This window comes from Talpa occidentalis, unplaced genomic scaffold, assembly GCF_014898055.3.
Source record: "Talpa occidentalis isolate TD23 unplaced genomic scaffold, MPIMG_talOcc4v2.1 talOcc4.5, whole genome shotgun sequence".
NCBI lineage: Eukaryota > Metazoa > Chordata > Mammalia > Eulipotyphla > Talpidae > Talpa > Talpa occidentalis.
Genome location: NW_023604861.1, coordinates 113,257,987 through 113,379,882, shown reverse-complemented (window position 1 = coordinate 113,379,882; position 121,896 = coordinate 113,257,987). Strand labels below are relative to the sequence as shown.

The following is a 121,896-nucleotide window of genomic DNA, read 5'->3' as shown; positions in this document are numbered from 1 at the left end:
ATGGGGCAGATATTACTGGCACTGTGGAAGTGTGTGTGTGTATATATACTTTTTTTTTTTTTAAGATTTATTTATTTATACAAGAACTCGGGTACAGGCCAGATTCCGGGAACTGAACAGGTGCACTGCTGAGAGGTGCAGCGGGCGAGAGAGGAGAGGTCTGCTGAGCCATGTGGGACCCTCGCTGGCTGGCTGGGATCGAACCTGCTCTGCAGAGGCTGCGGACAGCTTCACAGCGCTTAACCGCCTGCGCCACCAGGGGAGACCCACTGTGGAAGTATATTTGCAGAATTTTTCAAATGTTTAAACCTAAATGACAGAGAAGAAAGTGGGTTTGAAAAAATTCCAAGGTTCAAAGAAAATTACTGAGAAGACAATGATGTAGGTACAAGAACAAAGAAGTCAAAAGGAGGATCAAGTTTTAAGGCGAGAATAATGAATTCACTTTGAGTTTGAGATGTTGAGTGGATTAGTGAAATTCTAGAAAACATTGAGAATGTATTGTAAAGCCTAGCAAAAAGACCTGAGATAATAAATTTTAGGAGACATTTGCATGAATTGTTAAAGGAAGGGGAACAGATGAGTGAGCTAAAAAAAAAGAGCAAACAGAAGAGGTCTGAGAATAGGATTTTGAAAGACTGAGAGAAAAAATGCAGACAATTACCGTAAGACTTAGTGACTTTTATAAAATCATGTAAATTTTCAGAGCTTTTCTCCACTTTTACATTTTCCTCGTACAAATCCAAGCTATTGATCAAACTGCGGGGGAGTAAGTCTTTCTTAACTGCTCATAAACTTTTATTAATTCTGTGTCAAAGAGCTTCTTATTCCCATGTTTTTTTTAAATAAGTTTCATTATGTTCCTCAAACCCTCTTATTAGTCCCAAACATAGTCTCAAGCTTCGCTCAATAGTATTTTTACATGATTCTCTTCCTATTCTGTCTTTAGCATTTAACAATTATTTAGAAGTTAGCTTTAATAGCTAGATTAGGATGCAGTTTATTTCATTTCAGAGTGCAGAAGGCCCTCAAATTTTTTGCTCTCCTTGGAGAAAAAACAAATATGAGCATGAATTTATATCAGCTTTGCCACCAGTAAGCGAGCTGACCTTTGATAAATTTCTTTCTCTATATCACATTTAAAACTTGTTATTGAGGGCCTCCCTGGTGGCGCAGTGGTTGAGCGCTGTGTTGCGAAGCTGCCGGAGCCTCTGCAGCGCCGGTTCAATCCCAGGCTGCTCCCCGGCGGCCACCGGAGCCCCGGCCGCCACCGGAGGAGGGTCCCACATGGCGCGCAGACCTCTCCTGCCGCCCGCTGCTCCCCTCAGCAGTGTACTTCGGTCCTTCTGCCTGCTCTGCTCCCCGCTCTGGCTCTGGTGAATTCTCTCACCTTCCCGCACTTCTGACTGTACCCAATGCTTGTATAAATAAATAAAAATAAATCTTTAAAAAAAAAAAAAACTTGTTATTGAATTGTACCATACTTGCAAAAGACCACACAAGTTTTGTCAGAAAACATGAACATCTAATGTAATGGTTGCCCACAGACCCATCCCCGTATAATTTATTGCCCATACCTTCAGCGTAAATTCCTAGGCATAATTCAGAAGACTTGCAGATTTTTTAGACCTTTCCAATGTTTTTATTTTGAAAAATATCAAACCTACCAAAAGTTGAAAAACTAGGATAATGAACATCCACTTTACCCTTCATCCAGAATCACCTGTCATTAACTTTTGTGAATTTGCTTGCTATTTTATTATACTACCTACTTACCTTAATTTTTTGCTGAATCACTTGAATATAAGTTGTCATGAGACTTTGCCCCTAAATACATAATCTATATCTACTAAGAACAAGGGCATTCTCCTATATATCCACGATGTTATTATCTCACTCTAGAAATGAAACATTGATACAGTGAATTACCTAATACATATTCAAAATATTGAAATTGTTCCTCAAATATCCTTTAAAACAGTTTTTTTTTTAACTAGGATGTTTTTTATTTATTATTATTTTTTAAATTTTATGTATTTTTAACATCATTTTCCATTTTTGCACAATGTATGCATTTTCATCTTGGCTATAGTCCCCATACAATTCCCACCCCGCCTTGTTTTGATCCTACTCCCTCCCCCTCACCCCCAGTGTGTCTCTGGTTTATAGTTGCTTGTTGGGAGCTAGGATTTAATCAAGGTTCATGACTCTGTAGTCTTCTTTAATTTTAGAAAATTTGTTTTGCATTCATTGGTCTATTATGACACTGATAATTTTGAAGATTATGAGCCAGTTGTCTTGTAGAATGTCCTGCAGTCTGAATTTGCCTCATGATTTCCCCCTGATTAGTATCAGGCTAAGTATTTTCACAAATACACTACCCAAGTAATTCTGTGTCCTTCCATTGCATCACTTCAGGAGACATATTTTATTAATTTGTCCCATTATTAGTGATACTAAGTTTTTTCACTTAGTTAAGATGGTGCCTGCCCGATCCCTCCTTTGTAAAAGTAGTTTCCCCCCTTTTTAATTAATAAGTAATCCATGGGTGATAGTTTTAAGAACATGTAACTAGCCTTTATTATGGTCCTGGAATTTTCTTCTGGCTTTGCCTACTATAATTCTTACCAGTTAATTGAGTATTTTTGTATTTTGTAATTTGTATTTTGCTTGAATTAGCCAGAATTGGCCTCTGTTCTGACAATGTGAGAAAACATTGTGTAAAAGTCCTACTTCACTAGTATAAAGATCAGCATTATCTTCAGAGTTTCTAGAGTCAGAATGTTGTCTTTGAATATGGCTATGACACATCCCACAAAAGTCCATCCATATGGGGCCTCCAGATTTATTTAGGTTACATATGGAGAAACATTTTTTATCTGTGTGTGTAATTGATGGCCCCTGGCCAGACTTGCTTAGCTCAGTCACCCCTAGGCTTTTTAGATAGAATGATATGTACACCCATAGACTTATCATTGTTTGGCAGCTGCAATGAGACTATGATGTTTGTGATGCTTAGTCATTATCATAACCCAGTGAACAACATAGCAAGATGGAACTAGAGACAGAGTAAAAGGTCATATTCATATCCTAGATGCTAGATCCAGATGACCTGGTTTGTTAAAGGCAGATTTTACAATCATCTTAGACAATTTACTGGGATTTCAGGATGATTTGAATTGTATTTATTTCTATATAATACATGTAGTAACAGAAGAACTCTAAAATCTCAATGGCTTAATACAAAAAAAATTTAATTTGTCGCCTAGTCAAATTCCAGTTAATATTTGGCAAATGATTTTACATACAGTAACTCAGTTTCTCAGATTTCTTCCATCTCAAAGTCTGTCATCTTCTGGAATTTTTGGAGTCTTTTGGAAGAAGAGCCAGATCATGCAGGGTTTTGGTTTTGGTCTTGGTTTTCCAATTGCATGGTTTATTGCATAATTTTTAAACACATAGCAAAATGCAAGAGGAAAGAGAATGAAATAAGTAATCAGAGGTAAGGGTAGGTGTTAGTAGACAGCCCACCGAAATTCAGTGTTATGCAGTGTTCATATGTCCTGTATCTCTTTTATACATCATTCTTCTCTGATGATTGTCTGGTTGAGCAGAGAGGCTCAGCAGCTGATAAAGTAGACACATGCTAATTCCCTTTGAGAGAAGCAGGGACAAATATGCATGACCACCAAGAAGTGTGCAAGAAAGTTTTATGGACCAAGCTGCAGACTGTAATTTTCCTAGTATCTACTATCCCTCTCAGCTTTCCCAGGTAGCCCCAAGTGGGAGAGGGATCACCAAATCTCTTATCACCTCTATGGAAAAGAACGATTGATTGCTCACCAAAGCTGTTTCATTTTGCCCCTAGATCATTTTTCCTACTTGTCATCTGAGTTTTGGCTAATACTGGAATATTTTCCTATACTAGTTGGGGGAGAAGAAATGGACACACCCATACCCATACTGCCTTATAGTAGCTTTAAATCTCTTAATTTTTTAAACTTTTGATTAATCATTTTCATTCATAATTATTTGTGCATGACAGCATACATGTGGTGTATGCTCACATATACTCCTAGCAGTTTCTTTCATTCTAGTCCCAAACAGAAAACAATCTAAAGAACTAGAGATGAAAAAATGGATATATAAATTGTGGTATATTCACAAAATACTGTACTGCGAAGGAACAGAAATGAGTGAAGCACTGTTACACACAATGAAGTATAAGGAATCTATGGGTTTAACAATCAATAAAGAGTGATTTCCTTTTGGGAAGAGAAAAATGATTGGGGAAGAGGCAGAGAGATGGCTCATGTTCAATTTCATGCACTGTTGGTGATTATCTGGTGTATTCACTTTGTGACAATTCATTGAGCTATAGAATTATGATTTGTGCACCCATTTTATCCTTTAATAGAAAAGGGAGTTTCTAAAGTGGGGAATTAAAACCCTGCTATAAGAAGACAAAGACAAATGTAGGTGAGAAACATATAAAAAAACACTGGTTGTGAGTCTGGGTTGCTTCTTTCCTAGATTTATGATATTGAAAAATTACTGGATATTTTTGAACCTCAGTTTCTTCATTTATGAGACAGGAATAGTATAATAACACTTCCCTGTCAAATGAGAAGATGTGTGTAAAAGTGCTTTTAAAACTGTAACACACATTGATATAACAACAGACATATATTAAATGACAAAAAATGTCAAGGTTAACTTTCTTTGTAAGTTGTTCTCTTTCAAGAAATCCTGTAACACCCAACAGAGAATCAGGTAACAGAGGCCTCCCATACAATTTAATCCTCATGAGTCACCAACAGATGTACTGTATAGTCACATAGATATGTGAGTCTACAAGATAAATTTAGAAGATTTTCATGGCAACAAAATATTGGCATCTTAACAAAACTGACTTGTTTCAATGGACAAATGTATTTTGGTTGCAAATACCAGAAACCATCTCAGGCTAATTTAAGTTAAAAAAAAAAAAAAAAAAGAATGTGGAGATGCCTCACAGAACTCAAGTGCAGACAATTAGTTGGACTTCTGAAGTCAGAAACTGTTTAGCCTTGAAAACCCAGGCAGAGCTTTCTCCTTGTTGCAGCCCCACTTCCTTAAGGATGTTTGCTTCATTCTTCTCTGACAACAGACTCTTCTCTGCTTCCCTGGGCACAGAATGGGGAAGGATGGCCCTGAAATAGTTCTGAGTTGACAGCCTCACTTCTCAAAGCCCTGCCCAGCTTGATGGGCATTTTCTTGGACTCATTTCAAATTTCCCAGGAGGAAACCAGTTTGACCTGGCTTGGGAAGAGAGAACACCCTGGTTTGGTCAGCTGGTCAGAGGGTACAATGTCATTTAGTACAAATGTTCTGATGAGGGCCCACCCCACTGGGGTAAAATTCTCAGAGGAGGGGAGTTATAAACTGGGAAGACATCCATAAAAGTTTTTTTTTTTTAAGATTTTTTTTTTAAGATTTATTTATTTATTTATACAAGCACTGAGTACAATCAGAAGCGTGGCAGGGTGAGAGAATTCACCAGAGCCAGAGGGGAAAGCAGAGAAGGAAGACTGACGAAGTACACTGCTGAGGGGAGCAGCGGGAGGCAGGAGAGGTCTGCTTGCCACGTGGGACCCTCGCCCGTCGGCTGGGGATTGAACCGGCCCTGCAGAGGCTCCGGGCAGCTTCGCAACCCAGCACTCAACCACTGCGCCACCGGGGAGGCCCATCCATAAAAGTTTTTGTGGTCATTTCTTACAGAGTTTAACTACAGTAGTTACATCAATCAAGCTGCCTGCTTTCTATCATTCCTTTTCTTTGAGAGCCTGCTGAGAATGGGTACCAGAAGCCATGACTCTTGCTATTCAGGCAACAACTAACTGGGCCAAGAACTAATATCTCATCCATTACAAGTCAATTGTGTCTTTTTTTTTTTTTTGTCATAAATTTGGATGTGGAGGCTGGGTGAGTTATTCAAGGGTCCTGGACTTGTAAGGCCATGGAAGGTTAATACTGGAATACAGGTGAGAGAACACAGCTTACATCTACATAGTGAGATAGAAGCAGCTGGATGGGAAAATAGAAAAAAAAAGATATCATGTTGGCTTTCAGGAAAAAACATGATGAGTTTCTGACATTCCAATTCCCAGGTCCAGTTCTGTGCAGTCTTAGTCACCAAGCTGCAGTTGGGCCCCATGAAATCATCCGGTCTGCTTATTTTAGATTACTATCTAGCTAAGCCAACTTGAGTGGAAGTATGTTCACTATACGCAGAAGATCTGAACAAATTTGAAAACGTAAGTGCTCAGCGAGTATCCACAGATCATGAAGTTTTGTTGCTTTTGAACTCTGACCACATTTGTAAAAAACCAATGGTTATGTTTAGATTTTCCACCAAGGCATTACTTAGTGCCTACCATGTCTAGCATAAAAAGTATTTACAAAGAAATATGACACATGGTCCTAGCCTCAGGGACTACAATCTAGTTGAGAAGAGAATCTGTAACACACCTAAAACAATTAGAGAGTAGCACAAAAGAGAATATAATTAAGTATTAAATTGCATGGCGCAGAAACATTGCTACCTTAGTTGGGGAGAGAGAAAGAGTGATATCCTTGAGGTTGTAAGAGGTGACATGGGGGAGGGGGTTTCATAATGAGCAAACCAGCAAGACTGGAAAAGAGGTTTCATGTCACTAATTGGTAGGAAATTTGCTTAAAAATAGTTTTCTTATTTCTGATTACTAGTTTTTAGTTGGTGGTGAGTTCTCTTGTAATGTTGAGAAATTATAAAAGCACACTGCTTTAATTGAAGTTGTTCTTCTCTATAATCTTCCAGCATTTTTAGTGCAGAGTTTGCTTTCACTTGCTTCAGCTTGATATAGATTCTAATTCCTGGGGCCAATCAGCTACTTGTCCTTCTTGATGAAGTATTTTGCAACAATCATTAACAATCATATCTAAAATCAAATTGGGTATTCTGTGTTGTCCCTCATCATGGTGATTAATAGCTAACAAATTGTAGCACAGTGGTCTAAAAAATGAACAAACATGCGCATATTCATGTAGCTATTGAAATTCACTGACACTGACGTGTTTTTCATTTTTTTTCTTTTTTGTAATCACCCTATACTAAGTAGAAGTAACACCTTGAAGTTACAGTAAAAGAAGATTGTTACAGTAGCGATACATAATCTTCCAAAATAAAAAATATAACCAACAGACACAAAAATATGCATATATTATTTTAGGACTTATTGTTATGAAATTATTATTATTATAATTCCAGATTTTCCCCCTGTAGAGTTATTGACAGTGTTAAATTTAAAATGTAATGATAACTACAAGAGAAATCTAAGCAGAGAATTTTCACAGTCCATTCTATCCTTTCTGTATCTTTTTAAAAGTGGTGCTCTGGGCCCTCCCCTGATGGCGAAGCAATTGAGCGCCGGGCTGCGCCGCAGCCTCTGCAGTGCGGGTTAGATCTCTGACCACCAGCGAGGATCCCACACGGTGCGATAGACCTCTCCTGCTGCTCCCACTGCCCCCCTCAGCAGTGTATTTCCGTCGGTCTGCCTGTTCTGCTCCCTGCTCTGGCTCTGGTGAATTCTCTCACCCTCCCTCAATTCTGACTGTACCCAGTGCTTGTCTAAATAAATAAATAAATCTTTAAGGAAAAAAAAAAAAAGTGCTCTGATGCAGATTTTCTTAGTCTATAGTGTCTTATTTGAACTTTCCACGTCCAAGATAACTAGTTTTTAAATTATTTTTTAAAAAACTGTAATTTTATATACTGTATATCTCTAATTAAAAATAGTTCTATTATTAAAACTATGCAAGTAATTTGAAGTTGATTCCATTATTTTTTAAATGTCATATTTTAAAAATTAAAATGTCAACAATATAATCTAAAGAAAGCTAAAAACACATTTGATTAATATGTTATTTAAAATAGCAGTGATTTTATCTAAAGTTATTCTTTGAAGTGACTTTTAGAGCTAAATTTATATAATAAACTCAAAATGAAAGTATGTAGATATTACTTTCAAAACCACAGCCCCAAAGCAAAGCAAGGTAAAATGTAGTGTTAAAACTTCAGTTTGGAGTTGACGTTTCGCAACTGACTTGGCAACAAAATGTTGAAAGAAAGAATCATACTTGGGAAGCTTACCAGTCTGGAAATATCCCATTCTTAGACAAAAAATAGTGACTTAGGAGAAAGAAACCAGTATTTATTAAGCTTCCATGTTATGCTAGGCATTTACATAATTATCTCATAGTAACCATTACTCTAGAAGGTAGGTATTATCTCCCTCTTATGCAGCAGAAAATGAACCTCACAGCAGCTAAATAACTTGTTCAAGAAGTCCTAGCTAGCAATTGCTGGAACCTATTTATTATCTTGTAAAGTTACACTTTTCTTTTCTCCCTTCAGTGGCTATTTTATTTGGAACTATATCAACTGATGATTAGGTTATACTTCAATGTCTTGGAATCTCAGAATAGGAATTTCGTTTTTTGTAAATAAGGGAAACTGAAAAACTTCTCTCCCATAGAGATATTTAGCATTATTAAAAATATTTCAACAGCTGCTTGCTTAATTCTTTAAAAAGTCAATATCATAAGAAAAAGAAGGGGGCCTGTTTAAAATAAAAACATGTAAAGAGATTGATGGGGGTTCAGGTTAACACTACCCCAAAATGTGGAAAACTTTTCCCCTCCTATGAGGTCTAACAACTGAATCTAACCCATACAATTTTTTTGATACTGGTTAGAAAAAAAACCAATATAAGAGTCTTAGGTCAATTGGAGGAAAGTTATTAAGAACTAGACATTGGACTATGTTACGGATTAAAAATTATATTGGGTGTGACACTGGTATTATAGTTATGTGGGAGTAGCTCCCTTTTCTTAAGAATGCATACTGAACTATTTAAGGGTTAAGAGTTATGATTTCTACAATTTTTAAATGATTCAGCAACAATATAAACTATATAAGTAATCATTGGAAAGTGATGAAATAAATATGGTAAATTGATAACAGGTTTTGGATCTAGGTAGAAAGTAATCAGATGTTCACTGTAATTTTCTTCCAGTTTCTCTCCATGTATAAAAATGTTCATAATAAAAAGTTTGGGGAGATAAACACCTAATAGGTAAAGTTGTGCTTTATGGCAATGTTCTTTGGGTGTTTTTTTGGTAGAATTTTACAAATTATGCAAGTTAATAGATGAACTTCAATCAACTGTTCTACAAATTCAGATCAGTTTCTTTATTTAAAAGAGTTTCATTCATATGCTGGGTATCTACCCACTTGAGAACATTCTACTTATGCAATGTTGATTTGAAAGTGATGTGGCTCTGAGGAGGTGTGAACCTATATTGCGATTCATATACAGTGTTGTAAACCAGTGTTCTCTCAATTAAAAAAGTAAAACAAATTTTAAAAAGTGATATAGAACATAAGGATATAGTGTCTGGGATTAGGATTAGCACTTGTTAAGAAAATCGGGTGGGCCTCCCCTGGTGGCACAGGCGGTTGAGCGCAGTGCTGTGAAGCTGTCCGCAGCCTCTGCAGCACCAGTTCGATCCCGGCCGCCGTCAAGGGTCCCACGTGGCGCAGCAGATCACTCCTGTCTCCCCCGCTGCTCCCCTCCGCAGTGTATTTCAGTCCTTCTGCCTGTTCTGCTCCCTGTTCTATCTCTGGTGAATCCTCTCACCCTCCCGCGCATCTGGACTGTTTCCTGCTTCTTGTATAAATAAATAAATAAACCTTAAAAAAAAAGAAAAGAAAATCGGGTAATAATATAGGCTGCAAATGCTGGTGCATTAATGTAAAGGTAGTGAGAGATCCCTGAGGACTGCAGTTGTGATCTTTGAACACTTGTGTTCCTTCTAAAATGGAGAGGATTTGAGTACGAATAAGAAAAAAGATTTCCGTTGAATGGATCAAAATGAGAGAAGACAGGGAAGTGAGGATGATTTTAGCCTGTTTTATAAATCAATAATCTAAAACTAACATTCTGAACTTTAGATCACTATCAGATAACCAATATTTCTTTTGTGTGTGGCGGGGGGGAGGGGGGGGGGGGACGACCCTCGCCGGCAGATGGGGAACGAACCGGCACAGCAGAGGCTGCGGGCAGCCTCGCAGCCAAGAGCTCAACCGCTGCGTCACCAGGGGAGACCCTCCAGTATTTCTTTACTGAGTTGGTAATAATTCCAGACTGTTCGTTCCCCCGGCCGCTGGCGAGGGTCCCACAACCATTTTAGAAGTATTGGGCTGTCGGAAAAGTCATGACGCATTTTTGCATCAGATGGCATTAGTTCATATTTGGAAATACTAGAGTCATTCACACCTACTAATAGTTATGAAGATGGACTTTTTAAAATGCTGATTTGTTGATTGATCTAAAATGAGCAGCCCTGGGGTATGTTTGGCCCATGCAATTAAAAAAAAATTAATTCTTCATATTGAAAAGATGAGAAAATTCGTAAAAATACATATGCAAGGTTTCTCTTTACAAAAGGGGGGGTTGTCACACTGGGCCTAAATCACTATTCAGTCAAAGTAGTGGATTAGCTGGTCCTTCAGCTGGTTAACTATTACTCCCTGACATTGATACTGAGGATCAATTGCCATTTAACAGCTTGCTAGCACTGTACGATTTTTGTTTAATAATCGTCTATTTCATTCAATTACTGGTATCTATAGACATTTGAGTGTATGGTACTTGAGTTACTTACAGAGGCCTTGGGTTTTCTCCTTTTCTTCATAAACCTAGCTAAGGGTTTATCAATTTTACTTTTTCACAGAACCAGCTCTTGTTTCATTGATCTTTTGGACTGTCTTTTTGTTTTCTATTTCATTTATTTCTGTTCCAGTTTTTATTATTTATTTCCTTCTAATGATTTTTGGATATATTTTGTTCTTCTTTTTCTTATTTTCTTTAACTGCAGAGTTAGCTTGTTTATTTGAGGATTTTCTTTCTTTATTTTTGTTTTCATGTGACCCCATGTTGCCATATATAGCTATATTGCTAAGTTCCCACATAGTACTGATTTTAAAGCATGGCCTGGTAGATTGTCTCTCCACTTTCATTTGTCTCTAGATACTTTTTGATTTCATCTTTGATACTTTCTTTGACCGAGAGTTGTTTAGAAATGTTTTGTTTAGTCTCCACATGCCTTGCTTTATTCTGGATCATTTTTGTGGTCAATTTCTCACTTTATACCACTGCGATCTATGAAGTTGTTTCCTATCATTTGTATTTTCAGAGTCGTGTTCTATGCCCCAGTATATGACCTATTCTTTGAGAAGAAAGTATTTTCATTTCTTTTGTGATGGAAAGCTCTATAACTATCCATTAGATCCATCTAGTTCAATGCTTTATTTCTTGGTTAATTTTCTGTCTAGCTGGTCTATCCTTTCATGTCAGTGGTGTATGGAGTTCCCCAACAACAACTGTATTTTTGTCAATATGCTGTCTTTATAATAGTGTTTAAAGTTAAATGAAGAATAAACTCAACTATAAAGCTTAAAAAACAGAAAATCCAGCTAAAGTTCATTTCTATTCAAGTTTAATTGCATTTGCTAGCTAATGATAACATACTTATTTAAAAACATATTGCCTTTGCATTTCTCTAGTCATGTTCTGTGGAACTCTAGAAATGATGCCTAGAGAAAAAAATGTCTCTCTGGTTAATTAATACAAAACTCTGAGAAACCCTGAAACAATTTTGCTTAATGGTTAGCCAAATAAGTCAATTTATTTGGCAGAGGAATATTTCTTTCTCTGAAAAACTACTCCCTAAAAAATCTTCACTTTCCTCATTTCTCCATCCCTCCACCCATTCATTCAATAGGTATTATTGAAAGGTTTAAATGTGCTAAATTCTGTGAATAAAACAGAAATGACCATGACCAACACTTTCACTTCATATGAGCGCCTCACTTATGAGGGTTATTTCAGGGCATTATCACTATTTGTATTTTGTCACTGTTGGTAACTTTATTCATGGAGAGAAAAAAAAACTTGAAAGGAAACGTTGACAAAACCAATCAGCTATGGGACATTTGAAAACACAGGGGAACTTGTCCTGCCTTGACAGAGGTAATAAACTTGAATAAGCTTTGGGGGAGGGGGTAGGATCTGATTTGGAGCATATGTATCAATTAGGATGCTTATGGCTACAAGTAAAAGATAATTCAGCCCTAAGAGACACATATAAAAAGGAAAATTATCATCTTACTTAATGAGAAATTCAGAGGCAGGGTGGTTCCAGGGTGTTTAATTCAGTGACTTGACAGCATCATTAATGACTAAGATCTGTCCCATGTTTCCACTCTTCTATGCATGAGTTGGTCTTTGTCCTCAAGCTTGCACCTTCAATTCATAAGATGCTGCCACAGCTTCAAGCATCATATCCTTACAACATAAAAATAGCTAAAATTTACCTAGCACTTTAAAAAATTTTTTTTAAGATTTATTTATTTATGCACATAAGTACTGGGGTACAGTCCAGAGGTGCGGAGGTGGTGGTGAGAGGATTCACCAGAGACAGAGTGGGGAACAGAACAGGCGGACTAACTTAAATATATGGCTGAGGGGAGCAGCGGGCGAGGCAGGAGAGGTCTGCTGTGCCACGTCGGCAGCTCCCTGGCCAGGGATCTAACTCGTGTTGCAGTGGCTACAGATAGCTCTACAGGCTGTCTTAACCCCCTGCGCCACCAGGGAGGCCCTAACTAGCACTTTTGACACACCAAACACTGTTTATGCACTTTACATATATTAATTTCTATATTTCTTATTACAACCACATGAGTTGGTTCTATCATCCCCATTTTATAGATAAGAAAACTGAGGTACAGGGAGTTTAAGTAACTTGCTGGGAGTCACCTTGTAAGTGTGTGGCAGCACAGAAATACAACTGCAGGCAATCTAATTCCAAAAAGAAAGGACACCTTTCTCATGTTCCTTTGTCAAGGTAAAGAAAACTGTAGAACGTTCAGTTCCTGCGTATTTACCCTCAAGTATCATTAGCTTAATTTGCATCACAGGCTGAAAGAACCACCCATATTCCTAAACTAACTACCCTGAGGGGGAAATGATATTACCACAGAGAGTTTAGACTAATCAAAATTAATCTCTGCAGCTACTCTTAGCCTCCCCCAATGCTTGTGCTCCCTCCCTTCATATTATCAACTAATTGAGGTTCTACAGCAGGACACAAGATTGAAGGGGGAAGGCTGCTGGGAAGACAACCAAGAGTCTGCCGCAGACTACAGTGCCCTGGGATATTGAAATGGACAAGTCCAATAGGCAGCTGGGAATACATGAAGTACAGGACTTGATGCTCCACACTTGGGGCTCATAGGCATTGAAGCAGTAGTTGGAGTCATGAGAAAGGGACGCATTTCTATGGAAAAAGGTAGAGAAATCAGAGGCTAGAAACTGAACCTTAAAAAAAAATGGATGAGAAGGTGGTTAAATTAATATACTCAAAATTTTCATGACTGTTTAAGCTGTGTGATAGCTATATGGAGATCATTCTATAATATTACAGTCTCTATTTTGTGTATCTGAAAATTTCTCTAATAAAAAATTTTTTGGAAAAACAAAATAAAACCAACCTTGGAGACTTGGGAAACTTTTGCACTAAAAAACTCCTATGCTTGCTTCTCCGATTCTCTGCAGCCTTCTTCCTTAACCCTTCCCCAAGGTATGGACCCATTCCCACGTTTGAGTAAAGTTGTGGTCCCAGCCAGACAGAATATGAGAAGTCTAGTTTGGCGTCTCAGTAGTTTAGTTTCCAGATGTTTCTGGCGCTGGTCTGCACTGGCTGTTCTATTTGGAGTCTCTGACTTCTCTGCCCAATGCCATTTCTGCTCAGTCTCAATCTAAATTTCTCAACCCTGATCTCCAATCTTTTCTGTGACCAAATCCTGAGAAGATGCCAACTGTGTTACCAGTTATCTAATTGCGAGGGCTCTACTACTTCCTGGGAACATAAGGTTTTTATTGAAAGGACACAAAATGTAGATCTTCTTATGAAGCCTTTTAAACTAATAGCACTCAAGCTCTGCTTCCTTTTCACCATGAATTTTTCATTTGAGAATTTTCTTACAACTGTGTTCTTGATTGCTTATTCTTAGAATAATCAACCTGTGGCTTCACTCCCTGTTCATCTCCTTGCTGCCTGTTCATCCTGAATGTCAGCCTAGATTCTTATGACCAGCACACAGGCCCAGATTTAAAATCAGGGGAAAAAGGACTTTAAGACAAGTTAACATGAAAGGAGACCTTGCAGATGTCAAAGGAAAATAAGGAGAAAGCAGCATCATGTTTCTCTTTGAAGCAAGAGAAAACCATCACATGGCACAAGCAAATGGCAATGCTATAAGAAGTGAAGAATGGAGAGCTTACAGGAACATGTCGTTTACTGTAAAAAGGAAACAAGACATAACAAAGCAAATGAATAGTGTAAATGAACTTGGGCATTAATGTTTTAAACAGCTTATCCCATTTTACAGAAGAACTAACCCCATTTCTACAGAAGGCTCAGAGACCTTACTAATGGGCTCACGGTCTAGTTAATAGCAGTGCCCACTATGATACTCAAGCATATTCCAACATTTTGCAGTTTTGCAGCATTTATAGAGTTGGTCTCCAAGGAAATGTTTTTGAAACTACCCTCTGTATTGTAACCATAATCCTAACCTCATGTGCATCACACTCTAAAACAAAAAGGAGAGTCTGGCTCTGAGGCAGTCAGCTTTGACCTTCAGAGGCCATGGGATTGCATGCAGGATGGTGATAACTTGACCAACTTCCTCTCAGAGGAGGAAGTGGGTGGAGGTTAGGCCCAGCCTGTGCTGAGTGGCGCCGGAGGAAAGGGAAAACATCCAGTGAACTACTTGAAATCCTCTTGCCCAGTCAATGTGTACAATGTACAACAAAAGAAATAATATACTTTCTGAACTGGAGATTACTTTATGGGCAGGGATTATTACTCTTCATAGGTTTTTTTGTTTTGTTTTGTAAAGCAAACCTTGGTAAATCCTGTGGGTTCCTTTTGGAATAATGTTTTTCAATACAGAAAATTAAGTTCATAAGATTTCAAAGGAAATCAACTATGTTGAAATACTCTCAAACTTTTTCAAAAAGCAAATTTGTGATAAAATAATAAATCAATACAATAACATGACACAGTAATATATCTTTACAAATGCTTTAACTAATGAGAAAGAAATGCTAAATTTCAGAGGCTTGTAAACATAAATGTGTGAATTTTTCTTGTCAAGGTTCATACACTTGTGAGTCCTTTTTTTTTTAATTAATTAATTTAATTTATTTATTTATACCAGCACTGGGCACAATCAGAAGCACGGGAGGGTGAGAGAATTCACCAGGGCCAGGGCGGGGAGCAGAGCAGGCAGAGGGACCGAGGTGCACTGCTGGGGGGTGGCGGGCGGCAGGAGAGGTCTGCGCGCCATGTGGGACCCTCCTTCGGTGGCCGGGGAGCAACCGGGGATCATACCGGTGTTGCAGAGGCTGCGGGCAGCTTCGCAACCCAGCGCTTAACCGCTGCGCCACCGGGGAGGCCCCACTTGTGAGTCCTTTTGAACTGTATAAACCTAAAGTTAAGAATGTCTCATCCTGTGAAATGTGTGCATATGTGTGCATGCATGTGCACACCTGTGCTTGTATGCATATACTTCAAAGAGGAGGAATGTTGGAACAATAAAATTACAGAAATAATTAAAATATAGATAAGTGCTCTAGGATTGGAACAGCAAAATTCCTTATAGAGATTCAATAGCAAAGTAAATCAGAAAAGGTTTAAAAAGAGGAAAAGGGAATAAAAGAAAGTACAGATAAGAGCAGGCATTTGTGCCACCATAGATATGGTGGAATAAAAATTAAAAGGGGGGATTGTAACAGGGTGGTCCCCAGGAAAGGGGGAAGTTCCAGGTTCCCTGCCCCACCCAAGGGAGAGTGGAGCTGAGCAGGGAGAGAAGAAGCTGCAGAGGAGACTGAGGAAGGAAGGAAGCAGGATGGAGCCAGGAGACCTGGAGGAGGCGCATGGAGCCTAGAGACACGTGAAGAAACTGCGCTTGTCTTTTGGTCGTGTACTGGGGGACACAGATGTGGGTGAGACCCATGGGGAGGTGACAATGGAAGTTTTTATCTTGATGTTGATTTTGCTCTTTTCCTTCCGGGCTTGTCTGGTTGTTTCTGACCCTTTTCTGTGGGTCCCCACTGGAAGATGCTTTAGACTTGTGGCAGGCTTTGGGGCCTTGTTCTGGACCAATCCCATATGGATGGACTTTTACCCATGAGGGGATGGGTAACTTTGGGTGCTTGATTTAGAAACTAAATTATTTGCCTTTCCTGCATTGTTTCCTAGTTGTATTAAAGTTCCTTCCCATTAAAGTCTCCTATGTTTTGTGTTGATGCGGCGGATGGCAGAACCCATTTAGAATAGGCAGGTTTGCGGGGTTTGGGCTGCCCCTCTCCCTGTCCTATAACACTTACTGGGTCATTATTTCTTGCCATCCACCTCCTCCACAGTTCACTAAACTGACTATAAAACTGGCTTACCTCTGGAGTTAGCCTTAGGTGAAGTAGGATTTAGAGTAAGTCTCAAAAAGTTTGTTTTCAGAATTCCTCACAAATCCTGAGGAACTCAAAGAGCTTTAATTTCTGTACTGATAGCCATAAACTTTATTGTAGTGGAAATAAAATGAGAAATTTAAAAACATTTATTAATTTCATTTTTTTTAAGATTTATTTATTTATTTATACAAGCACTGGGTACAGTCAGAAGCGCGGGAGGGTGAGAGAATTCACCAGAGCCAGAGCGGGGAGCAGAGCAGGCAGAAGGACCGAAGCACACTGCTGAGGGGAGCAGCGGGCGGCAGGAGAGGTCTGCGCGCCATGTGGGACCCTCCTCCGGTGGCCGGGGAGCAGCCGGGGATCGAACCAGCATTGCAGAAGCTGCTGGCAGCTTTGCAACCCAGCGCTCAACCTCTGCGCCACCAGGAAGGCCCTAATTTCTTAATTGATAACAATAAACAACTCATTATGTGTCCACATAAATAACATTTTTTTTGGTGAAGCATAAAAATATTTTCCAAAACAACAATAGAAAGATTAGTGAAGAAGTTCTCTTACTTTTTTTTAAATCTCTGTAATCTCTGGTTTAATAGAAGATAGAGTCGATATCTGCTTTTGCATTCAATATGTTGCAATAGCTTCTGGAAAACTCCACTCTGTTCTTGTGAAAGAATGAGAGTGAAATAGGCAGGTCATATCTTAGTATGATTGTGAAAATAGTTTTGAGCTTGTGGACTCTCAGGGATCCTCAGACCATACTTTGAGAACTGTTGACTTAGGGATTTCTTCTAATATTTCTCTTCTTTTACAACCTGAATTTTCTTTAATTACAGAAAAAGACTAATTCAATTCTATAACTAGAAACAAATGGCTTCCAAATTTAAATATGTGTGCTGGATTGCTCATGTCTTACTTGATGTCCAGCTGTCCCTCCAGCTTTCTCCACCCTGTTCTATGACTGTATGGATAATATCCACAGGCTTCAGTTGTGTTTGGTCAATGGGTAGCACTGGCAGGAGATCCAAGGAAGGGAGGAGAGTGAAGTTGGGGTATCTATTCCCTAGTAGAAGAGGGCTTGAGTTCTTGTCACAGAACCCTCTGCACATAACCCTCTCTACCTGCAGGTTTCTGCATTTCTGTCCTATCCTCATCCCTGCAGGCATAGGGGTATAAAGTGTCTCCCTGTTACTGCTGCTAGGTGATTAGGGCCTATGAGTTCTCTCTACCCTGCCTGTACCTTTGGAAAGAGTCCTTTTATTATACTTGGCACAAAATTCCTAGTTTGAGTGCAACATCCATTTCTTGATGGTCTCTGATTAGGGCTCAATAATTTGCTGGAATAGTACACAGAATTCAGGAAAACACTTTCTTTACTACTATCAGTTTATTGCCAAGGCTAGAACTCAGGGACAGTTAGATGGAGGAGCTGCACAGGGAAAGGTAGGAGAGGGCAGCCATGGAGCTTCCATCCCTCCTCTGGGTTCACCACCTTTCCAGCACCTTAATGTGCTCACCAACCCAGGAGTTTGCTAAACCTTTTTTCCACATTACTTTTAGTATTATTTTCACTTTACATGTTGAAGATTGCTTTGTATTGCTAAGAGCATCTAAAGTTCTTCTGATTCTGGATGATGTTATGTTCCCCATTTTATAGAAGAACTAAGGTTCAGAGACCTTGGTTACTACTTCAAGTCACACATCTAGTTAATGGCAGTGCCCACTATGGTACTCAACATTTATGATACATTATGTGTTATGTTGGTATATGCCAATTTTTCTTTTAAAGTTGTGAATCTTGTTGGACCTTCTCTAGTGGTTTAGTGTTTAGTTTACTTAAATAAAGCATACAACAAAGTTACCATAAATATCTGTTTTATCCCTGTTTATTCTCAGCACCTAGAACAGTATTCAATACATCTTCATTTTTAGTGATGGCAAGAATGAATGAAGCGTAATTATGAGCCCACCTAAATGACTGTGCTTTGTATTAGTTTCTGGGTCAACCAAGAGAAACTGAGAAGGAAATCAAGCAGATCTAGAATTTCTCTGATACCTTTCTAAGGCTGCTTGGATTCTCAAGACAAGAGTCCCCAGAGCTCTACTTTTATGTCTTTAGATTCCTGTTTTGGAAGGCAGGACCCCAGGCTCTTTTTTCCTTATGTAAGTTACATCAGGCAAAGAGGTGTGATTTAAAGAAATGTATTCTGTAAGTCAGTAAAAAAATATTTCCTGTGAACTGTATGACCTCATATTGATAATCAAGGGAACATGGAAAAACATATTTAAATGGGTCTGTTTTTTTCTTATTTCTCCCAACATGTACAAGTAGGGAAATGGAATCTTAGTTTACCGTGCCTCCATTACTTATGCTGGAACACTGGTGTGCATAAAAGAAAAAAAAAAAAAATCCACCTGGGAAAAAATTCACCTAGGTCTTGTTCTCAGAGTCCCTGATAGTATAGGTGCAAATAGTCCCAGGATTCTGCACCCAGTTGATTGTGATGCTGGTGGTCTAGCCATCTTGCTTGTACGAAAACACCATCGGCCTGCAAACTAGAGGAATAGGTCAAAAAACTGAATTGCAAGTGTTTATTTCTGCCATCCTCACTATGGCCTGGACATTGTCCTGTTTCTAAATTTGTCCTCTCCAGAACATTGATAGTCCCTAAGTTGAACAGCACTTTGTTAGGTTAAATTGTCTGCCCAAACCATTTGCACAAAATTATAAGGCTTAACTCTGTTTCAAGGCATTTGAATTAGGGGGGGAAAAAAAAAAAGTGTCCTAACGTTTAGAAGCTATTATACCGTCATTACTCTCGGGTTTTGTTCCTTCTGGGGGTGGTGGTAGGAGACTTAACCTGACAGTACCTTTCAGTTTAATTCAACTGCTGGAGGAATCATGTCCACATTTCCTCACCCATCTTTTTAATCATTCATTCTAGGATGTCTTCGTGAAGCTTTCCAGGGTAAACCTACCCACAGGGAAGATCCTTTAAGTCCTTCCTTGCAGGTTTAAATTATAGCTTCTTTCACCTTGTACAGGGACTGCCTTATTTTTTAATCTCTAGTTGTACAGTGTCTGGCAAATAGCAGGCAGTCAATAAATGTGAAGAGAACGAGTGAATGTCAGAGACTGAAACTAGAGTTTTAAAAATCAATGTTGACTGAAAAAAACAGAAATGTCAAAGGCCGAATGCCAGACAGTGCGGATCCAGAAAGAATAAAAATAATCTCTGATGATAGCACAAAATCCTCCTGAGGAGATCACCTGTCCCATTTTCTCCTGTCGCTTCAGGCATCTCCCGACACCCCAATTTCCCGCTAACTCATTCTCTTCTTCTCGGGACAGGTCAGGCAGGTACAGAAACTCCGCTGCTCTGATTGGTCGGCGATGACTTCATTGTCAGGGAACATCCGGGCTTTTCCCCTTCCCCTCAACACCTCCCCCAGAACCCTGCCCTCCGCGCTTCCCTCTCTCGCGTGCGCCCCACCCTCTGGAGGAAGCAAAACAACCGCCGCTCGCCAGACCGCTTCTTATACGGCCTCCGCCGCCCTGCCGGCCTACGTCTTAGAGAGGCAGTCACACCCTCCAATGAGAGCCCAGCAGGACTTTTTGAGCCAATCAGCAGCCAGCCCCCTGCAATTCTGGGCGGGACGATGCCCCCACACCTAGAACCTGACTACCCGTTGGCTCCTTCACGGCGCTTGTTTTACGCAGGGATCAGAGGTCAGAAATAAAGGGGCGCGGTTCTCGCCGAACGGCAAGGCCCCGCATATACTCTCCGGGTGTGACCGTTTTCGAAGACTGGCCAATCGCTTTTCGGATACTTCCCCGCCTTTTGCGCGTTCATTTAAAAAAAGCCGGTGTGACGGACTTGGAAATTGGCTCAGTGACGGGCACGTAAAGGAAGCCAATGACTGGGGGCTCGGAGCACCCTTTGGGCCATTAGGAACGGAGACTGTGGGCTCGGCCTTTGTGAGGCGGAGCGCAGGTGGGCGTTATTTGATTGACGGGGGCCTCCACTTATGGCTGGTAGGTGGGTTGGCCCTGACGTGCGGAAGGCTTAGCCGAGGCGGGGCTGAGAGAAGTGAAAGGTAATGAAGGGCCGGGTCTGCCTCAGTGGGCGGTGTTTGATGGATGGTTGACCTTGCCAATTGAAGGTGGTCCCTGACACCCAATGGGAACGCGGGAGCCCAAGGGGCGGGGCACGGTGGGCGGGGAAAACGAAGGCCGGAGCCGCGAGGGCCGCCGGACTGGGCCGGAGGGCCGTGATTGACGGGCGGCCCAGCAAACCCCGTACAGCGACGGGTCGCGCGGCGCCCCAATGGGCGGGAGCTGGAGGCGGGGCTCCGCGAGGGGCGGGGAAGAACGGGGTGCGGGGAGGGGGTTGCAGAAGGAGCCGAGCGGCTGCTGCTCAATGGCGGAAAAGCCGCCGGTTCTCTGACCGCCCCGGCCCCCTAGCAGTTGCGGGGGAGTTTCCTGCCGGCGCGGCTGGAGTCTCTGTTTCTCAGGGTTCGGTGGCTGGAAGATGCTCCAGAGAGACGGGGCTGCGGCGGCGGAGGTGGCGGCGGCCGAGTCGGCGACGGCGCTAGGGTGGAGAGAAGGCGGCAGCGGCGGCGGCGGCGGCGTGCGGGGCCCGACGGTGTAAACAGCGGCGGCGGCGGCGGCCGAGACCCCGAGGGGAGAGCGGCGCTGCGGCGGGTCGCGCCTCCCTGGGAAGCCCGGGCCGCGCCGCGGGGGGGCTCTGCGGCGGGCTCGCGCGGACACCCCAGACCTCGCCTCCCTCCCTCGCCCCAGGTAAGGCCGCTCGGCGCCCCGCCGCGGGGCAACGGCTGGCTGGCCCCGCCGGGACCCCCCGACCGCTTCGGGGGGCCGGGAGCGGCGGCCGGGGCCTCTGCCCGCCCCGCCGCGCCGCCGCCTCGGGCCGCGGAGCCCGGCCCGGCCCCTGTAGGCCCCTGCCCGGCCGCCGCCGGCGAGGCTGGAGGGGTCGGGCCGAGGGAGCGCGCCCCGCGCCGGGAGTGCCTCGCCGCCCCGCGCCCCGGCCGCGAGCACCTCGCCCGGCGCGGCCCCGCTCGCCCCCGCGCTGCCCGGCGCCCCCCCGGCCCCCGCCCCCTCGCCGGGTCCCCCGCCGCGGCGCCCCCGCGCCCCGAGTTCTCTCCTCGCGCTGCCCCGGCCTCCCGGCCCTGGGGGGCGCCCCTGGGGGCAGCCGGGGCCGCAGACCCGCGCGCTCCGGGGTGCGCCCGCCGCCGTGCGCGGGGCTCGGGGCCGCGGCGGAGCCCGCAGCCCGGAGAGGAGACGGACCCGTCTCCGGGCGTCAGGTCGGGGAGCCGGCGCGGCCCGTGCGCGAGGGGCGCGGCGAGCCGGGGTGACTGTCCGCCGCGGGGCCGCTCGTGTCGGGTTAGCGGGTCAGGTCGGGGCCGGCCCCACCTTCCGGGGCAAAGGCGCTTCTCGGGCTTTGCCCGCGCCCCGGAGTCGCCGCGTTCAGGTTGGCCTAAAGCAGCTTGAGAACTTTGGAGAGTAAGTACGGCTGGGAAGTTGTTTTTGATGAAACCCCAGTTAAAGACCTATTAAAATAGGCTCCACATGTTTAATGTATCAAAATAAAGTTGGCAGGAGTCTTGTAAAGGCTTATTGAGGAATTTGAGTCGTCTTAGTGTTGTGTAGCTATGTTGGGAAAAACATTCTTTTTCTGTTAGCAGACGTTTACAGCGCCTGTGATGTGAGAATTACTGAGGTTTATTGGGGATTAACACAGGAACTCATTTTATTTGAGCTACTGCATGGATGTAGACGTAGTAAATTGTTCCGAGGAGACACTGTAAGTCAGTACGTTTTAGGAGATGGAGAAACATGCCACGGCACTGAGCGTTAATAAACATTACATTTACTTTCTCTGTTCTGCACTAGTAAAATTCCTGTTGTTCCCTTACTTTTAAATAGAACATTTCTGAAAGAAAATAAGCAAGTCATTCTAATTAGTATAATGGTCTTGTCTGAGTGTATAGACTTTTAAATATAGCTGAAATAGTATTATTAAAATAGTGATTTTTAAAACAAATATGTTTGTAGGTCTCCTCAATGGGCATTGGGTTGTTTCAGCAGAACTTTTTAAATTTAGTATTTAGAATAGATTCTTTTTCTTTCAGGGATAATCCTGATTTTTACTGTTTTTTTTTTTTTTTTTTTGTTTTTTAAACCTTTCAGGTTTGGGTTTGTTTTTTTTTTTGTTTTGTTTTGTTTTTGTTTTTTGGATGGTGGTGGTTTGTATTTTCTCCATCTTTTTTATTTTGCTTTCATCAGGTTGTCTTAGTTTCTCCAGTGCTTCTTTATGTTGTGTTATCAATATGGAGACAGTTTTATTCTTTTTCATAGCTGTTAAAATTTCCCCAGTTTTTTGTACATTATCCTTTGGATTTGTTAACGTGATTATTCTTTCAGAAGTGACCAGCAGAGCTTTCAACACCTGTTTTCTCACACTGGGTGTCTGATTTCTGTGAAGTCGCCAGGAATAGGTGAAAGCCTTTTAAGTTTGTCTGATAGTCATATCAGTAAATATTATGTTAGTAATTCACATAATTACCAAATCCTTTAAAAATGATCTCGCCTGAAGTAATGGTGACCTGTCTAAATAACTGTACTTCTAAGAACACCTGATATGGTTAGAAAGTGACTTGCTGCAAGTTTATTTCCCTGTAACATGCTTTTTTTTACAGGGTGTTTTGAATTAAAATGTGATGCTGATAGATTATCTCTTGGCATTCTTGGAAGAGTGCTATTCTCCATAGCATAGCTTATAGTATAGCTTGTTGATTATGGAGATTCATTAAAAACAGAAGAAGCCAGTAGTGCAAGGATTGCAGACATGCCCCTGAGAATGGGTTGGTCAGCCATTCTTTTCTTGAATGTTATGCTGAGTGTTTTTTTTCCCTACCCTCATTGGTGCCAGTTACATATATTATCTACATTGTATCAATATGTATATATATGACTATAATTTATGATAATACCTAATATAGGAAGTAGTAGAATAGTGTGATTCTAACTCTACAGTGGCCCTTTAAAATTTTAATAAAGTGAATAACATTAATTTATTAAAATATAACACAATATTTTATTTTTTCCTGTGAAGTAAAGCCTTTCACAATTCACTGGTTTTAATCAAAAATCTGTTGGGCAATAATTGATAGTATCAGTTATATCAAAGTTTTGTTTTTTTAAAGGTTTTTTTTTTTATTTATTTATACAACAGCTGGGGTACAGGCCAGAGGCCGGGAGGGCAAGAGGAGTCACCAGAGACAGAGTGGGGAGCAGAACAGGCAGATGACCAGAAACACTGCTGTAGGGAGCAGCGGGCGAGGCAGGAGAGGTCTGCCGACCAGGAATTGAACCCACAGAGGCTGTGGACAGCTTCACAGCGCTGTGTTCAACCCGCTGTGCCACCGGGGAGGCCCTATAACAAAGTTTTTTTTTTAAAGTTCCAAAATAGCAAAACATACTCAGGTAATTCTTAAAATATGAAATTATGATTAATGACAAGAGAATTTGGGGGAAATACGGTTATTTCTGGATTTACAGTGATTTTTTTCATTGGATACTTGATTTTTAAAAATTTTTTCCTTAATGTACTAGTTTAGGAATTTGGGTTGAAGCTGTGTTTCTATTTATATTAACAGCTTTAAGGTTTTATTGTAGAATCTCTTATATATCATTATCAGTAGACTGTGGATTAAGAGGACTGATTAATTTGAAATAGGTAAAATTTCCAGGTACTGGGTAAACCCTGGAAATGTAAGGTAGATTACTTCCTCTCTTACTGTCCTGTAGTCAGACTAACCAGTAAAATAGGGTAGATTGTAGGAATACTGTGTGTTGTAGCTTTTGCTCGACTTTAATGAAACTTACAAAATGACAGTTTGTCATCAACTTCTAGCAACTGTTGTAACAAATGTAGGCCCTGATCTGTCTTCATGTTATCCTTGTTTTGGTGGTGATTCTTATTTACATCAAAACATTGATTTAAAAGAAAAGAACTTTTGGTCGTTTAGACTAAATATCTCTGATTAGTCATTGTGGACTCTTTTCTCAAAGGAAACATTTCAATTTAACTTCATTGTGTAGATTTGATTTCATTTCCAGCATTCTTCCCCCGAAAGATGAACACTGTTCAGCCTAACTTGAATGATTTGATCAGGTAACTGAAAATGAGTGCTGTGAGAAAAAGTTTTTACTAAATCTTGATAGTTTTATGAAATCTTCACAGTGGTTGTATTTATACTATTTAATTTCTCAGACTATAGAGATTTGGGGATACAGTTTTTAGTATTACAGAGCGACCTACGAAACAAACATTTGGTAGAGCGTGGCTTTTTTTTTTTTAGTTTTCACTCAAATTTCATTGTTTTTTTTCCCTCCCCTTCAATGTAATGTTAATAACATATTTTGCTTCTGAATTATGGTAAATTGGACACAGAAGTGTTCTAAAGTAAATTTTTTTCTTTTAATTTTAATTTTACTACAGCTTATGTGTGACCACATCTACAATATCTTATTATTTCTTGGTATTACATTTTCTTTTTATAATGATACTCTTTGTATAACTTACTTAATTGAAAGAACCAGTAACTGAATCAATTATGTTTTAACTTACCTATTTAAACATTTAACATGGTTTATAACATTTAAAGCACAGTGTAACAATTGAAAGTACTTGACTTACTAGATTAATATTAATTTGCTAAGTAGAAATAAATATGATGCAGTTTTCTTTTAGGATATGTTGAAATATCAATATTGATTGACTTTAAATCAATTTATTTCTTGAAAAGCAAAGAACTTAAAATTTAAGGGCCTTCCTTGGTGGCACAGCGGTTGAGTGCTGGGCTGTTCCCTGGCCACTGGTGAGTGTCCCACAAAAAAAAAAATTTAAGCGTACTACTAGTTGGGAAACTTGTTTTCCATCCTTCTGAACAAAAGAAAATCTTACTGAAATATAGTTTGATACTTAAGAGAGAAGCAAACATCCCCGGCCACCGAGGATCAGAAAAAAAAAAAGAGAGAGAGAGAGGGAAGCAAATATGGGTCGACTTCGATTGATTAAGGAATTTGATTTGGGCCTTCCCGGTGGCGCAGCGGTTGAGCGCTGGGTTGCGAAGCTGCCTCTGCGGCGCTGGTTCCATCCCCGGCTGCTCCCCGGCCACTGGAGCAGGGTCCCACAAGGCACACAGACCTCTCCTGCCGCCCGCTGCTTCCCTCAGCAGTGTGCTTCGGTCCTTCTGCCTGCTCTGCTCCCGGCTCTGGTGAATTCGCTCACCCTCCCGTGCTTCTGACTGTACCCAGTGCTTGTATAAATAAATTAAATAAATAAATAAAAATCTTTTTAAAAAAAAGGAATTTGATTAACTCTGAGATACAGGTTTAATAAATGTGGTGATTCAGGGAGAATAAGACCGGTCCCTAGTATTGCTGTGCTTTTTGGCTAACAGAATGTCCTCACTTAAAAATAGATAGAGTGAAAGGTGTTTTTGTATGTTAGAAGATGAAAAACCTTTTCCTTTTTGAAAGCGTTTTTAAATGTGGCTGTGTTACCAAGTATAATCATATATGTAATATGAGGAAAAAAATCAAGTGAATAGATTTTGTTTGGTAGGCAGTACATATCTGAGAAGGAACAGGTTTGTGAAAGAGTATTTGTGAAGTTGTAAATTTCAAAGCACTTTAAGCTTAAGAGTTATGGTGACTGATTCTTAAATCTAAATGCATTTTATTTTCTTAGGTGCTTAACCTATCTTGGCAGAGAGGTTCCCTCCCCCCCCCCCCCATTAAAGCAGTCAACTCTGAGTTAACGAACTGGTGTTATCTATTGAACACAGGTGGCTCTTACACAGAGGAAATAACTCAAAGCAACTTTAAATGATAGAATATGTGGGAGATTAGGTTCAGATATAGAAGCCTGCCTGTTATTTTTACCTACTGTAGGCTACTAACCTACAGAGAAGTAAAAAATTCACTGTCGTTTAAAAGTATTTATCGATAGTATAACCCCAGCACTCCCTTCATCCCACTTTGTTCTCCCTTTCTCTGTGTGCCTTCTCATATGCAAGGCACTATACCAAACCGGAGACTGAATGAAGCAGACAAAATTCATGACCTCATAGATCTTACATTCTCATAACAAACAATTCTCAATTTACATTACAGCTGTGCTTAAAGTGGAAAATTTGGAATGTATGGTGTTTTCTGTGTTATGCATAGAAGTGATTAGAGCTTTACTATTTTTATCAAGGGGGGGACACTTTTTTTCTGTAACTGGACAAAAACTGGAATATGAAAAGACAGTGTGAAGAGGGAATTTTGTCCTACTGATGATCAAAAAGGTGAGCTAATGAGAGAAAAGAGATTCCTACATTAGGCATGAGGAAAATGGGGGCTTGTCTTGGACAGGTGACTTTCTGGACAAGAGAATGGGAGAGTAGGTTGGATAATGGGTGGAGAATAACAGGATTTCAAACAAGTCTGTTTAAATAATATTGGCTGTGCTTATAAAATGTGTTGTCATTTGTATTTGGAAAAGACTCGCTATTTTTTTGTTTTTACATGAATATAGCTGAAAAATGCGTTTGGCAAATTATGTCTGGAAAGACTGTCTCTGATTTGTGACTGCTACTTCAGTTATGGTTATTTGACAAATCTGGTGAAGATGGCTGATGGCAGCCAATCTTTCTCTTCGTTTATTGTGATCAAATTGGTCTGTGTATTTGTCACTGCTTCCCTTTATTCCATAGCTGTTGTGTGTTAAAGTTGTGCTTTGTTTGTCCTGCATTGTAAATTTTTGCATGAGGTTGTCCTATTGCTGTGAAGTAGAATTTAATTTTCTGCTTTCTGTTCTGTAGATTTCCTAGTAATGATCCATTTTGGTAAAGATACATCTTCTTGAGTTTATACGAACATTGCACACTTAAAATAAGCCTGAGCGGTCTTTAATCTTAGTTTTTATTTTAATGCATAATGGCTTTTTGCTTTCATTTGTGAGTCATTGAGTCAGTTTCATGTAATCTTGCTTACTTCAGTGAATTGAGATAGATTGCTTGGGTGTATATATTGCATGGCCCATCATGGAGTCAAATATAAGGCATATTTTGAATATAAAGAAGTAGAGATGGTTAATTATAGTGAGCTGACTGGAATAACATTGGCTCTGCATTTTTAAGAGGACTAAAAACAATGTAAGAGTGGTATATAATTGATTGTCAGATATTTCAGCTGAAAAAGTTTAGGAGGTGCTAGACATTAGCAGGTTCGGGGTGTTCTTGAAAAAGGTCAGAGGACTGGCCAAACGGTGATGGCATTAAAAAAGTATGTTTTTAGACCTTAATTCTACTATTTGAAAGTAATGCTTGATGATAAAATTCTTAGTTACATATGATTAAAAACTTTCATATCACAGATTTAGATAAGATTTACTATTTCACACATGTGCTTGGTGTATCCTCTCAAGAGATTTAGATTAAATTTTCTAAGTTTTTGTTGCCCCATGCTTATAGATAATGCTGTAGAAAGCTTAGCACTATTAACTTATGTATGTTTATAAGTGTATATTGAGTGTAAGAAATCTTTATACTTACTTACAGTGGGTTGTATTTCTGGAAAAATCTCCACGAGGAGGATTGTGGATGGGAGCATTGACTTGAAAGTAAGACCACTTGGATTTGAATCCCTGTTCCTTAGATGGAGAACCTCAGGCAGGTTCATTAATATTCCTAAACTTGTTTTCTCATTGTAAAATCAGAATGATAATATAGTTCATAGAATTATTGGATTGAGATGGTCCATGTAAAACTGTTACCATAGAATCTGGCACATTATAATCACTAACATTGGAGTGCTCTCTTGACCACTGTCACTAATACTACCACCACACCACCGCTGCCCCTCCACCACTATTAAGTGATACATGGCAAGTTGAAAGAGTACCTAATTTAGGTGGCAGCAAACTGTGTCTGAGGTTCCCACTGAACCTTTGAGTGAATGTCTGACTTAAGAGTGCTTACTCTTTCTAGTAGTTAGTAGCCTTAATCTGTAGTGTAATGTTTTTAACTGAGTTAAGGCACCATATATCTTGAGGTCCTTTTGACTCTAAAATCGAGTTCTGTTCTAAGATTCTCATTTTCTACCAGAGTGTAAGCTACAGAAGGTCCACAGCTTGTTAGTTACTTATATTGGCCTGTCCAATATACATATATTTTTTAAATATTTGCTGATTGTCCCTTAGAAACAGTCTGTTTTAGGGAGAGGGGAGGAATGGGGGTTAGAAAGAGGGGGAGGTATATATTCCACTCCAAGACTTGATGCTTAATTTTTTGAACGTATGAACACAAATTTCCTGCTATTCAGTTTTATTTGGTAAATAAAGATCGTTGGCTAGCCTTAGGCACTTGGGGGAACAAAGATTATTTGAGTCTGCCATCTGAGGCATGAGAAAGGGACTAAAAATATATGAATAATTAATAAGTAAAAATGCTATAAAGGCATTACTGGTATATGTTATGAAGAATCTTTCTAAAATGTATAAAAACTAAATGGCAGTATAATTAATCAGACTCTTAAAATTTTTGTCCTGTTCTCACTTTTAGAAATTGGATGCTTAAAAGGAAAATACATTAGTGTCATGAACTTAAGGAAAGTTTCTTCTGGGTAGATTTTGGTATATAACCTCAAGAACTTTTATGGAAACTTAGGCCTAATTTAATGTTTGTGGAGGAGAGTGATGAATACAATTAAATAAAAAACGCATATATTTGCCTTTTTATTGTGAAAATTTTTAACCATAAGAATTAAACATTATAGGGCCTCCCCAGTGGCGCAGCAATTGAGCACTGGGTTGCGAAGCTGCCCGCAGCCTCTGCAACGCTGGTTCAATCCCCGGCTGCTCCCCGGCCACCAGAGGAGGGTCCCACATGCGCGCAGACCTCTCCTGCCGCCCACTGCTCCCCTCAGCAGTGTGCTTCGGTCCTTCTGCCTGCTCTGCTCCCTGCTCTGGCTCTGGTGAATTCTCTTACCCTCCCGCGATTCTGACTGTACCCAGTGTTTGTATAAATAAATAAAAATAAATCTTTAAAAAAAAAAGAATTAAACATTATATTGAGTACCTATATACCCACCACCTAAATGCAACAGTATTTTATAGTCTTGTCATATTTGCTTCATCAGTACACTCTTTGTTAGACCATTTAAAAATAAAGACATCATGTCATTTCGCCCTAAATGTTTTAAGTATGGATCTGCAAAAACTGTTAGTTTCCTCTACACCTACAATTTTATTATTATACATAACATAATCCCCAGAAGTCATCTAATCCACAGTCCTTATGCAGATTTCCCCAATTGGGTCAAAATGTCTTATGTAGCTCTCCCCTTCCAAACCAAGGTCCAGTGAAGGATTATGTTGCATTTGCTGTTATGTCTCAGTTCTTTTTTATATTTAAGTGTACCCACTTACATGACTCTTTCTGAAAGACTTGTAAATTGTATCTGATATAATGTCCTGTATTTGGAATTTGTCTTTTAGAAGTTTTTGTTTAAAACGTATTCCCTTGTCCTCTGTAAACTCCTCAGAACTGAAGACTATTAAATTTAGGTTAAACATTGACCAGGATACTTCATAGGTGATGCTTTTCAAATTACATCGTATTGGGAGGCACAAAATGCCTCCTGTCAGTCTGTTAATAGTGATAAGTTTGCTGGGTTAAGTGGTGATTGCTAAATGTCTCCATGGACAAGGATCATTTTCTCTTTTGTGATTATCAGGTAATCCAAAGCATATTTCATTATTCTTCAGATGCACTTCTTTTTTAAGTATCAGGGTATATGGCTCATTGGCCACATTTGGCTGGCTCTGTGTTTTTGTGGATAGTTTTATTGGAACACAGCAGTGCTTATTTGTTTACATATATACAGGTTTTCTATTTCATCTTTGAGATGTAGTATGTGTTTTATACTAAACACCAAATCTCAATTTGTATTAGCCACATTTCAGATTCTTAGTAGCCACATGACTGGTTTCTATATCTGACTGCACAGCTCTATGTTCTTATCTGCATTTGCTATTGAGAACCTGTTTTTCCTTCCATCTAATGAAGAGAAGTGGTGTTTCATTGTAACTTGAATTTTGCCTTTTCCTGTGAGTTTCCCTACTAGGAAATTTGCATTTTCATACTGTGTTTCATACTGGTGAGGGCGAACATTCTTACATGTTTACTGGCCACTTGAATTTCTCCTTTAGTGTATTTACTATTATCATTTGCCCTGTTTTCATGTATTTTTCCCTTAATGACATTGTCTTAATAAATACAAATTTATTTTGCCATTAGGCTGGTGTTTTTGTTAATTATGTTTGAGTTTTTAGGGATTAATTGGATGGTGTGTCTTTAAGATGAAACTAGAAATATTTTAATTTAAAGGCAGTTTTAAAATAGTTGCAAAAATATTTACATTAAAGTGAATGTGTGGAAGGACATTATTTGAAAGTGAGTATGTTGGTGATTGATTGCTTTTACTCAAGGTAAACATCCTTTGTATTTCTTTTCCTCCATTTCTCCTTTGCGCAGGTTAGGCTTGTCCCTTCTTTCCTTAACTGTTAGGTCCATGAACCCCTGGGTCCTTTATGAGAACATCTTTGGATTCTGGCTTAGAGTCAGAGATGTTCTCAAAAAGGGCAGTAGGGCTGGACTAAGGGTAGGGAGTTGGGGTTGCTTTTTTGCAGAGTATTTGGAAACAAACCAAGTGATAAATTCATTAGTATGCCCTCTGCAGTAAGTGAGTGTAATTGGTTGGGTACTTTAAATGTGAATCACCAAAAAGTAAAATTGCTGGAAATCAAGAACTGCTTGTTCTTAATAAATGTCACAATAATGATAGAGGTTAATGAATACCCCAATAGATTTTTAGGTCTCTGTCAATTTAATATAAAAATATTAATATTTTAAATATTTTGTTGGAATAGCTGATTTGGATATCCTTTCTTGAGGCTATCTTTCTCTTCAAGAAAGAGAAGTATTGTGCTAGGTGCCAGGGTCATAAATTAGGCTAGGAGGGGATATAAAGGAGGCACAAATGTTAAAATAGGATTGAGGGTGGCATGAAGAGTTGGAAATGGCATATAGATAGAGGTGTTATTTCAGAGGCATCTGAAATGATCGTAAATGTTTTTAAAGCAGAAAAATAAGGAGTTTCAAGAAGGGAGGAATTATCAGTTGTGTGAAGTTCCACAAAATACCTTATCTTGAGAAGCCTTCTTTTTACAACCAGCCTGATAAAGGAACTAATTCTGTCAAGCAGTAGTTAATTCTGCCAAGCATAAATACTACCATCAGTGTTTGAGTTATTTTGCCAGGAATATTGGTGCTTTTGTGTTGGTATGGCTAAATATTATAGCTTGAGAAACATCTATATTAAATAGTCTAAATATAGTGGTCATATTATGTGCTCCTGGGTAAAGTAATTCCCACTTTTATGGGTATTAGGACTACTATCCAGTAAAGTTATGTGCTCCCCCACTTTAGCAACAACTCAAACACAGCATTAAAATGATTAGACAATGAAAACTCTAAATAAATGACAACTCTAAATAAAACTTACTCTGAATACTTCATAAAACCTTTACTCTCTGACTTTTTTCTTGATTTGTAGTTTGTGATTTGGAGACTTTATTTGTGAGGGTAGAGAACAATTAGAAGTAAAAACCTGAACTTATTTTGTTGTCATTGATAAATGAGAAGCTGTTAGGATTAGGAAGAGCAATTATTTTATTCCTGGGCTGCTTTGGCTAAAGTTACAAAGGTGATCTCTGTCAATAAGTTTGAAATCAAATCTTGTAGTAAAGTGATCAAACGTAACATCATGACAAAATCCAAGGTGGCTTCAGCCCTTGTTTTATCATTCAGATAGTCAAATACATACAGAACATGAACTTCCTCTGACTTCAGCAATATTAGCTGAAAATTTTAGTGTTATGGTCAAAGGAAAAAATTCTTCTACTTTGTTAAGCTTTTAAGAGGCACATGCAGTAGCTTGTGTTCCGTTCTTTACATAAGCCTCAGCTAATTCCCTTAGGTTTTGCCTCTATTTGCCAAATCTGATAGGATTCAATGTTTGAAAGCTATGGGAGCAATAAAATGGAACAAATTAATGATAAATACAAAATGGATAGATCTCAGAAGCATGCTAGGTAGAGAAGCCAGACACAAAGGAGTCATCATTAGATGATCCAGTATTCTGTATCTTTGTTATTAGTAGTGATTACAAAAATGTACCATTTGTCAGAACTTACTGATTTTACCTAAGAAGGTACTGGTTTGCTGGTTTCCAAAGTCATTGAAAGGATTTCAGGAATGAAGAAGCTTTTAAAGAATATTTAAGGAGAGTTGAACTTAGTTGGAAAAACGTGAGTGTTCAAGTTTTTATTCACAGGGCCATCATTTTCTAAACATTAGATATTTTCTTGTCTGTCAGTTTATGTATGGATAATTGTTTTGGGACATAAGTTTTTTTTTGGTATTTGAATATTATGATTTTACATAGTATGTTGGTTACATATGATTGGTGTGATTTATGGATTATAGTGGTAATGATAGCTAATATTGTTAAAACACTTAGTTTATGACAGTCACTGACCTGTGCAGTTAACCTGCACTATCTCACTCAATTACTGCAACTCTTGCATGTGCTTTTATTCCCATTTTTGAGTTGATGCATCTCGACTGTTAAAAGTATATTAATATATTGAATAATTTAATTTAACAATCATTCAAACCTTTTTGAGCTTCAAATACCTATTACTTCAAAGATCTTAAGCAGATGCTACTAATAATAATATTCACCAGAATTGATTTGGAAGAAGAGAACTTTTGATTTAATTCTGAAAGCATTAAGAATTGGAAGGAAGGGCCTCCCTGGTGGCACAAGGGGTTAAGCACTGCACTGTGAAGCAATCCACAACCTCTGCAGCACCATCCCGGCTGGCCAGGGAGCAACCCACATGGCGCAGCAGACCTCTCCTGACTCGCCCGCTGCTCCCCTCAGCAGTGTATTTTGGTCAATCTGCCCGTTCTCTTCCCTACTCTGTCTCTGGTGAATTCTTTCACCCCCCCGCATCTGCATCTCTGGCCTATACCCCAGGTCTTGTATGCATAAATAAATAAATCTTTAAAAAGATTTAAAAAATAATTATTAAAAAAAGAATTGGAAGGAAGAGTGAGAACTCTTATTTCTGAAGTGGGAAGATATTCTCAGCCAGGTGGTCGAGACTAGTATTTAGGATTTGGTTCAGATATGTGTGAGTAAATATGCTACTTAAATCTCTGGATTGGTATCAGTAGTATGTGATTTTCAAGCATTTTGAGCATGAGCTGATAATGGATTTTATTACTACCATCATTAATTTTAGTGACATGTACTAGTAAGATCCACTAGTCTAGGTATTGTAGCAACAGACTGACATTGAAGTGCTGGATAGATCTTAGAAATGTTTTTTAATAACCCTTATGACCTTTAATGCTCTCAATTAAAATTTGAAAATAGAGGCATTATTCTAAGCATTTCATGTGTGTTAGCTTTTTAAACTCTCACAATAACTTTCTGAGGGGGTAGGTGGTGTTCTTCCCATTTTATAGAAACTGAAGCACTGTAAAGGTTAGGTAACTTGACAAAGGTCACATAACTTGTAAGAGATCAATTCAAATCTAGATAGTTTGGCTCAACAGTCCTTGCTTTTGGCTGCAAGCAGTTGTATTGAGGAAATAAATTATATTAAGAAATAATAGCTGAGATTATGCAGAATTGGTGAAATCTGATCATCTGATTTATATGTGTGATTGTTGACTTCAAAGCTTTTTTTTTTTTAAAGTTTGGGGTGCTTAGTCAAGGACCTAGAACTGGATACAACAGCATAAAATAAATCAACTTATGCTGTTTCTGCTGTTTTCCCCTGCTGTTGAATTATAGATTTTTAGTATTCTGGCCAATTTGAACATAATATTCCAGTATTTCTATTATGAATGTTTTAATACTGTTTATTATCAACAAGTACATTTCCTTTACACTTGTTTTGTCTTCGATTTCTATTCAATAAATATTGTCTATGCAATGATTTTTCTTTTAAGATTTATTTATTTATTTATCTATATAAGCACTGGGTACAGTCAGAAGCGTGGGAGGGTGAGAGAATTCACCAGAGCCAGAGCAGGGAGCAGAGCAGGCAGAAGGACTGAAGTACACTGCTGAGGGGAGCAGCGGGCGGCAGGAGAGGTCTGTGCACCATGTGGGACCCTCCGCCGGTGGCCGGGGAGCAGCCGGGGATTGAACCGGCGCTGCAGAGGCCGCAGGCAGCTTCGCAACCCAGCGCTCAACCGCTGCGCCACCGGGGAGGCCCTATACAATGGATTTTTTTTTTTTAATACAGAGAAACATGCTTCATATTTTATAGTGAACTGTAATAAGAAAAGCTTAATTTAACTTTATTTTAGTGATCTGTTGAGTAGTCTATGCAGCTCAGTAAATGTACTTTTTAACAGTTTTTAAAAAATCATAGTAATATGTGAACAGTTTAAACTAAAATTCAAGTTTTACAAAAGTCTTTTAATAAGGAAAATAAAAAATGCCCTCCAGAAACAATTTTTAATTTGTGAGTTCTTCTGATAGTTACCTCCATTGTCTTTAAAATGTTTATACAACTCTAGCTCTGCTAGTAAGTCCCATGCCATTTGGATGCTTGTTTTTATGTAGATGAATTTTCAGTCTCAATCTTATACCTATTTTACTAGAAGGTCTAAATATTTTTTTTAAATTGTGGTTAAAAATAACATAAAATTTACCATCTAAACCATTTCTGAATGTACAGTAACTAGTGTTAAGTATATTTATGCCTTTGTGCAACAGAGCTCCAGAATTTTCATCTGGTAAAACAGAAATGTACTCATTAAACTGCCCTGTATCAATCTCCCCCTGCAGCCATCATTCCACTTTCCATCTATGTGAATATGACTATTCTAGTTACCTCATATACATGAATTCATACACTATTTTCTATTTTTATGACATTTTACTTAACATACCATCTTCTAGATTCATCTGTGTTATAGTCTGTCACAGAATTTCCTTTCTTTCTGAGGCTGAAAAATAATTTATTATGTGTTATAAACTACATTTTGTTTAGCCATTTACTTGGATTGCTTCTGTCTCTTGACTGTTGTGAATAGTACTGCAGTGAACATGGGTGTGCACATTTTTTTTCTGAGGATCTGCTTTCAAAAAAATACATATTTTGGATATGTACCCAGAAGTGGGATGGCTGGATCATATGGTAGTGTATTTTTTTGTTATTTCAGGAGCTACCACATCATCCCCAAAAGCTTTTAAGGGATCCTTTTAATTGTTGGTGATCTGAAAGTTCATGATGTCTGAACATTGGGTCTCTCTCCTCCACTTCTCCAAAGAGGGGACTTTGAGTCTGAGTGAATTTTCCCTCAAATCAGAGAAATTTTTTCTTGTTTTTGTTTGATAATTAATCCTCTTAGTCCCTGTTTCTGGAATATTTGGCCTGTTGTTGCTCTTCTTATATTGAATCTCTGTGATATTTATTTATCTCCCCCTTTTATGTATCTGTCATACAGTCTGGAAGATTTCTTTGACTTATTTATGGCTCATGTTTATGACTTTATAAACTTTCAAAAAAAAAATCAGTGAACTATTTTGTGGGTTTGTGTTTTTGTTTTTTTTTTTTTTTTGCTTGGGGGAATGCTGAGTATAGAGGCATATGTTTAAATCTGCAGTCCCTTTTTCCATTTTCATAGCGTTAGTTCCATATGTCTTGAACTGGAAAGTCCCTTTATCACATAGGTTAATATATCAATATGAATTATTTTCATTACAAAAGATAGGTCACTAAAGGTTAAAGTATCATGAGGTATTTGTTTTCATACAGATTGTTATTTGATAATACTATACAGAAATTTAAATATTTTGAATTTGAGAAAATAAGGAAACAGTCTCATAACTTGTTTCCTGTAGTACTTTTGAAGCCTTTCTTCCGTTTTTTAAAAAGCTTTTTCCCATTTCTCTTGAAAGTAATTTTAAAGAACTCTCAAAATTTAGTAGGCAGATAAATTTTAATGAGTTGATCTTTTATTTTAAGTGTTAGACCAGGCATCTGTTAAAACAGAAGTGACATTTATTTTGGCTAAACAGTTTCTGTTCTACATATGTGTTTACATAGAATTTTCACACTCCATAAATTGAACAGAGCAAGTACCCATATTTTTTGGTTGACTAAATTTTGCTGTAATATTTGTAAAGGAAATTGGCATTAATGACCATTTAGTAGCAAGAGAAAATGATGCAAAATTAATGTGTGGAAATGAAATTTGCTGAAACTTGGATTTGTATATCAATATGTGCAGCTTTTTGAACCATCTTGCTGCATGAAAATTTAAGTTGATTTTTGACATAAGGAGCCATGTGCCTACCATCAAGATTAGTGGACATTATTAACATTTAGCTATATTTGCTTCAAACTGCTTTCAGAAAGAAAGAAAATGTTACTGACTTTACCTAAATATCATCACTACATCTCTCTTTCCTTTTCTCTATAAGTAATAACTATGGTCAAATTGGTCTTGATAGTATATAATTTTTATATACCCAAGTCTGTTTTTAATAACTTTGCTATATGCTCATGTGCCTAATATTGCTTTATATAAAACACATCACTGTGTATCCTATTTCAGCTAGCTTTGTTTTTTAAAGATATTCATAATGATATATGCAGATATAACCCGTATTTGTCACTTCTGAGATTATTACATTGCATCAGTATGATTGCGTGTTTCTCCATTTGTAGAAAGGAGAATTTCTCTAGAGTAGATACTCTGTAATCCAACAATTGCACAAGTTATGTGCATCTTTACCAGATGTTACTATGAGATTTCAGATGCTCTTCTGGTCCCTGATTCTCTATCCATTAGATCAAACAAGCTGCAAAATTGTTTTTTTCCCCTCTGGGAATTTTTAGGGTTTTTATCTTATCACTATATTTGAAATTTCGGTTTTTTTTTTTTTTTTTTTTTTTTTAATGTGGTTCTGCTTTCATCAGTTTTGCTAGCTACTTTCCATCTTGACATGCATATTTAGTTCTGGAAACTTCTGAATCATTTGATAAATTTCTTCTCTTTGCTTTTCTTATTCATTCAGGAATATCTTTTAGCAGGATATTGTTCCCTGGACTCATCCTAAAACTTTCTTAGCTTTATTTCCTATTTTGACTGTCTTGATTTGTTTTGAGGGGAGGGTCAAAAGGAAGTGCACAGAATTCTGCTTTTGGGGTGTTTTTTACATCCTAATTTTGTAACCTTTTATTGAACAGTGTTCTCATTTTAGTTCCTAAGAGCATTTTCTTTCATTGTCTGGTAATCTTTGTATGTCTGTTCATGTTCAAGTTTGTTTGGAAACTATGAATGGACAAGGACTATCACTTGGTATAGGCTTCACAGTAGGGTGACCTGACCATTTTGTGGAGTGTTCCAGTGTCTAGGTAGTCAGTTAGTACCTGTGTGGAGATACTGAATTTCCTCAGATGGCAACTGAACTCTTGCCTGCCTGAGGTTTTAAAAATTTCTGGATATTAAGCGCTGGGTTGTGAGGCTGCCCGCAGCCTCTGTAGCGCCAGTTCAATCCCCGGCCACCAGCGAGGGTCCCACACCAAAAAAAAAAAAACACAATAATAATAATAAATAAAAATTTCTGAATGTTGAGCTGGGAAAGAAGGCAGATAGTTTCAGCATTTATTATGTAAATTCATAGCTTAAATGTCTGGTTTTCAAAAATGGTTTCTCTACTGGTTTCAGTAGTGGCCTTCAACTAAATCTGCTGTCTCTAAATCCAGAACCTTTGAACTTCAGCCTAGTCAAAGTAGACCTCCAGTCTTTTGCCATGTGTGGTAGTTTTAATACATGCCTGCAAATTCTTTTTTAATCTCCCCCTGTAAGAGGTGGGGTCTGTGTCCCTTCACCTTACATCTGACTTGCTTGTAACCAACAAAATGCAGCACTAATGACATGTTGTGGCTTTGAAGGCTAGGTCAGAAAATGCTGTAGTTTCTATCCTGATCCATTGGGTTATATCTCTGGGGAAAGTCAGGTGCTATGTAAGAATCTGACTATGCCATGATAGTCAACCTGGAGAAAGTAGGAGAAAGTCAACCTGGAGAATTATTTACTGTACTTACTTGTATCATTAGGTCTTCTTAGATATTACTTGGCTGTAGCAGTTTTTCAGACTCCCATAATTCTTATGACTTTGAAACTTTTGAGGTGTATTGGTCAGGCATTTTGTAGAATGTGCCTGTTGGGATTTGTCTAATGTTTTATTCATGATTAGAGTGGGGTTATGGGTCTTTGGAAAGAAGACCGAAGAGCTATATACTATTTTCATCACATAATATCAAAAGTACGAACTGTGAACATGATTTATGACTGTTAATGTTGACCTTCACTGCCTGAGGTAGTATTTGTCAGGTTTCTCCTCTATTGTTTTTCTTCCTTGTCATTTTTGCTTCTTGCAAAGGATGTCACTTAATAGGTGGATGTTACATGGTCCGCCTATTTGAGGGCAGAGCATTTATACAGATTTTTTTTTAATTTCCTGTGCTGGAAATGTTTGTTGTCTCCCATTCAGTCTTTATTTTTATTATCAGTATGGCACCATGGATACTTATTTTATACTTGTAATCCAATAGGGTTATAATCCAATGTTATTACTGATTTGTTTCTTAGATTGTTTCAGATTTGTCAATTTAAAAAAGTAGGCCAAGAGTAGTGAGTGAATTCCACTGTCCTTCTTTTGCCCATGTATTTTGTGCTGTGCTGTTTGGTTTTGTGCATTGCAGAATGTTTTAGAGTCTTTCTGGCCTCTCTTACTGACTATATGCCAGTAATACTGCCATCCCATTCTAGCTGTGACAATCAAAAAAGTCTCTCTGGGCATTGTCAGAAGTCTTCTGGGGCCCAGAATCTATCCTCATTGAGAACCACTGCTATGGATTTACTCCATCCCTCCATTAGAAATACAAGTTATATTTATTTTCATTATAAACATTGTAATGAATATCATATATACACAAAGGTTTTTCTCTTTTTATCTGTTGTTATGGTGAAATATATATAACTGATAACCAAATATATTATCCTATTATAGGAATTTGTTTGGAATATACTGGTAATTTTATTTGTTAATATTATTAAATAATACATTTGTGTGTAATTTGGGTTATTTAAGCTAACTTCTCAGTAATAGTTACAGGGTTGAATTTCCTTTTTTTTTTTAAGATTTTATTTATTTATTTATGCAAGAACCCGGATACAGGCCAAATGCGCGGTAGAGTAAGAGGATTCACCAGAGACAGAGCAGGAACAGAACAGACAGAATGACGAAATACAACGCTGAGGGGAGCAGCGGGTGCGACAGGAGAGGTCTGCTGCGCCATGTGGGACCCTCACTGGCCAGCCAGGATCAAACCGACGCTTCAGAGGCTGCAGACAGCTTCACAGTGTGGCGCTCAACTGCCTGCGCCACCAGGGGAGGTCCCGGGTTGAATTTCTAATTATTGTATAATCTTGGTATTTTTGGTATATGTTTCCAAGCCAACTTAGCATGATTGGCAAAATCACAAATGGAGAGATTTTCCATGGCTGTCTATAATCCTTGGGTTATCTGACTCTTTGGTTGGCATGAAGTGTTATACTTAACTGAGGCTTGTTACTTTAATTTTTTAAATAAGTTCTTAACCTTGAAATAATTTTTGGATTTACAGAAATCTTGCAAACATAGTACGGAGAGTTCTTGTATGCCCCTTACCTAGTTTCCTCTAGTTAACTTCTAACATTACTGTGGTGCATTTCTCTATTCTGAAAAACCAGCACTGGTACTGTTTTGTTAACTAAAGTCCAGACTTTATGTGGATTTCACCAGTTTTTCTAGTGCCTTTTCTATGCTAGGATCCTATCTGGGTACTATACCATGTTATATATATTAAACACACACACAGTTTGATTTTTCAGCCCCAAGCATTTATATAGCTATTTTTTCTTTTAAAAACGTTTTTATAATGTTAATCACCTAAGTTTAGAATTTAACTAAGTTTAGAATTTAAGAATGCAAACACTAGGTCATTCAGCTTTGGTTTGAATCCTGGCTGCCACTTTAGTTGTGTTGTTTGGACACACTAGGTATCTCAATCATCTCAGTTGTAAAGTAGGAATACTAATAATACTAACTTTACTGAATTGTTATTAGATTTAAATGATACAGTGCATATCAATCTGAATACAAAGCCTGGTCATATAGAGATCACACACATAAAAGTAAGCATTATTACTATTATTGCTACTTTTAACACTAAGATTGTTTTAGTCAAAATAGCAACACACTAGTCTTCAGAAATCCTTGAGAAATGTCTTTTTGCTCTATCTGAGACATCCCTGCTACCACCTCATCCTTTTGATAAGAAACAGATGGGATTGACAGATTGCCCTAGTAGCAAGGCTTGCCAATGTCCATGTGCCCCTCCAAGAAATAGTGTGCCAGCTGTGGGAAGGAGAAGGGGAATTTTGCGGTATCTGATTGTCCTTTGTTGAAATTTTATGATTTGCTTTGTCTAAAATTTTTGGTTAAGGTTTCTTTGATATTTATTTTCTGAAGGGTAGAATTTAAATGAGTTAATGTTGTGAAGCATTTGAAGCAGTGTCTGCCACAGAGTGAGCACTATGGAAGTATTTGCTTGTTCCTCAGTGCCTCAAATTAGATGAAAGCCTATTATAGTTACTTGTTATAGTAAGCCTCTGGAGCGAAAGTTAATTGAAATAATAAGGGTTGAGAAGAACGTTAACCCTCTCAGATTAGTCATCCTGGTTGTCCTGAAAAGGCTTGCTTTCTGATCAGGTCTCAGTCCAGTCTGTCCCATCATGCTTTTGAGATGACTGAGTCTTATTTTTGGCTGTAGGGCTGGTAAAAGTGCAGATATCTGACATTTGTAATTATGAAGGAATAAAGTTGTTTAGGGTAGTTCTTTCCTCTGCATGTTCTCCAGTTTAAATTTTATTAAGATCAAAAATATCCATGTGCATGGGCCTCCTCGGGGGCGCAGCGGTTGAGTGCTAGGCTGCGTAGCTGCCCGCAGCCTCCGCGGAGCCAGTTCGATCTTTGGCTGCTCCCCAGCCACCGGAGGAGCGCGCTGCTCCCCTTAGCAGTGTACTTCGGTCCTTCTGCCTGCTCTGCTCCCTGCTCTGGCTCTGGTGAATTCTCTCACCCTCCCGCGCTTCTGACCCTACCCAGTGCTTGTATAAATAAATAAATAAATCTTAAAAAAAAAAAAAAAAAGTATCCATGTGTGGGCCTCCCCTGGTGGCTCAGTGGTTGAGCGTTGGGCTGCGAAGCTGCCCGCAGCCTCTGCAGCGCCAGTTCAATCCTCGGCTACTCCCCGGCCACCGTAGGAGCGTCCCACATGGTGCACAGACCTCTCCCGCTGCCCGCTGCTCCCCTCAGCAGTGTACTTCAGTCAGCCTGCTCTGCTCCCCGCTCTGGATCTGGTGAATTCTCTCACGCTCCCGTACTTCTAACTGTATCCAGTGCTTGTATAAATAAATAAATAAAAATCTTTATTAAAAAAAAAGTATCCATGTGTGACTGCTCATGAAGTAGTCCTTTTTATAATAGTTCTTAGGAAAATAGCATTAAATTAGTTTTTAAAAGAATTCTTGTTAGGGAAAATTTCCAGTATGTGTAAAACTAGAAATAATAGTATATATTGAACCCCTTTCATTTAGCATCCCTAATAACATAATTTTTAAAAATGTCTTAATGAAATGAAAGCCAGACCATCCATTAATTCTATATCTGCCCTCTGGAACAAATGAATATGATCTTTCTTCTTTTAAAAGGATTCTGTATTCTCCATCAGTTAGGAGTTAATACTTGTGTATTAAGATTAATCCATAGTCACGGTATCCTCTAGTCTACACAGTGCCACCTTCCTCAGATGTTCTTTATTTGATCTGTTTTCTGGGCTGTGTGCTATTCTCATTCTTCTACTCAGTATATATTTTAGTTTTGTTTATGTCCCTCTTAAAATGGATTTCTTAGAACTAAACACATTGCTTTATATATTTAAGCCTCAATGCACTCAAAAACTTATACTATAGCTGACAGTTGTATTTCTGTTTTCTATCTTTAATGAGCTTGAATTGAAGTAGACCTGCCATAATGTAAGCATTATTGAATATTATTTAGAGCAAGCCAGCTACTTCATTTAGTGTTCACTTGCTCATTCATTAATTTATTTGACAAATAAATACTTATGAGATGCTTACAAATGTGCCATGTGTAGTTTAGTGATTTTAGCAGCCAACAAGACAGAAGTTTTTTGGGCTTCCCTTGTGGTGCAGTGGGTTGAGCGCCGTGCTGTGAAGCTGTCCACAGCCTCTACAGCGTGGGTTCAATTCCCAGCCAGCCAGGGAGAATCCCACATGGCACAGCAGACCTCGCCTGCCTCGCCCACTGCTCCCCTCAGCAGTGTCTTCTGTCCCTCTGCCTGTTCTGCTCCCCACTCTGTCTCTGGTGAATCCTCTCAGCTCCCAGACCTCTGGCCTGCACCCCAGTTCTTTTATAAATAGATAAAATCTTTAAAAAAAAAAAAAAAAAGACAAGTTTTTCTATGGAACTTTCTGGCTAGGGTTAAAAAAAAAATCAAAACCAATTTCAGCATACTCTTGAGTAAAATAAAAACAGAAAATGAGCTGTGATGGTCTTTTGCGAACACTTTAAATTGGGTAGTCAAGAAAGAATAGGAGTGGATAGGTAAAAAGAGAAAACAGTAAAAATAAAAGTCCATGGATGAAGAACAAGCTTGGAGTATTGGCAGTTGAAAAGACCACTTGCTAGAGAGCAGTAAGTAATGATGGAAGTTACAAGAATTAAGTTGAACTAGGGGCCTCCCCGGGGCGCAGCAGTTGAGTGCTGGGTTGCGAAGCTGCCCACAGCCTCTGTAGTGCCGGTTCAATCCCTGGCCGCTGGGCGAGGGTCCCACATGGCAAGCAGACCTCTCCTGCCGCCCGCTGCTCCCCTCAGCAGTGTACTTTGGTCCTTCTGCCTGCTCTGCTCCCCGCTCTGGCTCTGGTGAATTCTCTCGCCCTCCCGCGCTTCTGACTGTACCCAGTGCTTGTATAAATAAATAAATAAATAAATAAATAAATAAATAAATCTTTTTTTAAAAAAAAGAATTAAGTTGAACTAGCAGAGGCCAGGTTATATAGGGCACTAATAAAAAGTTTGGATTTTCTTCTAAATGATTTGGGAAGTTGGGTGACATGATTCCATTATTTTTAAGACAGATCACTCTGGGGAGTGAAATACTGGGAGACGAAAGTGGAAGCAGGTCACTAGGTTATTGTAGTAGCCTAGGCAAGCGATGATGATGACTGGAACTGGATGGTGCAACTACAGATGGAGAGAAGTAGACTTCGTTTGGATATATTTGGAGGTAGACTTGAAAGAATTTAGTAATGAAGTACTGTGAGAGAAATCTGTGAAGATTCTGACATACAGATATTTTTGTTCATGCAAGGAAATGAAGATTTGTTTCAACTCTGGAGGGGGAAAATGGCGTGCTTTTAATATTTAATGTATTATTTGTTGCTGGTAGTTGAGAGAATGAACTTTGGAGCCAGGTAGCCTGGTTAAACAACTTCCTGCCTACCTGAAGTGATTATTACTCAGCCATTCTGTGAGGTAGTACCCTCATCTATAAAATAATGGTAGTGTCTACCTCTTAAGGTTGTTGCAAAGATTAAATGAGTTGATTGGTAACAGGTGAAGTTATAGGCCCAAGTGCCTGGTCATATAATTGATAGCTTTGGTTGTTTTTCAGGTTTTTAAGAGTAATTTTGAGTCTTCCATCATGTTAGCCATATGTTGACTTTACACACTAAGCACTATATAAGATGTAATTCTACTCTTTACAACTTTTATTTTTCCTCAGGGGTATCCGAAGAGCTTTATTTTCTGCTATTGTGAAATATGGAAAAATCGGTTTGTGTTTTCCAGCAGCTCTTATGTTGCTAGCTGAAATTTGCATTAATGTTGCATTATTATCAGGTCTCTTTGAGAGTATGCTTACACTGCAGTGTCTTAGACTGAAGAAATGTATTGCAAGAATGACTGGAAATGTAGGTTTTTGCTAACATGCCTCATAGTATAACTTTAATATTCATGTCTAGGAAAGTATCAGTTAACCATGTTCTATAAAATTACAAAAGTGCAACATCAGAATTATGTTTTCACCTGGCTTCTTACAGAAATAGAAATCATTTAGGCAGAATTTGATACTTGTGTTACAACAAAGCAGCACTAAATATTTTGTCTTTCTCTAAATTCTTCCCAGAAAGAATTTTTCCCCTCCAGATGCATGCATCATCTTTTCATGAATTTATGATGTGCTTTGCCATAGTTTGATACTGACTTATAGATACCATTTTATCCGAGTTTTCAGTCTTGCACTGAGTACATTTATGCATTTTACTATTTTTTAGGTAGATTTACTTCTTCAAGGAAATAGTGATATATTAAAATGGACAGGATGTATCTGCTGGGTCTTGAATGGTTCACTCACAGTGTTAGTGTAAGTTATTCCTTTGGTTGGTTTGCAGAGAGCATAGTACTTTACAGTTTATTATACTATACCGTAGTGTATAGTAAAAGTTACCCAAATGCTACTTCATGGGGCATAGAAATCAACAGTATAATTAATGTTCTTTATTCTTTAGCACATTGTTAGAGCTATGCTTGTCTTTAACAGAATCCAAATAGTAGATTTCAGCAAATCCAAGTAAAGATTTCAATTTGCTATTCAATAAAACCTTGATAAGATCAAATGTGGAATAGAGATTTTATGGTTTTTTTTTTTTTTGGATTTTGGGACTGCCTTCATGATCATTGGGGATGACTCCTGATTACCATACTTTTGGAAGCCTTTTAAAAAATTATTAGTATACTTTTCTACCTTTTTTTTAAAATATTGAGTTCAATGTTCTATCATTCTAAATATTGTCCAGTTTTATATATACATTGGCCCTTAAACTTACAAATTGCATTTGAATCTAATAGGTTTTATTTCTTGATTTTCCTTTCTCCTAAAATAGTGGGTCTCAACTTCCTGCATGAATCACTAAAGAAGCTTTTTAAAAAAATTACTGAGAAAATCTGGATCCCACCCCCCAGAGATTCTGATTTAATCTGTTTATTCTCGTATGCTAGGATTGAGAAAGCATTGTTTTAGAATACTGTAGGAAATTTTTTGGTTTCTTTTTTTGTTCTAGTATATTTGGATAATACTAAAAATACACTTGAGATTGAAGTTAATAGAGAATTGATAAAATATTGTGGATTAATTATCAAATTTTAATATTAATACCTACACTTTTTTTTTCTTTCAGATTCATTACTAAACATGGGTGCATTTTTGGATAAACCCAAAACTGAGAAACATAATGCTCATGGTGCTGGGAATGGTTTACGTTATGGCTTAAGCAGCATGCAGGGATGGAGAGTGGAAATGGAAGATGCTCACACGGCTGTTGTAGGTATTCCTCAAGGCTTGGAAGACTGGTCGTTTTTTGCAGTTTATGATGGGCATGCTGGATCCCGTGTAGCAAATTACTGCTCAACACATTTATTAGAACACATCACTAATAATGAAGACTTTAGGGCAGCTGGAAAATCAGGATCTGCTCTTGAGCCTTCAGTGGAAAATGTCAAGAATGGTATCAGAACTGGCTTTTTGAAAATTGATGAATACATGCGTAACTTTTCAGACCTCAGAAATGGAATGGACAGGAGCGGTTCAACTGCAGTGGGAGTTATGATTTCACCTAAGCATGTCTACTTTATCAACTGTGGTGATTCACGTGCTGTTCTGTATAGGAATGGACAAGTCTGCTTTTCTACCCAAGATCACAAACCTTGCAATCCAAGGGAAAAGGAGCGAATCCAAAATGCAGGCGGCAGCGTAATGATACAACGTGTTAATGGTTCATTAGCAGTGTCTCGTGCTCTGGGGGACTATGATTACAAGTGTGTTGATGGCAAGGGCCCAACAGAACAACTTGTTTCTCCAGAGCCTGAGGTTTATGAAATTTTAAGAGCAGAAGAGGATGAATTTATCATCTTGGCTTGTGATGGGATCTGGGATGTTATGAGTAATGAGGAGCTCTGTGAATTTGTTAAATCTAGGCTTGAGGTATCTGATGACCTGGAAAATGTGTGCAATTGGGTAGTGGACACTTGTTTACATAAGGTATGTGTAAGTCTTTTTGTTATAATTAAAGTACCCTATTAATTTTGAAAGGATTGGTAAGTAACATTAAATTTTTAATGTTTTCATTGATGTTTCTGATATTCTAAAGTTTTCCAGAAAGGAAACTTCTCTTTTGCCATTCATGTTTTTCTCAACCTTCTAGTTTGAAAATTAAGTTTAATAATTTTAAGACATTTGCTGTCATTTAATAAGTACTTTATAGCTTGTTGCTGTGGCAGAGGCATCTCTACAGAATTGTGAATTTTGGTTCAAATTTCCTATATATATTGGCAAAAACTATCAATCTTATTTTGAAACAATTTTATTAAATATGCATATAGTGTAATTTGGTATTAGATATACAAAAGAGTAATCTATGCCAAGTAAAGTTTTGTAATTTAGTTTCTGAGCCACTAAGACAAAAACTGAAGTAAAAGTATGAGTTGTATAGTTCTTTCTATCTAGTAAAAGGAAGCTCTTCCCTAGCAATAAAATTTAAAAGGAATTTGCACGTAACTAAGCGATGTATAACATGATGGATAGTAACCTTAGTAAAAGATATCCGCATTCTTTTCATATAGAATTCATATTTTATCATCACTGATTAGAAACCAAAGGTTAGTATGTGTTCTCTGAAGAGTTCCTGTGGAACACTGAAGTTTAACTTAGATCTGTAATCTTCTATGAATCTTAACTTGATTCAGTAATAAGGGGGAAATCCAGAGAAATAGAGAAGAAGCAACCATTTCCTTGGGTGTCTTTACCGAGCTACTAAACACAGTTTCAAGTGGGTTTTTTTTCTTTTTTAAACTTTTTTATGATGTTTCTATAGTAATCAGTTAAATTTTGAGTTAGGAATATGCAAGTATTCTGTGATTGAAAAGATACCAAGACAAAACTAACATTTGGTTATATGAAATAAAGATTTTGACTGTTTAGATTAGAACCATTCTGTCTTGCTGTGGAAGGTACAAGCATAGCCAGAACCTTTCTTAGAAAGGATCTACATCTGTGGAAATGTCCAGGTTTTGGTGAAGTCTCTACTACTTTTTTATAGAATGGGAAGAGACAACTGCACAAAGGAAAAAAATTTAAGGGCTGGGATTTTCCAGTTGGAAGCCTTTTTTTCCTGAAAGTTTCTTGATGCTAGTACTGCTAGTCCTTTTGATTTATTTTTTTTTTTCTCTTTAAACACTGTATGCTTTTTACTTCTCTACCTAAGTCACATATAGAAGTATCAATGCTTGTCAGTGATTTAATTGTAAGTGACTCTAAAATGTGCTTTTCCTTGAACTCTAAATGAGTGATTCTGACCTATAGCATGTTTTTTGCTTGATTAGCAAATGGAAATAGCATTTTCCCCATTACAAAAAAATGTTTGTTACTGGTTAAGTCCAGATAATATGGAATATACAAGCACTTAAAAATTTTGCCACCCAACTAAGCTATTTTCATTGTTGCATATCTCCAATATTTTTTTGCCTGGCTATGAGTATGTGTGTTTTTACACAAATGAAATCATTATCTTTGTTACTCTCCAATCTGCCTTTGCAATCAGCAATATATTACAGAACTCTCCATATCGATAATTTTTTAAATTTAAGACATTATTCGTGGTTGCATTGCATTCTGTCTAATGACGTCTAACTGAGGGAATAGTAAAAAAATCTATTAAGCCTGTAATTTGGAGTAAAGAGAATAAATTTGTATAGTGAATATACAGTATTTTCCCGCCCATTAAAAGGAAATTAGTTTTCTGGAATTTTGTTTGTTTGTTTGTTTGTTTGTTTGTTTGTTTTTTTTATAGAGGCATGTTATTTATTTATTTGTTTTGTTTTTTGTTTATACATGCACTGGGTGTAGTCAGAAGCACGGGAGGGTGAGAGAATTTACCAGAGCCAGAGCGGGGAGCAGAGCAGGCAGAAGGACCGAAGTACACTGCTGAGGGGAGCAGTGGGCGGCAGGACAGGTCTGCGCGCCATGTGGGACCCTCCTCCGGTGGCAGGGGAGCAACCGGGGATCGAACCGGCGCCGCAGAGGCCGCGGGCAGCTTCGCAACCCAGCGCTCAACCGCTGCGCCACCGGGGAGGCCCGTTTTCTGGAATTTTGGCCCCACCCTCCTCAATGGGTTTTAAATGATTCTGGTGGCATATCTTCACTCGCTAGTGGTTCATGTACCTGGTGATGCTACCAAAAGAGTCGAGGCAAATTAAAATCTCCGAAATGCTAAATAATAGTAACCAGACAAGGGGTTATTACACATAATTTACTCAATTGTAGTGGAAGTTGGCTGTCTTAGCTATTTTGAATGAAGCTGCATTCAAATTTGAAATCAGCTTTGAAGAGCTTAATAGCTTCTGAAACCTAATAGACTTCAGAGTTTTTTGAACCCCTGAATGATACTTAAAGGAATTTGAGAAACATCTTCATTCCTGCTTTTCTAACTCCGTAAATTTACTTGTTTGTAATATAACAGCGAAGGGTTACAATATTATAGAATAATGTAGTTTAAAAAATTAATTATTTTAAATGTAGTCTGAAAGATTGGTTATATATTTTAAATCTATGTAAAGCAAGTACTTAGCAATTATTAAATGTTAGTGGCTTTAGGAGGAGAGATAAATAGAATACATCCAGTTAAGTAATGCTTTCCTGATAATAGATTTAAATGAAGTCTTACTATTTTCCAATATGTCTAACACTCATTCCTTACTGGTTTTCATCCACTTGTACATATATTACATGTAATATATACGTTTCATATGTTAACTCATGAAATCTTAGGAGATTGTGATGATCATAATCACAATAGTATCAGCAAATTATTGCTTTCTATGAGTCGAATACTGTTCTAAGCACTTCATGTTTTAACTCATTGAATTTTCACAACTCTAAAAGGTAGTTAGAACAATTATTGCTAATGGTAATCATTGGGGGGGGTTGCCATTTAATAGTATGAAGCTGTGTTTGATGAGTGGTCACATAACCTATTTAGGTATTTAACTCTGGGGGAGAATGGTCTCTGAGAGAGTGCCTTCACATTTTATTGCCATTGCTAGCATTTATGATGTTTATTGACAACTAATTTCTGGTTGCATGGAATATGTAGCTGATATTGCATGACCTTTCATAACCTATAAATCAAACTCATTTTAGTTCATGCTCATAGAAAACTTCTGACATGAACAAACTGAAAAAATTTGTTTCTAGTTTTCAAGTACAGAAGTGGGTATCGACTGTAAAAGATAGTGTGTGGTAAGCCATATATTTGATAACTGTTGATGGTAGACTATTGAGACTGGAATTGTGTTTTCTGACCCAAGTTTCGCATGCATGTTACCAAGGTGTCCCCAGAGGATTTGATGGGAAAACTTCCCCAAGGGAAATACTAGACTTTATTCTTATCAATAATTCTAAGAGGGCCCTCCCTGGTGGCGCAAGGGATTAAGACGTAACCTATGAAGCAGTTCACAGCCACTGCAGTATGAGTTCGATCCCCCAGCCAGCCAGGGAGCAACCCACATGGCGTAGCTCCTGACTTGCCTGCTGCTCACGTCGGCCGTGTATTTCAGTCAGTCTGCCTGTTCTGTTCCCCACTCTGTCTCTGGGTGAATCCTTTCACCGTCCACACCTCTGCCCTTTTCCCCAGTTCTTGTATGCATAAATAAATCTTTTTTTAAAAAAAAATAATTGTAAGAATAATAAAAAAATTGGGGGGCCTTCCTGGTGATGTAGGGGTTAAGTCTCAGCGCTATCACGCTATCACCACTATGACCTGAGTTTCCTAGCCAGGAAGCTGACCACATAGGACGAGCAGACCTCCTATCTCACTCGCCTCTCCTCTTAGCAGTGAATTTCAGTAGATCCTCCTGTTCTGCTCCTCATTCTATCTCTGGTGAATCCACTCACCTCCCCCACCTCTGGCCTACACCCATAGTTCATCTAAGCAGAAATAAATAAATTTTCAAATAATAATATAAAAATTTTAACAAATACAAAGATGTTTGAAGCAAAATTGTACTGTTTGATTTCTCTAAAGTTTGTAAACCACCTATCAGAAGCTTGCTTATTTTTTATTTATTTTTTTTTTTTTTTAAAGATTTATTTATTTATTTATGCAAGCACTGGGTACAGTCAGAAGCGCGGGAGGGTGAGAGAATTCACCAGAGCCAGAGCGGGGAGCAGAGCAGGCAGAAGGACCGAAGTACACTGCTGAGGGGAGCAGCGGGCGGCAGGAGAGGTCTGCGCGCCATGCGGGACCCTCCTCTGGTGGCCGGGGAGCAGCCGGGGATCGAACCGGTGCCGCAGAGGCTGCAGGCAGCTTCACAACCCAGCGCTCAACCGCTGCGCCACCGGGGAGGCCCAGCTTGCTTATTTTTTAAAACATGAGCTGGATAAATAATTTAAATTTAGGAAAGTTAGTGACTTATTTTGCAAAGATACTATCAGTCCAGATTATTGATACATTTGTGTATTCCCCCAAATAATTGTTTACCTCTAAACTTAGAGAATTTCTTTCCATATAGTTTTCAGAAAATATAATAAACATAGTATTAGTGTGGGGTGTCATTACATATTTTGAGTTACAGAGAAGAACTGATAGTAAAAGTACAGTATATAGTATAGAGATTCTCAGACTTTCTTGGTTGATGGTGTCTGAGTGTCTTATTTTTTTCACAATACTACTTAACCACATTAATATTTAACAGTTATAGATATTAGTTAGATCCACACTTAATTAGTATACATGTCTTAACACATATTCATGTTATACATACACATTGAAGTGTTTTATTTTTTTAAAAAACACTATCACATACTAATGAGAGGTGTGTTCCTATTGGACACTGTACAAAATCTTAAAACTTGGAAGTTTGAGGGCACTGCCACTCTCAGTTCCTCTGTTAGTTGATTTTTATGGGGATTTGTTTTTTTTAATCTCAGCTTTGCAAAGAGGGTGTTATCTAATGTTATCTAATGTGGAAACCATGAACTTAGCTCATGGTAGTTTGAGGGTGTCTGCAGATACTAAATATTGCTATGTTTCTCCCTCATTTAAAATGTTTCTGTAAGCATACTCTGGTACCTGGGACTTTTTGGTGCTCTGTTTGAGAACCATGGGTTCTCTTGTTAAAACACAGACTTCATAACGATATAGCTGGGTTTTAAGTTATGCTGTACCACTTATGAATTTGGGAAGAGCCTCAGTTTCATCATCTATAACGTGGGTGATAATATTTTCCTCATGGACTTGTTGAGAGTAAAACTTTTGGCAGATCCCTGAACATTATTGGTTTACAGAACTCAATAAATTTTTATTCTGTTGATGATAGTTTTGAAACAAAGATAAATTTGTATGGAGGGAATATTCAAGTAATAAAGTAATGGTGATAAGAGGTGAATGCTATTGAAAAGAAATAATAATAGACTTCATCTTTACACAGATAGTGGAAATTTGGACTGTTTCTTCAGCTTGTTTTTTGTTTTTACTATATGTAAGTGAGATAATTATAGTGAATGCCAGGTTTTTAAAAAATGAGCAGTATTGGGCCTCCCCGGTAGCGCAGCGGTTGAGCGCTGGGTTGCGAAGCTGCCTGTGGACTCTGCGGCGCCGGTTCGATCCCTGGCTGCTCCCCGGCCACCGGAGGAGGGTCCCACATGGCGCGCAGACCTCTCCTGCCGCCCGCTGCTCCCCTCAGCAGTGTTCTTCTGTCCTTCTGCCTGCTCTGCTCCCCGCTCTGGCTCTGGCGAATTCTCTCACCCTCCCGTGCTTCTGACTGTACCCAGTGCTTGTATAAACAAACAAACTAACAAAAATAAATAAATAAATAAAACATGCCTCTATTACAAAAAAAAATGAGCAGTATTGATGACATTTGTCAGGTGTTCATTTATACTGGCATTAATAGAGGGTCTCTTCACAACCTGTATTATAGGTTGTGTTAACACCTGAGTTGGGACAATTCTTTGTAACCATGCAGTGTTCAACTTTAAAACTAACAGTATAAAATTATTTTCAGTTAAATTTAGATACCCTTACTTATGGCAAAAGCATTGGTTACTTTGACCTATTACTATCTATAATGCTTTATTTTCTTTAAGTATTACTGTTCTACTATTACCAAATTAAAAAGTAAAAAAAGATATTGAAATAATTAATGTGAAAGATCAGGCTAGTTGTTTTAATTGTCCAAAATGGGGTTTTGCTTGTTTTTTCTTTTTTTAATCATTTCTTTTATGTAAGGATGATTTAGTTCAAGAAAACAGGGGCAGTTGCTGCCTGTAAATTGCTGAAAGCACACATACTCTTTTGTAAGAAAGTCATTTTCATGTAAAATAGGTTTTTAAAAGTATCATTGATCTTAAAATGCTGAGGTAGAAATATAAATTATTTTCTTTAGGTATCCTTGATAATTCTTTCAGTTAATTTTTGAATTGTTAAGACATGTCTTATGACTTACAAAAACCTAATTAAAATTTTATATATAGATAGATTAGGAATTGTTAAACAACACTTATGCTGTTGTTACCAAAATAGAAAATGATTAGAAGAAACGGGACTTTTGAAAATGTAAGATGTTCTGTTTATTTATGAAATTGCTTTTAAAAATTAGTTTTCAAGTAATGTGTTTCTTAAATATTTATAGTATAAGATTTTTCCCTGACATGAAGTTATGTGGTAAATGCCCGAATCTTGTTTTGTGGGTTTGTTTCCTATTTGGAAGAGAGAGAGAGAGAGAGAGAGAGAGAGAGAGAGAGAGAGAGATGAATGTGTGTGTGTGTGTGTGTGTGTGTGTGTGTGTGTGTGTGTGTGTAAGAGAGACAGAGAGCCAGTGCAGAAAGAGAAAGAGAGATACACACATACAGTGCGGTATTTCTAGTAAGTCATCATGAAGGTTTTGGTGAATTTCATTAAGGAATGCAATTAGTTGGGTCAATTTGAAAATCCTGATTTTTGCCAAATATTGAGAATCTGGTTATATACCTTACGGCTCTTTCTTTCGAGGCTTGAGTCTATGAAGAGTTACTATTTTGAGGAAGCCATCTTATGACAGGACTGCCCCTGCCTTCTAGTTTTGCTGCTTTGCGTTTTAGAAGGTGGTAGCAGAAGTTTAAGGCCACCTTGCCTGTCTTTTTGGCTCTGTGTCACTTGTGTTCTGAAATAGTGGCAAATACAAACTACACAATGTCTGCATAGATTCTGCCCCTAATAACCAAAAAGACTAGAACTGGTATGACTTGTCACCTGGGTTGGCATTCCCCATTATCAACATGAAATAGTCTACCACCTCCATTGACTTAATTTTTTAGAGTGGTGAACAGAAGAGGGAAGGGATTGAAAAACATCACTGTTCTAAGAACAGTTTCACTCTCTTCTAAGAATCTCAACTAGTACTATGCCTTTAGGAAAAGTAATGAGAAAGTGTTTTTAATTTATTGCTCATAATCTCATGGTAATAGAGTAGTATGTATTCTGTGCTCCTTTTTAATGTAGATCATTTCTTTGAGGGTGTGATTTTAAAAGGCTGCAGTAAAATTTGTCCTTAATTAGCAGTTTTAGCTGCTTTCTACAGACCTTGACACTATTTATGATTCTGTGTAACTATTTGATGTCTTTTCTTCAAAAGTTATTCAATATGATTATAGTGTTATCTTAGCCATCCAGTTAATGTTATGTTGTTTAAGGCTGTACTCAGAAAAGTTTCCAATTTTGCTGTTTTTTTCTACTTAGAGTTGTTCAGTTTAGTGACTTGAATATTCTGCTGAATCAGTGATTCTCAGCAATATCAAACTCAATAGTTTTTGTAGAATTTCTCTGACCCAGGTAGATTAGCTGGGGGAAAAATTGCACATTTGTTTGGGAGAATGCATTTTTGGACTTAATTCTCTGAGAATATGTGCTCTTGAGTGGGAAACCATTTGGAAGATTTAATACATGTGAAGATATCTTCACATTCCTCAAGCTTTAGAATGGTGGTAAGAATAGGTAGACTCGAAAGTCTAAAAATAAGAAACTAGAAACTATTTCTTCAGGGTGTTTTTTCAGATTGTTCTTGGAGTGAAAATGAATGTCTGCTTTCTGGGTGATTAAATAAACTATAATTGCTTAATGTAAGTAACTTTGTTATGAAGTAAATACAGTGTTGGTAAGCTGTTGAAATACAATTTTTCTTTTTCTTTAATATACAGGGAAGTCGAGATAACATGAGTGTTGTACTAGTTTGCCTTTCAAATGCCCCCAAGGTCTCAGAAGAAGCAGTGAGAAAAGATTCAGAGTTGGATAAGTACTTGGAATCACGGGTTGAAGGTAAGAAAGATGCCTTTTTTAATTTAGAAGGAAAGGAAGAGTATTCTATCTTGTTTATCCAGTCATTCTTTCAGAATGTCCTTAAGGGAAAACAACTATTTCAAAACCAGATTTTAAAAGGCAGACATCTATCTATCTGCCTCAGACTTATAGTCACATTCTGGACCAATGCCTTTAGATTTATTGAAAGGAGAAGATGACAGATATGTCTGTTATACCACCAAAGAGAAACAATTTAAAAACAGTCTGTTAAAGCTTGCCCCATTTGTTACATTATACCTCATTTAACTTGCCTGTATAATTACTTTCTATGACATAGATTCTCCTTCTCTCTCCCCTGCCTGCCTCTTGCACTACCTCCTTCCCTCTGCTGACACTCCTCTATATATTACTGATTTTTTTCAGAATCAATTGCAAGCAAGTTGTACATAATTGTAGTATGCCTTAATACAGAGGGACAAAGGGCAGGATTTACGTAACTATAGGATATCCATCAAAATTCGGGAACTAACATTGATCTAATGGGATCTGTAGACCACAGATCCCATTCCAGTTTCTGCCTTTATTCATCCAGGATCTAGTGCAGAGCATTTACTGCATTTAGCTGTCATGCCTCATTAGTCTCCCTTAGTAAGAAAAAGTTTCATAGTCATTTTTTAATTTTTATTGACATGGGCATTTTTCAATAGTATGTGTTACTTTTTAGTATGCCTCCTCAGTTTGGGTTGATTGATGTTTCTTCTTGCTAGGACCATATTGGCAGAAATACCATAGAAGTGATACTAGGTTCTTCCCACTATATCTGTTATCAGGGATAAATGGCATTAATTTTTCCCCAACAGTTGATAATCTTCTATCATTTGCTTGAGATATTGTCTTTCAGGTTCCTCCATTGAAAGGTTGACTTATAAAGGATGTAGAGGAGAGTGGTTATTAAGAATTGAGATTTGGGCATTACGTATGCTATTGGGATGCTTCTGTTCCTATACCTCCTCAAAGGAGAGAACAGTTCACACACACATATATTATGTCTCTTCCTTGTTCCTTTCTTCTTTAGCTCACTCTCTCACTCTCCATCTGTCCTACCAATAATTGTAAGTTGTGTCCAGTACTACAGAGTTCATTCTTCCCTTTTCTTACTTGTACTTCTCTTCTACAATGAAAAATCTGGCTCCTGTGTTAAAACAAGTTGGGAACTATGAATACTTGTGTAGATGCTTTCCTCATTTAAATGCCCCATTGCAGGTTGTAAGCATTATCCCCTCCACACCCCCAGCAGTGCTAAAGCTTTGCTTACTGTGTTCTGACTTGTATACCCTGTTAAGGCTCTGATGCCATCATCATTGCCCTCTCTACTCCCAGAAAGACTTAACCTTTCTTGATTTAAAAATCTAAAGGTTTTTAGAGTGAAACCAATTCAGAAATGAATGAGAAGAGAAACAGTATCTTTAAATTCTGATATGTTTGAGTTTAAATTTGTTAGCTTATTTCTTTTCATTTGTGTCATTTGTTTTTCCTTCTTTCTTGCCTTCTATTGAATTAATAGTATTTTTAATCCAGCTTCTTCTTTGCTTATTATACATTTTTTTACTTTCATCTCATGAATTTTTGTTTTCATTGAAGTAACATTGCATTATAACATAAGTTTCAAGTATGCATTATTAAAAATTAACATGTTAGTTATGCACCCTTTTAAAAACTCAGTGGTTACCCTGATAAATTCAGAATGCATATTGCAGTCTAAAGCCCTGCAGATTATGACAGGATCCCAAACTTAATATTGCATTTTTATTTCCCTATGTGTTTATTCTAGGCAGAGAATGTTTTGTGAAGTTATGTCTGTCATATTTATTTGCTTTGATGTGACTGTAAGATTGCCTGGTTGAGTCAGCCAGTTAACCAGACTAAAGTCAAAGATTCTTGATATAGTTTCATTACTTGGATCAAGCAAGGGGACATGGATTAACGCTCTCAAAGCACTGCCATGGTTTTCTAAAGCAGTTTGGGCTTTTATAGTACTATTGATATTTGGACAGGCAGGAGCAGGTTGGAATGTCCAGAATCTGGGTTGTTCAGGCACTGTGTAATTTTATGCTCAGATCCTACTTAAGCATGAACTACTGAATTGCCCTCTTGAATGGAGGTTTTATTATGCAAATGGATTAATGAAGCAAAGGTAGGGTTTAACCAGTTTGGGCCAGCATGAATACCTGACCCTTTAACTAAACAGCTCTAAGTAGTTTTAAGGATTCTTTTTTCTTCTTTCGGATAATGCAAATCTGCATTGTCAGTCTTCTGGAGAGCATTAATTTTTTTGCAGTTCAAGGCTTGATTTTTTTTATATATATAGTAAGTACATTTGAATGATGCAATTAATGATCATGTGGTTAGCTTGTTAAATTTGGCTTATCATGAGTCATATTTTGGATATAATAGCCATATTTAAATCTTGTGACCAAGGGGTACCCGTGGGCCCAAAATTGTTATAGGGAAACCCATTTTAAGGGTTCAGTCATCATGAACACAGGGCAAAGTAAGCATACTCCTGGTGTGCTCAAAGATCTTTAATTGGTATGGAGTAGGGGAGAGAAAGAGAATGATAACAGGAAGAAAGGATTTCAAATAACACATGCCCACTCATACTCTGAAAATCGCCTGTCCAAACACTCCGCAAAATAGGCCTATCCCAAAACTGATCAGTCGTCATGAACACAAGGGCAAAGTAAGCATACTTCTGGTGTGCTCAAAGATCTTTAATTGGTATGGAGTAGGGGGGAGAAAGAATGATAACAGGAAGAAAGGATTTCAGATAACAGATGCCCACTCATACTCTGAAAATCGCCTGTCCAAACACTCCGCAAAATAGGCCTATCCACAGAAACATCAATTCCAAAGAGCACCTGCACCCCTATGTTTATAGCAGCACTGTTTACAATAGCTAAGCTTTGGAAACAACCCAAATGCCCAAAAGTAGATGACTGGATCAAGAAGATGTGGTACATATATACCATGGAATATTACTCAGCATTCAAAAAAGATAAACACATGCCATTTGCAGCAACATGGATGGCGCTGGAAGGGATCATGCTCAGCGAAATAAGCCAAAAAGAAAAAGAAAAATACCGGATGGTCTCACTCATAGCAGGAATCTAGAAAACTTAAATAAGGGACCAGGAAAATGAATATAAGAAAGTGAAAATCAAAATCAACAAAAAACTATGAACCAGAGACACTTTTTGGGGGGTGGGGGGCGGGAGGGGAAGGATTGGGGTCAGAATGGGGCGTTTGCAATTGTATGGGGAATATAAAAATAAAATTTAAGATTAAAAAAAAAAAAAATAGGCCTATCCCAAAACTGATCAGCTGAGGCCCCAATGCACCAAAACAAGTTCAAGGGACATACTGGCAGGAACTACAAGAAAGGAGTTATGCAAGTCTCAGAGATCTGGGACAGAATGAGAGATCTGAAATTCAAAATATGCCATATTATCCACCCTGAGGTCAAGGTAATGGCTGCCATTGCCTTTGCCAAAATACTGAAGTTGCCAGGGCCAACAGCCAGGAGCAGCCTCCCCACCTTTTTCCCCTTCTTCATTATACCTTGTTTTATGTATCCACCTCAGTCATCTTCCTTCTGAGTTGCCAGGTTTATGGCATGCTAGGAGTTGTAGTCCAAAGCAGCTGTGTGTAAGTGGTAGAGGGAATATGGTACCAGTTCCTGGGGCCATTGCATGGTGAGTCTCCTCCCCCTCTCATGGGGATGCATTCAGTAATAATGTTAATTATTGAGAATTTTGAAATGTGAAATGTTCCAATGTCAAATCTATAACTACCATAGGAAAACTCCATTTTGCAGATGGGAAGAATGGAGGAAAGAGAATCATCTTTTCTGGCTTTATAACTATCCAGCTGCACACCCTAAGCAAGGTGCATAAAGGTTCTAATTTTTGGTGTGTGGGTTTTTGCTCTACATTTTTTCAGCTCTAAATTGTCAATGAGTTCTGCTCTTAAAGTGAGGTGGAAAGAAAGGAAATGTGAGAATACTTTCAAGACCATGTCAGAGGCACTCATTGCTTTTATATATATATAGTCAGCTATAATATAGTTAGTAAGAGGAACTGTTGATGGAACTTGTTGATACACATTTCTGATAAGCTACATATGGATGGGGGATCTTTGACTTAAAGTTTATCAGAAGGCAAGATTTTTTTTTACTGTCCTATTTCCTCATTCATAAAAAAACAAACTGGATAGTTTTCATTTGAGGATGAACTTTATGTCAGTTACTTCTTATGTGATCTCAGCCTACTTACCCGACTGCTGAAGATTCTGGTTTCTTTATAGTGACCTAAATAGAAAAACACCAACCATACAGGTTGTTTGCAGAAATGAAATGTTAAGTACCTAGTATGGTGCCCAGCATGTAAGTCCTTAGCAAACTGCAGCTCTTATTAAGTCCTCCATAACAGCTAAATTTTAACTTCTTAGAGGTTCGGTTCAATGTGGATTATGCTTAATAATTAATAATTAATATTGACAATTTAGAGCTGAAAAAAATGTAGAGCAAAAACCCACACACCAAAAAACAGAACCTTAATAATTAATATTCTGTTGAATAGTCTTTAACTTTGCAACATATATATGGCAGAGTTGGCAAATATGTATTATTATCATCTGTGGGACCTTTGGAAAATACTCAATCATAATCATGCAATCAAAAGACTTTAAAATCCAGAACAACCACTGCAAAATCATTTTACATTGTTACTTAAGATGTTCTTTTTCATAAGGGTTGTATTTCTATTGGGTTTTAATTCATGCAATCTGAAATCATGCAATCTGAAATGCTTTTGAAGTAAAAGCATTCTGGTATATTGTGTCCCTGGAGTTATAGCAGAAAACATAAATTTTAGATCGCATGGAGTTTATATTCTAATATTTTAAAACTATTTTTAAAAGAAGAGAATAGCAAGGAATAGAAAGGTCGCTCAGAAAAGGCAGTTGAGCAGAGACCTGTGAATGGGAGACTATCAGAGGAAGAGCCTTCAAGACAAAGGCAGCAGCCAAGATGGGGGTGGGGAGGAGTATACAGAGTGCCCAGATTTCAATGAGTTAGTAGAAAAGTAAATGACTAAGAGAGCTTGCTAAGAAGTAAATTTTGTAGGTCCCCAAAACAAGAACTTTATAGTTTATTCAGATGGTGATGAGAGTTCATTAAAAGATTTAGAGTGACCTGATCTGACTTTTTAAAAGAATCTCTCTCAGTTGCCGTATGGAGAAAGATTGTAAAGATGGGGGGCAAACCCCTTTACAAGGGGATTGTAAAAAGGAAGCCAAGAAACCAATTAGAAAAAAGGCATTATTGGGCCTCCCTGGTGGCGCAGCAGTTGAGCGCTGGGTTGCGAAGCTGCCCGCAGCCTCTGCAGCGCTGGTTCGATTCCCGGCTGCTCCCCGGCCACCGGAGGAGGGTCCCACATGGCGCGCAGACCTCTCCTGCCGCCCGCTGCTCCCTTCAGCAGTGTACTTCGGTCCTTCTGCCTGCTCTGCTCCCCACTCTGGCTCTGGTGAATTCTCTCACCCTCCTGCTCTTCTGACTGTATCCAGTGCTTGTATGTATGTATGTATAAATAAATAAATAAATAAATCTTTAAGAAAAAAAGAAAAAATGCACAATCGCAGATGGCAGATGATGGTGGTGCATTGTGTTGGCTAACATGGACCCACTGCACAGAAGCCAATAACCATCCCCCCAGTTTTTGAGAAAACACTTTAATTCTAGGTCACTTGTTAGAAAACTGGAGCAAAGCTAATGGAGGATGGCATTTTGGGCAGAAGCTATGGGGCCGAAGAATAGAGTATGAAAAAAAAAGTCAGTTGGTATAGTCTGATTGTTTGCTTTCTGCTAAATCATGGATCTAGAACTACAGTAAAACTGAGCTCATCCCTTCTCAATGGTGTCTCTTTAACTATGAACTAGCATCTTAGATTTGCTTTTCATGTCTATTTTTTTCTGGGTAGTAAGAGGGTACTTCAAAGTAGTGAATGCTTTCTGGGCCTGTGCTCAGAAACACAACTTGTTAATCATGAGAAATCTGTTTTATCCTCATTTCAAGTGGGCGGGGCATTTTTGTCCCTTTATTTCACTGTCACAAACCTGCCCTGCTGTTCTTGCAAGATAAGCAGAAACAGGAGAAACCACCATAACCACCATAGTTTCCATTGGACTACAGTTGCTTTAGTGAAGGGGTATGGAAATTGACTGTTAATGTATTAGACTTCAGTGGTTCTCAATTGGTGGAGATTTTGTCCCCTGTTGGACATGTGGCAATGTCTGGAAACATTTTTGGTGTTAATGACTGAGGGGGGCAGCTCTAGTACCTAGAGGCCAGGGATATTGCCTAACATTCTGCACTGCAAAGATAACCTCCACAACAAAAAGTTGGCCCCAGATGTCAATATTGTTGAGAAAGTGTACTATAGGGAAGTAAGTGTAAGAGAAAAATTACCGTCCTGTCCTCATGAAGCTTGCAATGTATAATATAGTAAAGTTCTTGTACAATGAAATACAGTTTGTATTGCAAACTTAAGTCAGAGAAAAATTTAAGAAAGTGACATATAAAATTGAAACCTGAAGGATGAATAGAAGCTAACTATACAATGTGTTGGTTGTACTGACATAGTGTTTCAAACAAAAGTATATGTGATGATGTACAGGCTAGAGAAGACTTCTTTGAATAGAGCTTTTGGAGATGTGAGAGTTAAGGGCACTGTTGAATGGGAGCAATGAAAGTTAAGTTCAAATTGAGTATGGATTTTGCATATTGAGGGTTCTTTAGTACACTACTTTTTTGTTGTCTTAAGAGTATGCTGCTATTATCTGATATTTGAAGAGTTAATATTTTGATTCCAAAAAGTGTAAATAGAAATGGAATGTGTAAACATTTTGTTCTAAGCATTATCAAGTTATGTGCTTTATCTTCCTTTTTTATTTTAAATTGTGCAACAAAACTAGGCATCAAAAAAACCTATAGGGCCTCCCCTGGTGGCACAGTGGTTGAGCGCTGGGCTGGGAGGCTGCCCACAGCCTCTGCAGCTCTGGTTCATTCCCCGGCCGCCGGCGAGGGTCCCACAAAAAAAAAAAAAAGATCAGAAATGTTTTTCCATTCATCTGTGCTATTTTCACAGGAATTTTTGGTGATTGTAAACCATTTCATTTCACCAAAATTTTCTTAACAGGTCCTTTATTTTTCAACATTTAATTCCAGATTTTGCTTTTGTGAATAATGCTGAAATGAACATATGTATGCAGATAATGTTTTAAAATTACTTTTTTGTTTCTTGTGTGATGGTAAGATAATGTTTGTTTTTTATGTTTTAAAATAGGTTCTATTGTGATTACTGAGTTTATCATATTAATATAAACACTCTTTTTAAAAAACAGAAATTATGGAGAAGTCTGGGGAGGAAGGAATGCCTGATCTTGCCCATGTCATGCGCATCTTGTCTGCAGAAAATATCCCAAATTTGCCTCCTGGGGGAGGTCTTGCTGCCAAGTAAGTAGAACAAAAAGAACTAATTTTGAGTGCATTTATAATTAGCAATTAAATAATTTGGGTAAGAAGTACATCAATTATCTAAAGATGAAATGGGTTGATGATTCTTGTGCCAGAGAAGAACTCTAAAAATTTCATTCCAAAGAGGTGTGTTTTTTTGTTGTTGTTGTTGTTGTTTTTTAAGATTTATTTATTTATACAAGAGCTGGGGTACAGGCCAGAGGTGTGGGAGGGTGAGAGAATTCACCAGAGACACAGCAAGGAGTAGAACAGGCAGACGGACCCAAGTGCACTGCTGAAGGAAACAGCAGGCGAGACAGGAGAGGTCTGCCTCGCCATGTGGGAATCTCCCTGGCCAGTCAGGAATCAAACTGGTGCTGCAGAGGCTGCGGACAGCTTCACAGCACTATGCTCAACCACTGTGCCACCGAGGAGGCCCCCGAGTTTTTTTAAAGGAATTATTTATCGTACTCTGTAAGGATGAAGATTCTTCCCTTGTTAAATTGAAACAAATGCATTGTGCAAGATCAAATTCTGAGAGCTATAGAAGCCACGTGGCAATTTTTAAGTGTAGTTAGGTGAGTTATTTTATGAAATACTCAAAACTTAATAATTGTATGTAATTTAATAAAGCTGAAGCATAATTTTTTTTAGGCGCAATGTTATTGAAGCTGTTTATAGTAGGCTGAATCCACATAGAGAAAGTGATGGGGTAAGTTTTGTTTTATTTCTTAAGCATTTTAAGTAACATTTTGTAATATAAATACTAGATTCACATACTGACATTTATAATAAATTATTATTGCTTTTCATCTTAAGGAGTCAGTTAAAATTTAAGGAGATGAACTGAAATAGAGATGTTTTGTAGATAGTTTTGTTTCACTTACCCTGGCCATTTAATATCTCTTTGTTTGGACTGCACTTATTTCCTCCCTGTATGTCTGCCTTTCTTCTCCTTCTCCCTTAAATCTTAATTTTGAGACAAAGAATGTGCTTTTAAATATCTTAATTTCTCCTCCAGCAGGCTGCTCCATCACTGGAAATTAGTGATAGTGATAGACCAGACCTTTCAGTGCCACTGTGTGCCCAGTTGAATACCTGAGGATAATTTCTAATCTTACTGTTGTAGTGTGGGTCTGTGAGTGCTGAACTGAAATAACCATTTTTGTTGTACCCTGCTGTGCTGCATCAGAGCAAAACTCTTCATCCTTTTCCCATCCTTAGAAATACTAATAACGCTGTCAGCTGTAATATTTTTTCTTTTGTCTTAGTATAGTTCCAGGAGACAAAACAGTCTCTTTTTTGTTTGTTTGTTTTAATTACCCTAAATTTCAAAGTAATTCAAACAAGTATTTTCTCATAGGGTTTTCTAGTTTTTGTACATTTAAAAATAATTTTTAACATTTTTAAGAAATTTAAGGGAACCAAACTTAGTAATGAAACTTGTTGAGAAGAAAAGACTCATCTTGCATGTCTCCAAATACTCTTGGCAGGCATTGAGAGAGAGAGCAGTCACTGGTAAAAATTATATCTCATCTCAATTACATTGTTTTTCAGGATTCATTACTGCATAGCAATTACATATAACTTTTTTTTCTTAGCAATGAAAGTATCCTAACAAGAAGGAAATTTTTAGAGTTACTATATTTTAGTGAGCTGAATAAAAGTGGTACTCTATATTCCTAATGCAGAATTTATATCTTCACCTAGAGCAGTGTTTCTGAATTTGTTGTGGAGAGACCTTTAAGTATTAAGAATTATATCTAAGACTGTATAAATTAATTTAAAATAAAGATTTGTCATGTGATGTAGTCAGAGAGCCCTACATCAAGAGCATAGGATATGGAACAGCTAAAATGATGGTGGTAACTGGGAGGTAGAGTGGAGACAGTCTGACTTCTTTATCTAGATTAAAAGTTCCACACAGCATCTACCACTATGGGTAGAGGAAATAAACCCTCCACAGATAGTTATTGAGTCTTCATTAGTTATGTAAATACTCCTGTCTCCTCTTGTGTTTGAAAATGCAACCCCAGTGTGTAATCTCAAAATTATTTCACCATACCCTCCTGAATTTCTTGGTCCCTCAAAAATTGACTATTTTTTACTCTAAACAAGATTTTAAGAAATGTTTTATAACTCTATATTTCTGTTTAACATGTATCAGGGATGACTTAAATTTCTTTAAAAATAGAAAATATTTAACATAGTAGATATATAAGCAGTGAATAAATAGGCAACACAACCATCAAACTGAGGGGAGATGTTGAGATTATAAAACTTGGCTTAAATATGATTATTATATGACTATATAAATTAAGGAGATAATACTTAACTATCTTTATCTGTATGATTTCTATTAATACAACAGATCAACCACTTATAGTCTACTATGTGATGGTTTGATGTATGGAAGACACTACAAACCATAAGTCACAGTCTCTTCCCTTCTCGCAGTGCAATTTGCAGTGTATAAACACGCAAGTTAAATAGTAAAATTGTTACACATAACTTAGTAAAGACTAAAAAGAAATGACCAGATATAGAATATGATTAATTGCCTTTTGAATTGTATAGTGGCTTACTGGGAAAATCAGATTTTTCAGAGAAAAAAATGGATTTAAAGGATGATTTGAATGACAGAAATTCAATGAGAAGGATGATAGGTTTAAGTGGATAAAAGAGGCAAGGACAAAGTTGTAAAGCTATCTTTGAAAAAAAGGACATCATTTTGACTAGACCAGAGAAATGCTGTGGTGGGGGAAAAAATTTGGATGCCAGAGGTTTTTTTTTTTAAATTTTAAGATACTGGAGTGACCTTTTGAATTTGATATTTCAAGAGCATAAGAATGATAGACTCAAAGGAGTATTCTTTGTTTCTTTAATCTTTGGAAATATGTACATTTAAGAAATGCTGAAAGTCAGTAGGTGAACAGTTGTAAACTAAGTATAAGTGTAAGCTCACTATTAGTAGATAAATATATGGATTAGAGAGCCTAAACCTATTTACTATAAAAACTACTTTGCAATTCAGAATCCTATTCTGGGGAAACATTACCCTTTCAGAATAAACATGACCTTACAAAATGTTGAACCATAATTACAAGTAGTAAGAAAGTACTAAAACGTGAAAAAAGCAGAAGAAATTACCAATGCTTAGTTAAATTCTTAGCTTTTCATTTGACCTCATTTTGAGGTGAGCTAAACACAGATGTGCTCCAAAAAAGCTTCCCAACTTAGTTAGATCTATGTCATATGGAAGATACTGCCAGAAGTATGGTGGCAGGAGCTGATAGTTAACTTGTGGAATGGGAAAGACAAAAATGTGATAGAACTGGAGAAGAGGAGACAATTGGAGATATTATAAAAATGAATTTTAAATATGAAAAGTAATTTGTTTAGACATTAAGAGAATGCTAATCAGAGATTTATTTAATTACTAAGATATTTTTATAAAAGGATTGTTCTGTAAATTCCTGTAAGTAGTACCATTAGAATTAGAGTGTCACTCGTTTATCTTACATTAAAAATTTTTTTTGGATAATTTATTGGTAAAAGATGAATTATGTCAGGAAATTAAGTCATTTTAAAATATAGTCAGATAATTGACTATTTAGGGGAATATCAGTCTTAACAGGAATTCATAATCAAGGAATTGAATTCATGAGTCTTCAGAAAGTTTTTGAACATATCTTCATGTGTTACATACACATTCTTTAGTGATATATCTGGGGGTTTTAATCAGTTCCTCAAAAGGAATCTGTGATCCCAAAAGAATAATCACCTAGGAAATGAAAAAAAAAAAAAAAAACAGCATTTTGCTATAGGTTGTTTTTATACTAGGCAAAACACTGAGATCATCCCCTTTTAAGATTCCAGTTTGTATCAAAATGACAATGCGTACATTGTGCAAAAATGAAAAATGATACAATAATTATATAAAATTTAAAAAAATAGCTGGATATGAAAAAAAAAAATACCTGAATCCAAAAGACAATTATTAAAAAAAAATAAAAAAGACAATTATTTGATATTAGTTATCAGAAAATACATATGGTCAGTCCGCTTAAAAAAAAAAAAGAGATTCTGGTTTGTGTTTTGTAACTAGAATATAAATTCTGTGAGATCTGGGATTTCACCTGATTTATGGCTGTACTCCCAGCTGCAACCAATGGCATATGGTGAGAGCTCAATAAATAATTACTTCTATTTATTCTTCTAGTTGTTTGCTAAGATGTTGTTTAAGTCATACATTTTTTTAAAATAATTTAAAGTTGCTGATTGGTATGAAATTGTTTTTAGAGCTTTATATTTTCTATGCAAAAATGTTAAGCTTTTCCCTCTGACCAAGTTGCTCTATAATTTGATATTTTCCAAGGATAAAAAAGAGAATTTGCATTTACCCAACTCCTGCATATATGATAGGTAATCTCAACACCCTTCTTGTAGATAACATTAAGTAGTTTGCTCAGATTATAAAACTAAGTAAATTGTGTAGTAAGAATTTGAATCTGAGCGATTCCAAAAATTATTTTCTTTATACCATTCCAATCTTCATCTCTAAGCTATTTAGAGATTACATTTGTGTCTACATTCTAAGAAAAATCATTTCTCATTCTTTTGTGAATCTTGTGCTTAATAGTCTTAAATTATTCTGGTTTTGAATAGGAATATTTTATAAAGTTGTTGAAATAAAATAGTTAACCCTTATTTTTTATCCACTATTTTTCATTTGCATACACATTTTTAGAATCCCAATACAAAAACTTTTTAAGGCATTTTGATTTTTGAGAAGGGGCGCAAAAGATAAGACAGAACGCCAGAGGATCTGTGTTTTGTTTTTACATTATTAAGTTTTATATAGATATTTCAAATAAAAGTTATAGTAAACATAGCTGCCTTTTTTGTGTTAGTTTTAGAACTGTGCTAATAATAGTTTCTTGTAAATTATTTCATATTTGTGTTTTTGCTTGTCAAAGCATTTTTATAGAGACCATAATGCTCATAACATTAGTTATTTTTTAAGGTATGATTTAATATATCACTTCGTAGCTGTGTGATCTTGGCCACTTCAATGACTCTTTAAAAATTATTTCAAATTCACTAAATTTTACATGAATCTTGCCAGTAACATTAAATTTATTAGATTCTTCATTAGTTACTTAAATTTTTTCTTATGAAATAATATTTGAGAATTTTTACTGCCAAAAATTCTTTATAGCTGACAAGCATAGGAGTAAAATAGGACTCAACAGAAAATACTTATACTAGCATTCTTTACTATTTTTCCAGCTTTGGCTAGTCATTTGAAGAATTTTGCTTATGGCAACTATATTTTAAAAAATGTTTGTAAATAGTAGTTAACTTTTATATTTTAACTGTGCTTAGATTTCTTCCAACTTATTTGTTCTTGTTTGATTTTTCTGTATTCTAAGTATTATATGATGATATAAGGCCTTACTTTTGAATGAGAGATTTAATTCTGTTAACCTAGACGACAGTAAAATTGTTAAAAAAAAAACTGGAGGACAAGTCTCTGTGTAATTGCCTTAAATTTATTTTGCAGAATAATCTTAACCAGTCCATCTAATATGATTGTCCTATAATTTCATTTAATCTTCCTGTATCAAGGGGAATACATTGTAGCCTTCAATATGAAATCATTTGAGGTCTATCGCTATAGTAATTTTAACCATTATTTTTTAAGTATCTGTTTTTATGGGGCATTTACTATAAAACCTGTTACATACAATAATGTATTGAAAAGAACGTTTAGAGGGACATGGATTTTTATTACACCTTCACACAAATCTGAGCTTTGCCACTTACTAGCATTGTTGTCCTGACAAATCATGTAAATCTATCTGAGCCATAGTTTCTTTACTTATAGAAAGTAGGCTTGCAGTGCCTATTATGCAAGATAACTGTAAGAATTAAATGAGATTATCTTTATCAAGGTCTTAGCACAAACATTAATTTTCCTTCCAAGGTGGTAGGAGGATAAAGGAATATCAAATTACTTTTACCTCAAAGAGTTTATAATCTAATTGGAGAGACTCGTAAACAGTTGTAAGAGGAAATTAATTGCTATAGTACATGTATACACGGTGTATGAATTCAAGTAAAAAAAAAGTACAGCTAAATAATAGGTTCCTTTTCTGATATTAATGAAAACTCACAAGAGAGTTGTGTAACAGTATTTTGAAGAACCAAATGAAATGGCTGGGAAAGAGGCTTTGCCCATCCATCTTCTATCCAGCACAATAGGAAAATATAATTTACTATAAGATAAAATGACTTTAAAATGTGGTCATTAGCTCAAATTCTTTTCAGTTCAGTAATTCTATAATTCCAGCCATTGTAAATCCATTCATACTTGATTTATAGGTTTGGTTTTAATGTATTTGTTTGTTAAAAGAAACTACTCCTCCCCACTATAACTACTATAAAAAATCACCCAAAAAAAGGTGATTACTCTAATAATAAAGGTGTCAGAAGGAGCATGAGAGGTTCTTTATCTTTTGAATTCACCAGTATTGACTGAAATAACACTAACATAACTTTTAATCAAATTTTAACTTTTTTTGTACTTATTTCCAAACATTTTATGATCAAAACTTCCAAACATAGAGAAAAATGGAAATAATAGTTAACATTTACATGTCTTCTGCCTAGATTCAACAACTGTTCACATTTTGCCATGTCTCTGTGTGTGTGTGTGTGTGTGTGTGTGTGTACACTATTTTTTCTCTTGGTTGACCCCAAATTTTAGACATCATAATATTTTACCTGTAAATATTTTGTCATGTAGTTCTTAAGAATTAAGACATTTCTTTACATGACCAAAATACTAATCATACTGAGAAAATTAAAATAAATTTAATAGTATCATCTAATATCAAGCTTGAATTTTACCATTTGTTCCTGGAATGACTGCTGTTGTTGTTATTTTGTGGTCTAATCAAATTGTTATCAGTCAGGCATATTAAGTAAGTCTTTAATGAAGTACTTTCCCCCCTCTTGACACTGAGTATGAAGAGCCTGAGCTATGTTTCATGGCTTATCCTAAATTCTGGGTGGTGATTATTTCATTGTTGTGTCCTTTATCTCAAGTCTCTATTTCGTTTTCCTGTAAATCGGGAATTAACTTTCTTAGATTTATAGTAAACATTTTTGGCAAGAACACAGGACATGGCTCTGTGCTTCTTTATCAAGTCAGAAGGCACAGAATATAAGGTTATCTTTTTTAGTCTGTCTAATAGTTATCAGCTAATTCAGCTTGGATGTTAGAGCATGTTCTTATAACAAGATTAAGTTAGCTACTCTAGATTAATCAGTAAGTTTCCCCAAATTTAATAAAAGATAAAAAGATTGAGTTTACTGTTCATCTTAATAATGTTCAAAATAATTTATTTTATCTAGATATGTTTTTATTAAAATATTTAATGATAAATAAGTAAATAAAATTTTCATCCATAAAGTTTTAAAATTTTAAGTATACCCAGTTTAAATTTATATAGTACTACATTGTCTATCCCCTCTCTTAACCTATGTCATTTAGCACAAATAATGAAAAACTTAATGTTCTGATGGCTTCCTTTTCTGTCCTTTCCTATTGCTTTACACTAATTTCCTTCTGTGCTAAATCATAGCCAATTGTTTTGTTGTTTTTTTAAGTAAGTTTTAGGAAATGCTTGTGTTTGTTGAATTGTAATAGAGTAAATGTCAGTAAACTTTGATAATGTGAACTAAGACAAACTAGTTAATGGTAATTTGCTAAAAAAATAATGAGCTATTTTAATTGAAAGATTTTATTAATTGACAAGTCAGACTTTATACTAACTTAATGAAATGTTCTCATGTTTACACTGTATTATTTGCTCATAGTAGAGAAATGAGTGTTTTGCTGTGATGTGTTTGAAATACATGTGATATCCTGGTTTGTCTACTGACACTGGGGTCTTGAATCTTAAAAAAAGGCCTCCGATGAAGCTGAGGAAAGTGGATCACAGGGAAAATTGGTGGAAGCTCTCAGGCAAATGAGAATTAATCATAGGGGAAACTACCGACAACTTCTGGAGGAGATGCTGACTAGTTACAGGCTAGCTAAAGTAGAGGGAGAAGAAAGCCCTGCTGACCCAGCTGCTACAGCTCCTTCTTCGAACAGTGACGCTGGCAACCCAGTGACAATGCAGGAAAGCCATACTGAATCACACAGTGGTCTGGCTGAATTAGACAGCTCTAATGAAGATGCAGGGACAAAGATGAGTGGTGGTGGAAAAATATGACTTTACTTTGTGGTAATATTTTTGTGATCTTTGATTTGATGGTTTTTGCCTAGGAAGTACAATGTATGCATTTATATAACCATTTTGTTATTTGACTCTTGGTAAATTTAGTTTTATTCTATTCATATAGCCTTGTTTTTTAAGAAGGCCTTTGCATACACTTTTATCAGATAGTTTTAAATTGACTATTTATAGTACTTTGAATTTATTAAAATTACATGTCATTTCATAATGTATGCCAGACATTAGGCTACCAATGATCAAAGCCAGTAGTTAAGCTCGTACGAGATAAGATTAGAAATTGCTGATTAGTGAGATTGCATTATATTGTGGAAAAGCTTGTTAATGTAGAATGATGCTTCACATTATTTTACATGTTAGTACATTCATAGTTAGCTTTATGATATATTTGTGTTTCCTTTAGTAATTTTAGTTTGTGAAAGAATGGTAGATGCTGGCCTGTAATTTTTTTTTTTCAAGGATGATATTTTGTGTGTTGTTTGACTTGTTTATATTTTACATCTCTGTAGTTTTATTTTTGGAAGTCCTGAGGTATTGGATGTGTGATTATTTTTCCTTTCTCTGTATTCTTTATGAAACATAATTTTTGAAAATCCTATGTATTCATACAGTTTTGGTTTGTATATTCTGTATAGCCTAACTACATACATCAAAATGTATGTCAATCAAGTGTTTAGAATGAAATTTAAGTGTTTAAGTCCAAATAAAGCATGTGATGTGGAATAATCTATGCATGTTGTACTTATTTTTAAATTACTTTTTTTGAAACAACCAGGTTTGGTATGTTGGAAAAATATCTAATAGAAATTCATTTGTATTTATATAGAATTTAGAAAACTTTTGACTTGTCTTTTTCCATTAACTAGAAGGGAATTTTTTTTTTTTTTTGAGAAGTCTTGCTTACTCAAAGTAAATATATTCTGTTTCTTGTCCCCTTTTTGTGGTACAAAATATTACTCTTTGCACAGTAAGAACCCACATAGTCATGCCATGATGAGCACCTTAAAAATTGAAGATAGACAACATTGCTAGAACTATTCATCAGAGCTTAATAAACGCAAGAATTATGGGATATTTTCAATAGTGGCAGATATGAGTTTTGTTTTTGTTAAAATGGATTTTTAAATACAAGTGATCAAGTCTCATAAAAAATATTTTTTAAAATAAGTTTGTGAATGTAGAACATTAACTTTTCATGTTTATATTTATCATGTCTAAAATTGCTTAAGGTACCATAAGTTGAAACTTTGGCATCTTCAGATACCGCTGATGATTTGATCTATTTTTTCCAATGCCAGAATATTTTTAAGTGGTTGAGAAAAGAGGAAGGCATTTGGTGGAGAGGGGAGAAAAAACCAACCAGTGTTCTTTCTTTATTAGATAACATGTGTATACACACAATATACAATACACACATCTCTCTGTAAAAGTACCTTTTCAAACAAAGAGAGGAAGGTAATTTGTTCATCTAATTTTGTTTTCTTTTGAAATTCAATCCAGCCTGGAAGTGGTGTAGGTAAATAATAATAATATTCTTCCTTTTTTCTTCCTGTAGGGTGCTGGAGATCTAGAAGACCCATGGTAGCCTTATAAACCTTCTAAAATGCTTTTGATTCTGAAAATTGGGGGAAAAAAAACTTTTAATCACAATTTTCTTCAATACAAGGGAAAAATATTCTTGTGGATTCCCAACGTTTTGTGATATGAGCAGAAAATCATTAGCATTTCCCATCATTTGTTCATATTTGTGTTTTCTGATAATTGCCACTTGTAGCATTGCCTGTACTACAGTATTTTTTGCCAACCTCGGGCATACTGGTTACATCTGTATTGAACTTTTGGCCCTAGAAACCAATGGAGTTATTTCACCACAAATAACAAATGTGCCTGAGGTGCATGGGAATATAGTTAGCTGTACTCTGAAGATACATTATGTTTTTTATTTTTATCAAAACACACAACATATAAGCATGTAAGAGTAAAGAATTGTATGAGATGATCCTTTTTTCAGTTCACCACGTTGGAAGCCTATTGCAGTTCTGTGGCTTGAAATTTCGTTTAAGCAATTTACTATAGGATATATATTTATTATTAATTGTTATTTAATTTTTTCCAATTTTACCTGTATTACCAAACTGGGTTCTCCAATAATGTCCAAATTGTGCTGTTGCCTGCTTCAAGATAAAGTGTATTTGGCAATAACATAAACCCTTAACACATTTTATGCATGTGGCTACTACATCCTTCAACTCTCACTAGAAAACCTTTTGAAACCAAATGGATTAATTTATGGCTATTTATAATTTGCTTTGACATCTCACTGCTGCAAATTTTTTTAAATGATGATATTTGCCTTTATAATGTACATTGTGATTTTTGTTTTTCATGTGGGTTTCTATAGTTTTAATTTTTCAGCTTTTAAGATACAAGTTTTGTGTAATTTGGTATAATTTTTAATTGTTTACGTTATTTTAAAAGCTCAGAATATCACATTGAACTTACTATAAATACATTGAAAATTATCTATTTTAGATCTAAGGAAATATTACAGAGATATTTTCATGGGTTTAGTAACCTTTCATTTTATAACATTGGGCACGGTACAGAATGGCTGTCACATAAGGTACTTGAAGATTATTAGTTTAATTCTATTTTTACAATAACCTTGAATTCTTTTGAGTTTTGCATGTATCCAGTTAATGCTGAACATGAAGAGTAAAATATTTATCTAAAAGAAGCTATTTGGGTAGGAGAAGCAATGAATGTATCCATTTGTACATGGTTTACATGTTGTGGATGCGTTGTATACATTTTCCTATGTGTTTAAATTGTGTTTCAGCAGGATGTAATTGCCCTTGTGTGTAAAAATGAATCATCATCTGGTCCTGTGTGAAATGGAATTCATGGTATTTTCTGTAACATTTTCCTGAAGCTGTTTCTGGAGAGCCACACATTTGAATACAGCTTTCCTGATCATTTGATTTATTGTGCACCTGATTTTTGGTCTAAAAGAAATTATTGCCACAATATATTTTATTTATTCTTTGGATTTTAGCCTTGTAAGTTAAAGTACTTTACATGATAATGTTAAAAGCTATTTGTCCCTTTACTGGGTTTTGGGGGTTGTTAAAAGATAGGGAATAAAGAATGCAAAAATGGTTTACTGTTCAAACTGTCCACTCTGATCCAACCCTGTACTGATATGATAGTACCTTTCCAGTATGATATTGTGATGTTTCATACAATGCAGTGAACATAACCAACTTGTTACTAAATAAAGAATTGATAAAAACAGTGTGACATACTAGTATTTGCTATGATTTTAAAAATAAAATTTCACTTTTGAATGTTATTTGAAGAATTTTATATAGTTAGCATATACTTATTGTGAAAATTTTCACACAAAACCATGTAGGACAATTGTGATTCCTAGGGCGGAATTAACCAAACTATAAAACAATACTAATTAGCCTCTTCCACTTGGGAAACATTTTTACATCACTTGGAATACAAATAATGTGTGGGTTAGCAAAAGAAAGCCTATTATCAGTGTTTACTAACCTGAATTCCATAGTCGGACTGTTCTCAATTGTTGTTTCAGGGTCCGTTTATATTCTTATAAATTGAAGAGCCTGAAGAACTTTCGCGTGTGTGGGTTTTAACTGTTGTTTACTGTATTAGAAATTAAAACCAAGATTCTTTACATACTAAATTCATTAAAGTAAAATCATTGCATGTTAACATGAGTAACATTTTATGGAAAACTATTTTTCAAATCCAAAAAGTATAGTGTGACAGGTAGCACTGATCTTTTTTTTCCTAAGCTCTTTAATGTTGGGCTGGGTTCTCTTACCTGCTTCTACATTTAATCTGTTGCAATGTGACACTTGGAAGTATGTGAAGAAATCTGGCCTCGCGCAAGTTATATATTTGGAAAAGTGCATTTTATTTTTTTTTAGGATTCTCATTTTTTTTTTTTTTTTTTTAAGATTTATTTATTTATACAAGCACTGGGTACAGTCAGAAGTGCGGGAGGGTGAGAGAATTCACCAGAGCTAGAGTGGGGAGCAGAACAGGCAGAAGGACCGAAGCACACTGCTGAGGGGAGCAGCGGGCGGCAGGAGAGGTCTGCGCGCCATGTAGGACCCTCCTCTGGTGGCCGGGCTGCAGCCGGGGATGGAACTGGTGCTGCAGAGGCTGCGGGCAACTTCGCAACCCAGCGCTCAGCTGCTGCGCCACCAGGGAGGCCTTGGAAAAGTGCATTTTAAATAACTTCAGATAATTGTGGATATTCCTCTTGATACCTTGTACTTTTTAACTTTACAACTGATAGTTTCTTCAAGGTTGCATTGTGAGGACTGAAACTTATCAATCAGCTTTATAACTTGCATTAAAATCCATTTGTTCTGTCTTACATTTTGAATAGATGTACTTTGGCTAATTTTGTTACATGTGCTGGTCATTTGGAAACTGCTGGTTCCTTGAATCATACAGTACATAAGGATAACATGATTATGCAATTACTTTTTTGTTAATACAGTGTATTTGGATCTCAACAAAATATTTTAAGTATTGGGAGACTATCAAGCTCATTGTGATGAATAAAGACAAATGATGCTTACTATTTCAACCTATTGGTATTTGCACTACTTATACAAAAGAAATGGTGGGTAAAATTGCAGGCACCTTTGCACAAGTCAAGCCTGTAGCACCAGATTAATTTCTGTTGAATCCTCACTGCCACAAACAAAATCCATTTTTCATTTGAAACGTGAAATTTTATCTTTGGCAACAAATATTTTCAGTTATTTTTAAGTGACTTCATTTCAAAGAAAATGCCTTGATGATAACCGTAGACTTAGTCACTCAAGTAAAAATGGCATTCCATGACCAGTTCAGCCCACTTCTCAAAAAAATAGTATAACAGGGCCTCCCCCTGGTGGTGCAGCGGTTGAGCACTGGGCTGCGAAGCTGCCCGCAGCCTCTGCAGCGCTGGTTCGATCCCCAGCCACCAGTGAGGGTCCCACATGGCGCAACAGACCTCTCCTGTCTCCCGCTGCTCCCCTCAGCAGTGTATTTCGTCAGTCTGCCTATTCTATTACCTGCTTTGGCTCTGGTGAATTCTCTCACCCTCCCACGCTTCTGACTGTACCCAGTGCTTGTATAAATAAATTAAATAAATCTTTTAAAAAAAATAGTTTTACAACCATCACATTTCAGCATGCTGTAGAGCCAGTACTTTCCATCTTACATAGCTATTAGATGTATACTCAAGGATAGAGATATAATATTAATTTTTTACTGCTTAAAACACCATTAGCTTCAGTTGGCTTTTCTCTGTGTGTGGCAGTGAGGATTCAATAGAGATTAGTTTGGTGCTGCTGTCTTGATTAGTGCAAAGGTGCCTGCGATTTTACTGACCATTTCTTTTTCATAAGCAGTGCAAATGTCAATAGATTGAAAAATAGTATCATTAAGGAAATAGTTTTGGTTTCATAGACCCCTTGACAGGTTCTCTGGGACTCAGACTTACAGAATTGCAACCTCTTTCTTTGGGACAGCTTTATATAGTCTGTTGGTTTGTTTCAAATATCATAGTATAATATTAAGATGTACGGATGTGAAATACTATCTTGGGGGGGGAGGTGGTGGCTATATGGTCACTGTCATTAGATTTGGAAAGCAAGATAAACAAGTAGAATGTTTAATAATTGCCCCCCCACCTGCCCAGTAAATTTTTATGATGGTTTTCCACTTGGGAAAAGCTTAAAAAGAGTTTTGTTGTATGGTGTAGATCTCGTGTGTTATTCTTTTGCTTTATACACATAAGCACATTATCTTGCCTAGACGGAATTCAGTTTCATCTTGAAACTTTCCATTTTAAGAGCTGAAAGCATAAACACTTTCAATTTTAAGAGCTGTTTGCTCTCTTTGGTTCCAGATAGCTCTTGTAGCCAGTAAAATTGGCCTTGGACCATCGCCTTCCAGCCATATCTAGAAGTCCTGTTCCCCGCAGGCCTTAGTTATCTGTCCCTAAAGTTCACAGCAGTAATTTCACTCCAAGTTTCTAGTTCTAAATGTGTTTGGATAGCCAAAAGTGACTGCAACTTTGATTTCTCCTTAAGTTTTTTTTCTTTTTTTAAAAGATTTATTTATGCATACAACAGCTGGGGTACAGGCCAGAGATGTGGCAGGTGAGAGGATTCACCAGAGACAGAGTGGGGAACAGAACAGGTAGACCGACTGAAATACACTGCTGAGGGGAGCAGCGGGTGAGACAAGAGGTCTTCCTTGCCATGTGTGTTGCTCCTTGGCCGACTGGGGATCGAACTCGTGCTGCAGAGGCTGCAGATTGCTTCATAGTGCGGTGCTTAACCCCTTGTGCAACCAGGGAGGCCCTCTCCTTAAGTTCTTGAGTCAGTTTTATTTTCAGATGTGTGGTATATAGTTGGGTCTTAATGTCTTTTTATAGAACTCACAGGCTTTTATCCAACCAGCTAATGAAGATCTAGTCCTCATCAAAACCCAAACAAGAATTTAAGATGAATATTATCAGTTTAGAAACAAAATGCTGACATAGAAAGCTTAATTTATCTGAAAGCTCCTTTATTATTTAATGTAGCAGATACTAAACTGCCAGTTGCATATTTTAAGGAAAAAAAAAACAAACCCTCAGGGAAGAAATAGTCTAAGGAACAAATGCTTCTAGACTTCTACATCATTAGGTTATTGACCTCAGTACAGTTTATGACCCAGAGTTGTAATTTCTTACTCTTCAGTATACACTGAGACCTGCAGTATCATTGATAAAAAAATATATTTGTCTTTTATATTTTAAATGATGGTTCTGTCTTCCCTCTGCAGTTTCCTTTAGCCAGGCTTCAAATGACTTAATAGCAATAAAAAATAGTATCAGTTGGGAAGAAATGTTTCTATGATACTAGCAACACAACATTACAGCCAGGAATTCGAGCCTCACTGGTTTCTATTTCAAACTAAACTACCTAAAATGTTTGATGGGATGAGACCTAGCATAAATACTTTGACATTATACACCTAAGTTTTGTTTACAAACATCATTAGTCATCTAGAAAATGTTTTTAAAGCCTTTGAAAATGCACAACTGAACCAGAGCATTAATATATAGTCTTTGAGATAAACTGAGTATTTATTCAGCTTGTTACTGAAATTATCCTAAAGATGTTCATTAAGTTCCTTTGCTGTCAGACTTACAAATTTGCCAGTCAAATGACTGAAGTATCATTTAATGTACATTTCTCATCCCATGTGAGGTGAGCATCTTTTTCTAGATTTTGTGAGTTTCCTCTTCCCTAAATTGATCTTTTGCCCATTTCTTTTGAGTTTGCCTCATTTATTTGATGTATTTTATATAGTCTGGATGCTAATCCTTGGTTATATGTGTTGCAAAATCTCATCTCTGGGTGGTCTTGTTACGTATCAATCTTTTGTGACTTATGCTATTTCTTAAGAAATCATGTCCAGTTCATCTATATTTATTTTTGAGGTTTAAAATTCTTTGTTGGGGTAACATTGGCTTGTAACACTGGATATGATTTAGGGGACTAGAAACACCACCTCAGGTGTATGTTACCATGTTACCCCCATCATGAAAGTGCCCATGGTCCTTTTCCTAGGGCATTGGATCCCTTCCCCCACTTTTTTCATATATTCTGTTTTCCTGCAGTGATTTTAAAGTCTTCCCACATCCCAAGCACAGATATCTGGGTTTAATCTACCTTGAACATACTGTTATATACAGTATAAATGATTTTTTTACTATACTGCTAGCTAATTGTGCCAACACTATGGCAGTCCTGCCAAAAACCAATTTCCCTTATACATGTGATCCATTTTTAGTTTCTAAGTTCTGTTCCATTGCCACTGTTTCATTCTATGAATATCACATCATTACTGTAGCCTTGTAAATGCTGACATCTCAAAATGGAGGTATCTTTCATCTTACATAAATTTTGTTCCTTTTAATAAAAATATAGTAATTCACATTTTCTTGAATTCTGACAACCTACATCCAGTTTAGGATTGAGTATTGATAATTCTTCACCCTATCTGTGTTGATCATTATGTGTGTGTTCCTGCGAAAATACATTTTTTTACTACCGTGATGCCATGTGGATCTCTAGCCCTATTATCCTATTCGAGTGGCATTGGAGTCTGAGGCAAAAGGAAAGATGAGTAATAATTGTCTTTATCTAAAATATGGATGGTTTTGTTTTTGCATTCAGTTTAATTCTTTGAACTGTTGCACTGAAATATTTATCTTGATGACTGAAATATTTTTTTAATCATTCAAATGTCCACAAGGCTGGTGCCTCACCTTTTATCACCCCAGCCCCCAGCTGAGAAATATGTGACTTTCAGGGCTGTTGAAGTGACTGTCACTAGACCAGTTTCCTGATTTAAGACAGATGTTGCCAAGGAGGAACAACACAACATACTAGCACCCTTCAGTATAAAAGTTTTTATGGGGGCGCTTAGTGAAAAGGAGGGAAAGTTAGATCCAAGAAGGGAATCCTGCAGCTGCTAGTTGCTATTAGCTTTGCTTCGTTAGGCAATGAGCCATCTTTTAATACTCTGAAAACAACTAAAACAAGGCACATCCAAAGCAATAGTATTCATTTAAAAATTTAGGCCTTCAAAATGCCCTCTTTTATATGCTTTTATCATCTTTGAGATTGAGAAGCACCTTAGGACAACTGCTTCTTAACATTGCCATTGACAAGGCAGTGGCCAGGCAGAGATGCCCAAGCTGACCATAGCTGTTCATATTCAGTTCTGTGATTGAGGTTTGTACCTTGTTGGAAATGTCTGTGTTAATTTTAAATGCTGTTTAAATTGTCCTCAAAATGATTACATAAAGATTTAATATAGAAACAAAGTTATTGTACAAACAATAGAAATAGCAATATATGAGATTTTTTTAAGAGGTCTAAGTTTTAAAAACTTACTATAGTAAGTACAAAATAAAACATTTCATAGTTCGGCAGAGTTTTTTCTTAAAATACATAAAAAGGTATGTAAAGTGGTGGAATCTTTGAAATAAATTTCAAAATGTTAAAAAATACCAACCAAACGAGTTGAAATATATATAATGTGTAGAGCTAGGTATAAAAAATGCATGAGAATAAGCATGTTAATTAGGACAGCAGTTACTTTTTCAGAAGCACTGGGTAGTATGAGAGTTTAATTTCTCCCAGACATTTTGATAAAGATATCAAAATGGGGCCTCCCCGGTGGCGCAACGGTTGAGCGCTGGGCTGCGAAGCTGTCCGCAGCCTCCGCAGCACCGGTTCTATCCACGGCCACTGGGCAAGGGTCCCACATGGCATGCAGACCTCTCCTGCCACGCCTGCTGCTCCCCTCAGCAGTATACTTCGTTAGTCTGCCTGTTCTGGTCCCCGCTCTGGCTCTGGTGAATTCTCTCACCTTCCCACACTTCTGACTGTACCCAGTGCTTGTATAAATAAATAAATAAAATCTTTTTAAAAAAAAGGGTATCAAAATGTCAAATGTAGTTGAGGGTCTTTCATTCCTTTCTGGGTTGGTTTTTTTTTTTTTTTTTTTTTTTTGGTATGTTTGAATTTTTGAATTAAGTTGTGAATTAAAAAATTAAGCACAGAAAAACTTCAGTAATCCTGAATTGCCTTTCAGGAAGAGGATACCAGTTTATGATTCCTATATACAAAATGCCTGACTTTCTCACCAGAATTACACATTACCAATCTGGTGTAAATATTCTAACATGATATTTTCTTTATTTCCAAATTATTTGATTACTAATGTTATTAAACATTTTTTCTCAGTTTGGCTAATTGTATGTCTCACTAAAACCTGTTCACATATGCTGTTTATGTTTTTAGTAACATTTATAATTTTTCTTACTGATCTGTGAGAGCTATTTATATATTTAGGAAATTTACCATTCTGTTACATACATCATGAATTATTTTCCTAAGTTTACCTCTTTCTTTTTAATACTGCTTATGAGGTTTTATTTTAAATGAGGGTATTGTGGAATAGGGCTAAAAACAAAGTACATCTAACCTATTGAAATGAACTAATTCTTGGAAAACCACAAAATCAGCATCATATTTTCCTCCAAAAACTTAGACTGTTTACTTAGCAGCTTTTTATTGCTATGCTAGTTTACCTGTAGGCAGCTTAAGGGTTCTTGCTCACTATGCTTGGAAGAGTCACTAGAGAAAGCTATGATCCTCTGATCTGAACAGTACTGCATAGCTCTCCTTGGTTAAAACCACAATATTTTCATTCCTTTTACCCTTTTAAGTTAAACATGATGGTGGTTTTTGTATTAGTTTAAAAAAAAGTGAAATAAAATTTATATACAGCAAATTGAGATGCTCTTAAGTGTTCAATTTGATGCATTTTGAGACTTTTACATTCAAGTTTTAGAATTTTATCATTTTCTTTAACAGTTTCAACCTCAAGTTATAGATATAGACAATCTTTTCACATTATGAGTAAGTACATATATTTTCTTCTACAACTTTAGCCTTTTTATTATAAATACTTAATACAAGTGGAACGTAATTCAACTATTGCTACAGGGCAAAAGTCTAATGAAATATTTTCCCTTGGTTTTCCATTAACTCCTCTTACCTGCAAATACATAAGCCAATCTTTTCTCATTTACTTGAAAATGCCTTGTATATATTCTTGTATATTTTTGTATAATTATGGACATTATTTCATTTGTATTGTGTGTAAGTTTATCATCTTAAGTGTCAATTTTATACATTTTATTATCTGATAAAGAATGTGTTCCCTTATTCTATTTCAGCAAATACTGGTTATTTCAGTTGAACTTTTGAATAATACTGCAAAGATTTTCCTGCCAAATAAAAATCCTGTTACTGTTGAGTTGTTACGTGTGTAGTTTAATTTGGGGGTCGCTGATTTTTTTAGCAGAGATTTAGTTCCATTTCAGGAAAATACTGCATCTCTCAGTTTATAAGTGTTTTTTTAATGCCCTCCCCAGTAAAGTTTTGTAGTATTTTTGTTATTTTTTCCATATGATGTACTCATTTCTTAGTTAAATTTTTGTTATTTTCTGTTGATTATTCCTGTTATGAATGAACTATTCCCCCTTCCCCAAATATATTTCATACCTATTTTGTGGACAACAGGCTTATTCGCTTACAAAAAAAAAAAAAAAAAAAATTCAATTTCTATCATTTCCACCAGATGGCAGTATTGGGCACGTCCATTTGTAGACCCGCAGAGCGCTCAGTTGAAAAGAAGGCAGTGGCTGGCAGACCTTCCAAGGCCCTAAAAGTACAAGGACGAAAGGTTTTTGTGTCAATCTAACAGTAACGTGAATCTAAATTTCTGTCACTATAGTATTTATACTGCTATTAACCTGTAATCATATAACCCATTAGTGAACACAAGAACGGTCACTGTGCTCTTCAAACTATTTTTTTCTGTCCTTATTGTGAACACTTGTGATAAACACCTTGGCTTCCTGTCAGTACTTTTTGGTTGTATCCCAGGGACTCTCTGACTGAAGGCATGTTTTATTAATATGTCATTATTGTTTCCCTTCTCCCAAAAGCCCCATTTAAATCAGAAATTACTGGATTTCTAAATGTTTGTGTAAGAGAATCTTAGGTTCTGATTTCTATGATGCCCATATCTCTTCTGACATCTAGGTAATATAAGGGGAGTAGGTTTGTAACTGCCTGTTCCACATGAATAAAAATCTTAATACCCCTTTAAATTAGATGCTTTTTGGTTGAATACAGATGACTTCAAAAACCTGTTTAGGAATATAGATAGTAAATTTCTTGGTTAGGCAAGGAATTGGCTCAAATATTTTCTCACAGGATTTCTTCCAGTGACCAAGAAAATAGTACTTCTGGGCAATACATTATCTAAATAAGCTCCTCTCTTGTACCTTTTATTCCTTTTGTTAATTTACTTTTACATTCTTGGGGTAGTGAATGACTGCAACTATACAGTAACTATGTACCCTTTCTGAGAAATTATGTAATATTTCCACTCTGAGGTAGAAAGGTGCAAGAAAGTATGGTAATAAAGGAAACATGTTTGGTCCTTGAGCACAAAGCAAGAATGTCAAGGTTAAAGCTTGCTTTGCCAAAGAAAAATGGAATAACTATTCTACGAGGTTATATAGTAAAACTTTGGGCAGACAGCAGGTAATACCTTTTAGAGGAAAAACTGGAAAATTGTCTTTCATGTTTTGATGTCTCTATAATGCTATGGTGTAGTTACGTGAAATACTGTATTTGCCTAGGGTGTTGCATGGATTTTTTTTTTTTTCTGTGTTCTGTTTAATCTCTGAGGGTGAATGTTGAAATGTATGTGGCAGGATTTAGCTACATAGTAATTATATATAGAGCTTGCTTGTGGTATACTAAAGCATTCTTTTAAAACACAATTGAAGTTGGTTAGAATCAGTTTCATGCCACACATTTCCAAAGTTAGGGATATCTAAATTATATAAATAAAAATGTACCTGTAAAATTATCTTTGAAAAGGAAGGAATTCCTTTCTAATTGCCCATATTTGTATATGTGTGTGTGTGTGTGTGTATTTATTTATTTATTTGTATTTTCTTTATATACTTTTTTTTAGCATGAGGCTTTTTCAGGGTGGGATAGCATGAATCTGGGAGCCAGGACAGAATGTTCACTTAGAGTTTAACAGTATGCTTGTGTTTCTCTAGTGAAATGTCTTTCACTATCAAAAATGTACATGTCACTTCTGATTGCTTTTACAGGAGAAAAAATCAACCTACATTTTCTAGATTGATTTTTTTATCACACACACAAATATCTATCCATTTGAGAGATAAGAGTGGTGAATAGATCAAACTGAATTTATTGTAGTTTGACATCCTCAAAAGTTTTGACAACAATTCTAAAGAATTGTCATTTGTGTATTCTTTAAAGGTAGAGTAATATGTTTTATAGCTGGGCAGATGTTAAAATATATATTACAGAATCTCAAAATTGGAAAAAAACTGAATGCCAAATGGTCCTCTGGCAGCCTCTGATCTGACTTTCCTGTGATCAGATTCTGCTTGTGCCTTTGGGCAGATTCACTTGTTCTGCTTAGTTATCTGTTTCTTCCTTTCATTTATATTAACTCCTGGTGCCAGACATTTAACTACAGCTATTATGATTGCTCCTACCTTCCTCTCTTTTCTATTCCCCATTAGTGGATGATTAGACAAATGAATAACAGGCGTGAGTGGCAGGAGATCGGTCTGGGAGGGCTATATCAATGCCCATTAGATTGGTATTGGTAGTGTGGGGAGGCAGATGAAGCAGGGCCTTGAAGAGTAAATGTCCAGAACAAGGTGTTTATTCTCTGCAATGAAGGAACATCGAGCATCACTGCTTTGCTGGAGCAAATGGCTTGATTTGGAGATATGAAGAGAGAAATAAGATTGAAGATCTAGTATAGACATAGATTATAATAGTCTTCTAGGCAAAATGTTTGGGCTTTGGTCTCTTTATAATGAGAAGTCCTTGACAGCTTTATATCAATAGTTGTAATATGAATGTTTTGAGAAGACCCATGATAAGTGGGCTTTATTTTGAAAAAATAAAAAACCTTCATAATCATTTTATGTACATGACTAGATGTAGTAAAATAATTTCTTAAAGTAGGACATGTTTTTGTCTTTTTTACTTATGGTTGCTTCGATTCCTCTAATATATGTCCTCAGAGGCCTTAACCTAAATTCCATGCTGAATATTTCCTGGCTTTCATTTGGGCTTTGCCAAGATAGTGACTTTTTTTTTTTAATTTTTTTTTTAATAGAGGCATGTTTTTATTTATTTGTTTGTTTGTTTGTTTGCTTTGTTTATACAAGCACTGGGTACAGTCAGAAGCACGGGAGGGTGAGAGAATTCACCAGAGCCAGAGCGGGGAACAGAGCAGGCAGAAGGACCGAGGTACACTGCTGAGGGAGCAGCGGGCTGCAGGAGAGGTCTGCACGCCATGTGGGACCCTCCTCAGGTGGCCGGGGAGCAGCTGGGGATTGAACCTGCGCCGCGGAGGCTGCAGGCAGCTTCGCAACCCAGCGCTCAACCTCTGCGCCACCGGGGAGGCCCCAAGATAGTGGCTTAAAGAGAATGTCTGCTAAACTCCTGGGAGAGTCACACAGCCTCCCCAGAATACTGAGTCTGACGCGGGAACTGAAGAATTCACTCAACTTCCAAGAACCTGATTTCCTCAGTTGTAGATGGGAGACAATGATGTTTTTTGTGTCCCAATGAGTGTTCATAGATGACTGTAGATTTTGACAATAGCATGTGACTATGTAATTCATGTTCTTTTAATTTGCAGCAAGACTATTCATGGTGTACAATGTCTATTGTTGCTAATAATTACAAGTTTTCCGAACAATTCATTGTGTCTGCATTTGGTTTTCTATTGCAGCAACATTAGTTTACTGTATATACACAATGGAGTACTACTCAGCTATAAAAAAAGACAAAATCTTGCCATTTGTGACAAAATGGATGAAACTTGAGGGGTTTATGCTAAATGAATTAAGTCAGAAGTAGAAAGACAAATACCAAATGCTTTCACTAATATGTGGTATATAAAGAAACAAGGCAAATGATCGGTATCTCTGAATTTGAAATACTTGTCATAAGGGAGGTAACTTAGCATTTAGCTATTGGATGAGCTTTTTCAATAGACTTTGTAGAAGGTCAGATATTATGTATCACTATTTCTTTTGTGATTCTGGAGTTTTTAAAAATGAAGTCTTCTAAACTATCTAAATTGAAACACCCTAAGGTTAAAGCCCCTTATAAATAAGTCCATTATACTTTGGATTCATTTATATTGTTTGCCAATGATGTCACATAAAGATCTAATTATGCTTTTTCTTGTCTGTGTGTGTGTCTGCATGCATGCATGTGCGTGTGCGTGTGTGTGTGTGTGTGTGTGTGTGTGTGTAATGTCTAGGAGATCAACCATCTCATGGAAGGCACAGTGGTGAAATGTTACTATTAATAGCAATTGCTTTGCATTGGCAACAGCCACAGAAATCCCCTAGCTCTGGTTGTCACAAACTTGGTACTGAGATACATAGAAACATTTGCCTCTTATCAGGCTGAAGAACCCAACTTAGGGTTGCACCTAGTGCTGTAAGTGCCTGTTAAATAAATAAAAAATTGTTAGAGCTCAACAGCAAAAAAATCAAATAACCCGATTAAAATTTTAAGGACTTGAACAGACATTCCTCCAGAATTGATATGCAAATGGCCACAACATATGAAAGATGCTCAATATCACTAATCAACAGAAAAATACAAATCAAAACCACAATAAGATATCACTTCCTACACATTTGGGTAGATACAACAGGAACAACACAGAAGAAAGCATCTGGAGAAATTGGAACTTTTGTGCAACCACTGAGGAAAAAAACCATGGGCCTTTTTCAAAAAATTAAGAATAACACTGCCATATGAGCTGCTATCCCACTCTGGTTATCCACAAGCATCAAAACCTGAGTCTAGAAGAGATGTTTGCACAACCTTGTTCATAGCAGAATTATTCACAATGGAAGCAACCCACGTGTCTGACAGTTGAGTGGGTGGATAAAATGTGGTATATACATATGATGGAAACTTGAAGGAAATTTGGTCATCCTCTATGGTATGGATAAATCTTGAAGAGATTAGGCTAAGTGAAATAAGTCAACCACAAAAAGACAAATATTGTGTGATTCTACATATATAAGGTGTCTAAGTAGTTCAAACTCATGGATGAAAGCAGAATGGTAGTTACCAAGGTCTGGTGGGAGTGAAAAATGGGGGAGATGTTGCTTATTAGGTATAGGGTTTTAGATTTGCAGGAAGAAAAAGTTCTGTAGGTTGACTTTACAACAGTGTGAATATACTTAATTTGACTATGAACTTGGTACATAAAGTGCAGTCACAAAGCTGTATATCACTTCTGAGGCTAGGTCCCTCAAGGGTACAGTTTCTGCTTTATTTCTCAATGGGAACATTTACATTTGGGGCTAGGCCAAAAGCAATGAAGAAGCCAGAAGTACCCAGTGTGGAGAGGCTGTAGGGAGAGAGTGAGCTTGCCTAGCATCAGCCTCACCAAAGAAGAAATATGGATGACCAATAAGTACTGAAAAGATACTCAACACCATTAGTCATTATGGATATACAAACTAAAACCACAAAGAGATACCACTACATAGTACTTACTAGAATTACCAAAATTAGACTGACTATAGAAAGTGCTGACAAGAATGCAGAAGAAATAGAACTCTCAATCTGCTGAAGGAAATTAAAATGGTACTACCACTTTCTAAAATACTTTGGCAATTTCTTAAAATGTTAAACATGTCCACCACCATATGACACAGCCATTTTACCCCAAGAGAAAACTATATCCTCACAAAAACTTGTGCTTAACTGTTCATAGCAGTTTTATTTACAATAGTAAATAACTGGAGCTGGGGGAGACCCTAATGTGAAGTTGTGAACAGGGGTATAGCTGTACAATTGAGTATTACTCAGCAATAAAAAGGAATGAACTAAGTGAGATACTACTATACTCCTAATGGAATGGTTAATGTCCAAAACACTGACAATTTTATATGCTAGCGAGATGTAGAGCAACAAGAACTCTCATTCACTGCTAGTAAGAATGAAAAATGGATACAGAGAAAACAAGCTGGTTTCTCTCAAATGTGGCCTGTAGAGAAAACAAACAGATGAACTAAATAAAAACCAAATAAATAACTAAATAAAAACCAAAATTAAATTTAAAAAGAATGAAAAACAGTAAAGCTCCTTTGGAATACAGGCCGACAGTTTCTTATAAAGCTAAATATATATTCTTAATACATTATCCAACAACTGCCTACTTTGGTATATACCAAAGTGAGTTGAACACTTCTGTTCACACAAAAACCTGCACACAATTATTTATAGTAGCCTTATACATAATCGCCAAAACTTGGAAGCAAACAACTAAGACATCCTTCAGTAGGTGACAAGCTGTGGTACATCCAGACAGTGGAATATTATTTAACAATAAAAAGCATGAAGCCACAGCATGGAGGAAACTTAAATGCATATTACTAAGTGAAAGAAGGGTAATGCTGTATTATTCCAACTATATAATATTCTAGAAAAGGTAAAACTATAGGGACAGGGGTTGCAAAGTTTAGGGAGGGAGATGTAAATAGGGGAAGTATAGGAAATTTGGGGGGAAGTGAAACTGTTTCCTAAGATGCTGTGTATGTGGATACATGTAAACACGTTATCCAGGATACATGACATTTTGCATTTGTTAAAACCCACAGAACTATACAACACAAAGAGTGAAACAATGTAAACTGTGGACTTTAGTTAATAATGAATCTATAGTGGTTCATCCAGGAAACATAAGATGTATTCCAAATCCTGTAGCAGGCTGCCTGGGGCAGAATCTCATTGTGATGACACCAGTCCAAGAGAGGAACAGAAATGCACAAACATTTTTTAAAATCTCTTACTGTACCAAGTTTGATAATGTTCCATTTGCCAAAGCAAATCACATGGCCACACCCAGGTTCAGTCTATGTAGGCTCTAAAAAGTTATGGGGCAAAAGCATAGATAACATTAATTCAACTTTTAATGCAATTAATCTGTCAAGTACCTTAACAATTATTTGATTTGATTTCTTAACTATCAAGAAGGTACTTGCATGTAATGACTTTTATGCCATGTTAATTTCCTATATAAATTTTCTAATTTCCTTTATTCTCAGGGAGGTAATTTAGCTGTTGATTTATATGTTCATCTTAGTTGTTTATATCTGAGGGACAGTAAAGTTTTGTTGTGATGTTTATTATATTTTCATGCTCTGTTAACACTTCTTTTGCTACTTTTTTGTTATATTTGGTTATAAAATATTTTAAACTACTTAAACATCCAGCAAAAATATTTTGAAATATTTCCTTTGATTTCAATGGCTATATGAGTTTAATTTCCCTTTCTAGCTGAGATAAATCTATTTTTCTGTTTCCTTCTAATTAGAACTATTTCCAAAAACATCTTAGTCTGAACTATATTTATAATGTTAATCCTGGAGTAAAATTAAATTTTACAGCTGAGGTAGAGGCTTAGAGAAATTGGCAAATTTGTTTACAATCAAACACAGCAAATGGTAGAGACAGGGCTTGAATCTGCCTTCCTTTGACTCAAAATTTCACTCATTAAACTGTGCCAAGGCAAGAACACTGGCTAAGTGATAGGAATCTATGTTTCTGTGCAAAATGTGCTTTTCACTTTTCTATTTCTCTTTCCTCTGTTCTTTCCCTTCTACTTCCTTCTTTCTCCCCTTCCCTTTCCTTCATCTTAGGGTTCGTTCTAGCTGTATTTACTATTTTATTCATATACCAGGCAGTGAGGTATGTGAATAACATACCAGGCACTGAGGTAGATGCTGGAAATTTAAAGATGACTATGTAGCAGATCCTACCCTATCTCACGGAGGCTGTGAACAGGTAAATGTGATAGAAATAATCCTTCTTTTTTGAATATTTACAGATATGACAGATTATACACCTTGTGTTACTGCAAGGGGCTTGCTGCTGAGTGGAAGTCTTGATACTAGGGCTTTGAAATGCAGTATACATATATATATACATATATATGTTTATGTGTGTGTATACATACACATATATTAATATATTCATTGATTACTGCTTTCTATATGTCTGTTTCTTCAATTGTAGGGTGTTTTTGGTTTCTGTGGTATTCCCCATTGTTCTGACATCTGTTTTCTAGATAGTTCATCTTTGCTTTATTATGATTGTGTGACTTACTTTGGATTTGAATTTACTGAACTAGTTTATCTTTATTATCTCTCAGTCTTAGTTCTGATTTTCCAGGATAGTTCTTAAAGCTTCCTTAGTGTTCTTCTTTGTTATTCATGCTTATAACTTTTAACAGCAGTGTGTTTGACTTTCTGCAACTCATATTTCCTTTAAAATCTCTTTAAAGAAAGTTAATACTTGTTTGAAATTCTTGGCTCTGTGGATATCTTTTCCAGATTACTACCAACTTACTCATCTCTCCAGTGGTTCAGTATTTGTTCATTGAACCCATGTTTTCTTTTTGCCTTTGAAAGTTTGCATTTTTCTCTTTCATTTAGATGTCAATAGAGGGTGTTTATGAATTTGGGATGGATTTGCTAGAAAGAATCCCTTTAATCTGAACTCTGCCACCTGCCTGGAAGTTTTAGATAGATTCCCAACTCAGGGATCCTTAACTGAATTTTTTCCAGTGAAAGAGTAATACGTATTAACTGTAGATAAATTAGAACAAGTCTTTAAAAAAGTTTAGAGCATGAAATGAATGTCAGTCATAACCTTAGAACCCAAAAATAAACACTAAACATTTCCTAATGAGACTTAATATGCATGGCATTCTTTTTCACATCATTGGAACAATTTATTTATATCCTATATTTTCACAATCAAAATGATGTGAGATTTTTTTTTCTTGTTATTAAAACCTTTGCAAATATGCTCAATGATGGATATTCTATCATATGCATATAATTATTTAGCTAGTCTTATGTCATTGAACATTTAAGTTATTCCCAATGTTTGGTATTATAAGTAATAATGTAATTAATAAATCTGTTATACACTACTTTTTGTTCTTGTCTTGGATAATTTCCTTTGGAGGTGGAAATACTGAGTTCAAGGATATAAACATTTTCTCCCCTCTATTTATTGCAAAAATCATGTAAGCTGAGGGCAAATTACTCAATCAGGATAAGATGAAAACTAAGAGTCCAAGGCTATCACCTTCATTCTCTGTTTCTCAGTTCCTGGTCAACCACTAGCTGAAAATTTACTGTGCATATACCATTTTTTTCCCAAGCACAATTCTGATTATATTATATATACTGTTCTGAAATTTTTCTATTTCATTAACATTCTGGACATTTATCAGTCCAGATAAACTCATTCTTTGTAGGAGCTATGTGGTATTCCTTTGTCTGAATATGTCATAATTTATTGAAATGTTTCTGTATGATGGATATTTAGATTGCTTCTAATTTTGTTGGAGTTTTCATCATTGTACATATATAACTTGTTGGTTACATAATCAAAATAAAATTTTGCATGTAATTTCTGATATACAGTTGTTATGCAACTTGTAATTTTGATAAATACACCCAAGTTTTTCTGTACAAAGATTGTACTAATTTATGTTCCTGCCACAAATTTGTGATTGTTCCTTATATAGTTTTTGATAAAATTGATATTAAACTTTCTCATTTTTACCAAAATTATAATATGTAAATTAGTATATCCTTTTATTTTTGCTCCCATTTCATTTTGAGTAAAATTTACTTTTTTTTTTTTTTTTGTGGGACCCTCGCTGGCGCTGCAGAGGCGCTCAACCGCTGCGCCACCAGGGGAGGCTCAAAATTTACATTTTATGTATATTAACCACTTGTATGTTTTTTCTGCCAACTGTCTATATCCATTCTTCCTTTACTGATTTTTTGGTGAGAATTTACAAAATCGATTTTTATAGTATGAAAATTATCTTGTCAAATGTGTTACAAATATTTTCCTTTAGTTTGTCATTTATCCTTTTGGCTTTGTCTGCTTGTTTTTAATTTCTGGAATAAAATTTACCAATTTTTTCCTTTATGGGACTAGGTGTGGTATTTCATATAATATTTCATATAGTATTTCATATAATTTCATATAATATATAATAGGTGTGGTAGTTCATATAATAACTCTAAGATTATTATTTTAAATACACAAATTTCTGTCCAGAATTCTTACAGTTGTACTTTTAAACTTTTAAATCTGATTCACCTGGAACTTATTTGGCATAAAGAATGAGGTAAACCATATAGCTTTGTTTTCTTTTTAAAATAACAAATATCCACTAAAGTTTATATGGGTTTTTTCAAAGTTTATATGGAGTTTATTTTGATGCAGTTTTGTCAGTTCATTTCATTGTTTTACATTCTACATATGAGTGAAATCATCTGATACTTGTCTTTCTTCTTCTGACTTACTTTGTTTAGCAAAATCCCCTTCAGTTCCATTCACATAGTTGCAAATGGTACGATTGCATCTCCTTTTATAGCTGAGTAATACTCCATTGTGTAACTATATCACATCTTAATCCACTCCTCAGTCATTGTATACTTAGGTTATGTCTATAACTTGGCTATTGTAAAAAGTGCTACAATACATACATGTGCTTCTAGCACTTTAAATTAATGTTTTGCATCCTTCGCGTAGAGTCCTGGGAATGGAATTGCTAGATCATATGCTAGATCTATTTTTAATATTTTGAGGAAACTTCATCCTCTTTTCTAGAGGGACTAGACCATCTACATTCCCACCAACAGTATAGGAGGGTTCCTTTTTCTCCACACACTTATTAAATACATTGAACAAGTCAGGTATTGGGATTTACTCATTTAAAGAATTAACTATGCCAAATTCATTCTTCTGTACCACATACTGCTGGTAAGTAATATTAGGAATTGAGTAATATTAGGAATTCAGATAACCACTTATTTAAAAGAAAAAATCTTATTATCTAATCAAAAGATTAAGAGGGCTCTTTAAGGGCCAGTGATTGAACGGAAATGATGAATCACCATATTGTTTTAAAGCTTGCAGAGTCTTCTAGAAAAACACACCTAACTTAAATGCAGTTTCTTCAGGGTTGCAATGTAGTTTATATTAGCCAATGATTAAACAACACTTTAGTGTTCATGTTATAAACAGTTTAGATCTAGTAAAGCGCTTGAACTTTTCTATAAGTAGGATCCTACCCACCCCACCAAGGCCTCTTTGGAAAATACTTCCAAGAGTGAGCAGTCATTTCCTTTTCTCAATTTAGGAAACATGACTGAAGTCACCTGGGGTGCAACTGAGCATAGAAATGGCTCTTTACAGGGTTGACTTGAACTGAAGTAAAATAAAATGAGTTTCAGTCTCCAGATCCTTTTCCTCCTGAATTTGTAGGAAGAGAAGAGAACTTCAAAACAAAACACACAAAAAAAGCCTGTCCCTCTTGCAAAACTCAGTATTTGTTTCTTTTTCTCATACCTAGGTAAAAAGAAAAAAAAATGTTTAAAAATTTAATTTAAAAATTGTGCTAAAATATATATAACATAAATTTTGCCTCAAACCATTTTTAAGTATACAATACAGCAATATTAAACACACTTACATTGTTGGGCACCGTCATCACTATGCACTCCAGAACTTTTTCATCATCTCATTCTGTCTCTATGAATTAGTCTTGGTACCTCATGTAACTGCGATCATATAATATTTGTCCTTTTGAGTCTGAATTATTTCGCCTAGCAATGATTACACGGTTCATACACATTTTTGCATGTACCAGAATTTCTTTACTTTTCAAGATTGAATAATATTCCAGGCCTCCCAGGTGGCACAGGTGCTTGAGTACAGCACTGTGAACTGTGCCACTGCCGTTCGATCCCTAGTGGCTGTAGAGATACCCACATGGCACGGCAGACCTCTCCTGTCTCACCCATTGCTCCCCTCAGCAGTGTACTTCGGTCCATCTGCCTGTTCTGTTCCCTGCTCTGTCTCTGGTGAATCCTCTCACCCTCCCCAACATCTGGCCTGTACCCCGGTTCTTCTACACATGAGTAAATAAGTCTTAAAATAGATACATGTTTTTTATCCATTCATTCATTGACAGACATTTGGTTTGTTTCCACCTTTGGCGACTGTGAATAACTGTGCTGTGAACACTGGTGTACTTATCAAGTAATACCTTAAATGGCAAGGAACCCTGCCGCTTCATCCCATTTCTCCTCCTCTCTGCCCCTGCCCTATTGCATGTCTGCACCCCGCGGTATTGTAATTGCAGCGACATCAGCTTCACAGGTGTAAAGAGAATTTTTTTAACCCCCCTTTCACCTTTGCCCTTTATCCCTCCTCTGGACTTTGTCCAGTAGGTTTATTTATAAACCACGCAAAGTTCATTAACACAAGCAAGCATTTCAGCAAGCCACCTTTCCACCTTTGTTATTGAAGGAAGACACTCCTAAGGGAAAAAAAGCTCAGCCATGGAGGAGAAGAGTAACAAGCAAGACTCCATCGCAATGCGCGTGAAGGCATGCCGGACAAACAACGGGTTTGTCCAAAATGAAGACAACCTGGATATGGACCCTGGTCCGGGCAGCCCAGGGGACAGCCCGCAGCCCAGGGCGGTGGGCATCCTTGACCCCGGAGAGTCCGACTGGAAGGTCGTTCGGCCCTACGCGGGGATGCCCAAGGAGGTGCTGTTCCAGTTCTCGCGCCAGCCTCGCTACCGGGTGCCCCGCGAGGTCCTCTTCTGGCTCACTGTGGCTTCTGTGCTCACGCTCGTCGCGGCCACCATAGCCATCATCGCCATCTCGCCCAAGTGCCTGGACTGGTGGCAGGCGGGGCCCATGTACCAGATCTACCCGCGATCTTTTAAAGACAGCAACGGCGATGGGAACGGAGATCTAAAAGGTACCGGGGGGGGGGGGGGGGGTTTTCAGGGTGATCATAGCTCTCTCAGTCCTTGAAACGCAACTCTGCCTAGGTTGTGGGGTAAGCACATTCCGTTTGGCTTGGTCAGGCCAAGATTCCCCTTGTTTATGGTATTTTTTTTTTTAAAGATTTATTTATTTATTTATACAAGCACTGGGTATAGTCAGAAGCGCGGGAGGGTGAGAGAATTCACCAGAGCCAGAGCGGGGAGCAGAGCAGGCAGAAGGACCAAAGTACACTGCTGAGGGGAGCAGCGGGCGGCAGGAGAGGTCTGCGCGCCATGTGGGACCCTCCGCTGGTGGCTGGGGAGCAGCCGGGGATCGAACCAGAGCCGCAGAGGCCGCGGGCAGGTTCGCAACCGAGCGCTCAACCGCTGCGCGACCAGGGAGGCCCTGTTTATGGTATTTTAAACCACACAGTCAAACGTAAAGTTAGTAAGTTTCCCATTTGAGGAAAGGTCACTTTACCACCAAAGAGTTGTTAAATTTACTGCGAGCTAAGTACATATGCTTGATTGGTCATCAGTTCTAACTTCTTACACGGGGCAGCTTCCCTCCTGCAATCTGTTTCCTGCCTCTGTGTACTTTATAGCTGATTATCTCCGAGTGACTGTTCAGAATTGCATTCTCAGTACATGCATTGGCTAGTTTGGAAATCTGGCTGAGACTTTCTCATTAGGGACTACAACTTAGATAGCACCTTTTAATTTCATTTTTATTATTTAATTAAGGTACCATTGGTTTTGCAGCACTGGGTATGATTTAGAACAGGTTCCCACCTCCTCAGATGTATGCCGCCACCCACACCCACCACCAAGGCACCCACAGTCCTTTACTCCAGACCTCTGGGCACGCCCCCACCCCCCATTTGTGCCCACCCTACTCTCCCTTCCCTTCTAGTAGCTTCAAATAGCATTTTAGGTAAAAATTGAGTGATGTTTTTAAAAGGTGTAGGCTGTGTTTTTCAAGTTTAAAACCTGAAAAACGAAGGAGGGGGGAAAAGGCATAACTGTGTGATGGTCACTACTTGAATTAATGACCCCCCAAAAAGCATCCATAATGGTTAAAAATATAAGCAAAATTATTTTTTAATGTTAATAATTTCTTGTGGCTTATGTGTAGAATATCATTATAATTTATTGTCAACCAAGAATGTTATTAAAATTATGCCAGAGCAAGGATAATTTGGAGCTGCCCTGGACAATTTATTGATTTGGCCACCCTTAAGGGCAACAATAGGAAACACGCTATTTGTATTGATAATGCTATTTGGATTGAAGAAAATAAAACAGGTTGATATAATAGAGTATGGGAGCTGAGAATAAGATTAATCTAACTTTAAAATATTAGAAATAAACCTAAAATCTTCAACTCTCCTTAGTAAAATAATAGTAAATAAAAAACCCTAATAAAAGGAATTTCATTTTTGTTCCTATTATTTTCTTGTGTGCTGATTGCTTCTGTTGGGAGTACAGACCTGGAATCCCCTGTTTTCTTCCTGCATCTTCACTAATTGAAATACTATCTGTCCTCCAAGGTGCAGTTCAAACCCATTTCTTGCATTAATCCTTCTTTCCGCCCTATAATCCTCCCAGCCAGTGCATGCGCCCCGCCCCAGAGCGCCAGTGGTGTTTTGACTTGTGTGAATTGCCTTACTAGATCTTGGGTGATTCCCTTCCCCACATACCCCTGCATAGCCCTAGCTGGCACCCTGGCTTTTCACTTAGTAAGTGCCTAGCAAAACTTGACAGAACAGAGCTAAAATTAAAAAAAAAAAATCACACTCCCTACTCCCTGGCCCTTCCTTTGTAATCTCCTGTATAGCCCCCAAATTCCTGTAAACAGGACAGAACTAATCAGCCTTTACATTTGTCATCTCCAATAACTTTTCCACGAGGAACTGGCTACTTCCAGAAACATTAGGTATTTGTTCTCAGGGTTGAGGGGATTTTGTTATTATTTGAAGGGACCATTCCAGCTTGCAGTTTGTGTTGCTGATTGCTTCTGTCCTAAGTACAGGCCTGGAATCCCTTGTTTTTCTTGTGTCTGTCGAGTCACTTTGTTTTTATCACCCTGTTTTTATGCTGTTCCTAAGGTGTATTGTTCTGACTTAAGTCAGAATCCTTTTGTGGTCTGTTGACATTCTGAGATCTCACCACCGCCCCTATGGGGGAACTGAGGGGTAGAGAGAGCCAAATAAGCAGTTTGTGATAGGGGAAGAGCCCGGATGCCAGGAACTGGGCAACTCTGTGCTTTGGTCTCCATGACCTCCAGCCGCCTGTGTGACCTCTGATTGCAGGAAGCCACATGGGGTTCTTAGGGGGAAAAGGAGATTGAACACTACACTCAGGTCTCTGAATCTGCATTTAGGACTCTGAACTAGAAGTCTCCCCACCCTCTCCACCCCCAACACACACAGACAGCAATTATCCTACAAGGTTCCAAGTACAAGTTTTCATTATTGTATCTCTTCTCAGTCAGGCCTAGAATTTTCTTCTATATTAATTCTTAGCTTCCTATATAAGCCAACAAGAAAAAATGTTCAAATCGAAGGGAGTGTGAATATTGGTTTAAACATCTTTTTCTCCTCATCACTCTCTCCTTCCCTGGCCCTGTACTCTGTGCAACTGTCCTGCCTACTTAGTTTTCTTTGCCTAGAAGTCCCTCTCTCTGACCTACCCTTGCCCACATCCTCCTGACCTTTCTATCACTGCCTTCTGGGCCATTGGCTTCTTCTGTCCTGCAGCCTTGGGCTGAGACCTTGCAGTGTGAAAATATTCTATACAGCATTTCAGAAGTTGCCAGCACTTCTGGAATCCCCCACCATCCCCTTCCTGCCTATATTTGCTTCCTAGACCAGCACTGGCCAAAGAAATAGAGTACAAACCACAGATATAATAGGAGCCACTTTAAAAAATGAAAAATAAACAGGTGAAATTAAATGTAATAATGTGTTGCTTAATCCAATATATCCAATATTTAATTTCAATATAAAATATTTATGAGCTGGGCCTCCCCTGGTGGCGCAGCGATTGAGCACTGGGCTGTGAGGCAGCCCGCAGCCTCTACAGTGCTGGTTCAATCCCTGGCTGCCATTGAGGGTCCCACATGGCGCGACAGACCTCTCCTGCCACGTCTTCTGCTCCCCTCAGCAGTGTATTTCGTCAGTCTGCCTGTTCTGTTCCCCACTCTGGCTCTGGTGAATTCTCTCACCCTCCCACGCTTCTGACTGTACCCAGTGCTTATATAAATAAAAATAAATAAATCTTTAAAAAAAAGAAATATTTATGAGCTAATTTACTTTTTTTTTTTTTTTTGGTACTTCAAACGTCTGTGTGTGCTTTCTATTGACAGCAGTGCAGACTTTTCACATTGCAAGTGCTCCATAGCCACATGTGACAAGTGGCTCTTTACTGGTGGGTGCCCTTTAGACCAGCCGACCACAAGGGACCCATTTTTTTTGTGTTATTCTTTGTATCCTGGAACTTAGCCCAGTCCCTGGCCTTGATTGACTGTGCAGAAACCATGTGTAGAGTAAAACCTTGGTTGGTTTTAAATGTAAAATATGAACAAGCCACAGATAGTTTTTTTTAATGTTATGCATCTATGTTAAAAGTCAAAGTTTGTTGCTAAAAACTAATTGGATGTTTTTTGGTAGAACTAAACCTTGTTATTTGAATTTTATCAAATAGCAAAGTTCAAAAGGTTTCTGTCTCAAGCATTTCAATTTTAGGCATCATTATCTCATTATCTTATTTTAATCTCCTAACCAAAAACCAAACTTTATTTCTCATGGACTTGACTTTATCCCCTTAGGTATTCAGGATAAGCTGGACTACATCACAACTTTAAATATAAAAACTCTTTGGATCACTTCATTTTATAAATCACCCCTTAAAGATTTCCGACATGGCGTTGAAGATTTCCGAGAAATCGATCCCATTTTTGGAACTATGAAAGATTTTGAGAATCTAGTTGCAGCCATACACGATAAAGGTAAGTGAATGGAAGTGGGTGGAATGAGAGGAGGGTTTGAGAAAAACATTTCCCCAGATGTTTACTTAAAGCATTTTTCCTTAATTGTCACCCACTATTCTAACAATCTTTTCCTAACATTTGAAATGTTTTCACTCAGGTTTGAAATTAATCATTGATTTCATACCAAACCACACAAGTGACAAACATGCCTGGTTTCAGTTGAGTCGGAAGCAGGAAGGGAAATATGCCGATTATTATATCTGGCACAACTGTACCCTGGCAAATGGCATAGTCATACCACCCAACAACTGGGTAAGTAACAGCTTACCTGATTTACAAAGGGAAAATGGACAGGTATTCAGTGATTAAACAGTTATTTGTAAAGCCTTTTGAAGGAAAAAAATAATGGGTATAGTTTATAGGAAGGGAGAAATGCTTCCCAAGGAAATAGAAATAAGTACTCAAGTCTGCTAATGTTTGCATTTCTATTTTCATTGTACAGCTGATGTAGTCTAGCAGTTTAAAACCTATATTCTCTATTAATCGCTCCCTCTCTCCTTGCCTTCTTACTCTCTCCAGTTCAGATTCCATGTCCAATTAGTTCGGTAACTGTTTTGCTGCTCTTCAGAAACCTTTGCATTCTGACTTTTCGCCTCTCCCAATCAACACAACCCAAGCATCCACTTTCTCTGTGTGGGAACCTTGGTATGAGGCTCTGAAGACATCGCACAACCACTGTCCCCGCCTGAACTGAGCTATCCAATCTTCTTGGGAATTTCACTAAATCCAGCTGATCAACATGCCCTCCCTCTTCTTCAAAAATCCTATCTGCCTCCTCTTATCACTCTTACAGCAAACTACTTTAAAGAGAGAACAGAAGCCATTGATTGAACCTGCTTGCCTTCATTCCCACCCTCTTCCTACTTCCGTCTTTTGCAACAGAGGGCCACGTGCCTCCTATCTGGGGTTACCCGATTTACAAATAAAAATCCAGGAAGCCCGGTGATTCTGAATTTTAGATAAACAAAGTATTTTTTTGTATAAAATATTGCAGGGACCATACTTATACTAAAAGCTGTTCATTGTTTTTTTTTTTTTTTTTTTTTTTTTAATAGAGGCATGATCTATTTATTTGTTTGCTTGTTTTGTGTTTTTGTATACATGCACTGGGTACAGTCAGAAGCGCGGGAGGGTGAGAGAATTCACCAGAGCCAGAGCGGGTAGAGCAGGCAGAAGGACCGAAGTACACTGCTTCAGCGGGCGGCAGGAGAGGTCTGCGCGCCATGCGGGACCCTCCTCCGGTGGCAGCAGCCGGGATTGAACCGCGCTGCAGAGTCTGCGGGCAGCTTTGCAACAGAGCTCTACCGCTGCGCCTAGCCCATGTTCATTGTTTATCTAAAGACCAGATCTATCTGTGTGTTCTGTGTTTCACCTGGCAAGTCTGCTTGTGTCCTAGGACAGTTTCTTGTACCTGCTTGGCTTCACGTTTTCTCCTGCTGCTGCAGAGCCTTTTACTCTGTATCATCTTTCCTTTTCCAGTCAATCTCTTCTAGCCCTTCTCTATAAGCATTTAACAGGCTGGCTCCTGGGTCTGAACTTTTAGCTGACCCAAGAGCACTTAACAATGTGTCAAAGCCTGTGCTAAACAGGTCATTGGCAATTCTTGGCAGTTTTACCTCTTTGATTTTTTATTTTTCCAAATAGACTCACTTCCTTAAATGATAAGATTAGCAAACATTTACTAAATGCAAATGTGTCAGCCTCTGTGCAAATGATTTAAATTTACTATTTAATCCTCCTACAATCATAGTTAGGTTTTCATTCTTGCTTTACAGCTGGGCAGGTTGAGGCAGGGAAATGTTAAGCACCTTATCCAAGGTCATGCTACTATTCAACAAAAGGCTAAGGATCGGATCCTGTCAATCCAACTCCATAGTCTGCTTTTAAAAACCACTGTTTGTGCTTCAAATTATATCATCTTGTGCCTCTAGGACTACAACAGCCAGATCTTTTGGCACCTGTCCTTCCTTCAGTTCTCCACTATAGCCAAGATTGTGGTTTTCAGAATACAATAGTTTATTCATACAGGGATATTTGTAATATATCATAGATTTATAAACACCCGGTGGTAGAACAATACAATGGAATACTACTCAACTGTAAAAAGGAATGAGCTCTTCCTTGCAACACCTTGGATGAATCTCAAAATAACTATGAGGTGTGGAAGAAGCCAGATAAAAGAGAATATACTATTGATTTCACTAATTTGTAGTGACAGGAAGCAGATTAGTGTAGTTTAGGGATGGGAAGGAGATGAAGAATGGGATAAAGTATTAAAAGATGGATATGTTTATTATTTTGACTGTGGTGAGAAGTTTGTCAGCCTATATACATATGTCCGAATTGATCAAATTGTATTCTTAAGTATGGACAGTCGAGTATATTCAATAATACTTGAATAAAACTATTTAAAATAAATGTAATATATATCTAAGCTAGGGAAGATAATAAATAATATAGTGAACATTAATAACCCATCCTCAAATTAAGGACTTATATATTGACCCACACTGTGAGCTCCTCTCTGTCCCCTGCTCCCCCTGCTCCATCTCAGAGGTAACCACTGCCTTGAATTATGGATTTTTCAAGTGTTTGATTTATGTTGTACTACAGTACATATGCTATATATATTGTAAAAATTATTTATTTCTCTTGTTTTGGACTTTATGAAAATTGTCCTGCTATAAGTAGTCTTTATAACTAGCTTTTTTTACTCATTGTGTTTTAATATTCATTCATGTAGTTTCTGTAATTGTGATTCATATATTTTCACTGTTGTATAATATTCCAGAGCATGAATATGCCATGATTTACTTATCCACTCTTCAGTTGATGGGCAGTTAACCTGTTTCTAGGTTTTTTTTTTTTTTTACTGTTACCAGCGATACTATTAATGAGAGTAAACCCTCATTAATTTATTACTCCTTGGGCACAAGGTGCACTAACTACTAACTTCTTACCCATGACTATGACAGGAAGTGAAATTGCTGAGTACAGGAAACTGCATGCTTGACTCTACAACATAATGCAATTGATTAGCAAAATGGTTGTACCAACTTATATCCCTCCAGCAGTATAAGAAAGAAATATTTTCATTAATTCTAGTACTACCAGACTTGATTTTTGCCAAGTAAACATAAATTGTAATCATTTTGAGGTCTTAATTTTACTCATTACTAATGATGATTTATCTCATTATTAATGTTGTAATTATCTAATTACTAATGATGTTGAACATTTTTTCATATATTTATTCACTTGATTTTCTATTTTTGTGAAACGCCTCTATGTTTTCTTTTCTTTCCTCATTTTCTTTGAATTGTCCCATTGAAATTGATTGGTGGAGCTCTTTTTGTATTCTGGATACAAACCTTTTCTCAGTTACACATACTGTAAATATCTTACCCTGGTCAGTGTCTGGGTGGTCCAGGAGGTTCATGTGGTAAAGGTGTGTTTCCTCAAAAGACAGCAGCTACTACTTAGCTTCTGCCAGTTGTTGCCATGGGAATGTGGAGCTAGTATGACTAGGTCTTCTGACTAAATAGAAAAGATTTATGTGTAGTGCCTCAGTTTTTAAATGTTGTCCAGATGCTCTCTTAACATTTACTGAAGGTAGTGCTGGGAGGAGTTCTCACATTTAAGAGACTGAAAAGGAGTTGTGGGAGATACAAGAAGGAAGCAGGAGAGTGATGTCATGAAGCCAAGGATGTGAACATTTTTGAAAAGATGAAAGCAGCTCCAGTGTCACATACTTGCTGGGGACCAAGATTTGAAGTTGCTAGGTTCCTTTATATCCCCAAGGGTTAGTCGTTTTAAGAGAATGGCTCTAATGATTTTCTGAGGATATAATTTAAATATTCACCTTATCTGGATTCAAGTTCGAAGACCAATGGAATGTGTCATTTTCTCAGAGTGACCGCTCTTTATTTTTCTTCACAAGTGGGAGTTGAGTCTGGACAAAAGATTCAAGAAAATATGAGTCTGTTCCTTAAATCAGCCCTATTTTGAGTTTGAGAGCATTGATTGCTATTGTGGTTGTTATAAATAACTTCTATACAAATACTTCACAACCCCTTTGTGGGGCATTAGGTCAGGGGGTGATATTCGAGGAATTGATTTACCTAGTGTCCTCCCTAGAAGGAAATTCTAGAGATTTTATCACTGACCTTATACGGGGTCAGTGAAAGCAATTTTCATTTCTTTGTCAGCAATACCATCATTTGAACAATGATAAGGAACTGCCTTTCTGTTTTCTGTGTGCTAGTTAAGTGTATACGGAGACTCCAGTTGGCACTTTGATGAAGTACGAAAACAATGCTATTTTCACCAATTTAAGAAAGAACAACCTGATTTAAATTTCCGCAATCCTGATGTTCAAGAAGAAATGAAAGTGAGTACAAAAACCCACACGAACTTCTTTATATATATGGATGCTTAAGTGGCTTTTGATACACTTTATATTGAACAACAATAATGTGTGGGCAAACCAAGAAGTACAATTAAATTCTGGGACTAAGTGTTTGTTACAAATATAGACACTCATGTGTTGGTGGCTCCTTTCTTCCTCTAACTCTGAATAATTGAAATGGGAGGGAGACAGAAACCACCTGCTGCCTTAACTCCATCTTGCTGCTTTGTTGGTGACAATGAACTGGTGCGGTGAGGTGGGTCAGAACGTGGCTGAGGGCCTGACTCCTGCGTCTGGACGCAGCCCCCACATTGACTGCAGTGGGCTTTGCATGAATTATTTGGCTTTTCTGTGTCTCCGGATGCTTCATTTGTGAAACACCATTTGATGGCAGCGTTTTTCTCATGGGGCTGTTTGGAATGTTAATTGAGATAACCCAGGCACAACACTTTGTATATTCATTCAGTAGGTATATTAGGGGGAAAGGATGTCCTAAAGCTAATTCCATACAGGCTTTGTGGACTCCACCCCCCCCCAGGCCAAAGCCAAAGACACTGGAACTCCAAATCCCATCACCACCAAAGGAAGGTGGCTGGACCTGAGGGTGGGGTTAAGCAGCCAGGTTGGTATAAAGCCAGACACGTGGGCTTTGGGGTTCCCCATTTTGGCTCCCCGCCAGCTCGCAGTGTCAGGCCAGCTGAGAGTGACTTTGGGTTTCCAGGTCTTCGGATCGGGTAGGACGCATAAAAGACTTTATTCCCTATTTTCTCCTGAGTTGTACATTTCCTTATTTCCTTTTCCCTTGTAAATAAACCTTTTATTAACCTTTTTGTGTCTGTAGTGGAGTATTAATAAGTCCCTTTAAGCGCGCGCGGGTGTGGACCCACAGCCAGGACCCGTTCAATATCGGGGCTGCCCTATAACAGCTAGTCATTTATTGTCTGTTCTTTGCCAGGTCTTGTTCTAAGCACTGGAAGGCAGCAGTGGATTTTAACAGGGTGGTCCCAGGAAAGGGGGGTTCCCTGCCCCACCCAAGGGAGGGTGGAGCTGAGCAGGGAGGAGAAGCTGCAGAAGAGACTGAGGAAGGAAGCTGGATGGAGCCAGGAGACCTGGAGGAGGGGCATGGAGCCTAGAGACACGTGAAGAAACTGTGCTTGTCTTTTGGTCGTAGCTGGGTGACACAGATGTGGGTGAGACCCATGGGGAGGTGACCATGGCAGCTTTTATCTGTGTTGATTTTTGCTCTTTTCCTTCCGCCTTGTCTGGTTGTTTCCCTTTTCTGTGGGTCCCACTGGAAGATGCTTTAGACTTGTGGCAGGCTTTGGGGCCTTGCTCTGGGCCGATCCCATATGGATGGAGTTTTCCCGCGAGGGGACAGGTAACTTGGGTGCTTCATTTAGAAACTAGATTCTTTGCCTTACCTGTATTGTTTCCTATTTTATATTAAGTTCCTTCCCATTAAAGTCTCCTATGTTTGTGTTGATGCGGCGGATGGCAGAACCCATTTAGAATAGGCAGGTTTGCGGGGTTTGGGCTGCTCCTCTCCCTGTCTATAACAGATTAAAAAGAGCCCTGCTTCAAGGAGTTTCTAGTATTTGAGAAGAAGGCCAAATTGAGACCAATGCCTGACATGTCAGGTGGTGATGAATGCCTGGGCTGGGGGCCTAGGAGTGCTGGGAAGTTAATGAGGTCCTGTTTGAACAAAGACCTGCATTTTGAAAGGGAGACATGTGACTCTGGGTAAGAGAATTTCAGGCAGAGAGAAGAGCAAATGCAAAGCTCTCAAGGGGAAGCGAGTGTTTCTGTGTCAGGACCAATTGGAGTTTGCTTCAGAGGGTTGCCTGAGATACACCATGTAACATGACACCCAGGTCTATTTTGATTTCAGACAATGCAGTATTGGAAACATACTTCCACTAAAGACTGTTGGTTATTTCAAATGAAAAATTTAACTGGTTGTCCTGTCTTTATCCATGCTATGGTAAAATGAGGGAAAGAGGGCGCTGAGGTGCACAAGGGGGTGGGCTGGTGCTCTTGGGCTTGAATGCTGTTGTAAGGGATAGACTGAGTGCAGTGGCCACTCTGTGGGTCATGCACAAGAGATTTCCTGAAGTGACCAGGTCAGAGCTTTTGGGACTCGCAACTCTTAGCCGTTCTAAGAGTGCCTGGTATGGAATGCACAGTAAACATTAGCTGTGTTGTCCCCAATACTGCTGCTGTGACTATCATGGGCAGGGAATTTAGGTAAGTGGGGTCATGCTCTAAGGTGCTGGGAAGGGCCTCAGGCAGAACAGAGCAGAGAGCTGTGGGTCCCCCCTCTAGCTCGCCCTGTCAACCTATGAAGCTGATGCGGGAGCCATATTGAATCATTCAGAGTACCTGCTGCCTTACTTTGTTCTTGTTTTGCTTTGAAGTAACAGCTTTATTGAGATAGACTTCATATGCCATAACATTCACCCTTTCAAGTGTATAATTCAGTGGTTTTAGTATATTCATAGAGATGTGTGGCGCTCACCACTAATTTCAGAACATTTGTTCTCCCCAAGAAGAGTCAGTCTCTCTGTTCCCCTCCATTTCTCCACCTGGAACCTGACAACCACTCATCTACTTTCTGCCTCTATGGCTATGCCTATACAGGACATTTCACATAAATATATATTTATATGTCTTGATATATATCTTATATTTATAATTATATATTTATGGAGAATCTGCCAAACTGTTTTCCAAAGCAGCTTCACCATTTTACATTCCCAATAGCAATGTACAAGTGTTCTAATTTCTCCTCATCCTTATCAGTACTTGTTATTTTGTCTCTGTTTTTTCATTACCATCATTCTAGTGGGCATGGAGTGATAACTCACTATGGTTTTGATTTGTATTTCTTTTTTTTTTGAAAGATTTATTTATTTTTTTTTTTTTTTTTAAAGATTTATTTATTTATTTATATAAGCACTGGGTACAGTCAGAAGCGTGGGAGGGCGAGAAAATTCACCAGAGCCAGAGCAGGAGCAGAAAGGCAGAAGGACCGAAGTACTGCTGAGGGAGCAGCGGCGGCAGGAGAGGTTACCCGCCATATGGGACCCTCACCCGGCAGCCGGGATGGAACTGGCGCTGCAGAGGGTGCGGGCAGCTTCGCAGCCCAGTGCGCAACCGCTGCACCACCGGGAGGCCCAAGATTTATTTATTTATGCATATAAGAACTGGGTGCAGACCAGAGGTGTGGGGAGAGCGGATTCACCAGAGACAGAGTGTGGAGCAGAACAGGTAGATCTACTGAATACACTCTGAGGAGAGCAGTGGGGGACAGGAGAGGTCTGCTGTGCCATGTGGTAGCTCCCTGGCAGGACGGGGATTGAGCTTGTGCTGCAGAGGCTGTGGATAGCTTCATAGTGTGGTACTTAACCCCTTGCACCACCAGGGAGGCCCTGATTTGCATTTCTCTGATAGTTAAAGACATTGAACATCTTCTCATGTGCTTATAGTTTATATATCTTCCTTGGAGAAATATCTATTCAAATCTTTGTCCATTTAAAATTATGTTATTTGCCTTCTTAGTGTTGAATTTAAGTTATTTATATTTCTAGATACATGATTTGTAAATTAATTATCATCTATCTGTGGATTATTTTTTACTTTCTTGATGGTGCCTTGAAGCATAAGCACTTTTGATTGTTATGAGCTCCAGTTTTTCTATCCTTCTCTTTTGCTGCTTGTGCTTTAGGTGTCATATTTATGAACCACTGCCTCATCTATAGCCATGAAGATTTACTCCTATGAAATCTTCCAAGTGTTTTATAGTTTCAGCTCTTATATTTAGGTCTTTGATCCATTTTATTGTTAATATTTGTGTACAGTATGAAGGGCCCATATGTATACTGCATGGCTACCCAGTTGTCCCAGCAACATGTATTTTTAAAAAATTATTCTTTTTCATTAACTGAATTCTTTTGAAAATCAATTGATCTTAAATGTCAGGGTTTACTTCAATTCTGTACTATTGATTTATATATGTCTGTCTGTATACCAATACAACACTCTCTGGAAGTGTGAGTCCTACAACTTTCTTCTTTTCAAGATTTTTTGGCTACTCTGAGTCCTTTGCATTTCCATGTGAATTTTAAGATCAGCTATTTCTGCAAAAGTAGTCAGCTGAGATTTTAATAGAAATTTCGTGGAATTTGTCATCAGTTTGGGGGAAAACTCAGTCCGTGAACACAGGATGGCTTTCCAGCCCATTTCTTTAGTTCTTTGATATCTTTCAACAATGTTTTGTTGTTTTCAGGATACAAGTCTAGACTTTTTAGTTTTAAGACTGTATTTATGCTGTGTGTTTGATGTTTTCCAGAATTTAGGTGAGTTGCTTTGGGATCTGTCCTAATAGGAAGCACTTGTCAGTCAGAGCAGTCCAGCCTCAGTAGGGTCAGGGGGTGGGTAGGCGTGGTGGGCGTGCTGAGTTGACAAAATGGGGGTTAGTTTACCCTCTCTGGTGGAGTGTGAACTCTCCTCTTCTCCATCACCAAAGATCATTTATGCACCCAAACCTTCCCCCCCACTTATTAGGCACTTACTCTGCACCAAGTGCTTTGCCTGGATCATCTCATTCCATGCCTACAACAAGCCTAACTTAGGAGATTTTATGGCCATTTTTCAGAAAAGAAAACTGAAATCCAGGAAAACTGTTTTTCTCTTTCCACTGCAAATTCATAAATGTGAGTATACACTGGTTGGTTTACCAGGCAGTGAATTTCTCCAGACTCTTTGTGCCAATAATGATGGATTATCTGGAGATGTTTAGACAAGTATGATAATTTTTGCCAAAGTATGCCAGTCAATACATTAATTAATTTTTGACTAATGCAGCAGTCCTCTCAGGCTCCAAGTCACAGCATGCCGAGAGTCGAGGCCTGTTGCTAGGCCTGTGGGACCAAAGCCCACTTGGGCTGAGTTATTGCCACTTCCATTGAGAGGTTGAACAATTGCAAGACTGGTTTAGGAAGATTCACAGCTGGAAATACAGTAAGCCCTTGGACAACACAGAGGTTCAGGATGCTGACCCCCGCACAACCAGAGTGACCTGTAGTATGTGCTCTGAGTGGGTTCAGTATCCACTGATTTAACCCACACCCTGGCTGGTTGAGTCAGTGAACTCAGAATCCAAGGAGTGAAAAAAAAAAAATCATGTACAAGTGGACATGGGCAGTTCAAAAGCTTGTTGTACAAGGGTCCGCTGTAAGCAAGGTCAAGACGTAAGAGAAGACGCTTCCTTTCACAGGAAGGGCAACTCTGACACTCTACTATCCCAGCAGAGCTTATCTCAGCAGCAGTTAAGCAAGTTAATAATTTGCAATCTGGAGAGTTTTTAGGGAGGAGGCATTTGGAAGAACTCTTTTGCCTATCGCCTTGGGCTCACAGAACTTGAGCCTCCCTCCTTCCCATAAGATTTTGGCTTATCTGCTGATAAGCTCTCATGCAGAGGACATCCAGCACACAGTACCCTCTTCTCTGCTCCTTTGTCCTCCACTTGCACTGGCCATCAAAGGATGTGACTCTGCCAGAACCTCTCATGGCTTGAGTGTTTTCATCTAGAGAAATCAGGGAGACTTCTTGGAGGAGGTGGGGTTCTGTTTTCACTTTTCAAATAACTTTGGTTTTCACTTGCCCGCCAAATTCCTATTGGACAATTGAGGCCCAGGGAGGAGAAATGACATGGGGTTAGTGGCATAGCATAGAAGAGACTCCAGATGGCCTGGCTCATGTCTCGGGCACAGTGTGACCTCTGCGTGGAATGCTGCTCCCTGGGGTAAGGGATCCTAGAAGGTGAGTGTCTTCTAACTGGGGCCAGAGACCAGCAGCCAAAGTAACCTCCTGGCCTAAGATGGAATCCAGAGCACAAAGGTCAGCTCTGCTGTGTCCCTCTGAGCACAGTGTTGCTGGAGACAAGCCGTTCAATTAAAAAAATTTATTCATTACCTGCTTTATAACCCAGCCTGTTTGAAAAATAACTGCACCATGTATTGCACCTCCCATGTGCCTGGTATTTTATAATTCACTCATGTAACAATCTGTATTATGTTAGGGTATGATGGTTAGTAAATATACGTGTGCTGCACCTGACCGGCACAGTCATGGAGGCTTATATTCTGGCGGGGAGGTAGGCAGCTAACAGGCAATTTTAATAAAGTGTGCTGAGTGGTCGAGACAAAGGGAAGTAGGAGCACACACAATGCACCTAATGTGGCCCAGAGGGGGAGAGAGGTCAGAGGAAGGTTCCATAGGGAGCCATGATACCTGAGAGATGAATGAGTCAAGTGAAAGGCACGGGTGGGAATGTTTCAAGTAGAGAAAAAACGTGGATCATGGCCTATTAGAGGTGCTGGGAATTGTCCAACATGACAGCACCTGGAGCACGACTCCTGAGACCAGAGGGACTGGGTCCTGAGCAGCTTTAAGGCAGTGCTGAGGGGCCTCCCCCGTGGCGCAGTGGTTGAGCGCTGGGTTGTGAAGCTGCCCGCAACCACTGCAGTGCCCGTTTGATCCCCTGCTGCTCCCCGGCCACCGGAGGAGGGTCCCACATGGCGCGCAGACCTCTCCTGCCGCCCGCTGCTCCCCTCAGCAGTGTGCTTCGGTCCTTCTGCCTGCTCTGCTCCCCGCTCTGGCTCTGGTGAATTCTCTCACCCTCCCGCGCTTCTGACTGTACCCGTGCTTGTGTAAATAAATAAATAAACAAATAAATAAAGGCAGTGCTGAGGATTTTGTTTAGAAGTTCTCAGACCAGGGAATGAGTTTTGATTTGCATTTGAATCTGGCTTTGGAAAAGGGGTTCGGAGGCAGAGTGGCCAGGGAGCAGACCACGGTGGTATAGTAATCAGAAAGAAATGCCCGGGTCTTTGACCAGGGAGGTTGGTGTGGGGGTTCTGAGAAAGCTGGACTTAGAGAGGAGTCTGGAATGGCTCCCAGGTTTCAGATTTGAATGCGGACTGGGTGGGGTTGCCACGTCCTGCTGTGGAGCCACAGGAGGAAGAGGGGCTGTCTGAGCGTGCAGAGTTTGAGTTCTTTTGGGCACATCCAAGTGTTCAATGGATAGTGGGATTTAAGGACACAAAACCAGGAATATGTCTGGTCTATCGATAAAAGTCTGGGATTGTTGACCTAAGGATGATGCATGCAGAGGTCAAGTGAGAGAACTAGGCCAGCCGAGATGAACAAGATCAGTTGCAGCTCAACTAGGGCTGATTGTTGTCATGGGGAACCAGGCCGGGTGTTGGTATAGCTCCAATTAAGAAATAAAGGGAGCTGGCTCAGCACGTTTCTTTCACTGATCAAATGGAAGCAATAGTGGTGTATACACCTCATGCCGTCGCTTGGGGATTAAATGGTTAAACTTTATAACGCACATAGGACAGTATGTTCCTTATATAGATGCTTGTTATATAATCAATAAGTGATTAAGTAGATGAGTAAATGCTGTTGCGAAGGGAAACTACTAGAGTGTAGGCTGGAGTCCCCAGAGCACCCCCCTCAAAGTACTGCAGAGTAGATAGAGGAGGGGCCTGCCTGGGTGGGGGGTGTCCCTGGAGATAAGGGGTGTTTCTAGAAGAGGTTAGTCAGCAGTGTCACCTGGGGAGAGAGGTCAGGTGATAGAAAGACCCAAGTGCTCTGGCTGTAAAACCTCATTTAATCTGCATAGAACCCCTGCAAGGTGGGCATTGTTTTGTTGATGGGAAGCCCAAGGATGCCTGAGGGCAGCACCTCACTCTGCTGCTCACAGTGGGCCAACCTGGATGGATCAGATTCCAGAGCCCGGGATCCTTCTTCTACGACTCGGGGAGGAGTCAGCTAAGGATTTAACAAGATTTGTGAAGTGCAGTAGGGCCAGCTTTCCTTGCCTGTAAGTAGCAGATAGAGTTTTCTCTCTGCACTTCTGAATATCCTATACGTTCTCGTTCCTTTTTGAGATAGACAGTCTGGTTTTATGCCATTGTCAGGGATGTCTTCTAGATCATCACAAGTGTAGAACTTTGCTTTTCCCCAATTTGTTTTTTTAGGTAAACAGGCCAGTAACTTCAGCCATCTCCAAAGGATCACTTGCGTCAAGGTTTCTGAATTTGGCTATCAGCCATGTCGATTGGTTCTTTTCTTGTACTCAGAGCAGTGAGTTGTTTAAGGAGAAAAGAATGGAAAGGTGCCAGGAAAAACTAGGACTATGTGATGTCGTTTGATAAGAATTGGGGACACAGTGACCCATCCCCAGAGTCCTAGGTGCCTACACATGTCACCTAGTCCCCAGTGAGCCAGGCTTTGTGCCTGTTTCCGTAACTGACACCTGGGAAAGTGTCACTGGAGTGGAGAAATAAACAATGAAAATCTGAAGCTCACCTGTTGAGAGAATAAATAGCAGGAAGTGAATATTTGGAAGAATGAAATTTGGATCCTCTGGGTGATAGTGTTGTTATAGAGCAACCCCGATATTAAACGGGTTCCTGGCTGTGGTCCTCACCCGCGCGCTTTAAAGGGACTTATGATACTCTACTACAGACAGCACATAAAAGGTTTATTTACAAGAGAAAAAGAAATAAGAAAATGTACAACTCAGGGAGAAATAGGGAAATAAAGTCTTTAATGCGTCCTACCCGATCCGACGACCTGGAAACCCCAAAGTCACTCTCAGAGCTAGACGGACGCCGCAAGCTGGCCGAGGGCCCCAAAATGGAGAGCGCCCCAAAGCCCACGTGTCTGCCTTTGTATCCACCTGGCTGCTTAACCCCACCCTCAGTCCCAGCCACCTTCCCTTTGGTGGTGATGGGATTTGGAGTTCCCAGTTCTTTGGCTTTGACCTGGGGTGGGGGTGGAGTCCACAAGGCCTGTATGGAATTTGCTTTGGGACTGCCTTTCCCCTAACAGTGTCAGCCTACAAAACAGCTCTCCAAAACACCATCCAGTTTTTGCTGTTTCGCTCATCAGCAATATATTATCTCTGACTGAACTAAAGTGAAAACCTCTGCCAATAAACCTTTGCTGGGGCACACATTACTCATGCCTTAATGTCAGGTTAATATTTAGCAGTACTGAGAATTTCAGAGGGAATAGGACCCCAAAGACTAACTTATTTTTTTTTTTTTCTGGGAAACTGGTGCTCAAAAGCTTAATGTCCACAGAGCAGTGGTTTAATGTTTTCCCACATTTTTGTCACAGGCCCATTGGATGGGTTATAGCTGTCTGTGGCCCGCCCCTACTCCGATCCTCTTCCAGTGTACCTTTTTACAAAGAAGTGCCAGCAATTGTGTGAGATCTGCAGTTTATAAATTTGGGAACCTTCTTCAAATGAGGAACAGAATAATGACTATTTAGAATGAGAAAAAGACTAGGTGGGACTTGTGTAAGAGAGGGGAACTGAAACGTAATCTTGGGTAGCTTCATGTTAACTCAGGCCTGGAGCCACAGAGATCCTGTTTTACAAATGAGGTGTCTCTAGCTCTGTTGATCTTCCCTAGCTTGTTCTCTAACCAACTGCCTTCACTTCCTGCCATCCTGCTGGCTGCAGACCTCCCAGACAAATCCCACTTCACCCTCTTGTATTATCCCCATTCCTCTTCTTTAAGGCTCTATCACAGCTGTGGTTGAAATATTTTTGCATTATTTGATTGTCTATGCTGAAAAATCTAGGACACCTAGGGTCATGTCTGTTATTTTCTGCTCAGGATAGTTCCAGGGCTTAGCTAAGGGCCTGCTCAGTAGTTAGAATTCAGATATTGATTGAATAAATGCATTTGATAAAAGTAAATAAGAATGCTTTAAGAAAAAATGTGTGGGTTTTGTGTCACAAAGAAAAATTCCACTGGGAAAAGTCAGTTTAAGGTTATTTGGGTCAGCTGTGTTGATGCTAAGGTTGTTAACAGCAGCATCTGCTTTTGGATTTGAAAATATTGTTCAAGCTTCACCATTCAAATTCTCACTTAAAAGGGACTCAGTGGGGCCTCCCTGGTGGTGCAAGGGGTTAAGCACCACACTATGAAGCAATCCACAACCTCTGCAGCATGCGTTTGATCCCTGGCTGGGCAGGAGAAACCCACATGGTGAAGCAGACCTCTCCTGTCTCGCCCGCTGCTCCCCTCAGCAGTGTATTTCGTCAGTTTGCCTGTTCTGTTCCCCACTCTGTCTCTGGTGAATCCTCTTACCCCCCGCATCTCTGGCCTGTACCCTGGCTCTTGTATGCATAAATAAATAAATCTTTAAAAATAAATAAATAAAAGGGAATCAGCAACAGCAATGTTCACCTGGCATTTAGCCTATGGAAACCTTTAAGACTCTGGAGTTGTCTCTAGAGATCCCCTTGTCACATATAGATACAAAAGACAGTTCAAACCAAAAATGTGATTTTGCAGGGTAGTTATCATTTGGGATCTAAGATTTTGTCTCCCTCAGTAGGTGAAATTTGGCTCCTTAACTCTAGTAGTTTGATTTACAGGTGCTTCTGCCCCCATGTGATAAATACACTTCTGCATAACCTTTGATTCAACAAGGGGTGAGCTGAGAGAAAGTGGGGAGAGGAGCCACTGTCCCTTTGTAGAAGAGTAGCTTGTGCTTGGTAGAGGAGGAAGCCCAGCTAGAGGAACTGGCTGGGGTTTCAGTGGAGAACTGAGACCAAGACCCTTTGTTTTTCAGGGTCTTTGGTCTCCCCAAATGCCCCCAAATAGGACAAGTCAGACTCTGCCTCCATGCCTGGGTCAGGCTGTCCCACAAACAGTCCAATAAGTTCTTTCCAGTCTCACTCCCTGATGAAATCCCACCAGGGATTCAACTTCAAGGCCAAGTTCAGTTCAAGCTCTGGCTTTTCCTTCTTTGGCTATGCCCACCCATGTTAAATTTGGAGCACCAGCAGCCTTGCAGACAGAGGAATCCTGTCTCATGATGTTGAACTGTGCCCTGCCTTGCATAATTAAGTAATCTCATGTCTCATGTGTCCCCAGCTATTCTGTAGATGTTCAAAGCCAGGGAACATGCTGTACTTCTTCAGTGTCTCAACATTATCACCCCATGTTTGACTCATTTGGGCTCAATTCTTCATTCTTTCATTCTGTGAGTGGCTCACTAAGTACCAGATGCCGTGTCAGAGGCAAGGCAAACAGAAGTGAAGGCTGAGGTCTTTCTCACAAGAATCTCCCAGTCTGGTGGAAGAGTCTACATGACTGAGGGCTTCATTGATGATTTTCTCCCTGTTTGGAGTGGCTTTTAAGGATGTGGGCATGGGGGAGATGACAGATGTTTCCAGCATCTCCTGAGTCCTACCATTCCTTCTGGCTTCATTCGTTCAATTCGAGCAGATTCTTTAAACTTTGGAAACATGGCTCATAACATTGACCACAAGTATAGCATTCTGAATTCAAACACAAAGTATGGGAATCCATCAATGCAGTTCCTGAGAGTTCATTTCTGTATGACATGGCTATGCTGAATAGATGCTCTGAGAGTCATGCTGATTTTTGTATTTGGTGATGGCTATTTTCTGATGGAAAGTCATTAACGGGCAAAACTTTTGTTAAACATTATGATAATGTAACAAATGTAACCAAGCATTTTGCTTTTTTTGTGTGTTTAGGAACTTATACAGTTCTGGCTTGCAAAGGGCGTGGATGGTTTTAGTTTCGATGCTGTTAAATTTCTTCTAGAAGCACAACATCTGAGAGACGAGATCCAAGTGAATAAGAACCAACCCCCGGTAAAGTTTGTTTTAAACACAGCATTGTCATTCATCATTTCTGAAAATTTCATTTCAAATTACAGAGAGTGCTTTCTTCTTAAGCCTAAAATACCAGTTACCAGAGGTTAGCTCTGGCCTATTCCAGGGAGTAATTTGAATAATTTTTGGTAGGAAAAACAGGAGTTTCAAATACATACATCAGATGTTTCCTTCCATTGGTTCCCTTTGGAGCAAAGGCTTCAGAGTGGTTTCGGACTCCATCATGGGCCACAGCTACTCACTATGATTTTGTCACCTCACTCAAGCTGAAATGAGGAGGCATAACCCCTCTGGTGCTTTTGTAGTAATGAAGGCCACATTGGTGGAAGGGCAGGGAACAAACGCTAGTAGGTGTCTGCTGAAAGCTCTGTGCTGTTTGCTTAGGATATTTCATTTAACTCTCTCCGCCTCTTATGAGAGAGGTATCATGTTCCCCATTTAGCAAATCTTGGAAAAGTTATCGGGGGACAGAAGTAAACAGAATGACAAACCAAGCCTATCTCTTTACAAAGTCCAGCTCTCTGTAGTTCCACACCAAGGTCCTCAACCTTCCCCCTCATCACATGTGATAGTAACCAATGCCACTCTCTTCAGCTGGTTGACACTCTTTTCAATGGCCAAGGAGACAGCGGTGCTAAATGTGCTCACAAGAATGGATTTGTATAATTTTCACAATAAAATGTCATAAATAAATGAATTATAGTGACGCTCAGCAACATGAATCTTAGCAGTGTGATCTAAAATTATATATAATTGTATATATCAGGCTGCCTTGTAGATAAAGGTAAGCACATTAAGTAAATTCATATGGTTAGTTTATTTCCAAACTTCTAACATTTGTCCTGAGGAATATAGATTTATGGGTACTTATAGCTTCATTGAAGTAAATCTGTTAACTAAGTGTAGAGAAGTTGCCCACACACGGGCTAATTGTGACAGCATGTCATGTACCAAAGGTTATGATTAGTCTTTTTTTTTCTTTTGCAAATGCTTTCCAATAAAAGAGAAAACAAAGGGGAAACATGGCAATGCATTATTCACAGTTGTCCCAAAAAGAAACACTTAATCCTTGGAGAGGAAACCTCAAAATAACCTTACTAATTATAATGAGATGTCAGAAGATGAGGCATATGTTTCCAGTCCTGAGAAATGATCAGAATAATGGGGTTTGTGCGCTACCCAAGGCAAAGTTCACAAATATGTGGTTTCAGGGAGAGACTTAAGATTTAATAGAAGTCATCTGAGCTAGCAAGGGATGCTCCCTTATTAAAAAAAAAAAGGGGGGGGTTCACTGAATGGGTGGCAGCTCACATTTGAACTCTCCTAACCATGACTTACAACCATGGCTTATGTTAGACAGTCTTTGATTTTGGGGTCTAGATGACCATATGTTTAGGAAGTCACAGAGTAAGCATCAGGAAAAAATTACCAAAAACCCTGGGAAAGTTTAACCGTAAGAATAAAAGATAGAGCTGTCAAAGAAACAAATTTAAATGTATGATATTAATAATTTTGTGAACAGATAAAGATTAGATGTAATAGTGAGCTACATAATATTGAAAAAAATTTTTTTCCTTTAGAGGTGCTTGAAGGACGATTGCATGTTTAAGAGGAGGATTTTGTTAAATACATTTGTAATCAATACTAAGATGTTTAGTAATATTTAGATATTTATTAGACTTATAGTCAACAATTTGAGCATCACATTAGCATGAATGTTCTTCTCCATTCACAAACCTCCTTGAGCCTGAGGCCATCAGTGAGCAATGTGTCTGCTTGGGCCTGTGGAAGAGTTTATATTCACATAAGTCCAAGTGGGGGACATTTGACTTATGAAGCGGGGGGTAACCATGCTATCCTGTTTTCAAAGGACACAGTCACACAGTATTCAGAGCTGTACCACGACTTCACCACTACACAAGTGGGGATGCATGACGTAGTCCGCAGCTTCCGGCAGACCTTGGACAAATATAGCACAGAGCCTGGAAGATACAGGTAACAATAGGATGCACAAGTACAGTGCGTGATCTCTAGTTTATCCCCCCAACCAAGGAAGTCACTAAATTGTAATCTGATTTAGAAAGAACAATAGTGGATTGAGAGCCAAATGCATTTCTTTCTTTTTTTTAAACCATTTATTTTAAAGATTTTTATTTATTTATTTATACAAGAACTGGGGTACAGCCCAGAGGTGCGGGAGGGTGAGAGGATTCACCAGAGACAGAGTGGGGAACAGAACAGGCAGACAGACTGAAATACACTGCTGAGGGGAGCAGCGGGCAAGACAGGAGAAATCTGCCACGCCATGTGGGAATCTCCCTGGCTGGCCAGGAATTGAACCCACATTGAAGAGGCTGCAGACAGCTTCACAGTGCTGCGCTCAACCCGCTACGCTACCAGGGAGGCCCCAAATGCATTTCTAAACTCTTAGACTTGGCATAGTATAAGCCAAGTGTTTGGGCTTATTTCAGTGAGGTTGTCCAGGTGACCAGCATCTTGTCAAGCAGATATAAGCAACTACATAGCACTTTCTCAGTCTTCTGAGAGACCCTAAAGACATTGCACCTGCCAACTCTTACAGGTTCATGGGGACTGAAGCCTATGGAGAGAGCATTGACAAGACCATGATGTACTATGGGTTGCCTTTTATCCAAGAAGCAGATTTTCCCATCAACAGTTACCTCAGCATGGTCGACTCTCCTGGAAACAATGTGTCTAAAGTTATCACATCCTGGATGGAAAATATGCCAGAAGGAAAATGGCCTAATTGGATGGTAAGTCTTCATGACCAGCTCAGCTCATCTGGTTTTGGTGTGTTTGTTCAATAGTCATCTCTAAAAGGAGGGTTATGTCTGTCTCTAAGTGACCTTCACCTTTATTATATTTAGTGACTGTTCATTGAGTCAGGTTTGCCTCTGTTCCTGGCCAGGTTCTTGTCATTCTTCTTTTTTTTTAATAAGAACTTTTTTTTTTTTAGATTTATTTATATTTATTTATTTATTTATTTAGACAAGCACTGGGTACAGTCAGAAGCGCGGGAGGGTGAGAGAATTCACCAGAGCCAGAGCGGGGAGCAGAGCAGGCAGAAGGACCGAAGTACACTGCTGAGGGGAGCAGCGGGCGGCAGGAGAGGTCTGCGCGCCATGCGGGACCCTCCTCTGGTGGCCAGGGAGCAACTGGAGATCGAACTGGCGCTGCAGAGGCTGCGGGCAGCTTCGCAACCCGGTGCTCTACCACTGCGCCACCGGGGAGACCCTCTTGTCATTCTTCTTGTTCTCAGACTACCTAAATTCAATTGTTCTGTTTTCTCGTTTGTTGGTTCCTCTGTCAATTTTAATCTACAAAGTCCCTCTAGTGAATATTTCATTTCTTTTATTATATTTTACCAAGGATGAAATTTCTATTTGGTTCTTTTTAATAATTTCTTTATTGATTGTATCATTGCATGAGATATTCTCATATTTTAAACTCTTTAGATATAACATTTCTTTGAACACCTATATGTGTATATATGTACACACACACACACAGAGATGACTTTGTCCGTTAAGTCCAAAGATGCCTGGGTTTCCTTGGTCACATTTTCTATTGACTTGTTTATCTTCCCCAGTATGTGCGTATATATACTTACTGTTTCTTTAGATGTCATGTATTCTTTGTTATTATTAAAAACCGGTTATTTTAAAGTATACATGGGAATTTTGGAAGTTATATTCTCCCTTCTCCAGTGTTCATTGTTGTAGTTTCTTTAGTGACTTTATTGGATTAGTTCTATAAAATCTGTGCTCTTTACTGTGTGTGAGCCCTGAAGTCTCTGCTTACTCAGTTAATGATTTGAGATTTCGTAAATGCCTCGAACCTATAAATCTCCCATTCTTTGCTGAGGGCTTATGTGTGTGTGTGCACATGTTTTCAACACTCTGACAGATGGTTTACAACTCTGTTTTAGTCTCAATTTCTGTTTGCAGAGTCTCAAGGTTGATCAGAAGTGATACATCAGCCTCCTCAGGTCTTCCCGGGCTTCTGCACAGCCCTGTACATGGGCATCACCTTCCAGATGCCAGGAATATGTCAGAGCCCTTAATGTCCTTATGGTCATCTCATCCCTATCTCTTTACAAAAGTTTTGTGTTCAGGCCCAACTGCTAATAACCACCCTAGGCAGATGCATTGTTAAACAATTGCTGCTGATTGCTTCTGGAAAATGCCATGGGGGATAGTGCTATTTGCACAGAGTAAGCTGAGTCAGATCAGATAAAGAAAAAAAAAAAACACCCAAACCAGGCTGCTAGAAAGGTCAGTGACAGTTCTCTAGACATGGAGCTCTTGGTGAACTCTGTGTTCTGCTCATCCAGTTGCCACAAAACTGCTGTTTTTCACAACTACTGTATTTGTTAAGACTTGGGTTTAAAACTATTGTGGACCTGAGGAGAGAGGCATGAAATTAGGGCAAGTTAAAAATGATACAATATTTGCTTTTCTTGGTGAAATCTGGTTGTTTTTCTTGAAGAAATACTCCTCGGATTGTTACAAGTCTCTAATTTCCAGAGTTCTGAGAAACTTGGTTTTTACAATTTTTGCTTGCATTTTCCTCTTTCATGGTGATTTTTGAAGGTCCTTCTTCCACTATTTCAGAAGTGCCCTCCCTCATTTCACAAATTGTATAATGTAGTTTTGGTACTTGATTTTTCAAATACTTTGAATATCAGATTATCAGAGGCGATTGGGACCTCTCTTAGGCTGTGAGAGGCCCTCTCTGTCCTTGCTGTCAGTTACCTGTAGCAATATTTCTTGATTTCAGTTCTGAAAAAGAAAGTAACGGATGTACAGAAGGCATGAGGAATCTGAATTTTCTTGTCAGATGCTGTCAATACAATAACAAGAATAAATGGAGGCAAAATTTGACTTAATTTTCTGGCCATAAAAATACTGGCCCCCAAAAATACATGAAAAAAAAAAAAGGTCCTTGAAAAGACCACTATAGATTTAGTAAATTTAAAGAAAACAATTATCAACCTTCCCTTTATTGAGTTGTAACAACCAAATTCCCCTTCTCAGACACAAATTCAAAGAGTCATTCAGGCTTATACCCTGATTTGAAAAGATGATGTAGCTTTACAGAGATTGTTCCAACATTTATAAAATGGAGATAATAGATGAGTGCACAATAGAAGGGGGGGAAATAAGACAGATCATAGATGTGAAAGGACTTTTTAAACATGCTATGCTCAGCATATGCAGATAGCACTGAGTTGTAGCATATGGAGAGTAGATGATTTAAATAAATTCTCAAGGACTAGATGGTGTAATATGTACTAGAGCTTTTAACACAGATGTATCTAAAAATAGAAAATAGTTTACAAGATTTTCTTTTGGACCATGTAAATGTCTTTATAAATTTGATTTATCTTTTAAAATTTGAATAGTTCAAAGCAAGCACACAGGAAAGGGACACATCAAAAATGTTTCTCACCTCTGCCCCCTCCACCTTGTTCCCTTGTCCTGTTGTCGGTGGGAAACATTTGTTTCCTTTTCTGTCACTATTCTCTTAATCAAACATGTGAAAATATTGTGTAAGCTCATAAATTTTCTGTTATTTGTGGTATCATTATGAAGTAGATTGTGATCCTAATGGGCAGGACAGTAAATCTGTCAGTTGCACAGCAAGCAGCAGGGTTGGACTCAGGCCCAGGCTTATTGGTACCCAGGGCTGCCTTGCTTTTATGCCTGGTGTACCTTTTTTTTTTTTAAGATTTATTTTTATTTATTTATTTATACAAGCACTGGGTATAGTCAGAAGCACGGGAGGGTGAGAGAATTCACCAGAGCCAGAGCGGGGAGCAGAGCAGGCAGAAGGACCGAAGTACACTGCTGAGGGGAGCAGCGGGCGGCAGGAGAGGTCTGTGTGCCATGTGGGACCCTCCTCTGGTGGCCGGGGAGCAGCCGGGGATTGAACTGGTGCTGCAGAGGCTGCGGGCAGCCTCGCAACCCAGCGCTCAACCAATGCGCCACCGCGGGGCCCTGGTGTACCTTTTGTGAAGCAAAGTAAGTCTTCTAGAAAATCATGTGTAGAACTATATTCTTCAAGGTATCTTCCTTTCAGATTGGCGGACCAGACAGTACCCGGCTGACTTCTCGTTTGGGGAAAGACTATGTCAACATCATGAACATGCTTCTCTTCACACTCCCTGGAACTCCCATAACTTACTATGGGGAAGAAATAGGAATGGGAAATATCGAACCCATAAAGCTCAACGAAAGCTATGATGGTGTAAGTCAATGTAATTTAACCATGCACCATACCAAGTGCTCATTTTTGCCTTATCAGAGAATTTAATATTTCTATTCTGCTGCTGAAATGCATGATTATTTTGCTTTCCTTTCTGTTAGTAAGAATTCTTGGCCTTGCTTGGGGTGCTTGTTAGAAATGCTGCTTGCTGAGCCACACAACATATTTCCTTGCGTAGAGGCTAGGGACCTGCATTTTACATGTTTTACAGATGATTCTTAGGGATATGAAAACCTGAGATCCTACTTTTGAGTTTGAAATATTGTTCCTCATCCTCTACCTGAAACATGGAGTTAGGAACTTTACAGTGCTTGCCTGTACTGCTAGCTCACCCTTGGCTGTAGCAGATTCTTCTTTTATGTTAATAAATGTAACACAGTTTCAGACTTGGTTTTAGTTTGAGGCTATGGATCTCACAATTCCGTCACTGGGCAAAAGAAAGTTGTAGCACTTTTAACTAGTAAGGGTAATTTTCCATTGTGTAACATTTAATCTAACAACTGGTTAAAGCGAAACTGCCTGTTTTAGTTCCTAAATTTGTGTGTATACTCATGTGCAGTCACCAGGCTGGATGCAGGATAGACTAGGCTCACTTGAATGTGGCTGCCTATTTGAATTCAGCATCCCTGCATCATAGAA

The 121,896-nt window shown here is 38.1% G+C and overlaps 2 protein-coding genes across 10 annotated transcripts in view; both read left to right on the top strand.

Annotated features, from left to right (window-relative positions):
- The first annotated feature begins 20,317 nt into the window (after positions 1 to 20,317).
- On the top strand, positions 20,318 to 82,692 carry PPM1B (protein phosphatase, Mg2+/Mn2+ dependent 1B). Of its 9 annotated transcripts, none has more exons than XM_054687780.1 (6): positions 20,318 to 20,346; positions 46,152 to 46,294; positions 55,202 to 55,319; positions 62,761 to 62,872; positions 63,527 to 63,584; positions 70,852 to 71,911. In XM_054687780.1, exons 2-6 carry the CDS (start codon positions 46,166 to 46,168, stop codon positions 71,158 to 71,160), a joined length of 726 nt encoding a protein of 241 aa, XP_054543755.1. In that variant the 5' UTR covers positions 20,318 to 20,346; positions 46,152 to 46,165; the 3' UTR covers positions 71,161 to 71,911. The 9 variants fall into 9 exon arrangements, with proteins under 9 accessions (XP_054543755.1, XP_054543750.1, XP_054543752.1 ...); XM_054687775.1 differs by lacking the exon at positions 70,852 to 71,911 and adding an exon at positions 82,426 to 82,692 and having other exon boundaries at positions 20,324 to 20,346; positions 46,152 to 47,011; XM_054687777.1 differs by lacking the exon at positions 70,852 to 71,911 and adding an exon at positions 81,657 to 81,716 and having other exon boundaries at positions 20,324 to 20,346; positions 46,152 to 47,011.
- An 11,547-nt stretch (positions 82,693 to 94,239) lies between these two features.
- SLC3A1 (solute carrier family 3 member 1) overlaps positions 94,240 to 121,896 on the top strand; it is a 72,100-nt gene continuing 44,443 nt past the window's right edge. Inside the window, 8 exon segments of the mRNA XM_037528138.2 lie at positions 94,240 to 94,763; positions 98,600 to 98,779; positions 98,919 to 99,073; positions 103,086 to 103,211; positions 114,829 to 114,948; positions 116,840 to 116,964; positions 117,551 to 117,743; positions 121,072 to 121,239. Coding sequence (XP_037384035.1) covers positions 94,334 to 94,763; positions 98,600 to 98,779; positions 98,919 to 99,073; positions 103,086 to 103,211; positions 114,829 to 114,948; positions 116,840 to 116,964; positions 117,551 to 117,743; positions 121,072 to 121,239 — 1,497 coding nt within the window. The 5' untranslated portion in view covers positions 94,240 to 94,333.

Coding starts and splice junctions, on each gene's coding strand:
- PPM1B (XM_054687774.1), top strand. CDS start 46,166: ATGGGTGCATTTTTGGATAAACCCAAAACTGAGAAACATAATGCTCAT. Junction 55,320..62,760: donor CTTGGAATCACGGGTTGAAG/GTAAGAAAGATG, acceptor TTTAAAAAACAG/AAATTATGGAGAAGTCTGGG. Junction 63,585..70,851: donor CACATAGAGAAAGTGATGGG/GTAAGTTTTGTT, acceptor TCTTAAAAAAAG/GCCTCCGATGAAGCTGAGGA.